This window comes from Martes martes (assembly GCF_963455335.1).
Source record: "Martes martes genome assembly, chromosome: 3".
Lineage (NCBI taxonomy): Eukaryota > Metazoa > Chordata > Mammalia > Carnivora > Mustelidae > Martes > Martes martes.
The window spans coordinates 90,776,001-90,920,179 of NC_137890.1; the positions used below are offsets into that span (position 1 = coordinate 90,776,001).

Genomic DNA, 144,179 nt, shown 5'->3' on the forward strand with positions numbered 1-144,179 from the left:
AAGTGACACCATAAGACAAAAGAACATTAGAATACTTGGGATACCAGAAGAAAAAGAAAGAAAGAGGGGAGCAGAAGGTATATTGGAGACAATTATTGGAGAGAATATCCCTAATACGGCAAAGGGAACAAGCATCAAAATCCAGGAGGTGCAGAGAACCCCCCTCAAAATCAACAAGAATAGGTCCACACCCCATCACCTAATAGAAAAATTTACAAGTCTTACCGACAAAAAGAAAATCCTGAAAGCAGCCCGGGAAAAGAAGTCTGTAACAAACAATGGTAAAAATATTAGATTGTCAGCAGACTTATCCACAGAGACCTGGCAGGTCAGAAAGAACTGGCATGATATATTCAGAACACTAAACGAAAAAAACATGCAGCCAAGAATACTATATCCAGCTAGGCTATCATTGAAAATAGAAGGAGAGATAAAAAGTTTTCAGGACAAACAAAAATTGAAAGAATTTGCAAACACCAAATCAGCTCTACAGGAAATACTGAAAGGGGTCCTCTAAGCAAAGAGAGACTCTAAAAGCAGTAGATCAGAAAGGAACAGAGACAATATACAGTAACAGTCACCTTACAGGCAATACAATGGCACTAAATTCATATCTCTCAATAGTTACCCTGAATGTTAATGGAATAAATGCCCCAATCAAAAGACACAGGGTATCAGAATGGATAAGAAAACAAAACCCATCAATATGCTGCCTACAAGGAACTCATTTTAGACCAGAAGACACCTCCAGATTTAAAATGAGGGGGTGGAAAACAATTTAGCATGCAAATGGACATCAGAAGAAAGCTGGGGTGGCAATCCTTATATCAGATCAATTAGATTTTCAGCCAAGGACTATAAAAAGAGATGAGGAAGGATACTATATCATACTCAAAAGGTCTGTCCAACCATATAAACCATATAAACTATATAAACTATAAACTATATAAACCAATTAATAACAAAATCAAAGAAACACATCAACAATAATTCAATAATAGTAGGGGATTTTAACACTCCCCTCAATGAAATGGACAGATCATCCAAGCAAAAGATCAACAATGAAATAAAGGCATTAAATGACATGCTGGAACAGATGGACATAACAGATATATTCAGAACATTTCATCCCAAAGCAACAGAATACACATTCTTCTCTAGTGCACATGGAACATTCTCCAGAATAGATCACATCCTGGGTCATAAATCAGGTCTCAACTGGTATCAAAAGATTGGGATCATTTCCTGCATATTTTCAGACCACAATGCTCTGAAGCTAGAGGAAATTTGGAAAGAACCCAAATACATGGAGACTAAACAGCATCCTTCTAAAGAATGAATGGGTCAACCAGGAAATTAAAGAAGAATTGAAAAAATTCATGGAAACAAATGATAATGAAAACAAAATGGTTCAAAATCTGTGGGACACAGCAAAGGTAGTCCTGATATATAGCGGTACAAGCCTTTCTCAAGAAACAAGAAAGGTCCCAAACACACAACCTAACCCTACACCTAAGGGAGCTGGAGAAAGAACAACAAAGAAACCCTAATCCCAGCAGGAGAAGAGAAATCATAAAGATCAGAGCAGAAATGAATGAAATAGAAACCAAAAAAAAAAAAAAAAAAAAAAAAAAAAACAATAGAACAAATCAATGAAACTAGGAGCTGGTTCTTTGAAAGAATTAATAAGATTGATAAACCCCTGGCCAGATTTATCAAAAAGAAAAGAGAAAGGACCCAAATAAATAAAATCATGAATGAAAGAGGAGAGACCACAACTAACACCAAACAAATACAAACAATTATAAGAACATACTATGAGCAACTCTACACCAATAAATTTGACAATCTGGAAGAAATGGATGCATTCCTAGAGACATATAAACTACCACAACTGGACCAGGAAGAAATAGAAAGCCTGAACAGACCCATAACCAGTAAGGAGATTGAAACAGTCATCAAAAATCTCCAAACAAACAAAAGTCCAGGGCCAGACGGCCTCCCAGGGGAATTCTACCAAACATTTAAAGAAGAACTAATTCTTATTCTCCTGAAACTGTTCCAAAAAATAGAAATGGAAGGAAAACTTCCAAAATCATTTGATGAGGCCAGCATCACCTCGATCCCAAAACCAGACAAGGATCCCATCAAAAAAGAGAATTACAGACCAAAATCCTTGATGAACACAGATGCAAAAATTCTCACCAAAATACTAGCCAATAGGATTCAACAGTACATTAAAAGGATTATTCACCACGACCAAGTGGGATTTATTCCACGGCTGCAAGGTTGGTTCAACATCCACATTCAATCAATGTGATACAACACATTAAGAAAAGAAAGAACAAGAAACATATGATACTCTCAATAGATGCTGAAAAAGCACTTGACAAAGTACAGCATCCCTTCCTGATCAAAACTCTTTAAAGTCTAGGGATAGAAGGCACATACCTCAATATTATCAAAGCCATCTATGAAAAACCCACCGCAAATATCATTCTCAATGGAGAAAAACTGAAAGCTTTTCCACTAAGGTCAGGAACACGGCAGGGATGTCTGTTATCACCACTGCTATTCAACATAGTACTAGAAGTCCTAGCCTCAGCAATCAGAAAACAAAAAGAAATTAAAGGCATCCAAAGAAGCAAAGAGGAAGTCAAACTATCACTCCTTGCAGATGATATGATACTATATGTGGAAAACCCAAAAGACTCCACTCCAAAACTGCTAGAACTTGTAAAAGAATTCAGTAAAGTGTCAGGATATAAAATCAATGCACACAAATCAGTTGCATTTCTATACACCAACAACAAGACAGAAGAAAGAGAAATTAAGGAGTCAATCCCTTTTACAGTTGTACCTAAAACTATAAGATACCTAGGAATAAAGCTAATGAAAGAGGCTAAGAATCTGTACTCAGAAAACTATAAAGTTACTCATGAAAGAAATTGAGAAGAACAGAGAAATGGAAAAATGTTCCATACTCCCGGATTGGAAGAACAAATATTGTGAAAATGTCTATTCTACCTAAAGCAATCTACACATTTAATGCAATCCCTATCAAAATCCCATCCATTTTTTTCAAAGAAATGGAACAAATAATCCTAAAATTTATATGGAACCAGAAAAGACCTCAAATAGCCAAAGGAATATTGAAAAAGAAAGCCAAAGTTGGTGGCATCACAATTCCGGACTTCAAGTTCTATTACAAAGCTGTCATCATCAAGACAGCATGGTACTCGCACAAAAACAGACACATAGATCTATGGAACAGAATAGAGAGCCCAGAAATAGACCCTGAACTCTATGGTCAACTAATCTTCAACAAAGCAGGAAAGAATGTCCAATGGAAAAAAGACAGCCTCTTCAATAAATGGTGCTGGGAAAATTGGATGGCCACATGCAGAAAAATGAAAGTGGACCATTTCCTTACACCACACATGAAAATAGACTCAAAATGGATGAAGGATCTCAATGTGAGAAAGGAATCCATCAAAACCCTTGAGGAGAACACAGGCAGCAACCTTTTCGACCTCAGCCACACAGCAATGTCTTCCTAGGAACATTGCCAAAGGCAAGGGAAACAAGGGCAAAAATGAACTATTGGGATCTCATCAAGATCAAAAGCTTTTGCACAGCAAAGGAAACAGTTAACAAAACCAAAAGACGACTGACAGAATGGGAGAAGATATTTGCAAACGACATATCAGATAAAGGGCTAGTGTCCAAAATCTATAAAGAACTTAGCAAACTCAACACCCACAGAACAAATAATCCAATCAAGAAATGGGCAGAGGACATGAACAGACATTTCTGCAAAGAAGACATCCAGATGGCCAACAGACACATGAAAAAGTGCTCCACATCACTCGGCATCAGGGAAATACAAATCAAAACCACAATGAGATATCACCTCACACCAGTCAGAATGGCTAAAATTAACAAGTCAAGAAATGACAGATGCTGGAGAGGATGCGGAGAAAGGGGAACTCTCCTACACTGCTGGTGGGAATGCAAGCTGGTGCAACCACTCTGGAAAACAGCATGGAGGTTCCTCAAAAAGTTGAAAATAGAGCTACCCTATGACCCAGTGATTGCACTACTGGGAATATATCCTAAAGATGCAAACATAGTGATCCAAAGGGGCACGTGTACCCGAATGTTTATAGCAGCAATGTCTACAATAGCCAAACTATGGAAAGAACCTAGATGTCCATCAACAGATGAATGGATAAAGAAGAGGTGGTATATATATACAATGGAATACTATGCAGCCATCAAAAGAAATGAAATCTTGCCATTTGTGACGACATGGATGGAACTAGAGGGTATCATGCTTAGTGAAATAAGTCAGTCAGAGAAAGACAACTGTCATATGATCTCCCTGATATGAGGAACTGGAGATGCAACATGGGGGCCTCATGGGGTAAGAAAAGAATAAATAAAATAAGATGGGATCAGGAGGGAGACAAACCATAAGTGACTCTTAATCTCACAAAACAAACTGAGGGTTGCTGGGGGGAGGAGGTTCGGGAGAGGGGGGTGGGTTATGGACATTGGGGAGGGTATGTGCTACAGTGAGTGTTGTGAAGTATGTAAATCTGGCGATTCACAGACCTGTACCCCTGGGGATAAAAATACATTATATGTTTATTAAAAAATTAAAAAAATATATTTAAAAAAATACAAAAAATATGGAAATGTCATAGAAAACACTTAAATGACAAAAAATAAATGAAGATATGTTAACACCAACAAGGAAATGGTGATTTGTACTCATTTTTACAACCAACCTCTCATCTTTAATATAAATCCTTTGACTTCTTTTAATATTTTTGTATCATGTTTAAAGTTTTAGAAGAGTCAACAATGTTCAGTTTAGATCAGATACCACAAATTAGAAAAACTATCTGTTTCCATAGGCTTAATTGTTTTACCCCTTAACCACACAACACACTTATTGAATGACCCAAACATTGTCAAACTTGAGTGGACCTAGCATTATTGTACTTCTCCCATAACTTACCTCTTGTTGAAAGCATTAATCAAGTATTTATTGTGATCTTAGGGGTTGCAACCTGGGAAACACAGAGCTGATGGGAATCAAAGTGTGCTCCGAATTGCAGTGGGGAGCAGTGGCTTATAAAGCAAAATCCATAAGGTTATATAACTTACTTTGATAGGATTTTGACTGGTGCTAGCAGAGTTTAAACTGACTGTCTAATACAAGATTGACTATTTAGCTAACAGGTGTTAACCTCTATCCAGGAAGTAGTCCATTGGCAATTCAGAATAGTCAAAAGCTCATGATGTTCTGAGAATTGGGACAGAAGGGGTGCATAGGCCCTTCTCCCTCAGTGTCCTTTAGACCCACTTTTGAGTAACTTTCTTTGCAATGCTTACTTGATTTTGAATCTTCTTTCACAAAAGTGTGAGTATAGGCAAATTTTTTTTTCTAAATCAGTGTTTTACCATCTGGAAAAATTGTTTTTGAGAAGTAAGGTGGCATAGAAAGTAATTCCATTTTGGAGGACATCTGGGTGGCTCAGTCGGTTAAGCATCCGCCTTCAGCTCAGGTCATGATCCCAGGATCCTAGGATCGAGCCCTGTGTTAGACTCCCTGCTCAATGGGGAGCCTGCTTCTTTCTCTCCCACTCCCACTGATTGTGCTTGCTCTCTCTGTGTGTCAATAAATAAATAAAATCTCTTCATTTGTGTGTGTGTGTGTGTGTGTGTGTGTGTGTGTGTGTGTGTGTGTGTGATTATATGGACTGGGTTTGGTGTATACTCTATGATTTTTTGTTCTACATTTTCAGGTCATAAGATTTTTTAAGTCAAAATGAAAAATGTCATTCTGAAAGAGCACAGTCCCTGTTAAGGAATCAAGAGCACTGAAACCTCTATTTCCAAAATTGCAGAAAACAGAGAAAGAAAAGAAAAATCATTTATATACAAAGAGAACAATGGATATCCAACAAGGTTGGACAGAATACACATAGTGCAGGGCAGAGAAATCACAGTAACACATCTCCAGTTTGTTAAAAACTTGGTTGAGATATGGGGGAGTGGGGAAGCACGTAGGTGGGGAAGATGCATGTGTAATAAAATGTAGTAGAAATGAGATTTAATGGGACACCCAAGTGGCCCAGTCAGTTGAGTGTCTGACTTGGTTGTGGCTCAGGTCGTGATCTCAGGGTCCACAGGATCCAGGCCTATGTTGAGTCAGCTTGGGATTCTTATTTCCCTCTCCCCGTCCCTCTCTCTCTCTGTCTCTCTCTGTCTTTCCCCCTGCTCTTGTGTGCACTCTCTAATAAACAAATGAATAAAGTCTTTAAAAAAAAGAAATGAGATTTAATTCTCCTCCTGTCTTCATGTATAATTAAATATATTTTTCTTTTTTATGCTTTCAAGGAAATAAGGCAGTTTTAAACATTATATATATAACACATATTATTATGTATTAATATATAAAATTTTATATTAAATATATATTAAATGTATACTATTTCATATAAATATAAATTTATTTATATTTATTAATATAAATTAAATTAAATATAAGTAATAATTTATATATAAATATATTTATATAAAAATTAATTAAATATGAATAAATTAGTTATGTATATATACATATATAAATTAGTTATATATATATACATATATACATGTATGTGTGTGTATATATATATATCCTGTACTATTAGTAGCTTAGAGTATAGTTAAGAAATCCATACAAAGGGATCACCTAAGTGGCTCAGTCAGTTAAGTGTCTACTTTCAGCTCAGGTCATGATCTCAGGGTGCTGGGATCCTGTCCTGCTTGGGGCTCCATGCATATCAGGGAGTATGATTCTTCCTCTCCCTCTGCCTCTGCTTGCAGCTCCCCCTGATTGTGCTCTCTGTCTCTGTCTCTATCTCTCTTTCTCTCTGTCTCTGTCAAATATATAAACAAAATCTTTTTTAAAAAGCATATTCACGGATTAGATCAACACAAATATGAAGCAGCATTCTATAGTGTCTAAAAGGTCATGAAATTGCAAGATGAGCATTTTGTGAACTAGTGTGTTTGAAAACGGCAGCTGTAAGGACAGAGGCCTGAGGTACTGATTAATATAAATAATTTCCATAGATATTAAGGCATTTTAGGAAGGGGGTGATGATGAGCTTTTCTTTTCTAGGCTAAAGTGCAACACATGAAATTATTAGGTAGGTCATTTGGTAACCCCAAAGTTTATGCAAGTTCTCTTATGATATCCATCTATATTAATATCAAATCCCTGAGGAAGACTTATTCATTTCTAATAAATGCTGGTTGGGAAATGAACAATCCCCCATTGGAACCTTGGAAGAAGGAACAGCTGGACTCCAATCAAAGCTCTGGGCATGACAAAGAGTCTTGGATTATTTTTTCTATTATGTTTATTGAGACATACCTTACATTGAGAAAAAAGCACCAGTTTTTCCTTGGCTAGTTCAGTGAGCTTAGAATGTATTAGTAATATAAACACCATTGCTGGACTTCTGCCACCAGTCTCCATTGATGTGTAGTTGTGATTGCCCCTTGAATCCACAGGAGTACACACCAACTTCCAGGATCCCCACAGCTGCTAGTACAATCACAGTTGGTCCTGGTTCCTGCTTCTGGCCCAGCCCTCACTGTTACATTATGTCTCATTATGTCTGTAGCTACTAGCCCCTGACACTACATAGACACCTAAAGCCAGCTCCTGGAGTAAAGTGTGGTCTCTGGCTACTACTGCTGTCTGCTCTGGTCCCTAGTCACTGGAGCAAGAGATGACATTGAAGTCACCAGTGGCCTTTGCTGTTCCTGCAGACTCCGCCCACCCCACAGCTCTTGCCAAGAATCATACAACTGATGTCATGGACCCCAGCAGCATGAGCCAATGAGACATCAAAGCCCTGCACCTACAGCTAGCAAATCCTCCCACAGATGGTATCCCACATCCTTGTACTGTACTTGTACTGTAATCCTTGGGATTACAGTACACTCCAGCATACCCCACCCACAGAAGAAGATCATTCCTTACTAAAGTCAGATCATAAAGTAGAAGAGGTGACTGAATCTTCAAATGCACAGATGCTTGCACAAGGCTACAGAGATCACAAAGAACCAGGGAAACATAATACCACCTGTAACTGTCCCTCAGAACAACATACTGCTTAAAATATAACTTAGGAGAAATTTTACTAGTTACCAAGCATGCTTAAGAAAAACATGTACTGGCAACAGGACTCTGGGGGAGAGGACGATATACATCCTTGAAGCTGAGCAGCTGGGGATGCCTGGCTCGCTCAGGGTGGAATGCCTCCTGCTTCATTTTTCTGTTATCTCCCCTTTCCTGGAGAGCATCAGGAATTAGTCAGACAATCCTTTCATTTGAGCTTGCTCACGGTAGGTCACGTACTATGTGACAAGATATATTTTGCTTTCTTCTTACTTATCTACAAGACTCACGGTCAATGTGTAATCTACTCTGGCTTTGTTGGTTGTTACTCGCTTTCTAATAAATATGAGACTAAGGAGTTATTCAGGGCAACAGTCTTTTCTACTGTTGTCCCTTGCTCACATTCTCTTACAGCTGACTTGTTTGTACCTCATTCTTCTCCCATGCACCATCAGGAGGCAGCAACCACCAAAGGAAACAGAAATTTCCAGTAACTAACCACAAAGCCATAGATATACATGAATTGCCTGACAACTAATTCAAAGTAATTGTTACAAAGATAATCACAGAGCAACAGGAAAACACAGATAAAAATATGTATATAATGAAATCTAGAAAACAATATATGAACAAAATGAGAAGTCAATAAAGAGATAGAAAATAATGAAGAAAAAATTTTTGGAGCTTAAGAATACAATAATTAAACTGAATAATTCAGTAGAAAGTTTCAATATGTGACTGGATCAAGCAGAAGACAGAATCAGTGAACTTAAAGACTGATTATTTGAAATTAACCAATTAGAGGAGAAAAAAAATAAAAGAATAAAAAGGAATGAAGAAAACCTATGTGACCTATAGGATGCCATTCAGAGAAAAAAATCTGTACATTTTTTGAGTCCCAGAAAAAGAAAAGGAAAATAATCAGAAAGCTTATTTGATGACTTCCCAAATATAAGTAGAGATATGGTTATCCAACTTCATAAAGTTTGTAAGTCCCCTAACAAATTAAACTCAGAGATTTTCTCCAAGAAACAATATAATAAAAATGTAAATGTTCAAAGGCAAAGAAAGAATCCTGAAAGCAGCAAGAGGAAAGAAGTCTTGTCACTTATAAGAGCTATGGGATAATTTCTCAGCAGAAACTTTACAGGCCAGGAGAGAATGAATGATGCATTCGATGTGATGAAATGAAAACAAAAAACTGCCAACCAAGAATACTTTATCTGGCAAAGTTATTTTTCAGAAATAAAGGAGAAATAAAGACTTTCCCCAGACAAACAAAAGCTGAGGCAGTTCATCACCACTAAACCTGCCTTACAAGAAATGCTGAAAGGAGTTTTTCAAGCCAAAGTGAAAGGATGGTAATCCATAACATGCAAACTAAAAATACGAAATCCATGGATAAAAGTAAATATATAGTAAAATTCAGAATACTCCGATACTACAATATGGTGTTGTATAAATCACTAATTCTATTATAAAAGACAGAAATATTAAAAAGAGCTATAGCTACAATCTGTTAATGAATACACAATATCAAAAGATGTGAATTACAATACCAAGTTCATAAAACATAGAGGGACTAAAATGGTGCAGATTCTGTGTGTGAATTCTGGACTTTGTGTTTAGATGAGTAATAAACACTGCAGGAGGTTGTTTCACACCTGGAAATTGACATCATCAAAGGGGAATTGAAATTCTCTTGTCAGTATTTTAGCCAGTTTCTGGATTTGATGTTGCTATAGTTACATTCAGTATACCACAGACTCCAAACATCTCCAGGAGTGGGCTGCTGGTATATAATTCCTAGGATGGGAAGTGAGATTCCATTATTTATATACAAATGAATTAGAATTTCAGTATCATCCTCAGCTTTCTCCTGACTTTTCATGCCTGCCCCTCGGTATTCCCTTCACATGATTGCTCCTTTACTAGCACCATCCTGCTTTTGGAGGAAGTGTTCTTGCTTGGCTCTAGAGGTCCAGTCTCAGTCTTACAGAGGCTTTGTGAGCCAGAAATTCAGGAGTGAGAATTTTTCAGTGTTTCTTCCATTTGATCTCAGCCAAAGACTGCCTTGTGTTTGGGAATGGAAGAGAAGTTTGAAGGGAGTTTTCTACCCCTCAGCCAGTGGTAGATTGTTGTTGACTTCTTCCTTATGTCATTTAGAATCATGTTCCCAATAGGACTTCTCATCCTGACTCCCTGTGCCAGAGATTTCTTTTTCCTCTTTCTTTTCTTTAGTAGTTTATCTTCACCTATGCCCTGGGGTTACAGAAGTTTCCTGATTTTTCCTCCACCTGCTTGAGTCTTTCACTTATTATAAATGAAGGCCATGAGAATGGATGGGATTTTGGTTCTCCAAATCACCAAAGACGACTCTCAGTAATCTTCTGCCCCATCCCCAATCTTTCTTTTGACTACCCTGTGGAAGCTTCTGGAAAACAGCTCATGTGTGAATATTGATGATCCTTGGACTGGGAATTCTTAGTTATTCTAAAATGTCATGCTAGCCTATACTTAACCTACAAGAGATCATTAGGATTGTAGCTGTTTTATTCTTACTTAATTTTACAGTGGCCAAGGCTTTCTCTTGTGCTCTGCCACTAGGAAAACTATTGGGTACCCCATTCTCCTTAGAAAGAGTCCTTGCTCTTTAGGAGTCAAATCAATTGGTTGCCCTGCAGGCTCAACTTTCTAATAGACTTAAGAAAAATTAAGATTTTTCTCATGGATAGGGTAGAAGCAATATTGTGGATTTCTAAATTGTAGGCAGAACTGGAACTCTATACTAATTTTTTTAATGTAAATTTCAGAAAATAAAATAGGTAAACTTTTAAAATCTAAAATGTCTACATTTATAAAAAACAAATGGAAGTTCAAAAATACATGCTATTCATTCATTTTTAGATTTATGTTTCAGGTTATCTGCTGCCTTTTGCAGTTACTGACATTAGAGGACAAGCATGACTGGCATTTTTCTAAGGTAAAAGAACTGAGTTGGTTAAGCAACTGCCTTTGGCTCAGGTCATGATCCTGGAGTCCCAGGATCAAGTTCCACATCAGGCTTGCTCGCTCTCTCTCACAAATAAATGCATAAGTAAATAAATCTAAAAAGAAAAAAAAAAAAAGAACTGAGAAGAAGAATTCCACTTTTTTCCCTGAAATTGCTCTTAAATACTAATCAGGTCCATTAACTTGCAAAGATAATAAGGAATACTTAAAAGATAACTGTAACTATCCTGATTGTCATAAAATTTCTTGAAGGGAATGTTTTTCTTATGTGAATTTCTATTTTTAACTTTCTTTTCAGTGTGGTAAAAATATGTAGAGACATCTACCCCCTTAACAAAATTTTAAGTGTAAAGTACATTATTATTAACTATAAACATGTTGTTTTATAACAGATTTCTAGACTTTTTTTTTTATCTTGCATGATCAAAACTCTATACTCATTGAAAAGTAACTTCCTATAACCCCAAAATTGCACTACTAGGTATTTACCCCAAAGATGCAGATATAGTGAAAAAAAAGGGGCACATGCACCCCAGTGTTCATAGCAGCAATGTCCAAATAGCCAAACTGTGGAAGGAGCTGAGGTGCCCCTCAAAAGATGAATGGATAAAGAAGACATGGTCCTTATATACAATGGAATGCTACTCAGCCATCGGAAAGGGTGAATACCTACCATTTGTATCAACATGGATGGAACTGGAAGGAATTATGCTAAGTGAAATAAGTCAAGCAGAGAAAGGCAATTATCAAATGGTTTCACTCATATGTGGAACATAAGGAATAGAGCAGAGGACCACAGGGTAAGGAGGCAAAACCTTGAATGGGAAGAAATCAAAAGGGGAGACAAACCATGAGAGACCCTGGACTTCAGGAAACAAACTGAGGATTACAGAAGGAGGTGGGAATGGGGTAACCAGGTCATGGGTATTAAGGAGAGCACATGTGGTGATGAGCACTGGGTGTTGTATGCAACTGAAGATGTTGGCTAACTGAACATAATAATAAACTTAAAAAAAAACAAAAAAAAAAAACCTAACTCCATATATCCCTTCGTGTCCATCTCCAGGAAACTGCCTCTGTTTGTGAGTTTGACTACTTCTGATGCCTCATGTAAGTGGATCATATAGTATTTGTCCTTCTGTAACTGGTTAATTTCACTTAACAATGTCCTCAACATGGATGAAACTTGACAACATTATATTTAACATTTGATCTCAATCCCTAATTCTAGTAATTATAAAATATCCATCTATCTTATGTTAGAGGAAATTTGCTTGGTAATACTAAATATTGCTTATTTTTTAAAAGGTTTTATTTATTTATCTGAAAGAAAGAATGAGCAAGAGACTGAAAGAGAGAGAGAGAGAGAAGGAGCAGGGGGAAGAGTAGAAGCAGGCTCCCCTCTGAGCAGGGAGCTCTACATGGGCTCCATCCTGTGACTCTGGGATCATGACCTGAGCCCAACCCAGACACTTAAGCGATTGAGCCACCCAGGTGCCCCCAAAATGAGAACAATTCTTAAACATCTCAACAAGATTAAAATCAGAGTAGAAGTTCTGGGCAATTGTAACAGTAGTTAAATTGGTGACCAAAAAGAAAATTAAGTCAGTCAATCGAGGAAAGAATATGGGAAGAGAAAAATCCAACCTTCTAAAGTATTGAAGTTGATAGTATCAAAATACACCACAACTGGAACTAGTTATGGTTAAAACTTATTGGTCTGACATCATCACCTGTTTCACATTACCATCTCTACCAAATAAGCAAATATACCAGATACTAGTCTGATGTAATATGACATGAACAACCCTGTAATCATCAACCCTGATTTAAATCCTGTATTCAGTTGTTAAATGACTTTAGATCAATTATTTACTCATCTGCAAAATGGACACTAACATCCTAATTCCCAAGGTATAAAGATTAGAAAATAATAACCATTTATATAGGATATCTACTACATTTTCAATTGCATGAAAGAATCAAATTTCTTTGTCTACCTTAATTTTATTAAAAAAAAGTTTTCAAAGGGCCTTTGAAGTGCTTTATTGTTCTGCCTGCTTTATTTCAAAAAGAGGCACCTGACACAGGTTCACCTCTGGATTACTCAGGGTCATCAGATAACCTCTCCTTTCTTTGAAGTCCTCTATCAATTACTGTCAATGTGATTCAAGTAGCAATTAATCACTTCCCACCTTATGACATCTCTTCTCTCGTTTTCCTATACTGCTAAACAGTAGCTTGATTTTCGAATTAACTGTTGATAACTTTCTTTACCTGTTAATTTGTAAGCACCTTGAAAGCTGGGATTGTCACTAAGATTTTGTCTATCCAGCAAAGTTTTAACAAGTATAATAAACTGAAAGTTTACTGCTGAAAGTTGTTGCTATGTTTTTAAAAATAAACCATGCTTGTTCAAATCTGTATCCAGTAAGCCACTAAAGTGCTCCAAATGTATACAAAAAGTTTGTTCCTGCATTGAATATTAATCACTGAATTATGTTTATGTAATTTTTAATATTTCTGTCATTGTGTATTCTTTAATGCATCTGTCTCAGTTCTTCTAACGTCGTGATTTCTAAATTGTCCTCTATTACCATGGATCAGCTCAGATATCTCTAATTTATTTTATCACAACTTGCATCTAGTAAACTGTCTAGTGAGGCACAGTCTGCCACCAAACAAGTGCATATACATTGTGAAAGTGATTTTTCTCAGTATACTTGGGCTTTGTATTACTGATTCCTTTTCTGGATGAGATTTATATTATTGTTTTTCAAAATGTAGTACTTTGGGGGCGCCTGAGTGGTTCAGTCCTTAAGCGTCTGCCTTCAGCTTAGGTCATGATCCCCGAGTCCTGGGATCAAGCCTGTGTCAATCTCCCTGCTTGGCCAGAAGCCTGCTTCTCCCTCTCCACTTCCCCTCCTTGTGTTCCCTCTCTTGCTGTGTCTCTGTCAAATAAATAAATAAAATCTTTTAAAAAAATGTAGTACTTTGGTAATCTGTATTGAATCATTTGGAAAAACTCTTAAAAATATAGATTCCTGGGGCACCTGGGTGGCTCAGTGGGTTAAAGCCTCTGCTCTGGGATCGAGCCCCACATCGGGCTCTCTGCTCAGCGGGGAGCCTGCTTCCTCCTCTCTGCCTGCCTCTCTGCCTACTTGCGATCTCTCTCTGTCAAATAAATAAATAAAATCTTTTAAAAAAAGAATATTTAGATATGACCGAGGATATTATTTATTTGACAGGGAGAGATCGCAAGTAGGCAGAGCAGCAAGCAGAGAGAGAGAGAGAAAGCAAGCTCCCTGCTGAGAAGAGAGCCCTGTGCGGGGCTCGATTCCAGGACCCTGAGACCATGACCTGAGCCAAAGACAGAGGCTTAAACCACTGAGCCACCCAGGCACCCCATATCTAAATATTCTAGTTAATGGAATAATGTAGTAATAATAAACTGCAACTGCTATCTGAGAAACCACAGGTAACTCAATGTTTGAAAAATTTCTCTGATCTTAACAAAGCTTATGGTGCTAATCTCCACTTCCCTAACCAATTCTCATATGTTTCTTCTTCATTGCAATTTTTAGTGAGACATTCTTTGCATGGATGATAATGTTAATTGTGGAGTTTTGATTAGTGACATTCAAGGAAAAGTAAAAAAAAAAAAAAGAAAGGAAAAGAAAAAGTGGACACATAGATTATACCAGATCAAGTTCCTGCTATTTCTCTTTGTAGGATGCTTCATTTATTTTTTCACATTATTCTATGTATTTTATTTGTAGACATATTAAATTTTTCATTCTTTCTACATATATTTATTGATTTCTTTGTCAGGACCTATCCTGTGTTCCTCTCTATATTTTTCCACATTTCTTTCTGTCCTAAATATATTATGGATAATGATACATGTATGTGTGTGTGCGTGCACACACACACACACACACACACACACAGAGCCCACAGCCTTTGAAGTCTTTACTACATACAGGTTTTAACCCAAAGGTTTCATACACCCTCATAATTCTATTCAAGTGTCACAAAAATTCTCATTTCAGATGGGAATTCAATGTGGAAACTGAGATAAGTAAAATGAAATTACCCAATGTCACATAGCTAGAATTTATCAGAACAAAAATTTAAACTCAGGATAGCATAGCAAAGCCATGTTATTAACTTTTAACTCTTCAGAAAACCATTAGAGACTTCTACATTTCTCTTCCACATATTAAAAACAATTCCTAAACAGTAATTTTTGTTATCTATGGCATCATTCACAAAAAAATAAATTGATATGTGTTAGTAAAGAACTAAAATGTTATCTGGTTTCTGACAGCTACAGGCCTACATGTTGGAAGGAATAGGAACTAAATTCTTAAAAAGCTAAGGCAGTTGCTAAAATACAGGTATAAAAATAAGATGTAACATTAATTAATAAATATAAATTTCTGAATTAATCAACCTTATACTTTCTTGCCACTTCTCACAAAATACTGCATGTGTCCCAATGCTGATGCTTATATTAATCCCATACCTCCACTTCTCAGGGTGGATCTAGTTTTGATTCTTGTCAGGTTGCTACATACTGTTTTCTTAGAGAAATAATTCCCTTTCCATTTGATGTATAGAAGATGCAGGTTAAGTGATAAAGCAAAGAGGAAGCTTTCTTCGAAGGATTCTGAGAATCTTATGCTTTGACAGTCAAATTGAAAAGTGGATATGAACATAAATTGTGTTCCAACATGAGTGGATTAGGACAAATTCAAAGATACAGAAACAAACATATATACACACAGGGGCAGAGAGGCAAAGAGAGAGAGAGAAAGAGAGAGGACTAGCTATGTAAAAGCAAATTCAAAGATGATTTAACATTCCAGTGTTCTATGTATGCCAGGATCTTCATTCAAATTTGCCTATGCATGACAAAACTGTCCCCTCACACGTATCTTATCCAATTTCCCTCATCTGTCCCTCAAGGTACAGTTCTACAGCTCAATACTCAACTTTTTTTCAAGAGGAATGTCAAAATTCCTGTTTCTTCTCCCACGAGTCTGGATCACTAAGACGTATTTGCAGTCATCATTTCACTACTATTTCTGACAGTGACTGAGACAGGAATTCTGTGCATCGTATATTACCTGTTTTGCACTGACCCACACTACAATGACTCATCTCTGTTTTTCATGTTTGACTATAAATTCTCAGAAGCTGGGGACCTTCTGATTCGACTAGGAATAGTATGCAAAATAGGTATTCCTAACTATTAGTTCAAAATAGATGAATATAAGGAGACTCATATGCTTGTAGATATGAGTTTCAAAATATTTCCTGTATATAACTCACGTGCTATTGTGGTTAATTACACATCATAGTACAAAAACATGTCCATCTTCCTATACAAATTTCAACTAGTGACAAGTTTCAATCAAAACAAAAGCTGACTTAACAAGACTGAAGAGAAATTAATGCTTGTATGTATTAAGTGATATTCCTTTTTTTTTTAACTTAACACAATGTTGTTCATCCACATAAAATCACCAAAAAGTAGAGGTAAATTTTTCATATAATTGGTAGGTAGAAACCAAGTCCATAAAGTTAATTAGTATATGCATCTACCAAGAAAGGTAGAAACCAAGTCCATGAAGTTAATTAGTATATGCAAAACAGCAGTTACCTAATGGAAGGGATAGAAATATGATCAAACACACTTTTACAGCATTTCACCACCTGATAATGTACCTATTGATTCTTACGTTGGTAGCCAAATGTGTTATTTGCTCTCTCTGGGTTATAAGAAACACAGCCAAAATAAAACCCAAATACATACTTGTCCTTTTTGCTTTTTTCTGTTTTTTTGTTGGTTGTGGCTGTTGTTATTGTTATTTTGTGGTGTGTGTTGGTAAAATGTCTCTTTTCTGCGTACGGAGGCTAGATGATGTGGTTAGTGGAAAACCAAACCTCCTAGGACAGTAGAGAACTAAAATGTTGGACTACTGTCCTCTAGGAATAGATAACATCTCTATTTTTCTGTATGTGGATGTATTTATGGGTGCATGCTATTATCTTTATTTTTCATTCCTTGGATCTCAACTTTGAGGGCTTTCATTAAATATGGATGCCATGTATGCCCCCCGAATTAGAGTTAAGCTCTCCTGTAGCATGATAATTATTTATTTTCCTCATGGGAAATTCACAAATCTCTCTTCTAGTTAAAAGCACTGCTTACACATTTAATGTCTATTAAAAATAAAGGACAGGAAACTATTCCTACCCACCATCTGGAATCTAACATTCTAGAAGAAAGCAGGGAATGCCATATCTGAGTGTTTTATTTTTTTCCCCATTATTTTATTTGGGCTGAGAAGTTCAGAGAATCCATGGATAATGAAATTTTCTGGCTGGCATAAATGGGGATTTGAGATTATTTAAATCCAACTTTCCCTAATTATTATGTCTCCAAAGCCCTTCTCACTGTGACATCTTATTTATAAATATCTCATGGATTTAACAATGTCATTATTATTGCGGGATACAGAAATGATTGAGTTTTTAAAACTCTCTTCTTTTTACAAACTGTAAAATGGGGCTAAACTGGTATCTCACGATATTGTTAGGTGCACTTAATTTGTTAAATTTTAAAGCATTTTATATAGTATCTGTCACATAGAGTTAAATAAATACATTTAATTTAGGCTAAATACATGACCAACAATGTTTCTAGAAAGTTCACTTAAATAAAATGATTTACAATATTCATAATGCAAAGAAAAAATACATGCTCCATTTTTAAAAAGTAGCACATGCTATTTAATTATAAGTACTACTTTAAGTTTTTCTTTTTCTAAGGGCATACATTGTTAAGAAATAAATTGAACTATAAAATGCTATTTTGCCATGCAGATCCAGAACTTACGTTAAAGTATAGATTAAACTTTAATCCAATAGGGCAAAAAAATGCCTTCAGTTTTTTAGTTGTTTTCTTTTAACTTTTTGAGTTCTTTTTATAAATAATGAATATTAAAAATAAATATTTTCTGATTAATATTTATAAGCAGTTACTTAAAGGTAACATGTTATGGGTTTGAGCATTATATTCTTGCTAAAAAGTTAGCTATAGCTATCTGTATATGTTCACCATTTAGCAAAGGATTTTGTAGCACTAGAGTAGTAAATGACTTTGATTAAATGAATGAATCTAGTGTATATTTAGAATAACTTGAGGCAAGTTTGCGCAATTATCAACTTTATGCTCATCTTTAATTTTTTGCATTTGTATTACTAATACACCCCATCTTTTAACCACTGAATTCTGGTGAATTTCAGAGAAAATTTAAAACTGCAGATAAAAAAATATATAGAATAATAAAAATGACCTTAAGTAATAAACTGTATTACCAGCTATATGTCATACTAAATAGGCATATTTAATCGATAGAAAAATACCAAATTCCAAGTGTTGAAGAATGATTTGAATGAATGAGTGATTGGTGCATTCCAGTTTAATTGCCCCGAGCCATGTGCATCTGAACTACAGTTCTTGTTTCTTCATCACAGATGTGGCAATGGGAGACTCCATTCTCACCAAGCATTATCTTTTCAGCACCTAACATAATGCCTGATGGTGATCCCTGGGTAGTGCCCCAAAGCAAAGAGCACTTCATAGAACTACTGTCTTTCTTTGGTTACGTACATTCTTGGAGCCTAGAGACCCTACCTGTAATAGTAGTTGAAACATTCTGTTTGCAATATAGTGTGAAATTGTGGCATGCAGTGATTTAAAATATAACTGCGTGACTGATCTAACTACAGATTGTAAATAGGTTACCATGCTGTTTTTAACTGGTAAGCTCCCCCAGCCTTCTCCACTTACTTACCAAGCCCCAGCAATAGGAATCAGATGAAGGCTGGGGAAGGAGAAATTAAGGCTAGCTTGGGACTCATTTAATTATTTGCCTAATCAGAGAAAATGGATTTAGATGATTTTCTACCTGATCAAAAACGAGAGAAGTGAGGAAGTGAGCCATTCTCCATGTACAGCCAGGGATCCTGTTAAGGACTGAAATATGTGCCCCCCCAAATCCATGTATTGAAGCTCTAACCCCAGGTGGGACTTTATTTGGACATAGGGCCATTGAAGTGGTAATTAAAGTTAAATGAGGTCACAAATTTGGAGACCTAATCTGATGGGATTGGTGTTATTATAAACAAGAGGAAGATACATCCGAGATTCTCTCTTTCCTCATGAAAGTCCTCATGAGGACAAAGCAAGGGGGCAGCCATCAACAAACCAGGAACAGATCACCAGAAACCAACCTTGACTATACCTTCATGTTGAACATCCACCCTTCAGAATTGTGAGAAATAAATTCTGTTGTTTAAGCCACAGAATTATATTTTGTTATGACAGCCTGAACTGACTAGTGCAGTTCACAAGAAGAGAGGTTAGAAGTGATTGCAAGCACAGATCTTTAGAATGGCTAAATGACTTCCCAGCCAGAGATTAAATTCTAACCCGGTCTCCTTTTGCAAGAGGGGGTGGATTTTGCTTATGGCAGAAGATTTGACCTTCTATATCATGCGGTGAATGGTTCCATCAGGAAATTGTAAAGCCTCTCCAGAATGTTAACAAGTCTAAAAGAAACTAAAGAAACTTCTACTTTGCTAATCCTGTGGGTTCAATTAGAGAATAGACTAAGGTTTATTTGCTGACAAAGTCTCATCGTTGCCAAAAACCTTGTCAAGATTAGGATTAACATTGGGAGGTCAGTTCCTTACTAGGGCATCTACAAATTGATGTGTGTTTTGTTTTCCTCAGTGCACCCATTCCTCTAACTAGAAAATAAATTCACTTTTTAGGAGAAAATTACCTTCAGTCCTATACCATCTTTTGTTTTGTTTAGATTTGCATAGATTTGCTATGAGCTGGGTTTTATATTGGCTCTGCCAAATGATCAAGTGATAATACAGCCTTCTGCAGGAAATAGAGATAATATAAAAATTAAAAGACTGAAGAGATTTTCCAAGGGAGCTTTGAGCAGGATAGTCACACTGCCTCATATCATGAAAAAACAAAAACAAAAAACAAAACAAAACAAAACAACAACAACAACAACAACAAAAGACCATGGTACCACGTAGGAGTCCAGGCGAGAAAAAGGACAATAAAGTAATTATTAAAAAGGGTTACCCAAAAGTCAATTTAATTTAGAGTAATATAGTTTATTTGGCAAAGATAACCAATCTAGTCATTGCCTTGACCTCACTGTTGAAGGTATGACAAAAATTCATCCAAATACAAAATGAATTTTAATATAGCATATCAGAATATGTACTTCAGACCCACTTAATTTTAAAGCCTTTCTCCTGATCAGTTAGGGACTCATGAAGACCTAAAGCCCTATCCAACACCTATATGTTACAGTGTAGAAAGAAACATTATCTCCGATTGTCATGAATCTGAAGAGAATTGTTCTTTGAGAGGTTATAGTTGCCCAACTTCCACCTCACAGTTTCAACAAATTCAAACAAGTTATAGCTAGAACATGATGGAGAGTTCTATTGAGAGTAGGCAAAGAAACTACAAAAAGAATGCATTTATTTATCCAATTTTCAGTGTGTTCAAAGCTAGCTACAAGAGACAAGATTTTTGTTATTGTTGTTAGAACAGTGGCAAGTGAAGGCAGTAAAGTAGTCAATAGGAGTTAGTAGAGAAGCCAAGTTCGTGATGAAGAATCAAGTATTGATCTTAATCCATAGAAGTCGGTATTTTGGAATCAATAACTGTGACTGCCTAAGAGAGCAGGGCTTGAGGAAGCACAGTGGGAGCTCTGAAAATGCCATGACTTAGCCACAAGTAACACAAATCCAATTTACTGAATACTTGTCACTTGAGAGTTTTTCCAGTGCTGTCGCAAAGATGGCAATGTCAATGGTTAGGCCACCAGAAAAATGGAGAAGAAGTCATGATAGTGGAAAAATCAGCTTTTCTTCTGTTAAATCAGTGGTAATAATTAGAGAAGAGAAATATCAGGAAAATAGCCTATCAAACTGCTAAAAAAATATTACTATGATTCCAAAAAAATAAACTCTAAACACAAAACTGTAGTGAAAGCACCTGCATATCTGAAAGAATAGATGTTTACATCCTAAGAACTGCTGACAAAATAAAAGATTATGAGTTTATTTCACACATTTTATTGTGAAGTGTTAATGAACTAATCTGCGTTCATTTTTATCCAAGAGATTGTCTCTTGTTCCCTCTACACAATGCAATATGCTCTCAGGATTGTGGCTAAACATGGTCATCTCTTTTTGCTTAAATGAACCATCCTTAAGCACCAATATGAATGAAATATGTTCTACCTATTCCTTATAGTTTAAATATGATATGTCCTTTGTATTCATACCCTAGAAAAATAATTATAGCTAATTTCTTCCTGAAATTTTTAGGGGTGTTATTAAGTGTTACCTTTGGATGTATTACAGGTGTTTCATATAAATTAAACAAATGGTTTCCAATAAGACAAAGGTTTAGGGGTGCTATTCAGTACCTTAATGACCCTTCACATATATTGATGGCATAGGCATTTTTATATCATAATCTCCCTCATATTTCAAAGTGCTGTTCCAGTCCTGAGCTCTTTATAAAACATTTGGTCATTACATGTATTAAAGGCTGCCAAGATTGGTTTTATTTTTTCTAAAGTCTCCCTGCCCTTACAATAAATTTTACATACTCAAAAATTTGCTTTCTCACTTCAAGAATGACCATGTGAGTCTTAAGCAGGCCTGCTTCCTAGTTAAGCAGCCATTTCATTGGTAACATAGAAAGTATATTTAAAAAATAAATGTATCTGGAATTTTTCCTAAGAGCACATAGAAAATGAAGAATGCTTATTTAAGAAAATCTATTAAATATTAGTAAGAACAGGAAGAAATGTCTGTGTGTGTGTGTGTGTGTGTGTGTGTGTGTGGTATATGATCCATGATGTGCTCTTGCATCCACCTTCATACCCACTCAGTGTGAAGGAAACTCTACACTACATGTCTGTGGCCAAGGCGGTGGGTACTTTCTTCTCCTAGTACCAAACCTAAAGCCATGGTTTTACTCTACTAGGTGTATGCAGCTGAAGTCTCTCATCCTCCTCCCCACCAATATGTTGCAGAAGTTCTACTCCAGGTAGCTGTGACCAAGAGGATTGGAGTTTCCTTGTCTATCAAATCCCAGTCACAAAGTGTTGAGAATACTGAGAACTCATTGGCTTGCTTATAGGTTGCTGGTTTCATGATGAAAGGGCCAAACCAAGACGACCAGGGGCTACCATCCCCATGTATCATCTAACCCATAATGTAGGTGTGTCCCTCTGGAAGAAAGCCATTGTTTCCAGGCCCAGTGTGATGGCATAGAGGTCCTTTCCAGGAATGAGCCACACTGTAAGAACAGAGATTTCTGCAACTTTCCCTAAGGGTACCAACTTTATTTGGTACAGAGCAAGCAAAGTTTATGCCCAAAGAACACCTTGGTAGTAAGCAAATAAGAGGAGGTTATTAGCACAATGATAGTCGTAGCAACAAGCAAACCAACAGACTGACTCAAAGTTTAGTAAAGAGAACTAGGGCAAGAGACAGCTAAGAAGCCCCTCCTAATACTGGAGGAAGCCTTGGAGATTGACAATGCCTTGTCTGTTGCCAAGTTGCTCACTTGAAATGAATCACATTGTGGGGCAATTTGTGCCCCCGAGCTGTTGTTAAAAACAATAAAACAGTTAGCTAGCAGTTAGTGGAGGGAAACAGCTGGGTATGAGGCAGACTAGTTAGAAGTTTAAGTTTGTTTGTTTGTTTACTTATAAATGCAAATTCTTCTTTTTTCTTAGATTATTTATTTATTAATTTGACAGAGAGAGACCCAGTGAGAGAGGGAGCACAAGCAGGGGGAGTGGGAGAGGGAGAAGCAGGCTCCTCACAGAGCAGGAGGCCAGATGGGGGGCTCAATCCCAGTACCCTGGGATCATGACCTGAGCAGAAGGCAGATGCTAAACAACTGAGCCACCCAGGTGCCCCCAGAAGCTTAAGTTTAACAGAGAGTTCAGGAAGAGATAATCCAAGAAACTGACAGACTACAGTAATCCTTCATGTTTAGAGACTGCCTAATCCCAACCAGTGTCTCTGAGTGACATCAGAAGTTACACACTGTAAGGAAAACAGACCTCACTGGATTAGTCCAGCCACGTTACTACAAAAATCAACATCAACAGGCCCTTGGGGGTGGAGTAGAGGGTGGGGCTGGGATGTGATACCCAGAGTAGCTATAATCTATTTTCTAAAAGGTCCAGTTTTTAATTGTTCCACTTGCTTATGTTTTTGAATGAAACAGGTAAGAACTAAATGCACATAGGTGAATATTTTAAAAATATACATTAAAAAAAAGATAGCTGGGACAGTATGAGGACTGTGGTTTGTAATTAATGTACATATATTTGAGAAATATTTAAAAGAAATTTAAATAAAGCATACTTTATTCCTAATAGTAAAAATTAAATACATAAATACATACATACATACATACATAAAATGTCCAGTTTTTAACAAAAAGTAAAATAGCATGAAAAGACGAGGAAAGTGTGATCCAGACACGGGGGGGAAAAATGCATGCAATGGAAACTTCCTTTGAGAGTATCCAAATGCAAGGCTCAGCAAAGTTGTCAAAGACCTTTTATGACTATATTCAAGAAATTAAGACGTTATATTTAAGGACTTAAGTGAAGATGATGATAATGTCTCATAAAAAAGAAAATAATAAGAAAGATAAAAGTTGCAAATGAACCAAATGGAAAGGCTGGAGTTGAAAGTATGATAACAAAAATGGAAAATTCACTAGGGAGGTTCAGTAGATTTCAGCTAGAAAAGTCTACGAATTTGAAAACAGAGATTATGCAATCTAAAGAACAAATGAAGAAAAGTGAACAGAGCCTCAGAAAAATATGGAAAACTACTAAGTGCACCAAATTTTGCATAATGGAGGCACAAAATAAGAATAAAAAGACAAAGAGGTCAAAAATGTATTTGAAGAAATAATGGCTGAACACCTCTGTGCGTCCAAGAATCTCCATGAGCTCCAAAGACATCTATCCTGAGACACATCATAGTTAAAACATTGAAAGAGAAAAAGAAAATTTTGAAAGTGGCAAGAGAAAAACCACTCACTATATATACATTAGAGCCCCAATAAGACTAACAGCTGACATCTCATCATGATTATATCCTTTCCCAAATGTGCATGAGTAATTTTAATAATAAATAACTATTTAAAATTAAAAGACCATGCAACAAAAGTTATACTTCTAGATGATAATACAAAATTGCTTAACAACCTTTCATAGAGTTTTGTACATTTATAAAACAACAAACATGTAATCTGAATATATAAGTCAACAGTCTTGATTTATGAAAGTGTTATTCTTGAATCAATATAGAAAATAGAAGATGATAGCAAAATATTTATAACACATGATAGCATTTTAAGTGTTAAGTACCAGGTATATTGGTACAGGAAATATTCACATATATGAAATTTAATGGAATGGTAAACCTTCATTAGACAAGAAATTTCCACAGAATCTGGAAGCAAAAGCCCCAGTTTGTTCAAATGTTGGACTATACCTGAAGACGATACCAAATATATTTCCCCCAAAATTGAAAGAGCTGCTGTGTTTTGGAATCCCAGATTAACTACATTCTCCTTCTGACAGTTCCAGAGTCTCTGCACACTCATCCACTAATGCAAAGATACTTTATAAACTTTATAATTCTATCATATGCACAACTCCTATGCATAGTGCTCCTACTCCTTCATTCCAAAATATAAGTAGACACTCAAAGTACAACATATATTTGAAGGAAATCACTAAAGACAAAATGTTAAGATCAATGAATGTAAAACTGGTACCAGAGGTTAGAGAGCAATGAAGGAATGCGAGAGTTTAAAAAACATGACTATGGAAAGGATTTTTAGGGAGCTAGAACTCATCTGTATCATCTGGTAATTAGGAAATGTAGGCTTACATATATTTATACACAGTTTGTAATTGTGAGCATCTGACATTATTCATTGGCCAACACCCTGTGAACTAATTAGCACAATGAATGACATCTCTGTCAAAACACTACTTAAACACAAACTAAAGGGACAGAGACATTAGTGAGGACACACAACAAAGAACATTCTTTCCAAAAAATAGTTGGGGGAAAAAAAAAAAGAGAATGGAACAGAATATGAGAGAAAAGGAAAGATTCCAGGACCAGCATGATTCCAGCATGTGAATTTAAAGGAAGAGGTAATAACAGAAAAGACAGAGAGAAAATAATTAATATACAGTAACAATAATTCTTATGTGGTTAAAATAACTTACATGTAGTAATAATTTATATGGGGCTACAAGTAAGTTTTTCTCAACTAAAAGAGATATGGCCCTTCAGACTGAAAAAGCTGAATACCAAAAAGGAGGTATTTTAAGGCTCATTTTAATGAGCCATACTTAGACATAATGTTATGTAATTTAACAATAAAAAAAAATGTCCTACAGACTTCTGGATAAAATAGAATAAGATAAGAATGTGTGGGGAGGCTGTTGCTTAAACATCCCAGGCCCAGGTTAAGCCTTTAGGCTCAGGTCATGATCTCAGGGTCATGAGATCCAGCCCTCAACCCTTAGTGATCCACACTCAGCAGGGAATCTGCTTGAAGATTCTCTCTCCCTCTCTTTCTGCCCCTCTCCCTGCTCACATGCACGTGTTCTCTCTCTCTCTCTAAAATAAATAAATAAATCTTTAAAAAAAAGAGTGTCAATTATTTTCTTATGTCTAATCATTAACATTAAAGCTGGTATTAAGATAATACTAAGAGTTAGCTAAAAGTTTCTTTCTCTACTCCCTGTGACCCACCAGCAGAAAAGGGCACAGGAGATTTTGAGGAAAAATAGTTTTGAACATGTGCTTCAGCTTAAATGTTACTAAAATAGTTATTCAAAGCATTGCCATTGCAAAGAAATCAATGTATTTCTGTTTCACACACACTTTCTGAGGAGGATACTTGAAGATGTACTTCAGCTAATAAGGAGTAGCTACCACAAAAGTGAAATGCATGGGTTATAATAGTTCAGTGTAGAAATCTCAGGATGTCAATAATTTGGACAAGAATTTTATTTGGTTTGAATTAGAATATCAATTCAGGTGCTAGCTTCGGCAGCACATATAGAATACCAATTCAGAGGCCTCCATGAAACGTGTTTTTCAGGATAAAAATGGAATAATGTCAATAATGTATATAACACAAAGAATGTTTTAAGATATCTTAATATGGTGAGTACAGGAAAAATAACAAAAGTGAAAAACTATTTTTAAAAACCTCAGGGGGAACTAGCAAGCAAAAAAGAAAAGCACAAGAAGTTGTTCCACAAATAAAGTAAACCAAGGAGTGCCATATTTTGAGTATTTGACGGAGTGGAAAGACATCTAAAATACCTGCAGTTGTTTCCACTGATTGTCACCGGGTTTTTACAGTAGAATTATAGGAAAGGAAATGTAATCCTAGGAATCCACCTGCTTTATCCTGATCATTATAGATACAAAACTAACAATAAACTGCAACTTAATGATTTCTATTAGTTATAAATAAAATATAGACTAATGTGAAGAAGACTTAATTATGATTACAGAGGAGAAGAATATAAATAATGTCATCCTTCTAAAAATGTAGATAACTGGGGCACCTGGGTTGCTCAGTCTGTTAAGCGTCTGCCTTCAGCTCAGGTCATGATCCTATGGTTCTGGGATCAAGCCCCACATTGAGCTCCCTGCTTAGCAGGGATCCTGCTTCTCCCTCTCCCTCTGCCCCTGCTCATGCTCTCTTTCTCATTCATTCTCTCTGGAATAAATAAATAAAATCTTCAAAAATGCAGATGTCAAGTGTTAACAGGTAGAAATGGAATGAGAAGGTTTTATGTAGGCCAGGATGTTAATATGTCAATTTATAATGAAAACAGTAAAGCGATATTATAAAATTGATGAAATAGGAAATATAGGTTTATGTATATTATGTGTACAGTTGGAGAGTGTGTGCATTTGCGTGTGCAGTGTAATGAAGATATCCAAAAGAAGAAAAGTAAAGAACAAGGTATATCTTCAACTTTCATACGAGAAGTCATAAGAATGACTAAAGTTAATGAATTTTAAGAAGGCATGCAAGATATTATTTACAGTTAATTAAAAGGCTCCAATCCATTGCCCATGAACCACTAAAGAAGAATGCCAGGTTCTGCTAGGGACTTTGGTGAGTTCCATTTGAAACATTCCATTTGAATACACCCTCTCCCTTAATGACCCAGGACAACCCCAAGGAAGTGTATCCCCTAAAGAGAAGGGGCCCTCAATATCCTGGAAGGCTGGTGGAAAAAATATCCTTGGTACTAATAGGTAAGAGAAATTAGAGGAAAATCGGTCCTTGTTGTGTTTGTGTCCTGTTACCAACAAAAATGCCTCTCCAATTCAAGAGAATTATAATTCAGTTCAAGAAAATTATTTTGCTAGTACAAAAATGGCAAGTTGGCATCTTGGAAGAAATGGAGACCAAGTGTTTAGATTCTTGCATAGCAATTTGACAGAGTGATTTCATGTTTGTTGAATGAAACAATTAAATATTTGTTTGTAATGTTTATGTTTTACATTCATCTTTCTAGTGCTACAGTGTATAGACATGTCAGTCTATGATGGATTGGGGGCAAAAGATCTTGTCCATCATCACAGGTAGCTTAAAAAGCACTGCTCTGCAGCATTCAGCCGCCATCTGTCTGGCTTATTTCAATTTCAAATCACTAGTGCCTAGAATGATGGCTGCCATAGACCAGTGACTCAAGCAATATTTTAAGTGAATGAAGGAAGGAATGTTTCAAACATGGCATAGTTAATAAATATTTATTGAATGTTCAAAAATTTAAAACTGGCTTCCTCCAGGGAGAGGGAAGGGGAGAGCAGATGCATGAAAAAGGGTACTGCCTTTCATTATAGCTTTTTATTATTGCTTAATTTTTTACCACCAAACTGTGAGAAAGAAAGGAAACTTTCAAATGGAGAAGAGGATTTCTCTCACTGTAGAAATGAAAAGGAGTCTGAGCTGGCTCTACAGGTTTAGGAAGACCTGGATCAGAGAGGAAGAGTGTTTTTTGTTTTAATTTAATATTTTTTCAGTGTTCCAAGAGTCATTGTTTATGCACCACACCCAGTGCTCCATACAATACGGGCTCTTCATAATACCCACCACCAGGTTCTCCCAAGCCCCCACACTCCTCCCCTCCAAAACCTTCACCTTGTTTCTGAGTCCAAAGAGTATTTTTGACTGTGATGTTCTTTTTAGGGACGGTTATGGTGAATGCATATGAAGGTAAGATATCTGAAATACAAATTAGGTATTACCATAAAAAAGGGATCATTATGATTTGTATTTTAGACAAGTTTTTTTCCCTTTCCACACAAACTAAGTAGCACTCAGTAGAATGCCAAACATATATGTGTGTGTATGTGTGTATGGTACCATAGTATAACCAATGGATTTCCAAGATTTCATAATATCTATGAAATATTATCTCAGGCAGATGCCATGTCTTTTTTCTTTTACTATATTGTATGACAACTAACATTTCTGAAATGGAAACTTTCTTCACAGATCAGCTGTGGACAAATCCAGAAAAGAAAAAAAAAAACAGCAGTCTCCATTCCTCTGTATGCTAGTATGAGGGATTCCAACATGGCAGCAGTCATTTTGTATTTTTAAAAAACAAAAGGATTTCCCCTTCTCTAAAGGATATGAAGATAGGCTATTTAAGAGGTTATTTATTTGGTACTAATCCCTTGCAAAACAGACTGAATGCAATACTACAGAGCATTCCTTTGTTATCTGCTGCTGTTGCTAGTCTTGTGGCTTGGGCTGACATGTATCAAAAGCCCACTGGGTGTAGGACTCCTTGGATCTCATTCAAGTGGAGAGAAAAAAGGAAACCACCTGTTTTTGAGCCTATTTTCAACAAGATGAGAATCATTTAGAAAAACCAGTAACCACCACATGAGTAAAAGAAAAAGCCAATCATCGTGCAGTGAGGGATTACAAACCATTGTAAATAGACCTTAGAAAATGCAAATTTGAACGTGGGGCTCTTCAGGCTTATTCCAATTTACCATTTTACCCTCTTCCTCTTTTTATGACACTCAGGAAAAAATTGCTTCCACTCTAAAAATTATTGTATTATACATTTATGCAACATGAAAAATGTTAATTCTTCAGGGAGATTTTCCCTTAGGCCTTCAATTTGATTTTGAAATGGATGAAGTGAATGACAGTATTTCATTATTGAAACCCCCCTAGGAAGGTATTTTGGCTTGCCTAGTAAATCGTGGATGTCATGTTGATTTTCTTTTTATTACTCCACTAAAGGATGGTATTGACTCCTTGTGAAAATTGGGAATGAAGAAAAATAAACTATAAAATGTCTGTCCTTAATCTTTTCTTTTCTGAGTGTTAAGAAGCAAAGAAGAACTAATGCAGTCACAGGACGGTTGTAGCTACGGTTGCTTACCCTAACTCCTGACATTTCAAAATACCTACATAGCAATATGGGCAAATAATAAGGCAACGTTTCAGTTACTCCTACTGAACTTTAAAGACTATTTTCATGTTCTTTACTATGTTTCACTATTCCTATAATCCCTAAATTGCATCTTACAAAGAGTTTTCATTTATCATTGAAAGACTGGAGAGATTGAGCAACTTGTGCAAGACCACCCCATCGACAGGGTGGAAATACTGACTCAGTAACTCAGCCTCTGTCTCCAAGCCCTAAGTTCTTCACAAAAGACATCAGGACACACCCCAGCAAGTTAAGCCTTCCTGTTGCATCATTCATAAGAAAGTTATGCTTTCATATTGCAAAGTTCATTTGTTATAGTTATTCTCTTTGGCTGTAGTGAGTCGCCAAGTCTGTGTGTTTGCAGTGTTTCTGTAGTTCATATTTTTAAAGGATCATGTGTCACTCATACCCTTCAATGAAGAACTACAGTCCTTCAAGCCCCTGGGCTTGCTTCAAACACCTCTTTCCTCTGCTAGATCCCACAGCTGAATTTCAAATCAATGCCTTCCAGATGACATCCAGTCCCATTTCCTTAAATGGTACTTCATGGAGACAGTGCGTTATCAACTGTCTCAACTCTGCCTTCCAGGTGGGTAAGACTGAACACTTATTTTACATTTTGGATGTCCAGCCCAAATCAAAGCCATGAGCATCTTCACGTCTTAGGATCTTGAGCATGCTCAGGAGCACATCATTGTCAGTCATTCTCACAGGACACCACCCAGACCATCATCAACTATAGTTGGAAACTTGTTAGAGATACAAATTCTTGGATCTGTCCCCAGGCTTCAGCAAGTCTAGAAGTGGGGCTTGGTGATCTGTGTTTTAGGAAGTCCCCAGGAGATTCTGATGTACAGTGAAGATTAAAAACCAATTTTCTCTTTTACTATGTGTTGGCTCATTCAGAGGAAATCAGTTTGAACTTCTGCCCATACTCAAAGTTTTCTCTTAAACTGAGGAAGCAGCTTGGGGCACCTGGGTGGCGGCACAGTTGAGTAAGCATCCTACTCTTGGTTTCAAATCAGGCTGTAATCCCGGTTTCGAGATCCAGCCCTACATCTGGCTCTGCAGGCTCAGCATGGAGTCTGCTTGAGATTCCCTCTCCCTCTCCCTCTGTCCCTCCCACTTGTGCTCTCTCTCTATCTCTGAATTTCAATGAACATAGTTTCACAGCCCCTTGAATGTTGCTCTATTGTCTCTTGTTTCTCAATAGGAGTTCTGAAAGGTCAGTTTCTAAGCATGTAGATGTATATATACACTTCTGCACAGACACACATAAACAATAGGCATTGAATTTAGTCATTTTATTAATGATGTTACTTTATAGTGCTACTCTAATCATAAAAAAGGGGGAAAACTGTGTCATTATGAGAACTGTTTACATAGGAATACGAATGTTTCTAGATGAGCAGGACTGAATGTGTTTGTCTGGTATAATCCCTGACTTTTAATATATTTCTTTTTGTTTTTTGTTTACAAGTGCTGCCAGTAGTAGTTTTATAGGAGATAAAGAGAAAGCTCCCTTAAAGGCATCTCTCCAACCCTGTACCATAGAAAACAATCTGAACATTTGGCACTAAGAATATTCACCAAAGGTGAAGTAAATCATAATTTTCTTATTCATGGGCTTTAATTTCCTTGACAGAACTATGGCTTATAGAAATGGCCTTGATCCTGGAATAGCAAACATATAAATCATTTATAATTTAAGATATCCTTGCTGCATGTTTATTGGAATGAAATGCTACAAACACAAATAGAAATAGGTGAGCTAGAAGGGAATCTCATATCTGGCCATATGATTGGATGAGACAAAGGATGGGATCTATTCATTCTCAAATTAGAAAAATCAGGACTGTAATTGAAAGTCTAGTTAAGTGTTATTCAGGTTACATTTGATGAAGAACTGAAATGCTGGGAAATTAGAGAACACACCAAAGCATTTTAGATATTATCTAGTTATGCTCCTCATTGTACAAGGAGACAACTAAGACTAAAAAGGAAGACATATTACACATTTAATCTTGTTCTTTCTAGACTGTCCTATTTTTTAGGATTATACTCTCTAGTAATATCCTAGGACTGCCAGAAGGAATTATCCTAAACTTTGTAGTTTACAACAACAGAAAATTATCCTGGTATAATTCTGGAGGCTGGAAATCTGAAATCCACTTGTTGGCAGCCCTCAGAAGGCTCTAGGGAAGAATTATTTCTGTCTCTTCTAGCTTCTGAACAGAATGTTTCTAAGCCTTCAGACATTTCTTAGTTCATGATGTGGGTTAGAAACATCATTATTATTAACACATCCACTAAACTGTATGAAATCAGAATAAAAATCCAACTGGGGATATTTGTTAAAAATTACAAACTAACTCTTAAATTTATATGGATGTGCAGAGGACCTTATGTTGCCAAATTAATTTTGGGGGAAAAAAGAACAAATTTGGAAAACTATAAAACCTGATTTTTTAAAAGTATTTTATTTATGTATTTGTCAGAGAGAGAGAGAGAGAGAGAGAGAACAAACAGGGGAGCAGCAGAGGAAGATAGAGGACCAAGTTCTCTGCTGTGCAGGTAGCCCAATGCAGGGCTCAATCCCAGAACCCCAGAATCATGACCTGACCAAAAAGGCAGATGCCCAACCAACTGAGCCCCCCAGGGACCCCACCTGATTTCTATACCTATTATAGAGCTACAGTAATCAACACAATATAGGGTTGCTTTAAAAACAAATAAATTACTCCCTATGTTCTCCTCGAGGATTCTGATGGATTCCTGTCTCACGTTGAGGTCTTTTATCCATTTCGAGTTTATCTTTGTGTACGGTGTAAGAGAATGGTCGAGTTTCATTCTTCTACATATAGCTGTCCAGTTTTCCCAGCACCATTTATTGAAGAGACTGTCTTTTTTCCACTGGATATTTTTTCCTGTTTTGTCAAAGATTATTTGACCATAGAGTTGAGGGTCCATATCTGGGCTCTCTACTCTGTTCCACTGGTCCATGTGTCTGTTTTTATGCCAGTACCATGCTGTCTTGGTGATCACAGCTTTGTAGTAAAGCTTGAAATCAGGTAACGTGATGCCACCAGTTTTATTTTTGTTTTTCAACATTTCCTTAGCAATTCGGGGTCTCTTCTGATTCCATACAAATTTTAGGATTATTTGCTCCAGCTCTTTGAAAAATACTGGTGGAATTTTGATTGGAATGGCATTAAAAATATAGATTGCTCTGGGCAGTATAGACATTTTAACGATGTTTATTCTTCCCATCCAAGAGCATGGAATGGTCTTCCATCTTTTTGTGTCTTCTTCAATTTCTTTTAGGAGTGTTCTGTAGTTCCTCGAGTACAGATCTTTAACCTCTTTGGTTAGGTTTATTCCGAGGTATCTTATGGTTTTTGGTGCTATAGTAAATGGAATCGATTCTCTAATTTGCCTTTCTGTATTTTCATTGTTAGTGTATAAGAAAGCCACTGATTTCTGGACATTGACTTTGTATCCTGCTACATTACTGAATTGCTGTATGAGTTCTAGTAGTTTGGAGGTGGAGTCTTTCGGGTTTTCCATATAAAGAATCATGTCATCTGCGAAGAGAGAGAGTTTGACTTCTTCCTTGCCAATCTGGATACCTTTTATTTCTCTTTGTTGTCTGATTGCTGTTGCTAGGACTTCTAATACTATGTTGAACAAGAGTGGTGAGAGTGGGCATCCTTGTCGTGTTCCTGATCTCAATGGGAAGGCTGCAAGCTTTTTCCCATTGAGGATGATATTTGCTGTGGGTTTTTCATAGATAGATTTGATGAAGTTCAGGAATGTTCCCTCTATCCCTATACTTTGAAGCGTTTTAATCAGGAACGGATGCTGGATTTTGTCAAAAGCTTTTTCTGCATCAATGGAGAGGATCATGTGGTTCTTCTCTCTTCTCTTATTGATTTGTTCTATCACATTGATTGATTTGCGAATGTTGAACCATCCTTGTAACCCAGGGATGAATCCTACCTGGTCATGGTGGATAATCTTTTTAATGTGCTGTTGGATCCTGTTTGCTAGGATCTTGTTGAGAATCTTAGCATCCATATTCATCACTTCTGGGACTTCATCAAGATAAAAAGCTTCTGCACAGCAAAAGAAACAGTCATCAAAACAAAGAGGCAACCCACGGAATGGGAGAAGATATTTGCAAATGACAGTACAGATAAAAGGTTGATATCCAGGATCTATAAAGAACTCCTCAAACTCAACACACACAAAACAGATAATCATATTAAAAAATGGGCAGAAGATATGAACAGACACTTCTCCAAGGAAGACATACAAATGGCTACCAGACACATGAAAAAATGTTCATCATCACTATCCATCAGGGAGATTCAAATCAAAACCACATTGAGATACCACCTTACACCAGTTAGAATGGCCAAAATTAGCAAGACAGGAAACAACGTGTGTTGGAGAGGATGTGGAGAAAGGGGAACCCTCTTACACTGTTGGTGGGAATGCAAACTGGTGCAGCCACTTTGGAGAACAGTGTGGAGATTCCTCAGGAAATTAAAAATAGATCTTCCCTATGACCCTGCAATTGCACTGCTGGGTATTTACCCCAAAGATACAGATGTAGTGAAAAGAAGGGCCATCTGTACCCCAATGTTTATAGCAGCAATGGCCACGGTCGCCAAACTGTGGAAAGAACCAAGATGCCCTTCAACGGATGAATGGATAAGGAAGATGTGGTCCATATACACTATGGAGTATTATGCCTCCATCAGAAAGGACGAATACCCAACTTTTGTAGCAACATGGACAGGACTGGAAGAGATTATGCTGAGTGAAATAAGTCAAACAGAGAATGTCAAGTATCATATGGTTTCACTTATTGGTGGAGCATAACAAATAATATAGAGGACAAGGGGAGATGGAGAGGAGAAGGGAGTTGAGGGAAATTGGAAGGGGAGGTGAACCATGAGAGACTATGGACTCTGAAAAACAACCTGAGGGTTTTGAAGGGGCGGGGTGGGAGGGTGGGGGAACCAGGTGGTGGGTATTAGGGAGGGCACAGATTGCATGGAGCACTGGGTGTGGTGAAAAAACAATGAATACTGTTACGCTGAAAATAAATAAAAAATTAAAAAAAAAAAACAAATAAATTAGTAGATCATTGGAACATACTAGAGGACCTAGAAAGAACTCCACACTTAAATGGTTGGTTGATTTTCATACAGCTGTGTCATGATTACATTTTAAAAGAATGGCTTTAGCTACTTGAGAAAGATACTCCTTACTGGTAGGAGACACATATACACCTCAGAGGGCAGAAGAATAATTATCAATTGCAATTTTAGTAAATATTTTAGGAAAGGGAGGTCAGGAAGCTATTATCAGGTGCTGGCTAGAAGGAACAGAGAAATCTTCTGGAAACAATGAACTTTCTCAGGCAGGTGTTCTAATAGGGCAACTAGGGTCATTTTTGGATGACTGCCTTCTGTTGCTTGAAGCCAGGCCAGAAGTTGGTCATCTCTTAATGCAATGGTTTGGATGGAATCATTATGAGTCAAGAGTTCTGCAGTTCTCAGCCGTAAACTAGAAACAATCAAAGTCTAAAGCAAGGGGGAATGGATACATAAACTCCTCACCAGTGAGAAGAAGCCAACTTTTAATTATAACACTTGACATAAATAAAGCTAAAAATCACAAAGTTCTATAAAATAAGCCAGGCACCAGAGTGTATCCTGTATGGAAGACAAACTGTGTGTTTCTATTTGCATGAAGTTCTACAACAGATAAAAGTAATCTGTGATGATAAAACATCAGAAAAGGAGTTTTTCTGTGGAGGAGAACAGGGTTCTTTTCTGTGCTGTCTCTCCTGGTCTTCCACTTTTAACACTTCTTACACTGATCTGTGATTGTCTATTAACTAGCTTTTCCTATGAACAGTTTGTGTCTTACTTACCTTCCAATCCCCAGGAATTCTCTCCAGCCCTGGTGCAAGGTTGTTGACAAATTAGTGTTTATGAACTCAAATTGAAATCCTGGTCTCACTGAGTTTGACCACAACATTTTCAGGAAACAATTTCCAGTCTACCTTTCCCTTAGCAAACAGAAAAAAGGGCTTGAGAAGTCATTGTACTTGGAATACACTTTTGTTAATGTCCATGATCCATTTGGAATCATCTCAGGGGGCATATCCATGTTACAATATAAACTTTCTATGTAGGTGTGGAAAGAAAAAAACAAAACAAAACAAAACACAAAATACCTCCATTTCATTACCAATAAATGGAAAAAAAGCATAAAATTTAGGGTGGGAAAACTCCAAAAGTACTTAATGATCTCTGAACAATTCTCTTGCTTAACCACATAGTCTTGGAAATAAGATCTAAATGTTAGATAAAATATATGCTTGTATAAAAGATAAGAAAAGATAGGAAAGGATGCAAGTCTAAGTTTTAGAGATGCCCTACTATATATAACAGTCTTTGATAACCATAAACAATTTAATTAAAAATAGAAAAATGTCTCTTCAAAATAACTCTGAAAAGTTTCCACAGGATGATATCTGTTAGGTGCCATCACAATGAGGAAATGAAACGAGGAGGGGAAAAAAAGATACTGCTTTACATTCTCAGCTTCAATTTATTTAGAGAGAAATGCTGATTTGTCATCTTCTTGCAAATGATGCAAAAAGATGAATGCTCATTTGGTAAGAAGATATATAGAAATTCCAGAGCTAGCCACTTAAGGAACCTCTGATGAGAAAAGATTACAGAGCGCTGCACATATGAATAGAAATATAAAACGTACCACTTATTTCATAATTTTAACAGTCTGGCCAAGGTGAAGGTTTCCAGGCCATTGGTTAGGCAAATGTTATCATTTGACTCCTTTCCTTCTTTATACCTGCATGAAGATTCAGATCAGGAACACACAACTGTTAAATATTAGGACACAGCTAAAAATGATATGAAAAATAGTGTGACTAATGAAAAATCATAAAAGTATACCTGTTTATAAAGAGGCCATCAAAACCCATTCATTTCACCATCATACTCGGGGTTTTCTTTCTTCCATTTTTTTTTTTTCAGTTTTCTTTTTCTCTCTCTTTAGATGCTATTTCTAAACCATCTAATGAAGTGAATGAACACCAAAATGCACTGAGTTGATTGATCTCATCTGTGCCTTTCCTTATAATCACTCTGAATGGACACTTTGGGTTCATCCTCTTTCCCAGTTGATATCAGAGGAGAAAATGGAATCATTTACTTTCTGAGCTGTAAATCATGAAGAATATCATGAAGAATACTGGGTCTGGGTTTGTCTCTGACCCACGTCTCCCTGGGATGGAGCTCAGCTTCCAATGCTTGACAGGCAGACACAGAAACAGCCACCAACACCCTTCTCTCTTTCATTTGCTTTTGTGTTAGCTTTGAACTGGATATTCTGATGGATGGGAAAGCTCTTGATCTCATACATCTTTTAATGTTTTGCCTTGCTTGGAATTCAAGAAGTCTGTACAGTTTCTTAGATGAGAATACAATTCCTGCAGTGCTTCAAAACCCTCAATTCAGAAGACCTAAATCAACAACAACAATGACAACTACAAAAATGTGCCACCATCTATTGAAGGGAGAAGCCCAGTGAAAATGCACATTGCACAAGTGGTCTATTGACTCTTTAGATAAGTGGGAGCCCCTTAAGAGCAATAAATTAGAAGGGAACCCCAGTAGATTCTAAGAGATAGCTATGGGATGTCAATTTTAAGGGATGTCAACTGTGAACTGGGTTGTTCCATACCTCTACTTTCTCCCTGACAGATAAATAGACTGGATATTTAGAGAACTGCAATCTAACATAAAAGATGATATTCTTTATAGTTCATGTATTCTAGTATTATAACTATTCTAAAGTGTTACAAAATGTTACTGGTTAAAACTATTAGTAACCACCATTTAGAGAAGAACTAGTTGCAGAGGTCTGTATTTAATATCAAACAAAAAGTTATGAAATAATATAGATTATATCTATCAGACCATTGTATAAAATGGATATCCAGGTGCCTGGATGGCTCGGTGGGTCAGTTAAGTGTCTGGCTGTAGCTCAGGTCATGATCTCAGGGTTCTGGGATCCAACCCCACATCTGGCTCCCTGCTCAGTAGGGAGTCTGCTTCTCTCTCTGCTCGCCCTCATCCCTGGCTCCTGTGTGCTCTCTCTCTATCTCTCTCTCGCTCATAAAATAAATAAATTCTTTAAAAAAAAATAAGGTGGATATCCAAAGGTCCATGACAGGCTGTATACCTACATGTAACAGCAAGAGCTACTGGATATAACTGAAAGGGGTTAGAGCAGTGACTCAATATCTAAGCAGAAGGCTGGTGCTTCTGTGAGTAGGCCCTCCCTTACCTCTTCCATTCTGCACATGACTTATATCCCATTCATTTGACTGTTCTTACAGGCTGCCCACCCTTGGTATATAGCACTGATTGGCATGAATTTTAGTGACCAAGGTTTACTTAAACAACATCAGTCTCCAATAGTTCAAATTCCAGTTACATTGTACTATTACATAGTAACAGTGATTAACCGCATGGAGTACAAACTTTGCTGCTAGCTCTTCAGTCCACAAATGACTGTGTAACTAAATAACAGACCCACATCACCATCAGTGATCAACCACGTACAATCTTTTAATGTCTGCGGTGATTGGTTGTTGCACTTCTGCTCCTCAGTTCATACATGCACAACAAAGCATGTCATTGTGTCACCTCCTTGTCTCTCAGTGATAGCCTCATGTGACATTGTACAAAAATAGATAATTGAAAGAAAAAACTGACCAACAAAGAAGAAAGTGCAGAAAAAAACCCAAAATGTGTTAATAATAGAGTAGAAGTTTGAACCAAACATAAAATCCATTATAGAAGAAATAGCTGACCATAAAATTGTTGAGAGATTCTAGAGATTCAGCTAAAGGAGTTTAGCAAAGGTGTATTTATCAACATAAATGAGGAAAGTGGTTTTAATGAAAAGCATGAAGATATCTCAAAGAAAATGGTGGTGCCAAAAAACTTCACATTGAAGGAACTCTCACAGTAATTTCACAAAACTAAAGAAGGAAGGATAAAATGTTAGAACCTGATGCAAACATAGAAGGTACATAACAGTTTGCACAGGCACAGAAAAGATGCTTATTCTATATCCTAAGTTATGTGATAGAAGAAGGCAAGTACTCTTTATTAAATTTTATTAAGAAATAAACTTTTTATTTCTCAATGTTTCTAATATTTTAAATCAGTGTACTAAATGAATATTAGTTTCACTATTTTGTTAAATCCCCCTTTACATTTATAACCAACAGTAAAGTTTACAGGGTTTTGACAAAACATTTTTAAAGGTCATATAAGATTAGTAAATTGCCCCACTGAGTATTATGATCCCTTGCATGGTGTCAGTTCACAGGGTAATTTGTGTGATTCCCACACTATCGTGGAGTAAGTGCTCCCTATACTCAGAGTTCATGTTAATGCGTATGTGTTTTCTTTCCTTCTCGTCTACCCAACAAATGTTTTCTCTTGCTTCAAGACCCATCCCCAGAATCACCTTAAGGACGTTTTCTTTAACTTCTAGATAATGCTAAATTCTTCCTGAATTTTGATTTTTTTTTGACATGTTTTCCAGGTCCCTATGAGAGTATCTAATTTTATATTTTTACAGGTGTTTCTTCTCAAGGTTGTGAATTTCAGAAATGTACATCTGTGTATCATTAACATATAGCAACTTATCTGAGATAATGGGCTCTTAGGAATTGTTTATAAAATTGAGTAACTTTGCCTTTTTCTTTTTATTATGCAATTCCAAAAATTATATATCTGATGTTAGCAGTTTTGTGTGTTCATAATGAGCCCTGTCAACAATGTGCTCTTGTGTTACACAACCTTAAGGTCCAAAGCTGTGCCAGACTTACACTTCAGAAATCGGTCTAGCACATTAATGTCTTTGAAGGACATTATATTAACCCTTGGTTTTGGCAAGGTGAATGAAGTTCCTTGGTAACTTTGCAAAGTTGTGCAAGTACAAATTTTGACGGAGTTGTAGGGATGAAAGCCTGCATGGAGTACATAAGTAAACAACAAACACAACCACAACAACAAAAAATAGAAGGAAGTCTCTTGTTTAGAGACTGTAGAAAGAAAACATTCATCTATAATCATAGTCTCCCAAAGCATCACTAATGGGAGTAAAGGGATTTTTTTAAAAGACATAACTACACAAAGATAAGAACTGAAAGAGAAGCAACAGGGCTGGAACAACAGTTAATCTGAAAAGTAAAGGAATCTGTGGTAAAAGATTGAACAGATACATAAGAAATGGAACCCTAAACCCTTAGGTAAAACTGAGAAATAACTTTTGTGCTGTACTCTTTTGAAAAAGAAATGATACTCTGCCACATAATGCTAGAAGTATAGAAAAGATATGGGCAAAAAGAAGGGGATTTTGTTGAAACGTTCCTTAATAACAGTCCATTCAGACAGAGGTTCATCCTCTGGGAGTACACCCAGACATATAACTCCATGTATGATTGAAGGTAGTGGTGATGTTTTGAAAGTAAGAGGACTAAATAGACATACATGTAAGACATGCTGAAAGCTGCAGTTCTCTATTTCAGTTAACTTCAGAATTTGGTTGGAGGATCATGCCTTCACTTTCTATCAGGAAGCTGGAAAATCATCCTCTGTTGATTCTGACTAGATCTACATGCTAATGCTAAACATGTACCAATGTCAGTAATCTCATGTTTTTATATGTAAAACTTAATAATGTATATAAAAAATACCCTCTAATATGAAAAGTGAAAGTAATAAAATAAATATCATTCCCATATCTAAGAGGAAGAAGACCTTTAAAAAATTACTATTTTTAAATAGGTAAGAAACAATATGAAGCCATGAAAAATGAACCATTAAATAAGAAAATTAAATGTCCAGGAAATAGGAAAATAGGTTTTAAAATTTAAAAATGTGGTAGGATGGGGAACCTGGGTGGCTCAGTGGGTTAAAGCCTCTGCCTTCGGCTCAGGTCATGATCCCAGGGTTCTGGGATCGAGCCCCGCATCGGGCTCTCTGCTCAGCAGGGAGCCTGCTTCCTCCTCTCTCTCTGCCTGCCTCTCTGCCTACTTGTGATCTCTGTCTGTCAAATAAATAAATAAAATCTTTAAAAAAAATTTTAAAAAATGTGGTAGGATAAAATGAAAACAGCTTGGAGAATTGGAAGATAAAGGTGAAATCCCTTAAAAATAAGGATTGATTCAAAAATGGAAAATAAGAGAGAAAAAGAAATGAGATAAAAATACATATTTATGTAAAAAAATAAATATATATTCAAAGAAATTATCCAACTATCCAGGAAATCAAAATCCTATATAATAAGAGTTCTAGAAAGGAAGATCAGAAACAAAGAGCAGAATGGGTTATCAACAAACTATTTCAAGATTGACAGATATGTTCCTGGACTAAAAAATATACAAAGTATTTAGCATGGTTGTTTAACAGACCCACACTTGTGATTATTATTCTGGAATTTGTAACACTAGGTAGCAACAACAACAACACAAAAATCTGTTAATCTTTTCAGAAGGAAACAAAAGTAATATAAATACTAAATAACAGTTATATGGCGGGGGAGGCACCTGGGTGGCTAGGTTGGTTAAGCATCTACCTTCTGCTCATGTCGTGATCTTGGGATCTTGGGGTCCATTGACCCCTGTGTGGGGCTCCCTGCCTAGCGGGGAGTCTGCTTTTTCCTCTAGCTCTGTCCCATCATACCTTCCCTACTTGTGTTCTCTCTCTCAAATAAATAAGTAAAACCTTTAAAAAAAATATCAGGAATTTTAACAGAAATTAGCTTGATCTCAATCATGCCAAAACTCTAGAATCTAGAGTTTTCCTTCAAAAATGAAGGGAGAAAATCTAGTCAGCAAGAAGGTGAACTAGGAAGATCACTCAGGCATGGTATATAAGCCTTTTCATTTGCTGAATTTGGTTTGTCTTTTGTTTAGGATTTTTCCATCAATATTCATAGGGGTTATTGGGTTGTAGTTTTATTTCTTTGTAACACCTTTATCTTGTTTTGCTATCAGTGCAATGTTGGCCTCATGAATGAAATTGAAAGTGTTCCCTCTCTCTATTTTTTGGAAGAGCTTGTTAAGAATGAGGGCTAATTTTCTTTCAATGTTTGGTACAACACACCGACACAGCAACATGGTCCTAGGCTTTTCTTTCTTGGGAAATAGTTGATTGCTAGTCTGATCTTACTACTAGTTAAAGGATTTAATCAGATTTTCTATTTCTTTATGATTCAGTCTTGACAGACTGTATGTTCCTAGAAATTTGTCCATTCATCTAAATTATTCAGTTTGTTGGCATAGAAATGTTTATTACATTACTCTCTTTTAATCCTTTCCATTCTGTAAAATCAGTAGTATGGTTCTCTCTCTCATTTCTGATTTTAGTTATTTGAATCTTCAGTATTTTTCTTGGTCAGTCTAGATAATGATTTTCCCATTTTGTTGATCTTCTCAAACCCATTCTTTTGTGTTTTTTTTTTTATTGTTTTCTAGACTCTATTTTATTTACCTCTGCTATACTTTTATTGTTACCTTTCCTCTGCTAACTTTAGGTTTAATTTGTTCATTTTCAGGTTCCCTAATGTATAAAGTATACTCTTTGGTTTGAGACCATTATTTTTTTTTAATTTTTATAATGTAAGCTTTTACAGCTATAAACTCTAAGCACTCCTTTTGCTTCATCATGTATGTTTTTGTCTGTTGTGATCTCATTTGCATTTGGCTCAAGATGTTAGTATTTTCCCTTTTGATATCTTCTTTGATTCATTAGCTGTTTAAGAGTATGTTGTTCAATTTCTACATATTTGGAATTTTCTAGTTTCTTTTCTTCTGATTTCTATTATCATTCTGTTCCAGAACCTGGACTGGATCCTGGCAGAAGAACCAAGCGGCACTCAGAGACCTTGGAGGATCAGAGGTTTATTCAAAACCGGCAGTCTCAGAGGAGAGCAATCTCTCAGAGTATGAGTCCCGAGCACAAATAAAGGGGGTAGTTTATGCACGTTTACTTCTGTATCTGTGTCATTCTTGTGCCCCCAGTGGGGCAGGGGGTGAAAACCTGGAATGGCCCTGGGGCCAGGACTGGCATCACCTGCTGGATTGGTGGGCCGCTTTAGAACACAGATTTCCCTTACCAATTCTGTTATGGTTAGAAATATATTTTATGAGTTCAGGCTTTTTAAATGCATTATGACTTATGTGGTGGCCTAACATATGGGCTATCCTGGGAATTTCTATATGCTCTTAAAAAAATGTGCATTACACTGTTATTTGGCAGTGTTCTACATACAGTTGTTAGGTCCAGTCTGTCTATAGAGTTCTTCAAGTCCTCTATTTCCTTACTGATCTCTCTGGTGGTTCCATCCATTATTCAAAATGAGTCACCAAAGTCTCCTGCTATTATTAAGTAGCTATATCTCTTTCTCCCTTTAATTCTGTCAATATTTCATATATTTTGGAATTCTGACGTTTGGTGCATATATTTTTACAATTGTTATATCTTTTTGATGACTTGACTCTTTAATCATTACATAGGTCCCTAGTTGTCTTTGATAAGGATGTTTGATCTAAAGTCTATCTGATCTTAGTAAAGTCCCATATATGTATACTAATTCTCTTTTGGTTACTGTTTTCTATTATTTGCATGAAATGTCTTTTTCCATCCTTTCACTTTCAACCTATGCACATCTTTAGATCTAAAGTGAGTCCCTTTAAACAGCATATACTTGGATCCTGTTTTCACTTTTTTTTTTTTTTTAATTCTGTCAGTGTTTTTTTGTCTCTTTGTTTGGGAAGTTTAACCCATTTATGTTAAGTCCTGACTGATAGGGAAGTACAAACTTTGGACATTTTGTTGTTTGCTGTATGTCTTATACTTTTTTTGCCCATCATTACCATTGTGTTACATTGCATTAGCTTTGTTTAGTTGATTTTTTGTAGTGACACATTTTGATCCCCCTCTCATTTCATTTTGTATACATATATAGATATATATAGATATATGTATATAAATCTATATCTTTCTTGGTGGTTACAGTGGAGATTACATCCAAAAGTTGTAATAATTTATCTTAAATTAATACCAATTTAACTTCATCATATGAAAAGCACAATACCTTTATACTTTCTACTTATGTTATTAATGTCACAAATTGCATCTTTATATATTGTGTACATGTGAACATAAATTTATAATTCTTTTTATTCAATTATCTTTTAAATCTTATGCAATAAAAAGTGGATTTACCAATCAAAACTACAATGCTACATTTTTTTTATATTTGCCCATACATTTGCCTTTACCAGAGAACTTCAATAGACTTATCTTTAAAGACGTATAAATTGACAATTAGCTCATGAAAAGATGTTCAAAGTCACTAATTATTAGGAAAATGCATACCAAACACACAATGAGAGGCCACTTCACACCCACTAGGATGGCTATGATGAAACAAAGAACACATAAACAAACAAAAAACAGAAATACATATTTTTGAGGATAAAGAGAAATTGGAGCCCTTGGGCATTGCTGATGGAAAGTCAAATGATGTAACCAGTATGGAAGCTGGCATGGCACTTTCTGAAAGAATTTAACCTTGGAATTACTATATGATCCAGCAGTTCCACTTCTGGAAATATACCCAAAAGAAATGAAAGAAGGGACTTGGCAGATATTTGTCTGTCCATGTTCATAAAAACATTGTCCACAATAGTCAAAGTGTAGAAACAACCCAAGTTCTTATCCATAGATAAAGAGATAAACATAATGACGACATATGCTACATGGATGAACATTGAACACCTTCTCCTAAGTGAACGAAGACACTCAGAAAAGAACCAATGTTGCATGATTCCACTTATAAAAGGCGGTAATGAAATTCGTAGATACAGAGAGTAAAATGGAAGTTGTCAGGATCTGGGGAAACAGGCATGGGGGAGTTAATACTTAATGAGTGTAGAAGTAATGAAGTGTGAAGTTCCAATAAATATAAAATTAACATGCAAGACAAAAACAAAAGCAGAAACAAAAACAAACGAACAAAAAAACCCTAATGCATTCTTTCCTAGCAAATCATTGGAGAGTGACTATTTAAAAAATGTTTAAAATGAGTAAACTAATAAAATGGGAGAAGTCCTGAGATGTTGGAAGCTGGAGATCCAACATAGGCAGCAGAGAGAGGATATTTGCAGGAGGGCAATGAAGACACATTTCTGCAAGCCTGCTGTGGGCAACGAGCAAAAGACCTGCTGCATAGTTGAAGAAGGTTAGAAGTTATGGGGCATATCTCTTCAGAAAGACAATGTGACTGTAATAGTTGAAGCATCTGAAAGTCCCTTGAGATTCTGATGTGTGGCAAAGTAATCATGTTGAATTTGTGAATATAGAAATCAAAATGATAAAACAAAATAGAAGAAATCCACCACCACACAAATGAAATAAAGTGAATGTAATCATAGTTTAATTCTGAGTTCAGTAGTAAATAGAATATAATAGACATAAAATATTAAAATTGGAGTATTTACTTTTCTACCCAATTAGCAATATGACACTTAGGAGGTATGGGAATAAATATAAACTATATGTATAATGAGACAGAAAAAATATATATATATAGCTTTTCATATTGGGAAGAAAATTGATGAATAAAACTTAAAAATCAACAACAGCAATAGCAGTGTTATTTAGACACATGAAGATAAACACAATAGTTGATGGGAAGACAGAGAATCTTAGCCTAGTGCACGCAGGTGGATGAACATGGTGATGGAAACTAGTGGGATTTCTCCGATCAGGTTTCAGCTTTCAGAGAAGTAGCAACCGACCCTACTGCTGAGAGGAAGGATTGAGGAGAAAAGTGTTGGTGAATTAGGACAGAGAAGAGATTTTGAAGTAATCATCTAAGGAAATGAGAGAGTGGTGGACTGGGTGGAACAATGATAAAACACTCATATGCTTATATTTGTTTTTTTTAAATTCCTCTTTTTATAGTATATCTAGGTGTGTTAGTTAACTGGAATAAAGTAAAATGGTTTACACTTTTAACCATTTAAATTAACCATTTTAATTTCTATTTAAAATAGAAATTTTCCAGGGTGCCTAGGTGGCAGGGTCGGTGAAGCATCTGACTTTGGCTCAGGTCATGATCTCAAGGTCCTGGGATCAAGCCTCACATAGGCTCCCTGCTCAGTGGGGAATCTGCTTCTCCCTCTGCCCCTCTCCTTTGCTCTTGCTCTCTCTCTCTCTTTCTCTCTGTCTCTCAAATGATAAATAAAATCTAAATAAATAAATAAAAATATTCCATGATGTGGAATTACTAAAAATGTCTCTATTCTCTCTTGCTCATACTGTTTGGTTGAAATTCAATTTTACACTTATAAAGTCTGACCAAAAGAAGTTATACACAAAGGTTGTCTAATTGCATTTTACATTTAAGGGTGTGAATTTGAAAGGGATGTTTCTGTTAAGTCCAAATAGCCTAACCGGTTCTCATGGACAGACAGACTGGGCCATCCTCCCCAGCCGCCATGACTGGGAGATCTTTCCTGTAGACTGGGTGCTATTTTCAAATGGGTTGTGGATTTCTTGGCTCTTCCACCTCATGTGCATCTCTTCTGTTTTTAATTTATGGAATTCCAGATTATTTTGCAAAGTTTAGCATATAAACATGCATCATCTATTTTTGTTCCCTTCCTTTGTTTTTAGAGTTAATCTGTGAAGTTTACAAATGCAAAGGTAAAGCCTCATAAGACATTTCTCTTTCAGTCTTCAATTACAAAACACAGATATCTCAAAAAACCAAGCACTGACTAATGAACAGGGTCATATTGACCTCTCCTCTTCTTATAAAAATTTTGTTTATTTTATTTATTTGTTTATAAAATGTTGTTGCTAAGGGCAGGAAAATATCCCAAACTTAGTTAAGGGGGTGGGGAAGAATTCTGCATTTGAAATCACGCACCACAAAACTTCTATTTAGCTATTCACAGCAGGAAACTCAGTAAAAATTATTTAAAGCACATTAATTCAAATCAGCACAGCCTACCTCCATGAGAAAGTTGTTGCATAAAGGGAACAGTTCCTCTAATTAAATCTAAAAACTCTACAGCTGTGAAACTATAAATTTTTATCTATGCTAGCAGTAGCTGTAAAAGTGATTCTAAATTAAAATATTAACTTTTCCCCCCTACACACAATAAAAGCCTTAAAGCTTCCATAAAATGAATCAGATTGTTTTGGCCTTTCTAAGTGGATGTCCTGACTTTAGCAGACTTTTCCTACCTCAGAATACAGCAATTACTATTTGCAAAAATGCCTCATGATTTCTTCATTTTTTGCGACTGTTTTATAGCATGGCTCAATTACAAAGGAGCTCACCATTTTGCCTGCCTGCCTTCCTGCCTGCCTTCCTTCCTTCCTTCCTTCCTTCCTTCCTTCCTTCTTTCTTTCAATCAGTTGTTACTCCTGATCTATCAGTTGAAACAAACAATAACATCTGGTCTGTTGCTGGGTGAATAGTTAAGTCTCCTCTCTCCAGGATTGGAAAATCTGTTTTTAGAACCTGAAGTATGGACTTCACACATGTTCAAATATGCATGTCCAAAACCTTGGCTGCTAAATCTCTACTAAAAAGGGAGGAGAACATCCCCCACAAGGACTGGTTTCCAGAAAGTCATCAGTGAGAATGGTAAATTACAGAGTTTGAACCATGGAAAGCTGACAGATAATTAAAAGTTACCATTTGCTCATCTGATACTAAGTTTCAGTTTGCTTGACACATTTTGTTATTTTGGTAAAGCTTCTTCCTATACCCACACATCAGGGTATATTTGGAAAGTATCTGAAGATCTTTGCAGGCTTTACTGTGCCTTGTTAAAATAATCCCACCTGTGTAACATCTAGCCTTTTGAACTCCATTGACTCCAGACCTTCTATCCTCTGTGCAGCAAATTGGAAATTCTACTGATAGTGTCTGAGGAGCGTATATGTGTTGGGGGGAGGAGGATGGAAGCGTGCATCGGTGTATCTATGCTCTAGTGCCTTTTGGCAACAATCCCCAGTAACACACGTCCTCACCTCGAATCGATCAGTTTATGAGAATCGGGGAGACCTTCCATAGATTAATTTTGAAGTCACTATAGTTAGAAAGGAGAGGCCCAGCAATCTAAAAGTGTTCCCCAGAGCCTCTTCGACTTGCCCTTTCTCTTGGCAGGAGGAGTAGGAGATAACCCCATATGTGAAAATACATGTTTTTTTTTTTTTTTTCCTGATTAATGATAATGGTATTACATCTTTACAACCATTTGTTATCACACTTTTATCAAATTCTGGTCCTAAAGTAACTGAACTCCAGGATTGCCTCATGAATTAAACTCCAAGTGCTCATCGCTCCTTTATTCCCCTTCATTAGAGTCAGAGAACACGTTTTACTCTAATTACCACTTATTTTTTTTTTACTAATGGTCTTAGGTCAATGATGTTCCACAATGTGGAATTTCCCATTCTAAGGTGTATTTTCATGTTTATATATTTTAAAATCTATGGTGCCTCATACTGTCAATGGGTACATTTACCAACTCATTTATCTCCCACTGTAATGTTGCCAAATTATTGATGAGCTTTAAAACCGATAGCACTCCAGAATCAAGACTGTTCATGCTCCTTTCGTTTCTACTTTTTATGTTCTACTCCATCATACTGATAGCAGGAATAATAGTGAATTGGTAAGGGCACAGGTTTTGAAATCAAAGAAAGCTTTGTTTGAATCCAGGTTTTATGTCCTTGGACACTTTCCTTAAATCCATATGTAAGCTGTGAACACGAGTTAACTAATTCAGGGCATTGCTTTGGGCATTGAACAACATCATTTGCAAACATGATGATTCCCCTTCCTTTTCCTCAGAGGACAAATTAATCAGTCCCTTAAAGGCCCGGTGGATGTTTAGTACTTGTCTTATGTTCAGTATTGTAGGTGCCCAACATGATGATTACTAACTACAATGTAAGTCTAATTATTTAATGGTTGTTTAAGCCTCAAACACATCTGAAAATACTGCAGAGAACAATGGAAGATAGGTGAAAGACCTCTGAGAAATTATGTAAGATATAGTCAATTTTTATGCTAGTACCAACCCACTTTTCTAATAGAAGATGTTTGAATGCTTTCCTTTTTTTTTTTTTTTTGAAGATCGTATTTATTTATTTGAGAGAGAGAGAGAATGAGCAGAGTTGTGCCAGAGGGAGAGAGAGAAGCAGGCTCCCTGCTAAGCAGGGAGCCTGATGTGGGGCTCGATCCCAGGACCCTGAGATCATGACTTGAGTGGAAGTCAGATGTTTAACCTACTGAGCCACCCAGATACCCATCAAATACTTACTCTTGTTTAAGGTACAATACTAGCAACTCCATTGCCTTTATGTTATATATTTCTAGTTCACTCTGTGGTGAGTACGTGGGAACTATGGAGGAGAGGATAGAGCTGAGATAGGTAAAGGGGATAACTGCCACTCAAAATTAAAGAAGACAAAAAAAAATGTTCTGTATTTTTATCCTGCTATAGAATATATAAGAAACTTACCTGCAGGTCCTAAATATGGGGATAAAGCAATCTTAAATACCCTAGTTACCCCTGATAGTATCCCAGCATGACAAGTCAGAGCAAGAGTAGAAGTTATAGTCATCCCTGCCTTATCAAGAAAAGGTTATGTGGGTTTCATATACTCATTCAAGAGTCAGAAAGGTGTGAAGTATGTCTGAGAAAGACGTCTATTCCAAGTGGTTAAAATAAATTTTGTACACTTCAACTTTCAGTCATCTGGAAAATTCTTTTATGTGGACTATCTCAGTCTTTGGTAAGGGCATATGAACAAGGTGCTAATTTGCTTACTTGATGAAGAAAAATGAATTAATTGCTTTAGAAAATTATGCTGACCATATGGGCATGAACAATAGATGAGAGAAGCATTTGGATATAATAGAATGGTTCTGGCTTTTGAAATCCTGAGCTTTGTGCTTCAGCTATCTAGTATAAGCTGAATTCCTTAATACTTCAAAGCTTTGCTTATGTAATAGGAGCAAGAATACTTAATTCATAAGCTAAATTTTCTATAAGGAAAATATTTGAAATATATAACACACCTATCACAAGAAGTTCCACATTTTAAACTCTCATTAAATAAATGGTGGTTGTGCTGGTAGACTCAATTACTATTAATTATTATCATTTTTAATCTTATTCCAATCATTGTCAGCATAATGTAATTCCCAGGAAATATACCTTTAGAGTAACCAGTAAATGTTGAAAGAAATCTAATTTATCTGCCCCAGATTTCCCTGTTTCGACCCTATTGTACTATCCTATCACGACAAGAAAATTAAGGAAAGTAGAATGTTTGATGCTGGAGTATGGACACAAGCTATATCAAGCTTCACAAAAAGGCATTGCTACTGGAATGCTAAATTTTCTTATGGCTTTGGTACATGAAAATTCCTAAAGGTGTAAGGACATTAACCTGCCAGGCCCAGTGAGTGAACTGTTTTGTTTGTTTTGTTTTTATATTAATTCGCAAAATGAGAGATGTAATATCTAGCTCACAAGTTTTGCTTTATTTTGTTTGTTTTTTTTTTTAATCAAGATTGAACATCGTGGTTATCAATAGGACCTGCTACATAGCCTTAAGTACTCAATAAATGCAAGTTGTCCTTACTTCTCCTAATTTATGGGATATGTCCTGCTCTTCCTAAAATACCTTCTACTTGTAAGAAGAGATACTACATGTTTGGTTCCTAGTCCAGGGAGTAGGATAAATGCATGTATAATATAAAGGTTTGAGGTGCTATAGCAGAATAGGATTCTAAAATGGCCTGAAATGTCAGGTGATTCCCTAAGGCAATAAAAAACCATTTGTACAAATATCAAGGGCTAGTTGCAATGTAGGAGGAAAGCACTGGCAACCTTTATATCATATCTTTGTAGGTTTGAAGACACAGAGGGAAAATAATAAAACAATATTTCATGAAAAAAAAGAGTGTTCAGGAAATAGAGTGAAAGATGAGTATGTCACTAATGTGTCCTATGCAAAATATAACACAATATTACCCAAAGACACACCCTAAAGTAAGCAATTAAGGTAGAGACAGTGACTGAACTTCAGAGATCTGAATGTTCTGCTCCAAGATTCATTGTGAGAATTGGCCATTCCACTCATTGCTTCTCATTTACAAGATGGTTTCCACCATCCCCAACCCCCTAACTGTTCTGTCTCATGTTAAACCAGAAAGGGGAAGTGGGAAGAGTCGAGGAAGACAAAGAAGATCACTCCAGGATTTACCACCTACACTAACTATACAGCTCAATCACATTGACCAGAAGTGTATTACATTTTACTGTAGATGCATTCACCTTTGAGGAAATGGGCTTCTTGAGGTCAATACAAATGTATGCATATTACAGTTTTGCTATTAAGGAAGAAATGAAAGTAAATATCACATGAGACAGCCAAGGATGTCCACCATACTTGTCAAGGAGAACAAAAGTACATATGGTCAACTCTTATCTGTATTAGCTCTGTTCTACAAAGTTGCCATATACTGAATTAATGAAAATTGAAGCATTGCTCTTAGGGTAAAGACAGGGTTCCTATGAGCCACTGGCCATGACATTTTCACCAACTAATCAATGCAACCTTGCTTTACATCTATTTATTTTTAAAGCACCTTATTTAGTATATACTGTGGTTACTTAACATTGAATTCATTACCAAGAGTACTACAATGAATGCCTGAACAAAACTTAGCTAACACATGTATTTTTTTTCCAATAGACACATCACAGCTTTCTTGTGCTTAGATATATGAGGCAGTATAGGAATATGAGGCAGCATTCAGAACTAGGTAGGCTTGCAGGCTTTTTTAAACAGAAAAATCATTAACACAAAACTGTTGGGGAAAAAATATAGCACTAAATATGCTGAGAAAAGGATGCTTGTTTATAGTGTAAGATCTGAAATAAGAAGGCAGAATATCACCCTGTTTGACCTCCCTTAGGAATATGTTCATAGGATAGCTCAAATTTTTGAGGCTCTGCACATGTCTGGGAATGACCACAAAAGCAGCATGAGTTTTGAATTGGGGGATTACAAATAAACCTCAGTGATTAGGTGAATTCACAAATATGGAATATGTGAATAATGAAGATCAAGTGTATTTATTGGGGGATGAGGAGGAAGATCTGAACTGCACAAAAATAACAATTTGCAAGTACTCAGTAGATCCAAGCAAGCACTAAATACTTAATTACTCATGCTAAATCTGTACAAAGGTGCTCCACAGAAGAGGAGAGCCACAAAAAGTAGATGGATGTATTATTTCTCTGTGAATCTTCTGATTTCATATATGATGAAAAAAAATAATATTGGTGCACATAAAGATTTCAGATAATTTTGAAATAAATATGTTATGTATTGCCTTTTGGCTTTCAGGTGATCCTGTGGCTATCTTACTTTTTTACAATTCCATTCATTGAGGCTAAATATTGGAGGGGATATAGTCTGTCAGAAATCAGATTAATGCATGTGTGGTCTGTCCAAACATCCTCCAAGTTATCTATCAATGTCAAGGGAGCCTAACCTTGTCTGACCATCTCTGAACAAGTGAATGCAGATTTCAGTTCTGATTAAGGGGACAAATATCAGGTCTTGCTTTATTTGGCCAGCTAGAACATGGGCCTGGGAGCAAAGAGATACTCAAATTCCTGGGCTGTGCTTGCATTATGTAGATATTACCATAAGGACCTCTAAATCTCCTTCCAACTTCAAGACTTTGTTTTCTCAAAGATCTATCACACACATTGTCCTTGGTTAAGTGCTGTATACAGTATAGTACATCTATAATATAATAGATATCTCTTACACTCAAAGATGTTAATTATTATAAACAAAAAATAACTAGAAGGAAATCAAATAATCTACAATGACATTTTAAGTTACATTCAAATGAGACTAATGAAAACATCTTTATGAAGGAGGTGAGCCTTGATTTCTGGCCTTAAAAAGAAAAACATTATTGGCTTGAAAATAATGACAATTTCTTTTTTATTCAAAAAAATATACACTGCATCCACATTATGTACCAGTCACTCCTTGGGGTACTGGAGATGGAAGTGTGAACAAAGCAGAACTCATGGATAAAATAAAATAAGATGTGTGGAGTCACTCATGTCTACAGAGTTACTGTAAGATACTTTGTACATAACCATTAATTCTTACCATTAATTCTTACATAACCATTAATTCTTACAATTAATTCTTACAATGTAGATTAAATACTGTATTCTATGAATAGACAGAAAATTACATGCAATGAATTATTTACCCATGGCCAGAAACTATTAAGTTATTAAGTGGTAGTAAAGGCATGACTGTAAGTAGTACCTAGAGATCTTTGTCACTTTTTTTTTTTTTCTAACCAAATGCATACCCGAAACCTAATCCTAATTGAAATGAACTATGGGACACTACTAAGTATATGTTAGTTGATTCCTAAGGTCCTAGAAAATCAGAGGGCTGGTGGGAGAGATCTGTAAGACAAGGTTTCCAAGGGAGAATTGTAAGGTAAAATAAATGTTTTCATCGAAATGAGGAAGACTAGAATTATTTGATGATACATAGTTGGGGTCCTCAGTAATTTTTTAATATTTATTTATTTATTTATTTATTTATTTATTTATTTTATTAACATATAATGTATTATTAGCTCCAGGGATACAGGTCTGTGAATCGCCAGGTTTACACTTAACAGCACTCACCATAGCACATAACTTCCCCAGTGTCCATAACCCAACCACCCTCTCCCTACCCCCACCCCCCTGGCAACCCTCAGTTTGTTTTGTGACATTAAGAGTCTCTTATGGTTTGTCTCCCTCCCAATCCCATCTTGTTTCATTTATTCCTTTCCTACCCCCTAAAACCCTCATTGCCTCTCAACTTCCTCATATCGGGGCATCATATGATAATTGTCTTTCTGATTGACTTATTTCGCTAAGCATAATGCCCTCTAGTTCCATCCACGTCATTGCAAATGGCAAGATTTCATTTCTTTTGATGGCTGCATAGTACTCCATTGCATATATATACCACTTCATTATCCATTCATCTGCTGATGGACATTTAGGTTCTTTCCATGTTTTGGCTCTTGTGGACATTGCTGCTATAAACATTCGGGTGCACGTGCCCCTTTGGATCACTACATTTGTATCTATAGGGTAAATGCCCATCTCTTATTATAGTTTTTGGCTTAAAATCTAATTGATCTGATATAAGGATTACCACCCCAGCTTTCTTTTGATGTCCATTAGCATGGTACATTGTTTTCCACCCCCTCACTTTAAGTCTGGAGGTGACTTTGGGTCTAAAATAAGTTTCTTATAGACAGCATATTGGTGGGTTTTGTTTTTTTTTAATCCATTCTGATACCCTGTGTCTTTTGATTGGGGCATTTAGCCCATTTACATTCAGGGTAACTATTGAGAGATATGAATTTAGTGCCATTGTATTGCCTGTAAGGTGACTGTTACTGTACATTGCCTCTGTTCCTTTCTGGTCTACTACTTTTAGACTCTCTCTTTGCTTAGAGGACCCCTTTCAATATTTCCTGTAGGGCTGCTTTGGTGTTTACAAATTCTTACAGTTTTTGTTTCTCTTGGAAGCTTTTTATCTCTTTCTATTTTCAATGATAGCCTAGCTGGATATAGTATTCTTGGCTGCATGTTTTTCTCGTTTAGTGCTCTGAATATATCATGCCAGTTCTTTCTGGCCTGCCAGGTATCTGTGGATAAGTCTGCTGCCAATCTAATATTTTTACCATTGTATGTGACAGACTTCTTTTCCCGGGCTGTTTTCAGGATTTTCTCTTTGTCACTAAGACTTGTAAGTTTTACTATTAGATGATGGGGTGTGGACCTGTTCTTACTGATTTTGAGAGGGGTTCTCTGTGCCTCCTGGATTTTGATGCTTGGTTCCTTTGCCATATTAGGGAAATTCTCTACAATAATTCTCTCCAATATACTTTCTGCCCCCGTCTCTCTTTCTTCTTCTTCTGGTATCCCAATTATTCTAATGTTCTTTCATCTTATGGTATCACTTATCTTTTGAATTCTCCCCTCATGATCCAGTAGTTGTTTGTCTCTCTTTTGCTCAGCTTCTTTATTCTCTGTCATTTGGTCTTCTATATCACTAATTCTCTCTTCTGCCTCATTTATTATAGCAGTAAGAGCCTTCATTTTTTATTGCACTTCATTAATAGCTTTTTTTTTTTTAATTTCAGCTTGGTTAGATTTTAGTTCTTTTATTTCTCCAGAAAGGGCTTTTATTTCTCCAGACAGGATTTCTTGAATATCTTCCATGCCTTTCTCGAGCCCAGCTATCACCTTGAGAATCATCATTCTGAACTCTATATCTGACATATTACCAATATCCATATTGATTAGGTCCCTAGCCTTCAGTACTGCCTCTTGGTTTTGTTGTTGTTGTTGTTTGTGGTGAGTTTCTGTGCCTTGGCATTTTATCCAGATAAGAATATATGAAAGAGAGAATAAAATACTAAAAGGGTGGCAAAGGCCCCAGAAAAATGTGAATTAACCAAAACAGAGGAGAACCCAAATTGTGGGGGGAAGATAGGGAGTAAAAAGAAGTTCAAAAAAAGAATTAAAAAAAAAAAAGAAAATATAGATATTAGATGGGTGAATAGAACAGAACCACCCACTTAATTTTGGGAGTACTTTGGTCTCTTAGAAGAACCTCCCAAAATTTTAAAGAAAGAAAAACATACTTAAAATTAATATATTATATATATATATATGCACACAAAAATAAGGGTAAACATGATGAATGGATAGAATATGACTGTAAAGATGAAAATTTTTAAAAAATTCTAAAAAAGTAATTGATAAGATAAGTTGGTTAGGAAAAGAAAGAAAAAGAAAGTGGAGAGAATTTGCTGAAGCTGTAGACTAGAAAAACACCCTGTGATGTATTACAAGAAATTGTAACCCAAAAATTTTAGAAGAAAAATCCCTGTGTGTATATAAAAAATAAAGTTAGATACAATGAGGGATAAAATATGACTATAATAATGAAGGTTCAATAAGATCTTTTTTTATAAAAGGTATTGTTAAGATAAGCCAGTTAAAAAACGTTAAAAGAGGAAAGAGTAAAAATTTAAAAAAAAATAGAATAAGAAAAAAATTAAATTAAAAAATTAATTAACTTTGCAAGACTAAAGAATCATGGAGAGAAAGCCATGAATCCCATGATTTGCTTTTCCTCCTCTGGAATTCCACTGTTCTCCTTGATAAGTGAGCTTGGTCTGGGCAGGATTTCTTGCTGATCTTCTTGGGGAAGGACCTATTGTAGTGATTCTCAAGTGTCTTTGCCCGAGGCAGAATTGCATTGCTTTTGCCAGGGGCCAGGTAAGTAATCTGCTTGCGTTCACTTTTGGGAGCTTTTGTTCCCTGAATGCTTTCTGTAGAGTTCTGGAGGATGGGAATGAAAATGGCGGCCTCCCAATCTCAGCCTGGAGGAGTCGAGAGCTCAGGGACCCACCACTCCTCAATGCACCCTCAGAGAAAAGCACCGAATCACTCCCTTCTGCCTGGCCTCCAGCTGCGCACTGAGCTTACCCAGCCTGGGACCGAGGGTCTCTGTGTCTGGCACACAGCCCCATCTGGAGTCTCCAAACCCAGCAGATCACTGCTGCTCTTCCAGCGAGGTCTCCCTGCATCTGCCACTTGTGGGATCCCTGCTCAAAGTGGTCTGACTGTGCCCCAGATCACAGTTTAAGGTAACCCCGAGCTGAAACCTCACTCCTCTGCTCCATCTCTGTAGCCAGCTTCCCTGCTCTAATACCTGTAGGCTCTGTGATATTCAGACACCCCCAATCCTTCTGTGACCTCATGGGACCTGAGACCATGCCCTGTGAGGGCTCCAGCCCCACTTATCCTCTGGAGCCGTGTCCCTCAGTGGAGCAGACTTTTAAAGATTTTTTTTTTAATTTATTTATTTGACAGACAGAGATCACAAGCAGGCAGAGAGGCAGGCAGAGAGAGAGGAGGAAACATGCGCTTGCCAAGCAGAAAGCCTGATGTGGGGCTTGATCCCAGGACCCTAGGATCATGACCCAAGCCGAAGGTAGAGGCTTTAACCCACTGAGCCACCCAGGCGCCCCTGAAGCAGACTTTTACAAGTTCAGATTTTGTGCTCCATTGCTCCACTGCTTGCCGGGACCTGGCGACTCCCCCCGTGGTCTATCTTCCCATCGCTTTGGAATCACTTCTCCACAGGTCCTACCTTTCAGAAATTGGTTGATTTTCTGTTTCTAGAATTACTGTTCTTCTTCTCTTCGATCTCCTGTTGGATTTGTAGGTGTTTGCAATGGCTTGATAAGCTATCTAGCTGATATCTGGCGTCCTCAGCCTTAGGAGCGCACATGTTTTGTTTGTTTTTTCATTGGCAGATTCTCTCCCATCAAGCTTCAGATGGATTAATGAGGGAACAAGAATGGTGATGAGGGAATAAAGCCTGTTTTAATATGTATCTGAGACTTAAACAACTCATAAATCAAAGCATAAATAAAATCAACTGCTTAGGGAAGATGCAAGCCAAGAGGGTCTGACCAAAAGAAAGGATTCAGAATAAACTACAGAGGGTTTCTTCATCTTCAGGGACTTCTCATCTCCATAACTCTAAACTTTTCTTTCAAGTGTTTAGTAAGTTTATAATTTCAAGGAATATCTTGTTGCTCAAATTTGGGTAAGGTGTATGAGTTAAAGTTGTATTAATTGATATCTTTTCTACTTAAATACAACTGGAAACACTGGTTATAAGTCTGAGGGTGAGCTCATTTGGAAAATTCTGATTCTGACTCTCTTATTGAAATTCAAGCAATAAATTGTATCTGGGATTAGAGGACATATGGCTACTGTCATCTGGTGGCAAGACAGTCAATGAAGCAAAAATCAATAAACTCCTTAAGGTAATAATAACAAAGAAATCAGATCTCATGTTTTTTAAAAGATATCATTTGTCCATAACAGACAGTAAATATTTGATTATATATTCATATTAACTTGTCCATTAATAGTTTTTACTGTAAAAGTAAATTATCTTATTGAACTTGAGATAGCTGCCAAGGCATTTACATGCTAAATTTATAAGTAGATATGGGTTAAATAATAATAGGAGTAATACAGGCCTGAGGGAATTGCAATTAAAAAAAAACTTTTTTAAAGATTTTATTTATTTATTTGAGAGATACAGAGAATGAGAGAGAGAGAGCATGTGAGGGGGAAGGGTCAGAGGGAGAAGCAAACTCCGTGCTAAGCATGGAGCCTGATGCGGGACTGGATCCTGGGACTCCAGGATCATGAACTGAGCCAAAGGCAGTTAGCTTAACCAACTGAGCCACCCAGGCTCCCTAAAAAGCATTTTAATGACTGTTATGGACTGAATTGTGTCTCCTCCACAAAATCTATATGTTTAAGTCCTAACTGCCAATTTGAATTTGGAGATAGGGCCTTTAAAGAGGAATTCAGGTTAAATGAGTTTGTGTGGATGGGCCTCTAATCCAATATGAGTGGTGTCCTTGGGAGAAGAGGAACAGTTACCAGCGATGCCTACTCATAGAGGAAAATACATGTGAGGACACACTGAGAAGGTGGCCATTTTTAAGCCAAAGATACAGACCTCAGAAGAAACCAGACCTTCTGATACCTTGAACTTGGACTTCCAGCCTCCAGAACTGTGAAAAAATAAATATGTTATTCAAGCCACCCAGTCTGTGGTATTTTGTTATGGCAGCCTTTGCAGACTCATACCATTACGTATGGCTGCTATTCTGATGGTAGAAAAAAGTATAGATACAACTTCTGTCAGAAAATACTTAAATATATTGGATAATATATAATCAAAAATTTTAAAGTGCAATTTAGATGGGATAAGGCAATGAGTACAGTAGAAGACCAGAAACTATAAGACAAAGCACCAGTTTGCCTGTCTGGGCCATGGTTCTTAATGGAGAGCTAAGAAGTGAAACTCTTCCCTAGGATCATTTTTATTATGATTTATAGATGTGTAGAAGTATAAGGCCATAATTATACTATATATGTTACTTAAAATATCTTTTTGACCTGATTTGGTTAAGCCCTGGCACCTGAGGGGAAAAAAATTAAATCTTGTATGAAAGAATACTCTTTAAACACAGACCTGATCCCAGGGAACAAGAGCAAATAATTAAAAAATCATTTAACTCTGGAAGATTAAAAAAAAAAATCACAGATGTGGATTAATAAGAATAATCTACTGTAAACTCAGATCCACAGAAATTACAGGTTAAAATTATAGTATGTAATATTAAATAAATAAAATAATTACAAAATAGATGGTAGCTTAATTTATGACAAAGACATAAGAAATAGCAAAATTTATACTCTGACTTGAAAAAACAGAACTTCTATAAATTAAATAAAAAGGAAAAATACATAAGAAATGTTTAAAACTGATAAAAATACACTAATCTTCAAGTAGTAAAGTCCAATAATCACAATTTGGCAGAACACATTAAGGATAAGAAATATTTTGAGAGGAACCAGAAAAACAAAACCAAACAAAACAAAACAAATGGGGCTTTTGGTATTAGGGCTTGATAAAAGATACCAGCAATAGCTGTGGAACTCAAAGGAGAGTGGAATAATCTAATTCAACACAAAGCAATACGTTAATTTAGAATTTCATAGGCAGTGAAACTATATTTCAAGATTGAATGTAAAAAACAAACAAACAAACAAACCCTGGGGCTAATAATACATTATATGTTTATAAAAAAATAAAAATAAATTAAAAAACCCCACATTTACAGAGAAATCAAAATCTGAGTTTGACATTACCTTCACTGCAATAAGCATAGTCTGAAAAATTGATCTCATGTTGAAGAAATATGTTTATTTTGGAATAACTTCAGTTTTATACAAGTATTCACCACTTGAACATAGTATAGCTGTAGAAGTTTACCAATAAAAAACAAAGAATTAAGACATCACTAAGAGATAAAGATGAACATCAACTTATAATAAAAATGTTATTGCAATTCTAAACTTTTGTACATTTGGTAATATAGCCTTAAATATGAAACAAAACTAGGAAAAAGTAAATTTATTTATTTATTTATTTTCATATCTGATCTTATTTGTCACTATTAGAAAAACTCACTTTTAACTGGACTTTGACTTAGAAGTAGTTCTCAGAGAAGACAGCCTCTGTCTGCTGGCAACCTGTTCCTGCCATTTTTCTTTGGCCTCCTTCATTTTCTTGGCCAAAAATTTAGCATAATCTGCAGCCTCTTCCTTATTTTTCTTAATTTGTTGTTTCTTCAAAGCAATACACCGACAACTGTGTTGGAAGACACATGGAGTAACAAGATGCTGAATCATGGGCACTTTGGTTCTAGGTTTCTTGTCATCTTTGTTTAGGGGCTTTCTCACAACAAACTGGTGGACATCATCTTCTTTAGATGTGGACCTTCAACTCTATGGTCAAATAATCTTTGACAAAGCAGGAGAAAATATACAGTGAAAAAAAGACAGTCTCTTCCATAAATGGTGCTGGAAAAATTGGACAGCTATGTGTAGAAGAATGAAACTCGACCATTCTCTTACATCATACACAAAGATAAAATGAAAATGGATAAAAGACCGCAATATGAGACAGGAATCCATCAGAATCCTAGAGGAGAACATAGGCAGTAACCTCTTCAACATCAGCCACAGCAACTTCTTTCAAGATATGTCTCCAAAGGCAAAGGAAACAAAAGTGAAAATGAATTTTTGGGACTTCATCAAGATCAAAAGCTTCTGCACAGCAAAGGAAACAGTCAACAAAACAAAGAGGCAACCCAAAGAATGGGAGAAGATATTTGCAAATGACAGTACAGACAAAAGGCTGATATCCAGGATCTATAAAGAACTCCTCAAACTGAGGGAAGAGTCAAGATGGAAGAGAAGTAGCAGGCTGAGACTACATCAGGTAGCAGAAGATCAGCTAGATAGCTTATCTAACCATTGCAAACACCTACAAATCCAACGGGAAATTGAAGAGAGGAAGAGCAACAATTCTAGAAACAGAAAATCGATCACTTTCTGAAAGGTAGGACCTGCGGAGAAGTGAATCCAAAGCGATGGGAAGATAGACCGCGGGGGGAGGGGCCGGCACCTGGCAAGTGGGGAGCAATGGAGCACAAAATCGGGACTTTTAAAAGTCTGCTCCACGGAGGGACATTGCTCTGGAGGCTAAACTGGGGGGAAACCCACATGGGGTCAGTGTAACCCCAGGTCCTACGGGGTCACAGAAGGACTGGGGGTGTCTGAGTGTTGCAGAGTTCGCAGGTATTAGAGTGGGGAAGCTGGCTACAGAGACAGAGTCGAGGAGTGAGCTCTCAGCTCGCAGTTACCTTGAACCGGTCACAGGTTGGGTGGGTTCAGAGCGCGGCCGGAGGCCACAAAGATGGAAGCGACCAGGCGCTATTCTCCAAGTGCGAGCGATTGAGCGCTTTACTCCAAGCGCGACCAGAGGCCAGGGAGATGGGGGAGGTTGGGCGCTGTTCTCTGAGAGCACACTGAGGTGCAGGAACCAGAGCTCTCGGCTCCTCCGGGCCGGAGATTGGGAGGCCGCCATCTACATTTCCATCCTCCAGAACTCTACAGAAAGCGCTCAGGGAACAAAAGCTCCCAAAAGCGAACAGGAGCAGATTACTTAGCCCGGCCCCTGGTAAGGGTGGTGCAATTCCGCCTGGGGCAAAGACACTTGAGAATCAATACAACAGGCCCCTCCCCCAGAAGATCAACAAGAAACCCAGCCAAGACCAACTTCACTCACCAAGAACAGCAGAATTCCAGAGGAGGAGAAACCAAATCTTATCTGGACAATATGACAAGGCGGAAAAACTCACCACAAAAAAAAAGAACAAGAGACAGTACTGAAGGCTGGGGAACTAATCAATACAGACATTGGTAATATGACAGATCTAGAGTACAGAATGACGATTCTCAAGGTTCTAGCTGGGCTCGAAAAAGGCATAGAAGATATTAGAGAAACCCTCTCCAGAGAGATAAAAGCCCTTTCTGGAGAAATAAAAGAACTAAAATCCAACCAAGTTGAAATAAAAAAAGCTACTAATGAGGTACAATCAAAAATGGAAACTCTGACTGCTAGGATAAATGAGGCAGAAGCAAGAATTAGTGACATAGAAGACCAAATGACAGAGAATAAAGAAGCTGAGCAAAAGAGAGACAAACAAATACTGGACCATGAGGAGAGAATTCGAGAGATAAGCAACACCATAAGACGACACAACATTAGAATAATTGGGATTCCAGAAGAAGAAAGAGAGAAGGTATATTGGAGACAATTATTGGAGAGAATTTCCCTAATATGGCAAAGGGAACAAACATCAAAACCCAGGAGATGCTAAGAAGTCTCTCAAAATCAATAAAAATAGGTCCAAACCTCGTCACCTGATAGTAAAATTTACAAGTCTTAGCGACAAAGAGAAAATCCTGAAAGCAGCCCGGGAAAAGAAGTCTGTCACATACAAGGGTAAAAACATTCGATTGGCAGCGGACCTATCCACAGAGACGTGGCAGGCCAGAAAGAACTGGCATGATATATTCAGAGCACTAAACGAGAAAAACATGCAGCCAAGAATACTATATCCGGCTAGGCTATCATTGAAAATAGGAGAGATAAAAAGCTTCCAGGACAAACAAAAGCTGAAAGAATTTGCACACACCAAACCAGCTCTACAGGAAATATTGAAAGGTGTCCTCTAAGCAAAGAGAGACCCTAAAAGTAGTAGATCAGAAAGAAACAGAGACAATATACAGTAACAGTCACCTTACAGGCAATACAATGGCACTAAATTCATATCTCTCAATAGTTATCCTGAATGTCAAAGGGCTAAATGCCCCAATCAAAAGACACAGGGTATCAGAATGGATAAAAAAACAAAACCCATCAATATGCTGCCTACAGGAAACTCATTTTAGACCAAAAGACACCTCCAGATTTAAAGTGAGGGGGTGGAAAACAATGTACCATGCTAATGGACATCAGAAGAAAGCCGGGGTGGCAATCCTTATGTCAGATCAATTAGATTTTAAGCCAAAGGCTACAATAAGAGATGAGGAAGGACATTATATCATACTCAAAGGGTCTGTCCAACAAGAGGACCTAACAATCTTAAATATCTATGCCCCTAACATGGGAGCAGCCAACTATATAAACAAATTAATAACAAAATCAAAGAAATACATCAACAGTAATACAATAATAGTAGAGGACTTTAACACTCCCCTCACTGAAATAGACGTATCATCTAAGCAAAAGATCAATAAGGAAATAAAGGCCTTAAACGACACACTGGACCAGATGGACATCAGAGATACATTCAGAAATTCCATCCCAAAGCAACAGAATATGCATTCTTCTCTAGTTCACATGGAACATTCTCCAGAATAGACCACATCCTGGGTCATAAATCAGGTCTCAACCAGTATCAAAAGATTGGGATCATTCCCTGCATAGTTTCAGACCACTATGCTCTGAAGCTAGAACTCAATCATAAGAGGAAATTTGGAAAGAACCCAAATACATGGAGACTAAACAGCATCCTTCTAAAGAATGAATGGGTCAACCAGGAAATTAAAGAAGAATTGAAAAAATTCATGGAAACAAATGATAATGAAAACACAACGGTTCAAAATCTGTGGGACACAGCAAAGGCAGTCCTGAGAGGAAAATATATAGCGGTACAAGCCTTTCTCAAGAAACAAGAAAGGTCTCAAATACACAACCTAACCCTACACATAAAGGAGCTGGAGAAAGAACAATAAAGGAAGCCTAAACCCAGCAGGACAAGAGAAATCATAAAGATCCGAGTAGAAATGAATGAAATAGAAACCAAAAAAACAATAGAATAAATCAACGAAACTAGGAGCTGGTTCTTTGAAAGAATTAATAAGATTGACAAACCCCTGGCCAGACTTATCAAAAAGAAAAGAGAAAAGACGCAAATAAATAAAATCATGAATGAAAGAGGAGAGATCACAACCAACACCAAAGAAATACAAACAGTTATAAGAACATACTATGAGCAACTCTATGCCAACAAATTCGACAATCTGGAAGAAATGGATACATTCCTAGAGACATATAAACTACCACAACTGAACCAGGAAGAAATTGAAAACCTGAACAGAGCCATAACCAGTAAGGAGATTGAAACAGTCATCAAAAATCTCCAAACAAACAAAAGTCCAGGGCCAGATGGCCTCCCAGGGGAATTCTACCAAACATTTAATGAAGAACTAATTCATATTCTCCTGAAACTGTTCCAAAAAATAGAAATGGAAGGAAAACTTCCAAACTCATTTGATGAGGCAAGCATCACATCGATCCCAAAACCAGACAAGGATCCCATCAAAAAAGAGAATTACAGACCAATCTCCTTGATGAACACAGATGTGAAAATTCTCGCTATAATATCAGCCAATAGGATTCAACAGTACATTAAAAGGATTATTCACCACAACCAAATGGGATTTATTCCAGGGCTGCAAGGTTGGTTCAACATCCACAAATCAATCAATGTGATACAATACATTAACAAAAGATAGAATGAGAACCATATGATACTCTCAATAGATGCTCAAAAAGCATTTGACAAAGTGCAGCATCCCTTCCTGAATAAAACTCTTCAAAGTGTAGGGATAGAGGGCACATACCTCAATATTATCAAAGCCATCTATGAAAAACCCAGTGCAAATATCATTCTCAATGGAGAAAAACTGAAAGCTTTTCTGCTAAGGTCAGGAACACAGCAAGAATGTCCGTTATCACCATTGCTGTTCAACATAGTACTAGAAGTCCTAGCCTCAGCAATCAGACAACAAAAAGAAATTAGAGGCATCCAAATCGGCAGAGAAGAAGTCAAACTATCACTCTTTGCAGATGATATGATACTCTGTGAAAAACCCAAAAGGCTCCACTCCAAAACTGTTAGAACTTGTACAGGAATTCAATAAAGTGTCAGGATATAAAGTCAATGCACAGAAATCAGTTGTATTTCTTTACACTAACAACAAGACAGAAGAAAGAGAAATTGAGGCGTCAATTCCATTTATAATTGCACCCAAAACCATAAGATACCTAGGAATAAACCTAACCAAAGTGGCAAAGAATCTATACTCAGAAAACTACAAAGTACTCGTGAAAGAAATTGAGGAAGACACAAAGAAATGGAAAACTGTTCCATGTTCATGGATTGGAAGAACAAATATCGTAAAAATGTCTATGCTATCTAAAGCAATCTACACATTTAATCTAATCCCTATCAAAATCCCATGCCTTTTTTTCAAAGAAATAGAACAAATAATTCTAAAATTTATATGGAACCAGAAAAGACCTCGAATAGCCAAAGGAATATTGAGAAAGAAAACCAAAGTTGGTGGCATCACAATTCTGGTCTTCAAACTCTGTTACAAAGCTGTCATCATCAAGACAGTATGGTACTGGCACAAAAACAGACACATAGATCAATAGAATAGAATAGAGAGCCCAGAAATAGACCCTCAACTCTATGGTCAACTAACCTTTGACAAAGCGGGAAAGAATGTCCAATGGAAAAAAGACAGCCTCTTCAACAAATGGTGCTGGGAAAATTGGACAGCCACATGCAGAAAAATGAAATTGGATTATTTCCTTACACCACACACGAAAATAGACTCAAAATGGATGAAGGACCTCCATGTGAGAAATGAATCCATCAAAATCCTTGAGGAGAACGCAGGCAGCAACCTCTTTGACCTCAACCACAGCAACTTCTTCCTAGGAACATTGCCAAAGGCAGCAGAGGCAAGGGCAAAAATGAACTATTGGGATTTCATCAAGATCAAAAGCTTTTGCACAGCAAAGGAAACAGTTAACAAAACCAAAAGACAACTGACAGAAAGGGAGAAGATACTTGCAAACAACATCTCAAATAAAGGGCTAGTATCCAAAATCTATAAAGAGCTTAGCAAACTCAATACCCAAAGAACAAATAATCCAGTCAAGAAATGGGCAGAGGACATAAACAGACATTTCTGCAAAGACGACATCCAGATGGCCAACAGACACATGAAAAAGTGCTCCACATCACTCGGCATCAGGGAAATACAAATCAAAACCACAATGAGATACCACCTCACACCAGTCAGAATGGCTAAAATTAATAAGTCATGAAATGACAGATGCTGGCGAGAATGCGGAGAGAGGGGAACCCTCCTACACTGCTGGTGGGAATGCAAGCTGGTGCAACCACTCTGGAAAAAAGTGTGGAGGTTCCTCAAAAAACTGAAAATAGAGCTACCCTATGACCCAGTGATTGCACTACTGGGTATATACCTTAAAGATACATGCGTGGTGCTCCGAAGGGGTTCGTGCACTCGAATGTTTATAGCAGCCATGTCCACAACAGCCAAACTATGGAAAGAACCAAGATGTCCATCAACAGATGAATGGATAAAGAAGAGGTGGTATATATACACAATGGAATACTATGCAGCCATCAAAAGAAATGAAATATTGCCATTTGTGTCATTGTGGATGGATCTAGAGGATATTACACTTAGTGAAATGAGTCAATCAGAGAAAGACAACTATCATATGATCTCCCTGATATGAGAAATTGGAGATGCGATGTGGGGGGGAGTAGGAAAAGAAAAAATGAAAGAAGATGGGATCGGGAGGGAGACAAACCATAAAAGACTCAATCTCAAAAAACAGACTTGAGTGTTGCTGGGGGGAGGGGGGATGGGAGAGGGAGATGGGGATATGGACATTGGGGAGGGTATGTGCTATGATGAGTGCTGTGAAATGTGTAAACCTGGCGATTCACAGACCTGTACCCCTGGGGATAAAAATACATTATATGTTTATTAAAATAAATTAATTAAAAAAAAGAAAAGAACTCCTCAAACTGAACACACAGAAAACAGATAACCATGTCCAAAAAATGGCCAGAAGACATGAACAGACACTTCTTCAATGAAAACATACAAATGGCTAACAGACACATGAAAAAATTTTGATCATTACTAGCCATCAGGGAGATTCACATCAAAACCACATAGAGATACCAACTTACACCAATTAGAATGGCCAAAATCAACAAGACAGGAAACAACGTGTGTTGGAGAGGATGTGGAGAAAGGGGAACCCTCTTACACTGTTGGTGGGAATGCAAGATGGGGCAGCCACTTTGGAGAACAGTGTGGAGATTCCTTAAGAAATTAAAAATAGAGCTTCCCTATGACCCTGCAATTGCACTACTGGGTATTTACCCCAAAGATACAGATGTAGTGAAAAGAAGGGCCATCTGTACCCCAGTGTTCATAGCAGCAATGGCCACAGTCGCCAAACTGTGGAAAGAACCAAGATGCCCTTCAATGGATGAATGGATAAGGAAGATGTGGTCTATATATTCTATGGATTATTATGCCTCCATCAGAAAGGATGAATACCCAACTTTTGTAGCAACATGGACGGGACTGGAAGAGATTATGCTGAGTGAAATAAGTCAAGAGAGAGAGTCAGTTATCATATGGTTTCACTTATTTGTGGAGCATAAGAAATAACATGGAGGACATGGGGAGATGGAGAGGAAAAGGGAGTTGGGGGAAATTGGAGGGGGAAACAAACCATGAGAGACTGTGGATTCTGAAAAACAATCTCAGGATTTTTGAGGGGAGGGACTTGGGGGGTTGGGTGAGCCTGGTGGTGGGTATTAAGGAGGGCATAGTTTGCATGGAGTACTGCGTGTGGTACATAAACAATGAATTCTGAAACACTGAAAATAAATTTAAAAAATAAATATAAATTAAAAAAAAAAAAAAAAGAGAAAGAGACTGAAAAGTTTGCAGGTTCTGCTAGCTATTTTGGGCCCCAAGCGATGAGGCACAGTAGTATCAGTGTATCAGTAGTATCAGACCAGGTATATCCTTCTCCACTTTTTTCACAATCACCATGTTGAGAACACTGAGATTGGCATCCACCATGCAACCTCAAACAGATTTGTACTTTCTCTCTTCAGTCCTCCTTGGTCTATAGCAGGAACGCACCTTAGTCAGCAGCAGGACAACATGGCCATGGGTCAAGACATCCTGCTTCATGGGGAAGCCTTGTTTGTCATCACCACCACTGATTAGGACCACATAACCCTTCCACCCAGAACATCAGCAGCAACTTCTGTGGCCATAGGCTTCTCATAAAAGGTACGGAGTTTGCGTTCATCATCCACTTCAATGAGTTTCTGGCAACCAGTAGCTGGGAAAGAAATGACAGTTTTATCCCAAAGCAGCCTATTCCCTCCGAGGCACCACAAAAAAGAGCTGTAAATATATTTATCATCAGAGCTGAAGATTTTAACTACCCTATGTTCATAAAAAATATACCTAATTTTCCCCCCCAAAAAATATAAACTAGATGGCAATTGACAGCTTTCCAAGATTTATGACAATTCTGTACAAATTTAAAGCCTTTGTAATGGGGCACCTGGGTGGCTCAGTTGGTTAAGCCTGCAACTCTTGGTTTCAGTTCAGGTCTCGATCTCAGGGACATGGGTTGGAACGTTGTGTTGTGTGCAGTGTTTGGCAGGGAGTCTGCTTGAGATTCTTTCTCTCCCTCTCCCTCTACCCTCATCCCCCCTCTGTAAAAGAAGAAAGAAAGGAAAAAAAAGATACTTTTTAGAAATAGATTATATTCTTAGATAAAAAAGTGTAAATTAAATTTTCTGTATGTGTTTGGAAAGCTCAAAACACACTGGACCATAACTTACTATAGATATCTGAAAATTTTTTGAGCTTGAGTGTATACTTCTAACTTTAGGATTTTAACATTTCAGAACTTATATTGAGATAAAAGAAAGACTGGAAATCAATGCAGGGAAAACTGAATTTTTTTCAAAAAAATGGGAAAAATAACAGATCAGGAACAAGAAAGTAGAAACAAAGAGAAAATAAAGAAATTGAAAATAAGTATTAAATACATTCAGGAATTTCAAAGCTGGTTCTTAAAAGAAACTTACAAAACTCTGGCAGAATTGTTCAAAAATAAAGATAAACTGAGATAAACAGTATTAGAAATTGAAAACTAGCAATCTTTAGTGCTTTTTTAGCAGCACATATTCTAAGGATGTCACTGTTTAAAGAAAAAGATAGATTTATTAAAACATTGTGCAAAAGATTAAAAACTTAGGAGAAATGGACAATTTTACAGAATAATATCAAGGACTAGAATTAGTCAAGAATATATTGAAATTATAAGTTATTCTATTGTTAAATAAAATGATTTCTATAAAAATATATCAAGAATAGGTATTTTTATAGGGAAGTCTTATAACATGTTCAAGCAGGAGATACAAATTTTAACCTATTTTTTTTTATTGTGGCAAAATACACACAACATATGATTTACTATCTTATCTACATTTCAGTATACAGTGTCTTAAAATATAAGACATTATAATCAATATGGCTTATTCAAAAAAGGAAATTTCTGAGGATATTAAAATACATGGTCACTTATCATATAATAGAAAAAAGGGGAAAACCTGTGTAATTATATGAATTGGTGCAGAAGGTAATATTAGATAAAATTTTACAACTATTCATGATGAAAATACAACACAACAAACACCTATATTAATATCAAAGACTTTTCTTGATAAAATTTATTATCAAAGTCTATATCAGAAATTATTCTCAATAATGAAACATTTAAACTATTCTCATAATAATGAATAACACACAGTGATGTCTGTAACATGTCCATCCATATTGTACCAGAGGCACTAGCCTGTATAATAAAAAAGAAAAAAATTCTATAAGAATTAGAAGGCAAATGACATAAAGATGTCATTATTTTCTGATGATAAGATGGTTCATGTAGAAAAGCCAAAAGAAAACACAGAGTTGCAGTAACAGCTATTTTTATCTAAATAAATGACTATACTATTCATATATACAAGTTGGCTGCATTCCATGTATGCCAATAACAAATGCAAAGAAGAATAAATTTAAATAAAACATACAATTTATAATAGGAAGAATTTGATGTAAAAAATTTAACAAATGTGTGCAATAATTTCATTAGAAAATTACAAAAATTCTAAAAAACACTGAAGAAGAGACATACAATGGGTAAGGATAGGGAGAATTAATATCCCCACAGATTTTGTTAAGAAATGATGTTAAAAAATTTCAGATTTATTTAAATATTCAAAGAAATTCCATACAATATCCTAAACTTGATAAGCCATTTTAAATATTGTTTCATTTTTTGTAACTTCAGATATAACTAAAGTACAATAAATTGAACATACATAAGCTTTGACAAATGTGTATAACCATAGATCAATCATTACAATAAAAATAGCAAGCATTTCAATGGTTGCTAAAAGTTCTTCATGCCTCTTTGTAACCAGCATTCCTTTTCATACTCAGGAAGCCATAGATGTACTTTGTGTCACTATAAATTACTGTGTTACTTTCAAGCATCATAAACAGTATCACTGAACAGATATTGTTCATCGGTCTGGTTTCTTTCATTACAGTATAATGATTTTTTAAAAATATTTATTTATTTATTTATTTATTTGACGCAGAGAGAGAGAGATCACAAGTAGGCAGAGGTAGGTAGCAAGAGAGAGGCGGAAGCAGGCTCCCCGCTGAGCGGAAAGCCTGATGAGGGGATGGATCCCAGGACCCGGAGATCATGACCTGAGCTGAAGGCAGAGGCTTAACCCACTGAGCCATATAGATGCCCCAGTATAATGATTGTTAAATCCATCTATGTTGTTGCACATATCACTAGCTTTATCCTTCATATTGCTTAGTAATATTTCTATTGTACGGATATAACACAGTCTGTTTATCCATTCACATGTTGATGGAGATTTAAGCTGTTTCCAGTTAGGCTAATATAAAGAAAGCCACTATGAGCATTTACATACAAGTACTTGTGTGTACACATTTTCATTTATTTTGGGTATCTGCCTAGAGATGGAATTGATGGTCATATGGTCTTATGATGGGTACATTATTAGCTTTTTTAAGAAACTGCAAATTGTCTTCTAAAGTGGTTATAAAATTTTACATTCCCACCAGCAATTATGAGAATTCTGGTTGCTCCACATCCTTTCCAATATGAAGTATGGTCATTTTATTCCTTAATTTTAGTCATTCTAATGTGTGTGTAGTGATATGTCATTATGATTTTAATATATGTTTTCTGTTTAGGAATCTTATGAATCTTTTCATGTGTTTTTTGGTCATTTGTGTATTTGTTATCAATTATCTACTCAAATATTTTGAAATTCAAAAAGAGATATGAGGTTTTTCATCTTTTAGTATTTCTAAGAGTTATTTATATCCCCTGGATACAAGTTGTCTTTCTAACATACATGTTGTCAATGTTTTCTCCCACTATGTGGCTCACATTTTTTTTTCATGGTGCCTTTAAAAAAGCAAAATTCCTAATTTTGATTAAATACTATTTATTGGGTCCACAAAAAAAGTAAAAATTTCAACATAAATCAGTTGATTCCAAAATCTTACTAGTTTAACACAACCAAAGTTTATTTCTTACATAATTAGTTCGCATTGGCTGGGGAATTTGCTCACTGCGCTTACTCAGAAATCCAGAAGAAAGCAGTTTACCTTGACACATTCAACCATTATCCCTTCAGCAAGAGTAAGGGAGGATGGCAAATCATTTACTTGCTCTTCAAACTTCAACTGTTAAGTAACACAAATTGTTTCTACATGTCATTCATTGCTCAAAACAAGTTATATGGGGGCGCCTGGGTGGCCCAGTGGGTTAAGCCTCTGCCTTCGGCTCAGGTCATGATCTCAGGGTCCTGGGATCGAGTCCCGAGTCCGGCTCTCTGCTCAGCGGGGCGCCTGCTTCCCTTCCTCTCTCTCTCTGCCTGCCTCTCTGCCTACTTGTCATCTCTGTCAAATAAAAAATCTTAAAAAAACAAACAAACAAAAAAAACCAAGTCATGTGGCCACACTTAATTTCAAAAGGTCTGGGAAATTTTGGTATTAGGTATATTGCCTAGTGTGAGGTCACAATATTATTTCACATATGAAATCACATATGTGAAAATGGTATCACTGATCTCATTTACAAAACTATATGTTGTCCCTGAAAACTTCTAACAATATGAACTTGACCTCTAGGTTATAACTATTTAGAACACGGGCCTTCATTCTGGAATTAGAATGAACACTCGCTCCTTCTTCCTCTCTCTTTTATATACACACATACATATGTAGTATATATCATATAAATCCATAAGGAAAAGACAAAAAGCATGACAGAGAAAATGAACAAAAGAACAAATGGCATTTAATAAAAGAAGAAATTTAAATGGCTTGCAAATAAGTGGAACACACTCATCCTTTTTAGTAATGCATATCAAAGTTACCATTTTGAGTAAGTACAGTACCTACATCACAGCAACTTTTTTCCCAAGAATATATGCTAGAAAAACTCTTGCACCCATGAGCAAAGAAACATGCAAAGGCATGTGTACAGCAACAACATTCATAACAACACCATTTGGAAACTACTCAAATGTATACTCACAGAATAATAGCTAAATAAATTATTGTACTTTCATACAATTGATTATAACTTTGCAACAGAGAAGGACTTTAGTATTGAGTATCAATATGAATACATTTCTAACATATAATTGTGAGTAGAAATTACAATCTGAAATAAAATAGTATAATTTCATTCCTTCAAAATTAAAAAAAATATGTAAAATAAAAGTATATGGCATTTAGGGATATGTAACAAAGAACCCAACAGTTAACTAAACAAGAAAATGTGTAAACTCAGGATAGTGGTTATACATGTAGTACATGTCCAAATAAGGGCACTTGAGGCTGGAGACTTACACTGGTAACATAGTTTTCCTTAATTTTGATAGTGCTTAAATGGATTTGTTTTATTACATTTTTAGTTTTATATTCAGATTATATACCCTTTTTTGTCTATATGAAATGTTTAACAACAATTTTCAGGAAAGAAATGTAAAATAAACATTCTTCTGCCTTAATTAAATCAAGTCTGATCCAGACTTGATTTCTGGATCGTAAATATTGGGCACATTGTCCTTGACTCTGAAAGAAGAGGGCACATGATGCAGTGGGAAAGAACACTACCTTGGACATCAGGGGAGGTGAGCTCTGGAGTGGTTAGAATCTCTGATGCAAATGTTATATTAGTTCCAACAAATGGCTTAATTCCTGTGATTTCCCTTATTTGCAAAATGAAGGAAATCAAAGTAGGGGATTTCTAAGCACATTCCTGCTATAACATCACACAACTGAACATATTTTCATGAGGAAAATGGAGATGGTGTGTTTTAAGAATCAGAGAATAAGCATATGCTTCCCCTTTTCCATTTGCTGAAACTTGCAGAGTTGGGAGGTCACAAAGAACCTATGCTAAGAAAACACAGTTTTCCTCATATTGATCTATAGGTTGACTTAAACATGACTATAAACTTAGTAGGGTCATAGCTGGGTCTCCAATTCAGATTATTCACCTGCTACACTCCTATTTTTTTTTTGACTACACAAAAGTGTTCTTTATTTATGTACCTCAAAGAAGAAATACTAGCGCTTCAGAAGGGAAAAATGGAAGGAATGCTTTATAAATAGAAGAAAAGGAGATTATGACTTAACTAGGTTTCAGTGGGAAAAAGTATGGGAAGAAAAATAGATTAATCAAAAAGCCTATTACATTTTAGACATTATGCTAGGCATTGACTAATGTTATCTCATTTGATCTACATAACAATTTTAAGAGTAGTTATTTGTATCATTTATATTTTACAGATGGAAGAATTGCGGATTTGAGAGGTGATTTTCCTTGAGCTTGAGACTGACAGTTTGTATGACAAAATTTCCTAGCCTGATTCTGACACCACACCCATTTAACTTGAAGAACTAAGTTTATAACCCACCCTTGAAACTAAATTTATGAAAAATTCTAAAAATGATTGAGATGAATGGATGGCAATCCAAAGAATATGATTAAATGTGATCCAACGTTTTGAGTTTTTAATCTTGGAGAATAAATTTATCCTCAATAATTGCTTTTCAGCAAACCTATGAGAAGAGTTTGCAATGCTGTTCTGCTTAACCAGAAGCAGCAGCCTTGGGTCCAGACAGCCAACAAACTCACAGAACATGATAGACTTCATCCAGCCCCCTTGATGACCAGCATAGTAGAATGAGTCCTCCTCATGGGGCAGTCACAAGTCATGAGGGATGGAGCTGAGTGTTTGTGTGCAACTTACCTCACTCTAGGTAAGTCATCAGCTATGGGAGCTCTGCAGTTTTCACTTAATGGTCATGCTATACCTATTCTCTGGTGAAGTCACATCTCATTAATGGTCAGTCCATCTTTGATTACCATTATGAATTACTTAGTAAGCAATCTTGAAAAGAGGAACAGGTGCTGATTGGCCCGGTCTGCTTTGTTGCAGTCATCTGTAATTAGAAGTGTGTGGGCTCACATACCCTATGTGTGGGTCACAGTTCCTGTGGGTAACCAAATAGGGACCTCATTAGTATGATGGTATCATAAGCAGCACTTCTGAAACTGTAGCATTATCACATTCTCCTATGTCTTCCCCACAAGCTGGTGAGTTCTGTGAAGTTAGAAATGATCCTTCATGTTTGAAACTAGGATTTCTTCTCATCCTACATTTTCTTTCAGACCTCCCACCATTAAGCTAGTTACTTAAGTAAAATGGTTTAGGATTAGTTTAAAAACATGTTTTACATTTATTCCCCATGCAAATTCTTACATGACTGAGTCTTGCTGTATTTGCTGTACATTTCTTCTCTCAGATTCTGCATGTCATTTCCTAGTAGGACCCTGATCTCACATTCCCACCCCGAGCTCACATTCCTGTAACTTCAACAATCTTGTAACTGACTTCTCCATCTTCAGTATCTCACTGTTCCAATCCATGCTTTGCTACCAGTGGAAGAAAAACAATTTAGAGATTGTATCTAACAGGTTAATTTGCAACAAAATGACAGTAGATTCAGCTTAAGGCCAAGAGATGTGGAAACTGAGGCTTTAAGATCCCTGGTGTATCACTGAACTCACAGAGCACTAGAATGACTGACATGAATTCAAGCACATTTGATCTGATTGGAGAGGAGCCTGTGGAAGGAGCTTGGGACATGACTTTTAATATCACCATCTCCATTTATTTTTCCACTCAGAGCAAATTACTTAACATCTCTTAATATTTGTAGTTCCTATAAAGTTAATATTATAATACTTACATTCCATGATCTATTTTGAAGATTAATGCTAAAATTAGCATATTCCCTGGTACCAGGAGGTGTTTAAGGAATAATTTTATTACTTATCTCAGTTAAATAGAATGGCCTTCTGGCCCCTATTAAATTAACAATCAATGTTTTAATTTTGCAATGTATCATAAAATGGTCAACACAAATTTGTGGATGAATCAGGCAAGATTTTTTTAAATATTTTATTTATTTCTTTGGGAGAGAGACTGAGTGAGTGAGTGAGTGGTAGAGAGCAAGAAAGCACAAACAGGGGGAGTGGTGGAGGGAGAGGGAGAAGCAGACTCTCTATTGAGCAGGGAGCCTGATGCAGGGTTTGATCCCAGAACCCCAGGATCATGACCTGAGGCAAAGGCAGATGCTTAATGGACTGAGCCACCCAGGCACCAGAAGTAGGCAAGATATTTAAATCTATTTTACTAATAACTAAATCAAGGCTCATCGATGATAAGGTCATCCATGACCTAATAATACATGGATATCAATATTATGTCCCCAACTACACTGAAAGCTTCTCAGTGGCAGAATAATCTTTTTTTTTAATCTTCAAATATATATGCTAATAATAGATTAAGCTATTATGCAGTGCTTAAAAGCATGGATTTTAAGACCTAAAAAACCTCTTTTATGATCATGGGCACACTTAATTAACTTCTTTAGAGTTCAGTTTTCTTATCAGTAAAAAAGGGACAATAACACCAATTTCCTCTTTTTGATGAAAAAATAATGTAAAATATTAAGAATGGTTAGAATATAGGAAATATAAAGCAAATAGGAGCTATTTTATAAATAAGAAGAAATAGTTGAGTAATGTCATATGAATATCAAACCATTCCCTATTTAATTAAACATAAATTCAAATATTTTACCATGGAAATTGAAAGAGCATTTGGTATTCCATTGGAAATTTCAGCATGGGCTAGCAAAGGAAGAAACTGTTTTGAATTAATTTACTATCAGAATGGTAGCATAGGAAAAAAGTTAGCTGATTTAATTATCAAAATATTCTTAGAGATAGATAAACTGATGTCAGACCTTTCCGTGTCCATTGCATCATTGTATGGGGAAACACTATAGATGGAAACATGACAGAACTTGGTACTAAATCAAGTTTTGTATCAATACAGTAAGTTCTTCAGTTATATAGTTGGGTTTTGAGAAGCAAGGAGGGAATTAGAAACATTTTTCTGAAATTCACATGATTATTGTTACCACTATGCCTATCATCCCTGTGTTTAGTAATATTAAAATTACTTGAATGATACAGTTTTTATGGAACTGAACTACAATTTATTTTAATATCAGGTATGCTTAAAATATTTACTTATAAAATGTAGATTTCACAAAAATTATAGAAATTCTTACCCTAATCCAAAAATCAGGCTATCTTCAGATAAACCAAAGGAAGTTTTACAGCATTTATAAATTACTTGTAAATAAACTCCATTTTAATAATTTCCTATGATTTTTTACATGAATAAACAGAAACATGATTTCAATATTCCCTTTAAACAACCCATATTTAATATAAGGTATAAGATTTCATTTGAATGCATATCATCTTCAAGTCTGTTTCTAAATTTCCCTGATTTAACAAGCTACAATTTGATCAATAACAGTCATATCTCACTTTTCTTTTTTTCCCCCAACTAATCTATGATGAGTTATTTTCTAAGATTTCTTTATTTATTTGAGAGAGAGAGAGAGAGAGAGCATGAGTGGGAGGAGCAGAGAGCAAGGGAGAGAGAGTCTTGAGCAGACTCCACGCTGAGCATGGAGCCTGACACAGGGCTCACTCTCATGACCCTGAGATCACAACCTGAGCCAAAACTAAGAGTCAGATGCTTAACCAACTGCACCACCCAGGCGCACCTATGATGAGTTATTATTTTTTTTAATGTAAAATCTGCATATGATAAAAGTCACCATTTTACAGTGTACAATTCAGTGGCATTAAGTACATTCACAATGGTATACAAGCAATACCTGCTTCTAGTTTTAAAACATTTTTATCAGTCAAAAAGAAAACTGCATAAGCATGAAGTGGTTATTCCCCATTTCACCCTCTCCCCAGCCCCTAGTATCCACCAATTTGCTTTCTGTCTCTATGAATTTATTTATTCTGGATGTTCCCTTCCATTCCATTCCATTCCAGGTGGAGTCGTACATTATGTGACATTTTGTGTCTGGCTTCTTTCATTCAGTATAATTTTTTGAAAGTCACCAATGTTGTAGTATGTTATCCATGCATCATTTTCTGACTGATAATATTCCATTATATGTACACACCACAGTTTGTTTACTCCTTCATGCTTTGGTGAGCATTTAGGTAATTTGCACCTTTGGCTCTTCGGAATAAGGCTACTATGAATATTTGTGTATAGATATGGGTTTCAGTACCTAATTTCATTTCTTTTGGATATATATCTGGGAATAGAATAGTGAGTCATATGGTAAATCTATGCTTAACTTTTAAAAATAGGATTTATTTTTTTGTAGCAGTTTTAGGTTCAAAATGGAGCAGAAAACACAGAGAGAGTTCCCACATATGCACTATCCCCACACGTGTTGCTCACCCCACTATGAACATCCTGCCCTAGTGCAGTATCTTTATACAATTGATCAACCTATATTGACATACGCTTATCACCCCAAGTTCATAGTTTACATTGGGGTTCACTCTTGGTATTGCACATTTGTGGATTTTGACAAATGTATGTGATGTGCTTCTACCATCATAATATTACACAGAGTAGTTTCACTGCCCTAAAAATACTGTTGGTTCCAACTATTCATCCTCCTTCCACCCTATTTTCACTTTCCAAGGGCACCAAACTGTTTTCCACAGTGTTTGAACCATTATATATTTCCATCAGTGTGTAAGAGCTCCAATTTTTTCACATCCATAACACTTATTATTTTCTGGTTATTTGTCTATAGCCATCCCAGTGTGTATGAAACTGTATCTCATGATTTTGCTTTACATTTTCCTAATGCCTAAGGATATTAAGATTTTCTCCAGGTACTTGTTGAGCACTGGTACCAAGTGCCCCAAACTTTGTGTTTGCCCCCCCCTACACACCACTTAATTGCCTATCTCTGACAGCTCGAGGGCCTTATATTCCTGGTCCCATGGGATTGTAACAAGTGGAAAAAAAATTCTTAACTGGCAACCCCTGGGCACAGGGGAGAGGCAAATGACTGAAACACACAGTCTTTCTATGAAAAAGTCCTATTAGCTTATCTCATAAGCTGATTAAACACAAATTAAACACAATTAAACACAAATCCTAGGACCAGATATAATCCTACCCAGACATCTCAGGGAATAGGCACTATCTTTCTGGCTTTCTCTCTGCCCCACCCTCGGTGGCCAATGTCCCTAAGAAAGGATGTTGTATACATATCTGAGGCCCCAGCTACTGCAGCACTGTTCACAGAAAAGATCAATTGATACCTGGCTTTGGTGGCCAGTGGGGCTTACATTCATAGGTTCAATGGAACAGTAGCAAACAAAGAAAGAGTTCTTAGCTGACTCAATATACAGGGTACCGACATAAATGCTGATCTTCCAGTCTTCCCCTGGAAGAGGTATATTTGCCTGCTTTAAATACTGCTGCCTGAAGGTCTGGCTTCCAATCAGGCTGAATCTAGCTGTGGACTGAGATCCTCTGCTCCTATGACACTGACAGGTCTTGGCACACCCTTAACTGTGGAGGGCCATTACGCATAAAGAAGGCTGATTGGGCAATCACAAAGGTTCGAAAGACAATCAAGAGTTAGAACAAGGTTGACTGGCAATTTCACCGCCTACATGGTGCCATTCCTTCAGGACTGGGAAACATGGTTATTTTATCTAATGGTTAGAAACCAATATAGAGAACCAAAGAAAATGAACAAATAGAGAAATATGTTTCAAACAAAAGAACATAAAACCTCAAAAGACTTTAATGACACAGATAAGAAATTTACCTGAAAAATGGATAAAAATTATGATCACTAAATTCAGAACAATTCACGAACAAGGCAAGAATTAAAAAAAAAAAAGAAAAAAAAAACAGAAAATACAAGGAAGTACCAAACAGAAGCCACAGAGCTGAAGAATGCAATAACTGAACCAAAAAATATAATAGAGGGGTTCAACAGCAGATGAGATGAGTCAGGAGTCTGTAGTTTTCTTTTTGTGCTACCTTTGTTTGGCTTTGGTGCCGAGGAAAGCTGACCTCATGGAATGAGTTAGAAAGTGGTCCCTCATCTGTGTCCTTCTTGAGATAACAGATGTTTTTAATGGAGGATAGTCTGAAGAAAGGCAGGCAGGGGCAAGAGGCCCTTGTCCTAAGAGGATTATTCTACACCACCTTGGAAGGAGCCCTATACCCTTTCCCACATGAACAATTACCTGATAGGTAGATGAACATGTGGACAAAAACCTGATTGGACAGCAGGCCTATGGTTAATCAGGTTAAATTAGCGTGCCAACAGATCCATAAAAACCCCTAGATACAAACACCCAAACGGAAACCCTCCAGGGTCCCCTCTTTGGAAGCTTTGTACCATCTCTCAATAAACTTTTCTTTGCTGTGCACCGCTCTTTATCTGGTCTATCTTTTCAGTCTTTGAAGCAGCATGACTAAGAACCATGGGCACTAAAGCAAAAAAAATCCCGAAACATTTTCAGTCATTATCTTTTCAATTAAATTCCCTACCCCGTTCTCTCCCTTTTCTTCCTGGGATCCCTATAACTTGTGTGTTAGTCGGCTTGATGTTGTCCCATAAGTCCCTTGAGCTATCTTCACTTTTGTGCATTCTTTCATCTTGTTGCTGTTCTGATTGGGTAAGTTCTACTACTTTGTCTTTGAATTTACTGATCCTTTCTCCCTCTTCATCTAGATTTTCAATGGCATACTATACATGTTTTAGAGATTCTGTATTCTGCTAACTTTCTCTAACAAGTAATTTTGTGGTGGTTGTTCTACAAGGTGACTGAAGTGACTTGATTCAAATTCCAAACTCTGTATTACCTGAAGTCACCTTCAGTTCTGATCTTGTTCTAGTCTTTGCACTCTCCAGATGCCTCTTTGTGTTGGGTTCTGAGGGGTCATTCCAGTACAGTCATATCTTAACAATCAGCAAAGGGTTGAGGAGGATTTTATAAGTAGAATTTAGGGGCTCAAACCTTGTATAGCTCATTCCCTTCTAAGATTTCTCCCTGACTTTCTTACTGTTCTGAAATCCTTAAACTCTGTCCTCAGGTACTGCCAATCCATGAAAAAAAAGCCACAGAGTTGTAAATCTTACCTGTTAAATTTCTTCTTTATGCTTATTGTGGTTACTCTCCAGTTTAATCAAATAGGGCTTTAAAATGCTTTGTCCAGATTTTATAATTATTATATGTGAGAAGATAATCTAATCTATTCAATATTTACAGTTCACATATGTTAACAAAATTTAAATTAAAAAATCTTAATTTTAATTAGGTTTTCATTTTATTTCTAATATTTACATGGGTTATTTCTCCAACCAACTTCCCTATTATTTATAGTTTCTTGTTGCAAATTCTTTCCAGTTCAATTTTTTTAATTACATGTATTTAACAGATCCATATCTGGTCTTTATGGTTCTACTTGTCTTTTCTTTGTGAGGGTTCTTGTTCATGGTGTCCTAGTTTATTGTTGAGTGTAACTACTTTTTACTGTGTGCTATTTTCTAATATCCCCCATTTTTTTTTTACATGGATTGAAGTTATTTTGATCCATAATATGTCTGTATTTACTTCTTATTAGTCTCTGGGGAGACACTACTAATTTAGGTGGCTGTAAATTAAATTATCAGCTTGGAAATTTTTGAACCATCAGAGTTGTAAACATAACCTGATGGTTGAACTTTTTTCAAATGCTCAGTCACATCCCAGCTTCCCTTCTTTATCAAAATATTACATTTTCTATGTTGCTTGCTTTCATCAAGGGACATACTTAGTTCTTTATTTCAATGACCTGTAACTCCTTGGCATCACCATTTTATGTGAGAGGATTTCCTATTAGACAATCCACCTCATAAAGAATCCAGACTTCGTCATCTATTCACTCATTTCCGTATGAGTCTACAAAGATCAAAGCTCAGGTCCACCTGGTAACTAAAACGAAATGCTCTAAAGTGAAAGCCAACTGCTGAATTCAGGTTGCTATAGTGGATTTCTGCCTTCATATGGTCCTTGTTCTGATAGTATCTCACTTAATCACCTAATCACCTGTATTTTTAACATGTTTTAAAATAGCTTCATCCAGAGAACTTTTAAGTTACTTTTAGAAGGAGGACCCTTAACTTTCTGGGGGAGGAGGGGAGAAATAAAACTATTAGATAATAAAAAGACATTTTTTTTCTTAATCCTCAAAAATCCTGTACTGTTGGGCAATGATATTAGTTATTAATATTTCCATTTTTGGAGGCAAGGAAACTTAACCTCATAGAATTTAAATAATACAACCATAACTTGTTTAGTAAGTGATGAAACTAGAACTGGAATTCAACTTTGTGAGATACAAAAGCCCATGTTCTTTCCAGCACCAACCTAGGTAGGGATATTGGCTTCATAAGTGACTTACTGTGGAACTTGTGAGCTTTCTCACTTACAAAATTGGGACCATAACATCTATCATGTAATGTTGTTTAATTTTTAAGTTAAAGAGGTGATGAGATAATATATGTTTGAAGTATATGTACTAATATATATGAATCATTTACCAGATAACATGACACTGAAAAATTAGTATACATAATAGCTTGAAAAGTAGGTGTTATATATTTATAACATTACATGTATATATATTTGTAATTTAGCTCATAATTGTGCCATTGGTTGCTAAATAAAGTGTTTCCGGAATTGACACATGAAAATACGAATGATGAATGAATTAACCTACCAACTTATTTACATGAGTAGCCATCTTGGTTAAATATAGCAGCCATCAATCTGCCTTTACTATTTCCATGTTTGTCAGGCATCTGGAAAGTATATTCTGACCCAGAACATAGTTCAGAATGTTTCTATTCCTAAGAACAGTTAAAACCATTTTCCAAACATTTGTGTTATACTTAGAGTCGTGGTCGAGTAGTCTAAGCAATCAAACACCGATGCTGGAAGTCTGATCTTGACACTGGCTCCCAGTGCTGCTGCAAGCAAGTCACTTAACCTTGGGTTTCAAGTTTTTCATCTGTAAAATTGGGATAAAAACACTTACCTGCCCCTCAGGAAAATGTGAAGATTTCTGAAAGCAAATGTGTTAGAAAGTGCTTTGAATGTGAATATGATGCCCGAAATAGCAAAACAAATTCCTTTCTTTTTCCTTTCTATTCCCACTCGTCCTCCCTCCCTCAGTTAGGGAATTAAGTTTTGTAGGCTCAGAGGTGTTCAAAAAGCCAGAAAACAGTCTTCTCAGGAAAATTTTGCTGTTAACCACCTGGGAAACTTGTTGGTCCCCTCTTCAGTTCACTGCCAATTAAATAGAAAGTTAAAGCAACATTTTGAATGAAGGAGGCCCTATGCTCTTTATAGCGTTTCCTGGGATCAGCCTACGAGGTCTATTCTAATAATAATTTTACCAAAATGTTCAGAATTTTCCCCTCGGAATGTGTTTGACCTGGGAAAATATCACGGCATTTTGGAAGTTTGAAAACTACCATAACAATAAATCTGCTGAAACTGAAGTTTATCCCTTGGAGTCTCCTGTGAGGAAAAACTAAAATTAAAAAAAAAAAAAAAAAAAATGGAGTTTCCGTAGCTCAATCTGCTTAGGGTGATTTGTTGTTCCTTATCACATGCCCTGGAGACACAGCCGCCCTCCCACAGGTTAACACACTTGCATCAAACACTCCGTTGCATCAACGGAGTGCACCAACCACAACGTTGCATCAACCATTTGCATCAACCACTCTGTCTTGTCTGACCCACAACGCTGTGAAAATCCAGGAAGCTTCTGAGTGAACAATTAGAATGCGTTAGACAGAGATGGATGAATAACTAGATCAAAACGTGGAAATCATGGCTGAGGGAATAGTGGGTATGTGGCACCAGTTGCAGTTTGTGGGAGTTTCCAGCACTGAAGAGGTTGCCACATAAATCATGTTAGATAGGCAGAAAGTTGACACAACTCACATAGATTCTAGAACTTTGGTGCCACTTTATATGCAGAAGTTGAACACTATGTCAGTTGTTCTTTACTATCTCCATGCCTTAGAGTCAGTAAATACTCAGAACCTCTCTGGTTTCAATGTGGTTTTGTTTGTTTGTTCTGTTTTGTTTTCAGATAGCATGGTCCATAATCCAGCAAACAGCATCGGGAGAGAACATGGGGAAGAGGTTTAATATCTTCCCAAACATTTCATCTTTATTGTCCCAAGTCCTTGCTGGGAATAGGATTTGAAGAAAAGAGCTCATCAAAACTCTTAGACCAATGCCTCCTTCTGACACAGCCTTTAAATTCAATCAGTGAGCACAATGCAATCAAGAGGGAGTGATTCTTGCATCCCCTCAGCTATGATCTGCATCTCTTGGGACTTTATAGATGGAGTGACAACTGTCTTTGGAGTCTATGACCCTGCCTTAAGCACTGGAGCTATTCTAACCAGCCTTCCTATGGACACATTCACATTGAGTAGAATCCCAATAAACGTGTCTAGTTCATTGTTGACTGATTTCTCCTCCCATTTGATATCTGTCCTTTTACTTCTACTATTTAAAGAAACATAAGCTTTGACATGAAAATATCGACAGATATTGGAAAGACATCCCAAGAGTGAAGGTAGCAATGAATGTGATACATAATGCTTGAAAAAACAAGTATCAGCTAGAGCTGGAATTACTGTAATGTATGCCTTATGCTTGATAATTTTTATTATCTTGAATATATTGCAAATACATATTTATTAGTAGCTATCCTTTATTCAGTATTGCTGCATATACCCATACATGAGTGTATGTGTATTGTTAGATCCTTCATAATATGAAGGAGTATATCAAAATGCATGTAAAAGCAGGATCACAGCCCTGTTGGTACACAAGTCTACAGTTGGTGGTCTATCGCACTCTACTCTTAAAGTCACTAACGAGGCCCTGTTAACACTAAAATTCCTTTAACTTGAGTAAAGAAAATAGCTACAAGCAGTAACAATGTTTATGAGTGGTTATTTTAAAAATGTATGATAACCACAATTCAGAAAGATCAACTACAAAATTTTTAAAAAATAGAGAAAGGAGGGGTCCTGCTTATTAAAACAATTCAGCAAACAATGAACAACAAAACACTCTGGATGGGAGCTCTGCCTTCTCTATCCCTTGTGATTCAGAAGGATGTGGAATAATTGGAGAAGAAATATTAATTATGGAAATGTTTCTTCTTAGTTTGCATGTGATGGTAATTCCTCATAGTGGAAAAAAAGAGGAAGAAACTTACTGATGGTAAGGACTTCAAATACTGGGTCTTCATGATAATATGTCTTAAGGTAAGTGAATAAATTAGCATCCTACTTTTTAATATTTGGATGAAACTTGTTAAAACATTATCTACTCCTTTTTTTTTCTTTTTTTTAAGATTCATTTATTTGTTAGAGAGAGAGAGAGAGAGAGAGAGAGCACACGCTGGGGGAGAGACACAGGGAGAGGAAGACTTCCCACTCAGGAGGGAACCAGAAGTGAAGCTTGATTCCAGGACCCTGGGATCACCACCTGAGGGGATGGCAGACACTTAACTGGTGTCCCAAAATGTATCTACTCTGAGAGCTGGATTCCTTTCTTACAATTTGATACAATATGCACCAACACAGAGTGGAGGAAGGTGGGAGATACAGGGAAAATCACCCAAAGGGTGAATACTTCCCAAAGGATTCTTGGTTTGAAATGCTGCCCCTCTGCTTTCACAACGATGATATTTAGGTCTTTTTTGTGATGGAGACATACTGATTTCATGCTTCTCAGCATTTATTTTATATCTTTGGGGACAAACTCTGTTAGCGTTTATCACTCTGCTGCCTATTAGGAGAGTGTGTTGAGTGGATTAAAGGTACAGGTGGGTATACACTGTTTTGGAGATCAGGTGGAGATGCTGATGAGGTCTTTCTCTCAAGTGTCTACTGTATGACTGCAGAAAAAGCTTATAAACAAGATAACAATCTTATAAGGCAGAAAAAAGTAAATAGTGTCATATTCATCATGAAAAAAGGGCAGGATAGAAAGAACTATCCTTTGCCTAAGGAGAGAGATGAGAAATTGTGTTTCGCCAAGGAGGCTGGTGCTTCGAGGGCATGCCATTTCCCATAGGAGATGGGACTGTAAGGTAGAGAAACTTTTTTTTTTAAAGATTTTATTTATTTATTTGACAGAGAGAGATCACAAGTAGGCAGAGAGGCAGGCAGAGAGAGAGGAGGAAGCAGGCTCCCCGCCAAGCAGAGAGCCCAATGCGGGACTTGATCCCAGGACCCCAAGATCATAACCCGAGCCGAAGGCAGGGGCTTAACCCACTGAGCCACCCAGGTGCCCCAAGGTAGAGAAACTTTACGAATTACAGAAGAAATTCCCTTCTTTGATTTTGTGAACTGAGCAAGAGGCCCAGGTTTGCAGTACTCAGGCTATGAGCACCAGGATGTTTATATGATCATGGCCAGCACTGCATGGTCATCTCTTCACTTCCTACAGGAAACGCCAGTCAGAGCCCCAGTTTTAGGCTTGGCCCTGTGCTGGTTTGTTTTACGTAAGTTTCTCCCATTGTAGCCTTACAATAATCCTGTGAGATCACTGCTATCCCTATTTTAGAGATGAGGACCCTGAAGTCAGAGGGCACAAGGAATTTATCTTTAAAGATTTTGCTTATTAGGGTGCCTGGGTGGCTCAGTTGGTTAAGCATCTGCCTTGGGCTCTGGTCATGATCTCAGGGTCCTGGGATCAAGCCCCATGTTGTGTTCCCTGATCAGCAGGGAGTCTACTTCTCCCTCTCCCTCTGCCTGCCGCTCCCAGTGCTTGTACATTCTCGCTCTCTGTTTCTCTTATTTATTTATTCAGGAGAGACAGAGACAGAGATCACGACAGAGAGCATGAAAGTGGGGGATGGGAGGTACGTAGAGGGGGAGGAAGAAACAGGCTCCCCAGCAGAGCAGGGAACTCATCCCCGGGCCAAATCCCAGGACTGTGAGATCATGACCTGAACCAAAGACAGACGCTTAACTGACTGAGCCAATCAGGCGCCCCAAGAGGGCTCAAGGAATTTGTCCAAGGTTACACTGTTAATAAGAGTTGAAACTGGGATTGGCACCAAGGTCAGCTTTTTCCAAAGCACATACTCTTTAGATCATGCACTCTTGCTTTGAATTGCAAGTCACCATCTGGCTTAGCAGCAAGAAGAGAGGTTGGCACAATTACAACTGGAGTTTAAACATTATTTATTCGTTTGCCATTGAAGGCTGCGTTGATGACTTAGGCCTGATGAGAAAAAGCATGGCAATGACAACAATAAAGGGCAATGACATAAAACACAAAGAAACACCTTCTTCCCATCTGTTTCTACACATTTATTCCTGATTCTGATACTACTTGCAGAATTATTTTATAGATGTTTGTTTATAAGAAAATTTACAACTAGAGTATTCCATGTTCCACTTTGTTACAAAGGAGCTGGCCATGTAATTTCATTCTAATTTCAATGTAAATTCCAAGTGTGCAGTACGACTTGTTATGATTTTAATAATATTTATATATTTGGTTTTCCATTGATGGTTACCTTGTAATACTCAGTGTTTCTACTGCCGTAAAATAATGTAATTGTGTTGTCAAACTACCTTCCTGTGTTAAAACAACTTTTTCACATTTTACTGTACAAAGTGGATCATTTTCAAATACATGTCTTTCATGTCTGTTTAATGCGGGGGGGGGGATGTCTCTGCCTCATTTGGTTGGCTTATAAATATCTGTTTGAAAGCGGATATTTTCATGAAAACTTAGAATTAAAATGTCTTTAGGGGGAATAGAATCATCCAGTCAATCTGAAAGGCTCAGGCATTGGGTTATCTTAGAACCTGATTCCCTCACTGTTGGATTTACTGTCTTATCTCACATCAGCACATCAGCACAGAAGCTCTGACAAATCACTGCCTGGCTAGAGGTAGCTTGAGTCTGGAACAAAGACCAATCTAACCAAAAGATGGCTGGGACCTTGTGCAGTGTCTAATTTTGCCCTCACTCCAGCCTTGAAATAGGACTGGAATTAAGTTGCATCTTTAAAAGCGACAAATATTGGGGCACCTGCATGGCTCAGTGTGTTAAGCCTCTGCCTTCGGCTCAGGTCATGATCTCAGGGCCCTGGGTTGGAGACCTGCATCAGACTCTCTGCTTGGCATGGAGCCTGCTTCCCCCTCCCCCTCTGCCTGCCTCTCTGCCTACTTGTGATCTCTCTCTCTGTGTCAAATAAATAAATAAAATCTTTTTTTAAAAAGTGACAAATATTATTCATCAAAAACTAGCTATAAAGATCAAACAAAAATAAGGAACACTGGAGATATATTAAATTAAGAAATAGGACCTACTTAGTAAGCACTGAGTCAGCAGGCTGGTGATAAGTGCACGGTGATTGCCCTTTGGGGGTTTCACACAGGCTCATAGCTCTGACTCCAGCTCTTCTGTAGGTGAGTAAGACCAGTTTCGAAATTCATCTTCCCTGAACCTTGTGCCATCACCAGTAGTTATTTTCAGGATTGGTAGCAAGACCTGCAAAAGCCTTATCAGCCGCCACAGCTCTGAGCTGGCTTTTCCTGATGACCTTCCCCCAAAGAGTGAATGGATTCAATTTGTGTCAGCAACCACTTTATGATAGGCACGAAAATGTGAGCGTTGAAAACCCGAACCAGATTTCCAATTACTATCAGCTCATTTTCTGTCATTTGAGAAAGGTCACAGGCATACCACTTTTAGTTTTGATCATGGATTTAGGGAGGCGTACTCCTCTTATCTCTTAGAGTTCTATGTGTTTCTGCTTTGGCGGTTCTGAAAAAATCCCCCGTATGTTTACTTTTAGGTTCAACAAAGGAAAGGAAACAGTGGTTACATCCATATAGTCAAACGGATAGAAGGTGGCTAAAAGGTTGAATATGTGAAAAAAAAATCCTTTCATTTGTAGCATTTCATTAAAAAAATTGTTTAAATTACATTCGACAAATATGTAAAGAGAATTAGCATGTTCCTTAACTGTACTGGAGCTGGGACAAGGAGGTGAAGATAGTAGAAAGTATTTAGAAAAGAGATCTTAAACAATAATAAATGGATTCTAAAATGTATCAAGAGCTTTGCATAAGTTATCATACATAACCTTCAGAATCGCTGGCTCAAATTATTATTTTCATTTTACAGTGGAGGAAACCAAGGCTCAGAAGGATGAGTTAATTTGCTTAGCTCTCCCTGAATATTGGTAGATCTAGGATTTTAGTCTGGTTAGTTGATGCCAAAGACTATATTTGTTACATTTTATGGTGTGGCCTTTTCAAGTAGGCACAAAATAATGCAGAGTTACCATTTATCTTTAAAAGTAATGTTTCCTTTTGATTAAACCAGCTCTTGAACATTTATCAGAAAGGTAGTTAAGCAGTGTTTGGACCCTGGCCTGTATGACAAGGGGCTGCCTGCTTTTTGCTTATACTTTGGAAATTGTTAGGAGACAATTGCAGGGTTAGTACTGGAAGGAACAGTGACCCACATTCGGCCTTTGATGGAACTGGACAGCAGATCTGAGAGGGGAGAATATGATATATTTCGTGTTGTAAAATTTCTGGACCATTTAATAAGAGAAAGTAGTGGATATATTATAAGATTTTCACTATTGAAATGATACTAAACAAATTAGTAACAAGAGTCAAAGCAGTCGTATGTTTTAATAAATTTGTACACAGCAATTATACAAATTCCAGTAAGAATCTTGGACCAGTGGAGGATAGTTGTAATTGAAAAGCATAAAATTATAACTATCTCCAGAATTGCAAATACTTTTTTAAATAACTGCAATTTAGTTGAAGCCAGTCTGACACAGTGTAGGGATGAGGCTTGGGAGCAGATAGGGGCAGAATCAAATTCCAGATATATATGCTACTAGCTTTGTGACATAGAGTTACTCAAAAATCTCTTTCATCATTTATGTAATCTTCTGAAAAACTGAGGTTAATTGCACTGGTAAGGCAAAATATTTGAAATCATCGGGAACAGTGTATGGCCAGTAAGATCTCAATAAATGTTCATTTCTCTTCTCTCTGTGTAATTAAGTGAGGTCTATGTCACTGGCAATATTCTGGATATAGGTATTAAGCCAATCTCTTTGTAGTGAATTTGGTACACAATTAATACGAAGCAAAAAAGAGAATTTCTGCTTCCCTTACAAATGCGATTCTTTATTACAAATGTCTATTTAATGGAATTTGCATTGGCTTTTTACAGAGAATTTCTTTATTGTGTTTCTTTTCTATCATAAATTTCTTCAACTCTTGTCATCTCTCCCCATAACGAGTTTTCTTGCTACCCAAAGAAAAGCTGCTGCAATCCTAAGCCATCGGCCAAAAGACCAGACACTTCACCAGAAACCCAGAAATACTAAAAGAACAATGCACATTTAAATTACATCTGCCTTCTTCTCGCTGGTTCAAAACATCTGCAGTGTTTACAGATGGATAATGTGTCATTTAACCAGTATGATATTCATGCAAAAGACCCTTAAAACGTGTAGGTTTTAATGGTAGGTTCTATGGGTTTGATTATAATGAGTTTACTATTATAAAACGGATTCTCTTTTATTTTTCTACTATTGGAGAAATTTTAAAAATCTATCCAAATAGTTCTGAACTTATCTGGAAGAAAAATCTGTATTCATCAGACTTTATTAATCTGAACTGGAAAGCAAAATCCCCATGTCCCCAAGCATACCACAGAAACAGTTGCCTGTAAGAAAAAAGAATTTAAAACTAGAATTAGCTCCATTGTAACCACAGGGAAGGAAACAACCAGACAAATGTTATACTTTGGTCAAAATTTCTTCAAGCAGTAGGAATATCTTGACAATAAAGAAGAGTTCATGGAAAGTAAATATTGATTACCTTGCCAGTTCTTTTTCTCTCCTGGTGAAAAATAATCAGAGTGACATAGAAATTAGTTGCCTATAGCTGATATGCAGGGGATAAATCAAGTGTTTCAGAACACAATATACTATGGAGAGTATTTGCTTCTAGTTATGTATTAAAATGAGTGCTTGTGACAAATTATACCATTTAAACAGACAACATCTATCTTATCAGCTAGGATGATTCTAAGAGACTGACAGAGAGTTTACTTCTGTCTCTTTAGGTTTCCCATCCCACTTTCTCATTCTTTCCCTCCTCTGGTTGCTTCCTGATCTACTCAGTGAAAACAGAGCTACTCTTAAAGGAATGAATATGATACTGTCAGAAACATAATTTGCTGAGGTCTTTGTGAGTTTTATGATCCTTTTTGCATGTATTTATATTTTTCTTTTGTGATCAGAAGGTAAATGAGGTAGTTTGAAAATTTATATAACAATAAATTTATTATATAGCATATATAAATATATTCTAAAAATATATTTACATATGCAAATATATATTGCATTTAATTATGTATTATGTAAGTATATTATACAAACATACATAGAGGATTAAATTGGATTATGATAAAATGAAGAAAGATATAAAGAAAAAAATTACAATATTACCATGGGATCAGGGGAGATTTGTAGCATTGCCTATCTACAGTGGGTTAATAACTGTCTTAACCTTTCCAGCAACCAAAGCAAACAGTAAAATACTTGTCACAATATCTATTAAGAAAAGCAGATGCAGGGCGCCTGGGTGGCTCAGTCATTAAGCATCTGCCTTCAGCTCAGGTCATGATCCCAGAGTCCTTCTCCGTGGGGAGCCTGTTTCTTCCTCTCCCACTCCCCCTGCTTGTGTTCCCTCTCTCACTGTCTCTCTCTGTGTCAAATAAATAAATAAAATATTTTTTTTAAAAATGTAGTTGAAAACTTGATTACTCGAAATCTGACTCTGATAACTTCAGGAAAGTTCTTCAGTAGTCTTGATTTCACTAAAATAAATAAAATCTTCAATTTCTTTTAGCTGTTTCGTCATATCACTCAATGTAGGCTAAGAGAAGAAAGGGAAAAAAAAATTTTAATCTGTAACAGTGAGTCCCAAACTTGTTAGATAGGTGACAAAACGAGTTTACTATACATACTGACCCCTGGGTTCTATGTTCCTGTGGAATCGGGTCTGGAACTCCTTATATTTTGTTTTGCTTTTTTTTTTTTTAAATCACCTTATTGCAATTACCAGTCTTTTGTTTTTTATTTTATTTTCAAATTCTGTGAGACAAAATTATATTTTATTTCAAATCAAACCCAATTCTAATTTTGACTTCCGAATATGACCTGGTTGGCCTTAGACTATTTATTTAACCTTGCTTAGATTTATTTAATAAGTAATAAGAAATATCTATAAAATAATAATAAATATGTGTGTAAATCATGATATGTAGTTCGTAAATTTGTTGAAGGTTGACTGAAATGCAGAAGATACCACTCGGGTACATAGTAAATACATTTTGGCTGCTGCTCTTATCTCTGTTTCAGGAAAGTTTTGTTTCCTGTTAAAGAAATGTTTGGTATTGGGGCACCTGGGTGGCTCAGTGGGTTAAGCCTCTGCCTTCGGCTCAGGTCATGATCCCAGTGTCCTGGGATCGAGCCCCACATCGGGCTCTCTGCTCAGCAGGGAGCCTGCTTCCTCCTCTCTCTCTGCCTGCCTCTCTGCCTACTTGTGTTCTCTGTCAAATGAATAAATAAAATCCTTAAAAAAAAACAAAAGGAAAGAAATGTTTGGTATTGGTAAAGATAACTGTAGGATCAGTCTGTTCTTCTGGTCCTTCAAATTATACCATGTAAACAAATGGATTATTTGCCGATGAAGGTAGCAATAATAGGTTCTGGATTAGGGGGCACTTGCCATTATTTAAAATATGCTGTCATTTTCATTCACAATTTTGAGATGTGCTTTCCAAATAGTTGGGCAAGATGCATCATTACTGTGAATGTCTGCTGAAGTTGAGTCCGAATTTCAATGACAGGATCAAATCCTCTGTGTTTTAATCCACTTGCTTTCTTTCTTTCCAATAGTGGATGAGTCATGGGTCCTCCTTTTGTGTTAACACACACAAAAAATCATTTAGTTATTAATACAGCCCCATGATGCAGATATATTTTTTCTGTATTATTTTTCATATAAAGAATTAAGGTGCAGCTTGAGAGATCCACCCCAAGTCACAGAGCTGGTGGTGACGGAGCTATAACTGAGGAATCTATTTGTTTGACTCTGATTCGGTGTCCTTTTCAAAGGGCATGCCCTCAGGAACCATGTGTTTGGTGGGAATGGGAATTTCCCTGTGCACAGAATTTAGGCTCTGTGATATTACACGGGTTTGACAACCAGTCCTCTAATGTACCAGCATCTGTAAGGTGTTTTCTAGTTTTTTTTTCCAGGTTTTTGAGGTTTAATTGATGAATTGAAAGTTATTTAAGGTATACAAAGTGAAAATTTCCTGTACCTGTACCCTGCGAAATGATCACCACAGTCAAGCTAATTAACACATCCATTATCTCACAGTTATCTTTCTCTGTGGGTGAGAACACAAGATCTACTCTCCTAGCAGGTTTCAACCATGTAGTATAGTATTATTAACTTACAACCATGATGCTATATATCAGATCTCCAGACCTTATTCATCTTATAACTGAAAGTTTTGTACCCCTCGACCAACCTCTCCCCATTTCTCCCACGCCCAGCCCCTAGCAACCAGTACTTCACTCTCTGATTTCATGAGCTTGGCATTTTGTTAGATCCCACATATAGGTGACATCATACAGTATTTATTTGTTTTTCTCTTTCTGACTTATATTACTCAGCATAATCCTCTCCAGATCCATCCACACTGTCGCAAATGACAGGATTTCCTTTTTTTTTATGGCTGGATAATACTCCATTGTGTATATATACCACATTTTTTAATCAATTCATTAGTCACCGGGCACTTATGCTGTATCCATGTCTTGGCTGTTGTGAATAACACTGCAATAAACATGGGGGTGTTGCTATGTCTTCGAGATAGTGATTTCATTTCCTTTGGACATATACCCAGAAGTGGGATTGCAGGAGCATATGGCAGTTCTATTTTTAATTTTTTTTAAGAAACTCTGTAGTGTTTCCCATAATAGTTGTTCCAATTTACATTCCCACCGACAGCACAGGAGGGTTTAGTTTTCTTCACACCATCACCGATACTTCTTATCTCTTGTCTTTTTTATAATAGCTATCCCAACAGGTATAAGATGATACCTCATTGTGGTTTCAATTTGTGTTTCCCTGATGTTTAAAAATGTTGAGCACATTTTCTTATACCTGTTGGCTAATAGTATATCTTCTTTGGAAATATATCTATTCATATCCTTAGCCCATTTTTAATCAGATTATTTGGATTTTATGTTGTTGAGTTGTATGAGTTCTTTATATGTTTGTCAATCAACCCCTTATTGGATATAGGGTTTGCAAATATTTTCTCTCACTCTGTAGCTTGCCTTTCCATTTTGTTGATTATTTCCTCTGCTATGCAGAAGTTTTTAGTTTGATGTAGTCCCACTTGTTTACTTTTGCTTTTGTTTCCTGGGCTTTTGGTGTCATATCCAAAAAAATGACCAAAATTACTGTCAAGGAACTTTGCCCCTATGTTTTCTTTAGAATTTTATGGGTTTAGGTTAAAAAGAGAGAGAGAGAGAGATTTCTTTGTTCAAATATATTTGGAAAACACTTGGTAAGACAAGTTAACCTAATGAAACTTTAATTAATATTTTAAAATTTTTGAATAGTTCTGTTTATCACAGAACTCTGAGCCATTGATTCACCAGAGTATAAGATGTAGTCAGCCTTTGCTCTCTGCCTCAAATCTCAATCCCCCTCAAACCCTATCTCTACACATCTGCCAGAGATATTTCATTCAAGTACAAGTCCTCAAATCTTAGTATTGTGGCCCTCATTGGCTCTACCTCAGCCCTGGAATTAAACCCATGTCCCTCAGGTTGGTGTGTGAAAAGCCCTCAAGACCTCTGTGTGGTGGACCTCCCTGGCCTCTGACACACTTGTTACTTTATGGAGAGCTTCTTGAATGCATTTTTCTTTTTCTTTTAGCTTTGAGCCTTGCTTGGGCTACTCCATCTGTCTAGCATGGCTGTTTATCTCTTCTTCGTCTGATTGACTTAATTCAGGTGCTCTCTCCTCCAGGAAGACTGTGGGCCAGCTTACTATTTTTGGTAATCTACCTTCTTGCACACCCTATACCATCACTTCTCATAGTAGTTAATTTACTGTAGTGTAAAAATGTGTGTCCTCCTATTTTTCCAATAACTTGAAAGGGCCTTTTTATCCCAGGGTATGGGATAAGGCCAAGAGGATAGAGTGCACACTATAAAGATTTATTAAACTGAGCCCCACACTATCTTTCAATCTTTGTGTGTATTCTCTCTCTCTCTATCTCTCTCTCTCTCACACACACACACACACCCCCATGTCTTTTTCTTATACTGTCACTATGAGCATAGACACAGTCATGTAAATAAGATAATTGTTTTACAACTGGACCAGGGTGCGCTGACGTGGAATAGCATTTTTTGCCACATCCTGTATTTTTTTATTGGCGATCTTTATATTTTATGCTCCAATAGCAGGATATAGTCACAACCAGCTCTCTGCACCCCTCAGACATCAATCTTTTCAAATCTAATTGAATCAAAGCACAAGTAGTTATAAATGGAGTGCAGCCTGACAAATAGAAAAAAGAGAGAGAGAGAGAAACAGAGAGAAGAGACACACATCCAAACAATATTTCCCCTTGAAGAGATCCCCTTGTGAGAATACTTAATAATTTCCTAAAAATTTCTCTCTGTTGTTTCTAGCCTCTTTATTATCATAATTTGCATTTTGCTCAGAAACATGTATCCATCCCCAACATTGCTTCTGATTCGGCACAAACTAAATACTTCCCAGAGTAGGAACTGTGCACGCTACTCGGTGATATAAAATTGTCTGTTTCTGTGGGAGGCTAGCCTTGGGTGGGAGTTTAGGATTTATGACAGTGCTGAGGGAGGTCAGGGAACACACCACAGCATGCACATCAACTTGTGGCCCCATAACGAGGCTCTTTTAGACTTGGGCTATGTGCAGCTTGCAAAATTCCCAAATAATATCCCTCAAAACTATCTGTGTCTCTGTGCTCTGTGGGGTGTGCAATGGATCTTGTGTCATCTACTTAGCCAAGGACTGTCCCCTGAGATGATTACTGCTGGATCCTACCTGCATTATGCAATCTGTGGAAAGTGTTTCTGTCCAAAGTCTCTCTCAACACTCGGTTGCTTTGCTCTCCAAAACTGATTTCACTATAACCATCCTCCTTCTCAGGGTAAAGTGGTTACCCTTGGATTGGGGGACTAGAAGGAAGTATGATAGGGACTTCCAGGGTACTAGTCACAGCCTTTTCTTGATCTGGATGTTGGTTATGGTGGTGGTGGTATTCATTTTGCAGAAGTTCATTGAGACTGGAAATTATTTCTCACTATGTAGTATGATTTAATAAAAAAGGATACTTTCTTAAAGAACCACGTACACTTTAACCAGGTGAAAGCATTTTGTCTGGGCTTGGTAATTTCACCCTACAGTCTATTATAAAAAGAGTGGGCTTTGGGTCTGACAAATCCCCATGAGCGAACCACGTCTGCTCCTTCTCTCTGTGTGTTCTTCCCTCCTTTTGTTTCCCCACCTGCTAAATGGAAATTGTACTGCTTATTTAATAGGGTAATTGAGAGAATTGAATTGAATAAATAATAGAAAAGCACTCAGTACAAAAAGAAGCCAGTATATAGTGACTGCTATTATTAATAGTAGCAATACGGCTGCTGATTTCGGAGTGGATAAAGAAAGATGAAAGGCTTTTCTGGGATGGCTGAGCTGTGGTGCAGCAGCCCTATCAAGCTTTGTTAGGAGGAAGGCAGGCAGGAAACCTAGGTGAAGTCTGTGCCGCTGTATACAGGAAAAAGCTGTGAAATGCATACAATTTCCAAAAAACGCAAATTCACCACCAGGACTGGTCTGGTATAGAGGAGGTCTTAATTGCCCCTTGCAGTATGAATATCCACCAGAAAACTTGTCAAACAGCCCCCCTACCCCTGAGGCATGTTTTCACTTTCCCTTTGGTAGGCTCATTTTCTGCTGGAACATAAGCTCCAAAGTGGGGGAGTATTTTCATTTAACCTAGGTCCCCTGAGTCTCTAGGGCCATGCCCAGGACACAGCAATGGGGATTAAAGACGCCTACAGTTCCTGATGGATTAATCAGATTGTATTCTGCTATATCAAAACGGCCTGACATTTGGACAGCCGTGCACTCTTGAGCAACAACCATGGATGCTTGGATATAATGAATTCTAATTTATAAATAATTTGAAATAGGAGAGCCCATGCCTATAGATTTAGGATGGCTGTTGGTGTGGTAAACTTTGCCTTTAGGAGAGCTCAAGTTGAGTCCTCACATCTCCACTTATCCATTTGGGTTAAAAAGTAAGTAGCAGTGGTTCTGTTTTCATCTATAGACTGGAGAGAAGAAAACCCACATCAGAGAACTGGTGAAGATTCGTACCTGAGAAGAGTAGCATAAAGGGTATTTAAAGAGCTCTTTAGAGGGAGGCCAACCATAAGAGACTCTTAACTCTAGGAGACAAACTGAGGGTTGCTGGAGGGGAAGTGGGTGGAGGGATGGGGTAACTGAGTGATGGGCATTAAGGAGGTCACTTGATGTAATGAGCACTGGGTGTTGTATGCAACTGATGAATCACTAAATTCTACCCTTGAAACTAATAATGCAATATATGTTATCTAAATTGAATTTTAATAAAAAATTAAAAAACAAACAAACAAAAATAAAGAGCTCTTTAGCTTAACAGTTGACTGGTTGGAATTTTCCATAAATAGGCAAGGAGAAGACCCTTCCTCAGAAGATATTATAATGTTTATTTATAAAGGAAACTTTAAGAATTAAGGTCAAGCAGAACAAGTAAGTGGACTTCTCCTTTCCCTAGGAGATGAAAAGTATTTGTGGATGTGAAGAAGATGAAACATTTGTCCCTGATGTGGGAGAAAGGTGGAAAACAGATATATTCCAGTTATATCAGAACACATTTTGATTAAGTGTCTCAAGGACTGAAAATTTTAAAATACTCTTTATGGCTATCCAAAATAAAAGCAAAAATATATTATAATACAAGTGTGAGAAAATGCAATAATTCTCACATTTTTCCCATAATCACTTCTTCAGTGCTTAAAAATGAGTCAGTTAGCCAAATACCATATTCTTATAAAATGTGTGTGTGGCTATGAGAAAAAAATGTAGAACAATCAAAACAGATTTTGTTTAATAATAAATTATGGACTAAATAGTTTATCTCATGACATTATATTAAAAGCTTAGAAAACAAAGTACAGATGGACTCAAATCTTAGAATAAAGAAAGTCTTCAAGAACAGTGGTTAAATCAAGAAAGAAAACAATGATGGAAAAATTCTTCAGATGATGAAAGAATGAATAAATATAACAAGGATAAAATTGGAAGTATTCACAAATATAATAAACATTTTATTGTAAATATTTTCTATATAAAAAAATCATATAGGGGCACCTGGGTGGCTCAGTCAGCTGAGTGTTGGACTCTTGGTTTCTACTTAACGTCCTGAAGTCAGATTCCTGAGATCAAGCTCCATGGGCAGCAGTTTGAGTTTGGTTTTCAAAATCATTTTTAAAAGATCTTATTATACGATACCATTAGTATGTATTTTTAGGTTCATCAAGTAATTTCAAACATTCAGAACATTTACTTTTCTCCATCATCTTTTTTATTCCAAAACTATTAATATTACTTCTCAATGAGGTTTGTCCTTAATGAAGTTCCAAATCTAATGACTTCCTTTTAAACATACTTACCCAACTTTTTACTGTATTTTTAAAAATGTACTGTTTTATTCTGTGATTTGATAAAGCCCTGGCAGATGCTATATAGATAAAACAATTCTGTGATTTTTTACCCACCTTGGCAATTAAAAAATATATATATTTTATTTATGAGAGAGAGCGATCACAAGCTGGCAGAGAGGTAGGCAAAGAGAGAGGGGGAAGCAGGCTCTCTGCTGAGCAGAGAGCCCCATGCGGGGCTTGATCCCAGGACCCTGGGACCATGACCTGAGCCAAAGACAGAGGCTCAACCCAGTGAGCCACCTAGGTGGCCCCCCATGGCAATTTTTAATGCAAAGTATGGTCTATTAAATATATTGAGAAACCTGTTCAATGTAGCTGTAGCTAGTATTTCTCAAAATCACTTAAGAGATACATTATTATTTTTAATCTTAGTATTTCCCTAATTGTCAAAGGAAATTTTGTTTCAATTTAGTTCTGTTCTGAAAAGCTCAAAGTGCTAAAACATGAAATTACCAAATTAATAGATCTTAAATGAAATATATGCAAAGCTATTTAAAACTTTCAAAAATTTCAAAGTATAATATCTTATCAGGTTGATCATTTAGATTTTGTACAACAACAACAACAACAAAATAGCATTGAATTTCTTAGCCTACTACTTGTAAATTTGAAGGCTTGAAAAATTTCCCAACTTGCTTAGAAGATATGAGGAAATGCTTTCCAAGTAACTTGGAAAAATTACAAATTGTAATTACTATATAAATGGACAGAACTTGATCATAGCTAAACTTATTTTCAAAAATGACTTCAAGGCATGGTACATCATTGGTCATGTGAAGCATCCTCATCATTTTTATGCCAGACATTTATTTATGACTTTTATGGAAGTGTCACAACAGAATCTGTATGGTAGTAAATAAACTAGAATTCACATGAAATGTTAGTAGGATGTGGATGATACAATGGGAAATTGCCACCATGATACACTGCTATATCAGTTTGAGATTCTAATGGAATTATTACCCATCCAAGTCGTGGCTCTCTATATTTAATTGCATCTTTGCATTTTATAGATATATATATTTAAACGTTTCTGTGGCTTAAGAAAGTCAAAAACTGTTTAAATGTTGAAATATACAACATTCTATCCAGAATATACTAGTGTTCCTCAAATAAATAAGGCTAAAATGTATTTTACGAGCAGAACACAATACAGACTGCTGCAAAACTACATGGATGTTTTAGTTAAGAGCATATTAATAGATTCTCAGTTAAATGGCATTGCATTTGAAGGAGAATGTGGCATGATGTGTATAGGCCCCTTCATCATATGCCCTTCACACTTCTCTAACATTTTATACACCTGACCACCACAGGTATGCTCTGTGGAGCTAAGCATAAGTACTTAACCAATTGTATTATGTTCTCTCACCCTTCCCTCCTGACACGAGATATCCCTTAATTTAGACCATATTCCTTTCTGCTTTGTTAATGTCAATGTGTTATTCAAGAGTCATATAATTTAATCAGAGTGTTTACCAACCAATTTTTGATAGTCTATTTTCAGCACCATGTTGAGATGTCACCTTTCCATGGCCTCCTAGTTCCCTGAACTCTGACTTAGCATATACCATCATGTACTGCAATTCTTGTACAGCTTTTCTTCCTTTTTAGGAGTCTATAATCTGAATTTAGGTAATATGCCATCTCTGTGTTTCAAGTAAATAGTACAACATCCAACACTCTCTAGAATCCATTATATTCACAAAAGAAAAATAGGAAGAAAGAGAAGAAAGGAGAATATGCACTAAGCATGAATAAAAAGGCAGACAAGAGAAAGAAAGATGAAAGAAGAAGTAATCTTAACCCAAATCATCCAATGACTCCCATCTCACTGAGAGTAACTGAGAGTAACACATTAACTGATTTCTTGGTCTACAAAGCCCTATATAACATGGCCCATTTAGTTTAGGTTCTCCTCCTTCAATTTTTTTTTTTTTTTTTTTTTTTTTGAGAGATATAGTGTGCCCATGCGCTCATGTGCAGGAGTGTGGGGGGAAGGGAAGAAGAAGAGGAAAGGGAAGAGGTAGTGGAAGAGAAGAAAGAGAATCTTAAGCAGACTCCATGCTCAGCACAGACCACCCTGGGGCTCTATCTCACAACCTTGAGATCACAACCTGAGCCAAAATTAAGAGTAGGACACTAAACTGACTGAGCCACCCAGGTGCCCCTCTCTTCCTTCACTTCTTAAGACTTTTTCCTCCCTTTAAAACTGTTTCAGCTGCATTATTTTGCATTTCATTAAACCTTACAGCTCTTCTCCATGGCAGGCCTCATAAGTTCTTTCCCCAGTTACTCACACAGTCTGCTATCTCCTCTCTTTCAAGATTTTGCTCAAATTTCACCTTGAAGCCCACACCTCAACAGATCCCATCTCCCTTATCTGCTTTTAGCGTTTATCACTATAGAATAAGCTATATATTTTATTTAGCTTCTACATTTTCTGCCTTCTATCACTGGAGTGTAAATGCCATAGAAGTAGGTATACTTCTCTAATTTTACTCCCAATGTATCCCAGTCCTGGAAGAATAATTCATTGATTCTGAGATCCTCACATGTATCACTTGGAGAAATGTTAACTCTATTTCTAAGAGAGAAGTATGACTTAGACCAGAGGTTGACAACTTCTGTCTTCTTCTGTTTTTGTAAAGAACTGGAACACACCCATACCCATTCCTGTATTATTTATGTCTGTTTTGTCCTACAGTAGAAGATTTGGGTAGTTGTGGCAGAAATCAGATGGCCCGAAAAGCCAAAAATATTCACCATTTGGCCCTTTATAAAAATTATTTGCCAAAGTTTGGTTTACAAAGTTTTGGTTTACATTGCCCATTAAAATTTGCCTGATATAAAAACTTCTGTGGCTGCATATCTATGGTTTTAAATGATATCCTATTCCCAGTGGCAGCTCAATGCAAATTTTGATCTATACAGGGTCATCAAAATCTATTGGGATGATTAGCGGTGTTATCACAGTTGGAATTTGGTATCTACAAACCTGTTTGATGCACTTGGAGTTTCTCACTGAGATCCAAAATGTGGAAATGGACATGGAAGTCACTGACAGAGTGTTTAAGGTCTAAATACTGGAAGAAAACAATATAAGCATTCTGTGATCAGCAAAATTAGGTAGTTAGATAGACAGAAAGACAGAAAGACAAATAGGTAAATGATATATCAAGAGAGAGATATAGATGTGGATACAGATAAAGATATAGGGAGATAGAAATTAATGATTCTGCTATGAGATTGCTAAAACAAAGGTAGGACCAGCAAGCAGGCTCTAAACACCAACTAGAGAAAGATGGGATCATGGCCCAGGGGCACTGCGACAAGAGCACCCAGAGGGGCAGGAAGGCAGAAACATCAGGATTGGTGCAGAGACATGGGAAATTCCTTCCCTTGGGACCTCTAGAGAGGTACTAGAAAGGGGAAGGGCTGAGCTCCTCACTGCGCTGGGGGGGTGGCGGGGGGAGGGGTATTGTCCTAGCTGACTTGAGGCTAAACCTTGGCCCAAGCTACTTTATTTTTCTTCATACCTATAATGTGCTTCTGCTTTCATAGATAAATTTGTAGTGTATCAGACACAAAACCTCTAGGATATGTCAGACAGTTAAGTTGCTGTAAGCAAAACTATTGTGATTATATATATATATATGTGTGTGTGTGTGTATATATATATGGACAGAATTCATTTGATGTGTTAAGTATGACATGTAGTGAGGGAGTAGAGCATGTGTGTCAAACAAGGGAAGGGATGGGAGGACTCAGAGATATTTATGAACTAAGTAGTCATGATATAGAAATATACAAGGATCACTAAATGTTCAGGGTACACTCAATAGACATGAGTTCTTAATTTTCATGAAATTTTAATTCAGCCGCATGTCAGTAAGACCCATTCTGGCCCCATAGGTTCTCTGATCACTAAAACACAAACCCCATGACTTTTCACTGAGCTGATTGTCAAGCTACTGTGGTGCCAAGCTACTTGACCCTGTGTGTCTCCAATAGAGCAAGTACATTATTAAACTGGGGCACTTTCTATCTGTGGGTCCCACTGTTTGAACCTAAGGTCTGTCCTTGTATCTACACCATCAATAAGAAGGCTGATGTAGCAGACCAGGTGTCTGGACATGTGAACATTGTAGTGCCCAGAATTCTGGTAGTGAGGACCTCCCATCTCATTTGCACCCTATCCTGAGTGTCTTGACATCTGCCAGAGTGCTTGTCACTCTGCAATGTGACTTGATCAGCTGTGTGATTTTAAAAGTTGTGTGATTTGGGCATTTTAATCTGGGTGACTTGCTGCATGGCATTTTAATCTGGGTGACTTGCTGGGAAAGCTTGCCTGGTATTGAGCTTCAAGGGCACTAATGCATTCAGACAATTTCCTACACAGGAGTGTCACCCATCACCTTGCACATAATATATTCATTTGTTTAGTTTTAAGACCTATACAAGTTCATGGAGAATGAAAGTTACTCTGAAAGTATTTGTAGAATGAAAGAATAATACTTTTAAAGTGTTCTGACTTGGACCCACCCCGGTTGTGATGCTGGGAATATTTGCACAACATACAGATGAACCTTGAACAGGAATTTCAAGCACCTACAAAACAAAGGTTCTTACATTAATCCTTGCATTCTCCTAAATGCAAGAAACAATTCTCTGATCATATAGTTCAACTTAATAGTTATAATAGTGAAAGAAAAAGGTTATATACCACCTACTGCATAAGGTGCATCTCTAAATAACATATAATGGATGAGTCCCAGGGAGGGTATGTAACTTTTGCAAGGTCAGGAGAGATTTAAATCTTAAAGTTCCACCTGTTGATTTTAAATAACTGACTTAAGGCCATGTGGTTTGGAAGTGATGGAATTAATACCAGAAGGTAAATACCCTGATGTTCATTCAAATTTCGATCCAGTAAAACTCTGCTGACACCAAATGCTTTTTTATAAGCTCTTGAATATGCAATAATTAAAAATTAATACAATATTAATAATCCATTGTAATAAAGTATTATAATTTTATATAACATATAAAATAAATATAAAACAACGTAGTGTTAAATAAATAATTATTATAAAACAATTATTAATGAACTTTTAGAAATATTTCCTTTATCAAGGATGTTTTCGTTTTATATTTTATAGGGAATCTTCTTGTAAATGGCCTTATATTTTTAATTTTGGTGCCCATGTTGTTCATCACTAGTATATAGAAGTACAGTTGATTTTTGTATTTATATCTTGTGACCTTTCTGAACTGACTTCCTCTTAGACTCATAGTATTTAGTTTTTTTAGTTTTTTCTTTTAGTTTTTAAGTATTTGGAGATTTTTCAGTTATATTTATATCTTGATTTTTAGTATGATTCCACTGTGGTTGGAGAACACACTCTGCGTGATTTCAATTCTTTTGAATTTGTTGAGATTGGTCTTATGACCCAAGTTATGATTTATCCTCCTGTATGTTCCAGGGAACTTGAAAAAATTTATTGTGCTGTTATTGAGGTGAAATATCCTATAAATATCAATTAGATACTGTTGGTAAACAGTATTGTCCTAGTCTTCTACAGCCTTGCTGATTTTCTGTCTTGGTATGATATTCATTGTCGACACAAGCATGTTGATATAAATGTGTAATCATGTATTTGTCTATTTCCCACTTCAATTCTATCAGTTTTGGTTTCATAGATTTTTTAGCTCATTGTTTAGTATATGCACATGTAGGATGGCTATATCTTCTTGATAGGTTCACCCTTTAACCATTATACATTTCTGTCTCTGTCGCCTCATTCTGAAGTTTACTTTATCTGATATTAATATAGTCATTCCTACTTTCTTTTCTTTTTTTTTTTAAGATTTTTAAAATTTTTTGAGAGATGACATCAGGGAACTAGAAATCAAAACCACAATGAGATACCACCTCACACCAGTCAGAATGGCTAAAATTAACAAGTAAGGAAATGACAGATGCTGGTGAGGATGTGGAGAAAGGGGAACCCTCCTACACTGGTTGGTGGGAATGCAAGCTGGTGCAACCACTCTGTAAAACAGCGTGAAGGTTCCTCAAAAAGCTGAAAATAGAGCTACCCTATGACCCAGCAATTGCACTACTGGGTATATACCCTAAAGATACAAATGTGGTGCTCCAAAGGGGCACGTACACCTGAATGTTTATAGCAGCAATGTCCACAATAGCCAAACTACGGAAAGAACCTAGATGTTCATCAACAGATTAATGGATAAAGAAGAGGTTATATATATATATATATATATATATATACACACACACACACACACATACACACACACACACACACACACACAATGGAATACTATGCAGCCATCAAAAGAAATGAAATCTTGCCATTTGCAATGATGTGGATGGAATTAGAGGTTATTATGCTTAGCAAAATAAGTCAATTGGAGAAAAACAACTATCATATGATCTCCCTGATATGAGGAAGTGGAGATGCAACATGGGGGGTTTGGGGGGTAGGAAAATAATAAATGAAACAAGATGGGATCAGGAGGGAGACAAATCATTACAGACTCTTAATCTCACAAAACAGACTGAGGGTTGCTGGGGGGAGGGGGGTCAGGAGAGGGGGGTGGGGTTATGGACATTGGGAGGGTATGTGCTATGGTGGGTGCTATGAAGTGTGTAAACCTGGCGATTCACAGACCTGTACCCCTGGGGCTAATAATACAGTATAGGTTTATAAAAAAATAAAAAAAAAATTCTATTTGAGAGAGAGAGATTGAGGGACAGAGATCACAAGCAGGAAGGAGCAATAGAAGTAGAGAGAGAAGCAGACACCCTGGTGAGCAGGGAGCCAGACATGGGACTCAATGACAAGATCTTGAGATCAGGACCCAAGTTGAAGGCAGAGGCTTAACAAATTGAGCCACCCAGGCGCCCCTCAAACAATCTATATTGCCATATTTGAAGTGAGCTTCTTTTAAGCAATATATATTTTGGTTCATGTTTTATAATCTGTCCCTCCAAACTCTGTATTTTTTTTTACCATATTACTCATATTTTTATTTTTATTTATTTATTTTTTAATTTTTTATTTCTTTTCAGCATAACAGTATTCATTGTTTTTGTACCACACCCAGTGCTCCATGCAATCCGTGCCCTCCCTAATACCCACCACCTGGTTCCCCCAACCTCCCAGCCCTCACCCCTTCAAAACCCTCAGGTTGTTTTTCAGAGTCCATAGTCTCTCATGGTTCACCTCCCCTTCCAATTTCCCTCAACTCCCTTCTCCTCTCCATCTCCCCATGTCCTACTGTTATTTGTTCTGCTCCACAAATAAGTGAAACCATATGATAATTGACTCTTTCTGCTTGACTTATTTCACTCAGCATAATCTCTTCCAGTCCCGTCCATGTTGTTACAAAAGTTGGGTATTCATCCTTTCTGATGGAGGCATAATACTCCATACTGTATATGGACCACATCTTCCTTATCCATTCATCCGTTGAAGGGCATCTTGGTTCTTTCCACAGTTTGGCGACCGTGGCCATTGCTGCTATAAACATTGGGGTACAGATGGCCCTTCTTTTCACTACATCTGTATCTTTGGGGTAAATACCCAGCAGTGCAATTGCAGGGTCATAAGGAAGCTCTATTTTTAATTTCCTGAGGAATCTCCACACTGTTCTCCAAAGTGGCTGTACCAACTTTCATTCCCACCAACAGTGTAAGAGGGTTCCCCTTTCTCCACATCCTCTCCAACACATGTTGTTTCCTGTCTTGCTAATCTTGGCCATTCTAACTGGTGTAAGGTGGTATCTCAATGGGGTTTTAATTTGAATCTCCCTGATGGCTAGTGATGATGAACATTTTTTCATGTGTCTGATAGCCATTTGTATGTCTTCATTAGAGAAGTGTCTGTTCATATCTTCTGCCCATTTTTTAATATGATTGTCTGTTTTGTATGCGTTGAGTTTGAGGAGATCTTTATAGATCCTGGATATCAACCTTTTGTCTGTACTGTCATTTTCAAATATCTTCTCCCATTCTGTGGGTTGCCTCTTTGTTGTGTTGACTGTTTCTTTTGCTGTGCAGAAGCTTTTGATCTTGATGAAGTCCCAAAAGTTCATTTTCACTTTTGTTTCCATCGCCTTTGGAAACATATCTTGAAAGAAGTTGCTGTGGCTGATATCAAAGAGGTTACTGCCTATGTTCTCCTCTAGGATTCTGATGGATTCCTGTCTCATGTTGAGGTCTTTTATCCATTTCGAGTTTATCTTTGTGTACGGTGTAAGAGAATGGTCGAGTTTCATTCTTCTACATATAGCTGTCCAGTTTTCCCAGCACTATTTATTGAAGAGACTGTCTTTTTTCCACTGTATATTTTTTCCTGCTTTGCTGAAGATTATTTGACCATAGAGTTGAGGGTCCATATCTGGGCTCTCTACTCTGTTCCACTGGTCTGTGTGTCTGTTTTTATGCCAGTACCATGCTGTCTTGTTGATCACAGCTTTGTAGTAAAGCTTGAAATCAGGTAATGTGATATCCAAATTGGCAATGAAGAAGTCAAACTCTCTCTCTTCGCAGATGACATGATTCTTTATATGGAAAACCCAAACTCTGTATTTTAATGATGTACTTAGATCATTTAAATGTAATGGGAATTATCAAAAAGCCAGGGCATAAGTCTGCCATTTTATTTATTGTTTTCTGTTTTGCTGTTGTTATCATTTCCTTTTGTTTTCTTTTTCCAGTTTGCCTGTGGCTTACTGGAATACTTTTTAGAATCCCATTTTAATTCATAAAGAGAGTTCTTGAGTACAGAATTGTATTTTTTTTCCCCTAGGCTACATTCAGTGTATATTTACACAATTTACCACGGTCTACTTCTGTCATTATTTAAAAGTTCAAATGAAAAAAAAATAATAATAATAAAAAATAAAAGTTCAAATGAGATATAGAATTCCTGCCCCCTTTATATCACATTAGTTGCTCCTCTTCTCCACCTATAGTGTAATTGTCTTAAATATTTTCTCTACATTAATTTAGAACCACATCAGATAGTGTTATAATTTTTGCTTCCACAGTCGAACATAACTTAGAAAACTCAAGAATCATAAGAAAATCAATTATTTTACCCATTTTTTTCTTCACTGTGTCCTTTTTTTCTTCCTGATATTCCAGAATTTCATTTCCTTTCTTGTTAGAAAAGTTTCTTTAGCCATTTTTTTAGAGTACTTCTGCTAGAAATAAGTTTTTCCTCATCTGCTATTTCCTAGTTTTTCATTTTTGTTTTTCACTGGAAGATATTTTGACTGGATCTAGGATTCTGGTTTGATCTTATTACTGTCATGTAGGGGAAGAAGTCCAGATTCTCCATTCAGCCTCCATTGGCACCTGAGTTCGGGAACTCCCTGTTACTGTTGGGCATGAATGTGAGTCCCACCTCCCTAACAGGCCTTCACTGATACCTTTCTGGATGGATGGAACAAAGATGCTTTTTACTGCTCCCCACATGGTATCCACTGACACCAAAAAGTGGGAGGAAGCTAGTTGTTACTCCTCCGTAGAGTTAAAATCCTGGCTTTCTACTTAGCCATCTGGGGAGTTTGGGCACCTCATTAACCTGGCACAAGTGGAAATCTAGGCTCTCTACTCAGCACTGCTGACATGGGCAGGGGTAGAACTTACACTTTTTCTGTAGTGTTTGGTGGAAGTGCAGTGGCTGCTGTCTAAACATTTTCATGTCTTGTTCAAGTGCAAATCTCCTGGTCTTCTATCTTAAAATAGCAGAATTTGGAGGGAGAGCTTTTATTGTCTGCACCTATTGAAGCTATTGGGTTGTCAGATTCTTTAGCTCCAAGTCCAGGATATATAAGGGAAAAAGAAAACCCAGGGATTGCACCACTGTGTCATTTCCCAGTTTGCTGGGTAGTCAGCCACCTCCTCTTCACCTTTTTTTTTTTTTAAGATTTTATTTACTTATTTGAGAAAGAGAACAAAAGTGGGAGAACAGAGGGGGAGGGAGAAGCAGACTCCTTGCTGAGCAGGAACCCGAGATCGGGCTTGACCCCAAGACCCTAAGATCATGACCTGAGCTGAAGGCAGACACTTAACCCTCTGTGACACCCAGGTGCCCCTGCTCTCCATCTTCTAGAACTTCTTATTTTTTTTAATTTAATTTAATTTTATTTTATTTTCAGTGTTCCAAAATATATTGTTTATGCACCACAGCCAGTGCTCCATGCAATACATGCCATCTTTAATACTCACCACTAGGATCATCCAACACCCCCCTCCCCAAAACCCTCAGTTAGTTTCTCAGAATCCACAGTCTCTCATGGTTTGTCTCCCCCTCCGATTTCCCCTTTTGTTGCTTGTTTTGTTTTGTTGGTTTGTTTTAATATAATTTCCTGGGGTTTTAGTTGTTCTTCGTTACAAGGATAGGGAAATAATGTCTATTTTCCCAGGAGAGGGAATTCCTGACTACTTATTCTCTAAACATCTCTTCATTATGAGAGTAAGTTTACAATATCCTCTATAGAAACAATGAAGCTAATTCAGTCTTTCCTTTAACATGGTTGATTCAATTTTTAAAAAAGTTATCATTATTGATAGTATTATTAACGTTTCCTACAGCTTCACCACTCAGTTTTGGTAATGTCACATTTGAGCTACCTCCATAATTTCTTGCTCAGAGAGGCTTCTTTCTAAGAGACAAGTCCTCAGGGGACTGCAGGGCTTTGATCTTAGTTGATTGGCACTGGAGGGTCTTTGCCACAGAAGAGGGTCAGCAGAGTGAGCTAGGTCCTGTTCTCCCCAGCCACACCTGACCCCCACCACAGGATGGTCAAAGTGTCCCATGTCAATATTAAGTTTCAATGTCTTCTCCTTGGGGACAAAGAGAGGTGACAGATACTCAGCACTGTTCTTGGGTGGTCCTTGCACAGGGGGATTATCCAGCTGGGGCAGCAGTCTAGGCCTCTGATACACAAGGGCCATTGCAAACGAGAAACTCCAACCTTAATCTTTCTAAGCTATAAAATTAAATCCAAAGGAACAGTGAATGAAGTTGAAATTTGTTTATCCAGATCTCATTAATTCAATTTTTGATAATCCAACTTCTGTTGAGGTAAAATGTCTTTTTTTATTCTTTTGAAGAAATAATATTTTTAAACAAACTTTACAGTAAATGCTATTGCAAGGTACTTGATTTATAAAAAGAAATTTAAAAAAAAACTGTATCCAAAGGCTTTAAGCATTTTTGCAGATGAATGTGACTAGTTATATAATAACATATTTTATTTGTAATGGGTTTGATCATGTTTATTGTGCTTTTACATCAGTCAGGTTATTTGAACCTTTGAGAAGGAATATATGAGAAACATAATAAATATCATCAGATGCACTTTCATCCTGACTTTCTCAGTCCCATCCCCAGCGCCCTCCATTAGCTGACCTCCCCACATTCAGAGCCACCCTGTCCTTGGAAGGAGCTGTAAACAGTATCATTATCAACATCCCTAACACATCCTGCTAAGCTGTTTTACATGTTTATCTCATTTTATATTCGCAACACCTCTCTGAGGCTGTCACTCACATTGCAGAAGAGGAATCATGCTTCGAGAAGTTGAACTATGTGTTCAAACTCCCAGAGCTGATGAGTGACAGAGCTGAGAGCCAAACTCAGACTGCTTGATTTCAGAATGTGTGCCCTAGAGAGGGGTCCAAATCCCTTCCCCCACACAGTGTGCTCTCATCCCAGAATAGTGATCCCAAATTCCTGGGTCTGCAACTTCTTTCCAGTTTCAGCCAGCATTCATATTGGCACTTCGTACCTCCTCAGGGAATCCTACCTCCTGACAGCCCCCACCCCTTCCACATTCCTCACATAGGCACAGAGGAGGAACTCGATGGAGGAAACCAGAATTTATGCAGGTTGATGACTTGGTTCAAGGGGACAAGTGAATCCCACTCAGACTGCTTTTCTGTGCACTCTGCTTTCCCACTATTCATGCTGACTTCTGAAGTTGTCTTCTTTGAACTCGGTCAAGTGGGCTGCATAATTGCAGAAGAATTTAGAATTAGAATGACCCTAGTGTTTGAAAATCATGAAACACTATTATTTTAAAGCACTCTAGAACTCAAAGTTTCTCACACATTCACACTCAGCTCTCCTCTCTGTGAATTACTTGGCAAAACAGCGAAGCTCTCTGGTGCTGCAAACATAAATGGGGAATGGGAAGGTGTAGAGCCATTTCCAAACTCAAAGCATCTTCCTCTGTCTCAGAAGTTAAAGAATTTTCTTCAAGGCCGTGAGAGGGAGTTACCTCTGAAGTCTCTGAACTCCCCGTTCACAAAGATTTCTTGTACTGCTTTGAAAACAGATAGTTATTAATATATTTCTATATTCCATACAGAGCATTCAGAAGATTCTTATTTAACTCTCCAAAATGACAGTGAGAGCAAGGAGTGAAGGCTTGTCCATCTGAGTGGTAACACACGAGGATGGCTGATATGCAGGGGGAATGCCTATTTACAACATCTTAGTGGCTTAGTTTGGCTCTTAGTGTAGTCATTGGGGAGGCCGTTCAGTCACCAGAATCATTTCATGGATAGTATTTTATTGGAGAAGCTCTTGAGGAAGCTGAACTTATGACTTTCTGCTTGCCTCAGGCATCCAAGATTATCAGGCTCGTCTAAGAGCTGGATTATATCTAGAGATGATTCTTCAAGACATGGATTCCAAGATCTTTTTAGTAGATCTATACTAAATCACATTTAATATTTATTTCCATTTTACAGTATTCGTATACTATTGAGACTTTTTATATCAATGAATTAATTACAATGTATCAATGACTTTTTAATATTTAGCGAGATGAGCATATGGTTATTTTTCCCTTTTGTCCAATGTCCATGGTAGAATGTGGTAACAGAGTGCCAAAAAAGGGAAACAGTCCCCTCTTGAAAAGCACATTATTCTCTAAATATGCCACTAAATTATGTCTACTAATATTTTCTTTAGGATTTTTTCACCAAATCAAAATACAGGGAGCATCATAAGATATATTAAAGAGAATTCTTTCTTTTTCACACTTCTGAAACTTTAACAGGCTCTGAAGTCATCTATTTCCAAACATTTGAAAGAACACCCCTTGAGGCATCTGGGTGGCTCAGCGAGTTAAGTGTCTGACTTCTGCTCAGGTCATGATCCTGTAGTCCTGGGTTAGATTCCCAAGTCAGGCTCCCTGCTTCTCCCTCTCCCTCTGCGTGTTACCCCCCCCCACAACTTGCACTCTCTCTCCCTTTCTCTAATAAATAAATAAAATAAAATAAAAAACACCTCTGTGAATCTTCTGAGCATGGTGTTTTTGGAGGTATTTGACTTTGAAAACTTTCTTTTTCATACATGGTAATTATTCCACTTATATCTTTTTTTATTAATTTTGTTAATTTATTTTCTATAAAATTATATTATTTCATTTAATCCAGTATTTTTTATTTTAATTCATTTGATTAGAATACATTTACAATTGATTTAATTTCTTCAGCTTTCTGATTATTTCTTATGTTTTTAATTTATACACTTGATTTTACTTCTTTCTTTGCTCCTTGGTGTCTTCCTTGAGCTCTTATATACCTGTGTTGGGACCTTCTTTTTAAAAGTTAGCTGTCTCATTATGCTTTCTTATCTCAATGTAAATTTACTTAATATCATTTTTATTTGTTTAATAGCAGTCATTTTATGGTGGACATTAAATATTTTCCACAGATATCACTTGGATGCATTAAATATAAATTTCTATTTCTGTTCCTTGTTTTCCTTTTTGGGTTAGTTGATCACTTAGAGAAAGGAAGCATTAGTACTTTCATTCCATCATCTTGAACCGTAACTCTATGATTAGAAACAGGTTAAAGACATAGTAGAGACTTTTACTAAACACTGTTATTTGTGTAACTAGTGATACATGCTAAGTTGTAGTACTTTCTTGCCTCCACAACTTTAAATAGCACAAGAACTAAAACCACCTACCTCCAAACTCAGCCTGGACAAAGAAAATGTTAGCACACTTTATTGTTCAGAGTAATATGACATTATGCTCCTTCCCTGTTCTCATTACCATGATTTCAGTTCTCCTGCCCAGGTAAATCATTTATTTGTTCATTACAGAAACCTCCCAAAAACTCAACCAATTCTTCAATGGAAAATATCAACACAAAGTTTGGCCCTAAGATTCTCTGTTTCCCTCGTCTCAAAATCCTTCCCATGAGGTTTTCACCAGATTTAGGTTCCTGCACCCTGGTGTTTTTACCCAATCCTAATCAAAGCCACTGCCCCTCACTCCCAATATATACTGCTAAAGTTTTGCAAGGTAGTGTTCTCCATTACCAAGGTAGAAATATACTCAGTTTGGTGTCATCAGTTGTTTGAGTTGATAACATCTGGGGAATCAGTTTTTGAATACTCCATTGCCCTAACAAATGTTTCTTGCTTGCCTAGGCCCAGGCTTATAACTACAATACTAACTATGCTCATAATGTGTAGCACATTTCTTCTAAACAAGCTTTAATACACTATAATATCTTTACTAGACAGTTGTTTAACAGGGTAGAAATTGTGATACATTAGAAAAATCTAATAGGGCATGCCACAGAATTTATCCCCAGTACTCTGCAAAACCATCAAGGGAGAACATAGGCAGTAACCTCTTTGATATCAGCCACAGCAACTTCTTTCAAGACATGTCTCCAAAGGCGAAGGAAACAAAAGCGAAAATGAACTTTTGGGACTTCATCAAGATCAAAAGCTTCTGCACAGCAAAAGAAACAGTCAACAAAACAAAGAGGCAACCCACGGAATGGGAGAGGATATTTGAAAATGACAGTACAGACAAAAGGTTGATATCCAGGATCTATAAAGAACTCCTCAAACTCAACGCACACAAAACAGACAATCATATTAAAAAATGGGCAGAAGATATGAACAGACACTTCTCCAATGAAGACATACAAATGGCTACCAGACACATGAAAAAATGTTCATCATCACTAGCCATCAGGGAGATTCAAATTAAAACCACATTGAGATACCACCTTACACCAGTTAGAATGGCCAAAATTAGCAAGACAGGAAACAACATGTGTTGGAGAGGATGTGGAGATAGGGGAACCCTCTTACACTGTTGGTGGGAATGAAAGTTGGGGCAGCCACTTTGGAGAACAGTGTGGAGATTCCTCAGGAAATTAAAAATAGAGCTTCCCTATGACCCTGCAATTGCACTGCTGGGTATTTACCCCAAAGATACAGATGTAGTGAAAAGAAGGGCCATCTGTACCCCAATGTTTATAGCAGCAATGGCCACGGTAGCCAAACTGTGGAAAGAACCAAGATGCCCTTCAACGGATGAATGGATAAGGAAGATGTGGTCCATATACACTATGGAGTATTATGTCTCCATCAGAAAGGACAAATACCCAACTTTTGTAGCAATATGGACAGGACTGGAAGAGATTATGCTGAGTGAAATAAGTCAAACAGAGAGAGTCAAGTATCATATGGTTTCACTTATTTGTGGAGCATAACAAATAATATAGAGGACAAGGGGAGATGGAGTGGAGAAGGGAGTTGAGGGAAATTGGAAGGGGAGGTGAACCATGAGAGACTACAGACTCTGAAAAACAACCTGAGGATTTTGAAGGGGCGGGGGGTGGAAGGTTGGGGGAACCAGGTGGTGGGTATTAAGGAGGGCACAGATTGCATGGAGCACTGGGTGTGGTGAAAAAACAATGAATACTGTTAAGCTGAAAATAAATTAAAAAAAAAAAAACCATCAAGGTCATTAAAAATAAGGAAAGTCTGAGAAACTGCCATAGCCAAGAGGAACCTAAAGAGAAGTGCCAACTTAATGTCAAGTGGTTTTCTGGATGGTATTTTAGAACAGTGAAAAGACTTAAGTAAAAACTAAGAAAACTGAGTAATCTACATAGACTATGAAATTTAGCTAATAATGTATCAATATTGGCTCATTAATAGTAACAAATGTATTGTGCCAGTGTATGATATTACTAATCAGGAAAACTGGGTGTGGTATACATGGGAAATCTCTGTACTATCTTTTCAAACATTCTATAATTGCTTAAGTGTCCTGAAAAAGAAAATTGACTAAAAGTTAAAGAGAAGAAAGAGTTTCTTTCTGCACCACCTTTTTATCTGTCCAGATGGTTTTCCTTCAAGTAAACATTATTGTTTCATCTTAAATAAGAACTTCCTTCTTTTATCCTCTGTTGATGGCAAATTTAATGCCTCAAACACCAATTTCTTATGTCCACACCAGTGGCACAAGTCCATCTGGAATTTCTCCAACAAACTTCCCCACCTCCATAAATCCTCTCCTATATTGACGTCTACCTCAAGTTCTGTCTTCCTTCATGAAACCTTCTTTGTTAATCCCTGGGGTCAGGATTAACTCTTTTCTCATTTTGTTCAAGTACGTAGAATTTTCATTCCCATAAGAGGAGAAAAATCTTAGGCACAGAAAAATTGTGTTGTTATTTGAAAGACAGGCAGGCAGAAACAGAGGTGAAGTGATACAATTCAAAGACCATGGGTTTTGAGGTAGAATCATTGTTATAGCAATGCTTTCTTGTGCAACATAATTAACATCACTGAGCCTCAGTTTCCTTTTTCTATAAAACAATAATAACAAAAATTGCAGAATTATTGTAACAATTAATCAAATGACATAATAGCTGTCATGAATGATCAACCCCAGCATTGATGGGTGGCAAATTGTCCAACTGAAAAAAAAAAAGTAAATAGTGATCATATACTAAATAGGAAAGTATGTGGAGAACCATTAAAAATAAAATGGTGAGAAAGACACAATTCCTGTCCTCCATTAACAATTGGTTGAGGCAGGCAGTTAAATATTTTTAAATAATAATTTAAGAGTAGATTAGCATAAAGGAGAAATGCTCTGTGAGTATAGGGAAAAAAAAGTATCTCTATCTGAATTTTGAGGGTTAAAGTTCTCTGAAGAAGAAGACACTCAAACTGAACAAAAGTTATTAAGTTTAAGTTCATTAAACAGGAGACAGGGCTCATTAAAGACAAATAGAGCAAGACAAGCCAGTGAATAGAATCATGAAACAGCATAGAACACTGGGAACATTTATGTAGTTCACCATTGTTAGAGTATGAATTGCAAATAGGTAAGTGTCAGGAGGTGACATTTGGGAAGAAAGCAGGTGACAGAAAACCTTGTAGGTCATGCTGAAATGCTTGAACTTATCTTGTACAGACCATGAAGAGCTAATAAAAAAATCAAGGAAGAGAAGATAAGAGGGAATGTTTTTATGGAAGAAATTCAAAGAAATAAGAATTATGGAGAGATGAAATATTTTGGATGTCATGTTGAAAGAAATGTAGTACTTTTTTTTTTAAATAATCAATTAGTGTGGGGATTAGCAGATGATACAGTAAGGGGAAACTATTTAATCTGGGTCATACTAGACACTCTTTGAGGATTGATTGGCATTTCTTTGCAGTTAAAAGTTGAAAGTGAATTAAATAAAGTCTCAAGCTAAGTATGCCACACTCCTTAACAAATATTTATTGAACAGTCTTCCTTGTATCAACATATTAGGAAGTATAATCCCTCTGATTTCTTCTAGTTCATCTCCATGTGATAACTTGTCCTGTAAATATGAATCCAGGGTAATATTTTAGTTAAAAGAAGTTAAGAGACACAAAAATTCCCACAATCATCATAATTCAAAAAAGGTCTAGGTTGTGGCAAATAGTTTTCTTTAGAGTGGTAACTCTGGACAGATTAATTAAGAACCAGCAAATATTTTGAGGGTAAACTGGACTTCATCTGGCAAAGCAATAAATGGATTTCTGGGTTGTTTTGTGGGGTCTTTTTTTCTTTTTTTTTTTGTATTGTTTAGAAAGACAGGGAAGAGGGTTATGGAAAACAGAAATAAAAAGGAAAGAAACCAATATTTGTTTCAAAATTATCAGTTGCCTGGTGGATTAAGTAGTTACCATAGCTTCATGTTAAGGAAAAAATATATATATATATATATTTTAATCAGTTTTTTCAAAGTTGGACAAATTGCCAATGTCATTCGGATATTGAGTTTGACTTTAAATCCAGGTATATCTGACTCCTAGCATCTAATGTCCTCTGTAATCTGAACGGACATAAACCAGAACTGGGGTACATAAATGCTCTAAGAGGTAATTATAGGGTTCTCTGTGGTCTGAATGTGGACTTAGTGAAGAGAAAGGTAAACTTTATTTCATATTACAGTCAGTTTTCTCTTAAAAATTCACAGAGTAAATATTAGCACATTGGACAAATTAGACAAATCATATTCCTCACATATTCCCCCAAATCCCTTTGGCCAGAATTCATTTGGCTCAGAAACCCTTTTTTAACCTGCATTATTCAGATACAATACACATTTGCTGTGGCAAACTTTGCCCGTGTTTAATTATTTTGTGTTACAAAATTTCATGAGGATAAATTTATCAAGTATAAATTACCTGTCAGTATGATTTTCTGATTCCTATTATCCAGTCATCTAAGAAGCTCACTGAATTTTGTATGAGGCAGAATCCAAATTTAACCAAGAATGTGCACCAAGTATTCCTACATTTTATTTTCCCAAAAAGCATTGTAAACTGTGCCAATGCAGGATCAGTCTTGACTAAAAGGAAGTTTTGGTATTAACACTTCAAAAAGTGTTCAATTTAAAAAATAACTTATTAAAGGATCTTTAGACAAAATTGATTGTAAATAAAGAATTTATAAAAATGTTCTTTCTGATCTAATGTCCAAGAAGGGACAGGCCTGGTAAGAAACGAAAATGGGGATGTGCCATGGACCAATTTTTCTTACTGTGAATTACTATGCATCTGATTTTTTAAATAAGCATTTTATTTTATAATAATTTTAGATTTCTAAATCAGTTGTGAGGGGTCATACAGAGTGTTCCTGTATATATGACAGGCAGTTTCCTTATTATTAGCATCTAAGATTACTGTAAATTATGTGACTCAGCTATGACATTTGATATTGATACATTATGATGGATCAACTTCCCCATCTCATTTGGATTTCCTTAATTTCTACATAATGTCCTTTTTCTGCTCCAAGAGCCCATCCAGAATACAATACTACGCTCCTCTAAACAGTGGTTGTTTCTCAGATCTTCCTAAGGGTTGTTTTGTTTTGTTTTGATTTGATTTGATTTGATTTTTTATTTTTTCAGAGTTCCAAGATTCATTGTTTATGTACCACACCCAGTGCTCCATGCAATATGTGCCCTCCTTAATACCTTCACTAGGCTCACCTAACCCCCCACCTCCTCCCCTCTAAAACTCTCAGTGTGTTTCTGAGTCCACAGTCTCTCATGGCTTGTCTCCCCCTCCCATTTCCCCCAATTCATGTTTCCTTTCCTTCTGCTAATGTCCTCCATGTTATTCCTTATGCTCCACAAGTAAGTGAAACCATATGATAATTGACTCTCTCTGCTTGAGTTATTCTATCTGTACCCCAAAGTTCATAGTAGCAATGGCCACAATTGCCTAAGGGTTTTTTGATAACTTTCACAATTTTGAGAAGTATTTTGTAGAATGTTCCTCAATTTGGTTCATTCTGCTGTTTCTTCCGTGGTTAAACTGCAATTGTGGTTTGAGGGAGCAAGATAACAGGTAAAGTGTCATTTTCAACATGTCATGTCAAGATACATGCCATCAAGATGACTTTTCACTGGCTCAAGGTCGTGTTTGTCTGGTTTCTTCACCGTCAATATTCTCCCCTCCTCCTTTTCCACACTGGTGTCTTGGGAAGGAAGTCACTAAGCACAGTCCTCACTTAAGAGAACTTATGGGGGCGCCAGGTTAGCTCAGTTGATTAGGCATCTGATTCTTGATTTCAGCTCAGGTCATGATCTCAGGATTATGCGATCTAATCCCACATTGGGTTCTATGCTGAGTGTGCAGGAGTCTGTTTGAGAGTCTCTTTGACTCCCTCTGCCCCTTCCCCTGCTTCCTCTCTCTCTCTCTCGATAAATAAATGAAACCTTAAGAAAAACGAAAAACTAAAATAAAAAATAAAATATATTAAAAAAATAAAATAAGATAAAATACATTGCATACAAAAAAAAAAGGAAAGGAAAATGAATCCTTTTAAAAAAAATAGAGGATTTGTGTATACATTCCTTGAAAGGGAGAATTTACCTAAATTATTTGCAAAAAGATAAGCCTTGAGGCCAGGATTGACCTGGAGATACTGCTGTGTAATCAAGGTTAAGTCACACTTACATTTAATGAAATATGAAGTGTAACATATATAAAGTTGGAAGTATTATATGCATCCTATTCTCTTGCAATTTATAGGTAAGGAGAGTGAGATTATACAAGTCAATTAAGAGTAAGGTAACAAAGCTTTTAAGAAATAAAGTGATAGGGCGCCTGGGTGGTTCAGTGGGTTAAGCCTCTGCCTTCGGCTCAGGTCATAATCTCAGGGTCCTGGGATAGAGTCCCACATTGGGCTCTCTGCACACCAGGGAGCCTGCTTCCCCCTCTCTCTCTCTGCCTGACTCTCTGCCTACTTGTGATCTCTGTCTGTCAAATAAATAAGGAAAAATCTTAAAAAAAAAAAAGAAATAAAGTGATAATTTTAACTTAGCTGCGTTTGACTCCAAATCTGTAATTTTCTACCACCTTCTAAAAAAAAGGGCACTGAGAAAGTTGAGTCTTTCTTTTAAGCCAGTTGCTTGATTTGGTTTTTGTCCAAATTTGCTAATGCCCTGGCACTCCTTTGTTTCTCCAGATGGCTCTGGGGTGTCGTGGGACCCCCTGAGCTAACACAGTTATCCCATGCTGCACACAGGTGCACTGCTCTCCTTGGCAGTGCGCAGGAACCCAGCTGCTGCGGTAGGGAAGAGAAGGAGATAGAACCCTCTCCTGCAGCCAGACCGTGTCCCTGTTGCCTCCGGGCCATCATTTTTTCTGGGTGAGTCTCAGAGCACACCCGCTGGTTGTGGAAATACACCTCAAGGAATAAAATGATCAACAGCTTTGGAAACATTAGGTGTATTTCCTACCATACCTGTAAACCCGTCACGAGCACTAGAACAGACGCTATGTGAGTTTTGATGTGTCTCAAGAAGGTAACAAATAGGCCAGAAAAGGATGGATTGTTGAGATGGTAAGAATAGGTAAGAAGTGTTCCTGGAAACAAAGTGTGGTTATTTCAGGGAAGTTTGTGACCGGAGTACATGGAGAACATAAATGAGAGGAGATTACAAGAAGTCCAGTGATGCTGATGCTCTGTAATTTTAAAAACAAAAACAAAACAAAACAAAGCAAAGCAAAATAAAATAAAATAAAATAATAAAATAGAGCGACTTTACTGGATTCTATGTAGTGTTTTAAAATCAGTGCAGACAGTGTTCAGTGTCAAGTAACTTTTTATTAAGAATTAGAAAGGTTCTTTATAAACTAATAGGGGCATGGAATCTTTATTTTTTCATTTGCACTACTGTAAAAAAGTAATTAAAAATGTAGCCAATAATTAATTACAGACAATAAATCAAAAACTCCCTGGTGTTCTTCTCTTTACATCACAGCCTTTGTTCTTTTTTTTTTTTTTTAAAGATTCTATTTATTTATTTGACAGAGAGAGATCACAAGTAGGCAGAGAGGCAGGCAGAGAGAGAGGGTGAAGCAGACTCCCCGCCTAGCAGAGAGCCTGACACGGGGCTTGACCCCAGGACCCTGAGACCATGACCCGAGCCGAAGGCAGAGGCCCAGCCCACTGAGCCACCCAGGGGCTTTATAGCTCTGTTCTTTTGAAACTTGGTTTGTTTACCTCTTTTATGGCCTCATAAATGGCTAAAATTTTGTATTTCCTTGCACCTTGAATAGAACCTGCATTGTGAGTACCTTATACATAGCAAACAAGCAAAAAATGTTTTGCCTCAGGCAAAACTGATGAGGATTTTGCTCCAACCACATACTATTAGGTAAGGCAGAGGATGGAGAAGGTGGTTTGGTCTCCTTGTCCTTCACCAGTTATCTTACTTTAGAAAATTCGTTTAACTGTTATCTAATTTCCCTTATCTGTAAATTGAACTAAATGTATCTATTTGCATGAACTGATATAAGATTAGACCTGTACAAGTGAATCTATCACAATGCCTGACACATAATAAATGGGGAATAAAAGGATACTTAGTAAATCCTTCCTTAGCATGTAGCTTTGCCCAACCATACAATTTTCTTTCACATTATCCGCTGCATTTTAATTTACCTAAGACGTTGAGGTCAACTTTTAAGCTGTTCTTACATACTTTTACATCACTAGCATGAAAAGAAAAGCAGTATCACTTGATTTGCTAGTTGTAATTTTATTTACCCATTAACTATTAAAAATGAGTAATTGAATATAATCACGGTTATTGAAATCTAAATAAAGGAACAAAACTTTATCCTTGCAACTTCTTGGGGAAAGCCCATTCTAGGAACATGACATCCACCATTTTGTCATATGCCACCATTCCATGGCTTCAGGTTACAGCAGAATTCAACTAAAAACTTTTGTTTACCTACAGCACTGATGATTCCAGAAAGTTCCACATGTTATAGAGGAGGACAACCATAATCTTTGCAATAAAAATGTGGGTCAGAATTTTCTGTGGATTTCCTTACATCTGTGTGAAGTTGGATAAATTACTTACCTTTATTTAGACTCAAATCTCACAGGAAAAACAAAAAGAAAACATGAGTCTTCATTAATTCTATGGAAAATAAAAACTGAATGAAGAAGTATAGCAGTATATTAGTTATCGATGAAGAATATCTATATTATTCATGAATAAAATCAACAATAGCTATTTAATTGTACAAAACTGTGATTTAAAAAGTGTCTTAGATAATGTAGGTGGGAATGTAGGAAAGTTTATATCAATGAAATTGGTAGGTAGACTGAGGATGAGCACAGGACAATGAATTTCATTCTAAGCTTTTTATTACTAGTGCATTTCAAACCATGTACTTGTGAAGCACCTAGGTGGCTCAGTCAGTTAAGCATCTGCCTTCAGCTTAGGTCATGATCCCATGTGTCCTGGGATTGAGTTCTGTATTGGGCTCCCTGTTCAGTGGGGAGTCTTCCTGTCCCTCTCCCTCTGCTTTCAGCTCCCCCTGCTTGTGCACTCTCTCTCTCTCTCAAATACATAAATAAAAACTTAAAAAAAAAAAAAAAGCTATGTACTTGTATAATGCTGCTAAAAATAAAAATGTATTCCCAAATAGGATTTAGAAGCAATGATTTAATAGGTGTGTTTATTATACATGTTTATACGTCTAACTCAATATTGCCCTCTAATTTTGAGTCTTTTAGGGCAAGTGCCACTGCTCTCTGAACAACTGTCTGTATGTCTGTACTTAATGCCTGATCCTGATGGAAAGATGGACAGATCAATGAAAATGACATATATAGCCACTGAAGTCCTTTCCAGATGTAAAATGATCTGACTGTGTCACAGTATTATGAACTTGCTAACTGAGCTTTGGTCAGCAAAACAGTGAGAGTCACCCTTGAGCAATATAGTCCTCCAGGAAAAGAGAACTTGGGAAAGGCTCATATTGAGCTGTAATAGGGGAGCCAGCTAAACTACCCACCAGAATTTGTCCTCCATGTCCATGCATACCTATGAGGTGGAAATGCGGCCCCTGGATTATGTAGACTTCCCATTCCTTGAGGTGCAGCTGTGTAACTCAGTTCTGGCAAGGACTTGAGAGTAAAGTGTCCACTTCCAGGGATAATTAAACTTTCCCTGTGATTGCTCCATGCTTGAACCTGTAACCACCACTCTCGGGTCCATACATGATTAGAAAGCAAGAAGATATTCTAAACTAGTAGCATGGACACAGAAAAATTATGTCAATAATTAAGGTCAAAGCAAAACATTATTGGATAAATGAAAACCTATTTCTGAGATTTCCTGGTTTCTGAAGCATGTAGTATAAGAAGTTCCTTTGGAAAGGAGCTTTTGCTAGTAATTTTTTTTTAAAGATTTTATTTATTTATTTGACAGACAGATCACAAGTAGGCAGAGAGGTGGGCAGAGAGAGAGGAAGGGAAGCAGGCTTCCCGCTGAGCAGATAGCCCGATGTGGGGCTCAATCCCAGGATCCTGGGATCACCACCTGAGCCGAAGGCAGAGGCTTTAACCCACTGAGCCACCCAGGTGCCCCTGCTAGTAATTTTTTAAATGTGTTTTTATGTGTGTGTGTGTAGAAAAAAAATATGTTTAATGTACTTAATTCTTCGATGTTTATTTAGTTGGTTAGTTAATTTGGGTTTGATCATTATTTTTCTCACCACATTGAGAATTTATTATTTTTGTCTTGTGGTTCCATTTTTGCTGGCGGGTTGGGCGCTACTGTTCTGAGTTCTATATGTTAGAAGATAATCTGTGTTTTCTGTTGGGCTGATTTAAAACCCTACTGTCTCTGATTTTTCTTTTCTCCATAGTGTACTCAGGCTGTGCGTTTCTTTTTAGCTTTCCTGTATGAATGTTTTATTATTTCTAAATCTGAAAATTAGTTTTTTCTTCTTTAAATCTGGACTATTTCTAAGCATTATTTTCTTTCAATTTTCTCACCCTCTTTTCCTGATATTTCTCTCTCTGGAATAGTCTTGTTATAAACTTTCTATTTTTACTTACGGTAACTTCTACTCTTTTACTTTTTTTCCTTCTCTTTGTCTCTTTGTTTCCATTTCAGGTAATTTCTGTAAATATGCTTTCTTTTTCTTTTTTTTTCTTTTTTTAAAGTTTTTATTTATTTATTTGATGGAGAGAGAGAGTACACAAGCTGAGGGACCAGCAGGCAGAACGAGAGGGAGAAGTGACCCCCCATGGAGCAGGGAGCCTGATTTGGGGTTTGAACCCAGAACGCTGAGATCATGACCTTAGCAGAAGGCAGATGCTTAACCAACTGAGTCACTCAGGCGCCCTTAGATCTACTTTCATTCTCACACACTTATTTTGTCTAAATTTATTTCACACTTCCAATTGTAATTGTAAGAATTATGATCATGCAATTTAAATTTTTTTAAGATTTGCCTGTTTTGTGTTATTATCTTATTTCTGGCCCCTTCTTTATAAATCTCTCTTTTACCTTTCTAAATACTTTGAACACATGCATTATCCAATGTCTGTATTCCTCTGAGCTTTTTTGATATGAGCCCCTTTGTATTTCATAATTTTGGGTTTTATATTCAATTTCAAAAGGCAGAAGTTATAGTAATACTGTAAGAAGGCACACCAGTGGAGATCATTTGCACTTATTCTTCCAGGAGCTCTAGGATGGTCTCAGCCTTTAACAATCTAGAATTAACTTGTTGAGGTTAAATTAAATTCAACTCAACTGGTTTTCTTCTATGTTCTACTTTTCATGAAGGGTATAGAGTTTTGAGGATTCTGGCTTTCTTCTCTTTCCTTGTATGTTTGTTATGCCTCTCCTTTTCTAAAACCTTTGATATATTTTTAATTTTAAAAGACAATGTATGTGGGGCGCCTGGGTAGCTCAGTGGGTTAAGCTGCTGCCTTCAGCTCAGGTCATGATCTCAGGGTCCTGGGATTGAGTCCTGCATCGGGCTCTCTGCTCAGCAGGGAGCCTGCTTCCCTCTCTCTCTCTCTGCCTGCCTCTCTGTCCACTGTGATCTCTCTCTGTCAAATAAATAAATAAAAATCTTAAAAAAAAAAAAGACAATGTATGTGTTTCAAAGAGATAATAAAATTTTGAAGTGGGAGGCGTTTTGTTTTTTCCCACACAAGTACATTCAGACTCAATACGTCCAAATAACTGAGAGGAGCAAATGCCTTGAATGCAGCCATAGCTGTGAAGTCTACAAGTCAGTAAAATTTCCTTATCTCTCTTCATTTTGGTGCCTAGGGATTTAGTTTAATATTTTATGAAAGTCAATTATCCTTATAAAATTATCCCTGCTATATCAACCCATAATTTCTATCAGAAATTTATTTTTAATCAAGATATATATTTAAAGATAAATTCTACAGCCCCAGAAATGAAAGTTCTTCAGTGCTTTTTCCCCTTACTGATTGGAAGGACAGAAACATTGGTAATGCAGGAAATGTGAGACTATTTATAGGAGGATATTTTTGAATCATCAAGAGCCAGTGGAGTACAGTACACAAATGGAAGCTTTGACCTGAGGTGAGCACAGAGATAGTATGTGTATTGCAGCAGAGAGAACATGTGTGTCTGTGTGTGTGTAGGTAGTTTGCTGTAATTGGTAGTGGGAAGATGGCACCTATTTATCTGATGGCTTCTATTTTTCCAGTGAAATATATATAAAGCATCAGTGAGACTGTGCAAGGCAGAAGGTGTATTTAATTTCAGAGATGAAACAGAAGTTTGTAAAATAGTCACTTTAGGTTATTACAAATGGAAAAAAAATAGAAAAAAAACATTGAGACATCACCAGGCAATGTTGAAGGCATACTTGAAATTTCTTATTATAATAGTTCAGTCAGAAAATAAAATGATACAGGGGTGCCTGGATGGCTCAGTTGGTTGAGCATTGGACTCTTGCTTTTGGGGTTGTGATCTCAGGGTGATGAGATCAAGCCCAGTGTTTGGCTCCATGCTCAGCACAAAGTCTGATGAAGATTCTTTCCTTTCCCCTTCTGCTCATTCTCTCTTTCTGAAACAGAACTGCGTTATACACTTTTATAATTTACTATGTATACAATTGTATACCAAATCTCTCTCTCTCTCTCTCTCTCTCTCTCTATATATATATATATATATATATATAACAATTTTATTTATTTATTTGAGAGAGAGAGAGAGAGAGAGAGAGAAGCACAAGCCAGCGAGAGAGGCAGAGGGAGAAGCAGACTCCCCAGTGAGTAGGGAGCCTGATGGGATCATGACCTCAGCTAAAAACAGACTCACAACCAACTGAGCCACCCAGGTGCTCCTCCCAAAAAATATATTTGTATAAAATATAGTGTGTGTATGCAGGGGCGCCTGGGTGGCTCAGTGGGTTAAAGCCTCTGCCTTCAGCTTGGGTCAAGATCCCAGGTCCTGGGATCGAGCCCTGCATCGGGCTCTCTGCTCAGCAGGGAGCCTGCTTCCTCCTCTCTCTCTCTCTGCCTGCTTCTCTGCCTACTTGTGATCTCTGTCTGTCAAATAAATAAATAAAATCTTTAAAAAAATATATACTGTGTGTATGCATGTACATATATAGAGTGTATTGTATATATATGTAAAACCCTATTCAATCATCCGGCTAAATTTGTGTAAATGTGGATTAGTAAATGTGTTGCTTTTAATGGGCTTGATATTGGTCAGGGGTTTGTGACACATGGTGAAAATTCAAGGGAGTTGAGAATCTGTAAAAAAAAAATAATTTCCGTGTCAGACTACTAAATCTAATTTGAGACAGCAAGGCAATGATAACACAAAGTGATGACAGCAGTGAAAAACCAGTTGGTTCATACAAAAGATGTCCCAGTGTGACTGAATATTTGTTGGAGATGAGATAAAATCATAATTGAGATTTAAATACAGAGTATGATATTCAGAATGGAAGCTAATGGAAATTAGAGTTTCAGAGGTGGTAAAGTGGACCAGACAAGTAAGAGTACCGGATGGGACGTCATAGATGTCGTAGTCATTAAAAAAGAAAAAGAAGAAGAAAAAAAGAAAAAGAAAAAAAAAAGATGTTGAAATTAGTTACAAGTAAGAGAGTGAAAAAAATAGAGTAAGATTCTGAAATCTCTTGTGAATAAAGGAAAATCACTGAAATATCTGTAACATACTGCAATATGGAATGATATACATCTGATGGCAGCAGTCTGATGGCAGATCAGAGGAATTAGCCCTTTAAGTGAGTGAAAAGAAATTTCTAGAAAGAGAGATGAAGTTTTACAATTAGTCATTGTGGTAACAAAGACAATATATTTAAAGTGAATTTTATATGGTAAAATTAAACATTCATGGGGTTTCCATTTAGATGTTACTTTTACGAATTACAAAGTCAGCCCATACACATATTAGTTAAGTATACCATCACTATTATTTGGGTAGGTTTGAACACCCAGTGTCTATTTTTCACAAGCAAAATCAGGGCTCAAACAGAATTAAATATTTTGAGCCCCTAAATAAGGATAGATACCACAGTTCTGTTAAATAACCCTCACAGATTCTGTGGGCTTCCAGCATCTGTTCCACACCTCAGCAGAGCATGTTAAGTACCTTTCAAATACTCAGAACCTCTGGGATCTTAGCCGACGCAGGATTCTTCTCTGGGGACCCACCAGATTTCCATTACCAGCTGTGTCTCAATACTGAAACTTCTACTCTTGGATGGGTATGAAGTTTTTGAGCCCTTGTACCAACCTACACACATTAAGAAGGCTGAAATTTATTTCCGTTTTTTTTTTTTTTTCAAATGTGAAAAGAAATCAACACTTGGGAGTGAAAAACTGAGAACACAGAAATAAAATGCCTCTAGTATCACAGGAAACAAATTACACTATGTGCATCAGAAATTCAGGATTGAGCCTTAAGTGTTAAGATTTGAGCAGTTGGAATCACTGGAGAGTTAAAAAATGATATTAATAATGATGCAATTGGGATTGAAAGGAATCTGGTGGTACACAAAATATGTAATGTTTTCAAAATATTTCTACTTAGAAATTCAGATCATGAAAACAATAATACTTAAACAAAATATTTAAGCAAAAACAATATTTGACTATAGCAACAGCTTCCAGCTTTCCTCAGTAGCCGAGATTATGTCCCAATGCAATCTTGCAAACCTTGCAATGCAAATCAATGCAAACCTTGCTGCTGAGAAATCCCAGTCTCTCACACCTGTTGTCCCCTCCCAGACCTATTCAAGTAGCCTGAGAAGCAAATCTACACAAGGCATGAATTTCATCTTCATCTTGGTATGTAGTAATTTTCCACAAGTGATAAACTCTCCTTTTATTTAAGAAGTCATTGCCAAAAGAGGAGGTGCTTCTTGGTTCTCATTTCATTTACCCATATTGGTATGATTCTCATATAGGTGTGGTTTTGTTTTGTATTTTAAGGTCACCTGTTGAATGGTGTGTCTGTGTGTGTATATTTGTGTGTGTGTTTACGGTGTTTTTTTACTCATTCTGATCTTGGCCAGACAACCATTCTTTCTGAGAAGTGATTTCAAGGTCGGTGTTCAGAAGGCCCTAATAATTTCACATGCCTAACTTGTTCTAAGTAAGCATCTTATGAGGCACTATGTTTATGAGGCATGATGGTATTCTGCAACTTCACCACTGATGCTTCACTCCATTCTCATCTTAACTGAGCTGTTGGGTATTAGATTTTGTTTGTTTTGTTTGTAGCAAACTGATGTATCAAAGTTTTTCCATTAAATGTGTTCAATTCATTCAAGGCTGAAACTGCTTTTCCTATGGGTATTCCACTGTAAAGGATTATGTAGCTTCAAGAGATTGGTATGTGAACCAATACTTTCGAGCTCAATCAGAAACTCCAGATACATGGGGAGGCTAAGGCAGAAAAAGACTGAAGAAAAAAGAGAGACACATGTCAGGACATCTTGAAAGGTAGCCACAGATCCCACTGAGGTACTCTGGGAGACTTTTGAGGAAACACCTGCATTGTGGCTAAAATTCCCAGTGTTGTCATGATCAGACAAATGTAAGCTTGAGTGGGACGCCTGGGTGGCTCAGTGGGTTAAGCATCCAACTCTTGGTTTCAGGTCAGGACACGATCTCAATGTGGTGGGATGAGCCCCACATTGATCTCTGTGCTGAGCATGGAGTCTACTTGAAGATTCTCTCCCTCTGCCCCTCTCCCCACCCCTCTCTCTCTCATTCTCAAATAAATAAATAAATCTTTTTAAAAAGAAGCTTGAGTTATTTCTTGTAGTAAATCTAGCTCTTCCCGTTTCTCATTTCATTCTGGTAAGATAAATGTAGATTTTATTTTTCCCATTTTACAGGTGAAGAAACAGTCTTAAGTAGGGGAAAGTAACCTGGGTTTCACAGTCACTGAGTGGCAGTCTAGATTTACATATAAATCCATCTAATTCTAAGCCCTTGTCACTGCACCAATTAATTCTTGAAAGGAAAAATGTAAAATAAACTTGCAATGACCACAACCACAGTAACAAAAATTTGTCTACTTACTGAATATTGAAATACAAATACATTGAATGGGAATAGAGAGCACAGGAGCTTGGAGGGACATTTATTTCTCACCTCAATATATAACTTGAAGGTATAAACAACTTGCAACCTAAAATATTTGAAAGATGACCTATCTGAATAAGTAAGATGTACTTATGAGGATAAAACTTGATCAGGTCCACAATAATCAAATTGCCTGACAATAAAATTAAAGAGTGAGAAAGGGAGGTCCTGAGGGCAACCAAAGAGTCCCCAAAAGCAATCTCAAGGGGTTCTCTTTTGGGGAAGGAGTTTAAAAGCTTTAGGTACTGTCTTGGAAGGTAAGCACCTTTGATGTTTCTAGATGCGCTCCTTGAAGAGGCACCTTCTCTGTATAATCAGAAGCTGTGAAGTGGAGTGCGCTGATGCTAGTTCATTAAAGAAACCAGATGTGCCCCAAGAAAGGAAAGGGTAATGCTGTATCTCACTTGATAAAACAGGATATATTACAGGAGTAATTTCTTCTCTTTCCCAAGTTGGTCTTCAATTTATTATCTATTTGTCCATAATCAAATTATTTATCATCTCCCAAAGGAATCTCCTTTTCTATAAAATAGAGATAATGGTTATCACACATAGTCATACTTCTATTGTGAGGATTTGGTGAATGTGTGTGATGCTCCCAATACAATGTCTAGAATTCAAGAATATCCAGAACTTGGTAACGAAAATTTGTAAAGAGAATGACATTGGTGATCATAATGTTAATAGTGATGGGGAATAGTATAATCCAGGGTGTTGGTAGCAATGATGAGAGGAACCATGCTCATGGTACTGACAAAATGATAAACTTAATATATTTGGCTTCTCGAAGATCATAGATACTGAGAGTAAGGGGTGTTGATGAAGTGAGTTGTTGTTTTAAATTATTCAGTCAGAGCCACTTGGATAGCTCAGTCAATTAAGCATCTGCCTTCAGGTCAGGTCATGATCCCAGGGCCCTGGGATCGAGCCCCGTGGAGCCTGCTTCTCCTACTCCCTCTGTCCACTCCTGGGCTTGCTCTATGTTCATTTAGTGCTCTCCCTCTCTCTCTCAAATAAATAAAAAAAAATCTTTAAAAATGAATAAATAAATTCTTCAATCAAATCTACCAGAGGTAGAAAGCACTTTTGGGTTTTTTTGTTTTTGTTTTTGTTTTTGTTTTTTTGAAGATTATATTTATTTATTTGACAGAGAGAGAGATAGCAAGAGAGGGAATACAAGCAGGGGAAGGAGGAGAGGGAGAAGCACGTTTTCCCCTCAAGTAGGGAGCCTGATGCGGGGCTCAATCCCAGGACCCCATGATCATGACCTGAGCCAAAGGCAGATGCTTAAAGACTGAGCCACACAGGCACCCCAGAAAGCACTTTCTATGTATTCTTTCCTTCAAGACAACTTCCCTGGGTATTTTTTACAGGAGAATGCTTTATAAATCTTGATCTTTCAGAAGCTTCTCTACTATATAGCCTTATCACAAGAATGAGCATAAGGAGTGGCAATGACCAGTATAAGCCTAGTGTAAGCCCAAGAAACTCTTGCAAGTGAGCAATAAACATTGTACATCTGACAAGACTAGGTAGCTGTCTTGGGTAAATGTCCCTGAAAAACATTGCCTAGACTTAGAGTCAATCCATTAAACATAATAGTTATTCAAGCAGTTTTGAATAAAGCATTAATTCTCATAATTAAGATTCAATTTCTTGATCCTGTCTAAAAAAAAGAAAAAATCCTAAAAGAAGGGTGTCCACTCTCAGCATTCTGGTACAACATAGCACTTTAAGCTCTTGACAGTGTGGAGCTGAAGACTACAAATGAATTAAAAACTCACTAGAGGGGTTCAATAACAGACTTGATCAAGCAGAAGACTGAATCAGTGAAAAAAAGACAGCTTATTTTAAACTATAGAGTTGGAGGAGCAAAAGAAAAAAAAAAAAAGAGGAATAAAGAAGAGGGAAGAAAGTGTAGGAAACTCATAGGATACCATCAAGGGACCAAAATCTATATTGTGTGAGTCCCAGAAGGAGAAAAGAGAAAATGAAGGGTGGAGAGTTTATTTGAAGAAGTAATGGCCCAGACCTTCCAAAATATGAGGAGGAAAATGGAAATCCAACTGCAGGAAGCAAAATTCTAACTAGTATGGTCTCAAAGAAGCCTACACTAAGACACATTATAATCCACTGATGAATGCCAAAGATAGAGAATCTGGAAAGTGGCAAGAATAAAACAATTTGTCCTGCACAAGGGAACATCCATAGATTATTAGTGGATTTACCACCAGAAATGTCATAGACTGTAAGAGAAATAGGATGACATATCCCAAAAGCTGAAAAGAAAACCTGCCAATCAAGAATAAAATTTTAGCAAAAATCTCTTTCCAAAAGGAAGAAGGAATAAAGATAATGGATAAACAAAAGCAGAGGAATTCACAATGACTAATTCTGTTCTATAACAAATGCTACAAGGAAGGGCACGTGGGTGGCTCAGTTGGTAAAGCCTCTGACTCTTGATCTCAGTTCAGGTCATGATCTCAGGGTCATGGGTCTGAGCCCCACATTGTACTCTGTGCTCAGTGGAGAGTCTGTTTGTCCTTTTTTCCTCTCCAAAATGAATAAATAAAATCCTTAATGAGAGAGAGAGAGATATGCTACCGGGAGTCTTTCAAGTTGAATTGAAAGGACACTAGACAGCAACACAAAAGCATATAAAAATATAAAACTTTCTTGTAAAGGTAAATATATCAACAAATAGTAAAGTCTATACGACTGTAATGGTGGTGTATAAATCACTTTTTGGTCCTGGTTTAGAATTTAAAAGATAAAGACATTAAAATCATTGTAAGTATAGAACTATGTTAATGGATACAACATATAAAAAGTGTAATTTGTTACAATTATAACATAAAATAGAGGGGGCAGATACAAAGGAGTAGTTTTTATATGCCATTAAAGTTAATTGTCATCAATATAAAATAGATTGTTACAACTACAAGATGCTAAATGAATCTTTGTTGTAACCATAAAGAAAAATACCTACTGAAAAAATATAAAAGAAAATGAGAAAGGAAACAAAACCTGTTACCACAATAAAATCAAAGGAAAGCTACAAGAGGAAAAGAGGGAAACAAACAAACAAACAAACCCACATACAGAAAGCAATGAACAAAATGCAATATTAATTCCTTCATTAATAGTAATTACTTTAAATATAAATTGACTAAAGCTTCCAATCTGAAGACACAGAGTGGCTGAATAAATTTAAAAAACAAAAACGAAGACAAGATCAATAATGCACTGACTATAAGAGATACAATTTATTTTTTTTAAGATTTTATTCATTTATTTGACAGACAGAAATCACAAGCAAACAGAGAGGCAGGCAGAGAGAGAGAGAGAGGAGGAAGCAGGCTCCCCCTGAGCAAAAAGCCCAATGCGGGACTCGATCCCAGGACCCTGAGATCATGACCTGAGCTGAAGGCAGAGGCTTTAACCCACTGAGCCACCCAGGTGCCCCAAGAGATACAATTTAGATGTAAGGACACACATAGGCTGAAAGTGAAGGGGTAAAAAAAAACAACCCAGGCAAATAATAGCCAAAAGAGAGTAAGAATGGCCATACTTACTTAGATGAGAAAAAAACAAATGTTAAGAAAAAAAAAATTAAAAAGTACCTTGAGGAAAATGAAAATGAAAACACAGCAAAACATAACACACCAAAACATATGGAGTGTAGCAAAAGTTGTACTAAGAGGGAAGTATGTAACGGTAAATGCCTACATTAAAAAAGAACTAAAGTCTCAAATCAACAACTTAATGCTAAACATCAAGTAGCTAAAAGAACAGACTACACAAAGTTAGCAGATGGAGGGGCACCTGGATGGCTCAGTTGGTTAAGCATCAGAGTCTTGATTTCAGTTCAGTTCATGATCCCAAGGTCTTGGGATCAAGCCCTGCATTGGGCTCCCTGCTTGGTGGGGAGTCTGCTTCTCCCTCTCCCTCACCACCCCCCGCCATTCATTCTCTCTCTCTCTCTCTCAAATAAATAAATACAATCATTAACAAAAAAGTTAGCAGATGGAAGGAAATAATAATTATTAGAGCAGAAAGAAATAGAGAATACAAACAGTAAGGAATAGGATTTCTTTTTAAAGATCACTAAAATAAATATATTCTTAGCTAGACAAAAAACTGCAAAAAGACTCAAATAATCATAAACAAAAGAGGAGAAATCCATGAACAAATATATGCTAACAAATGGATAATCTAGAAGAATTGGACAAATTCCTACAATTTACCAACACTGATTCATGAAAAAATTAAAAATCTGAATAGGCCTAAAACTAGTAACAAGATTGAATCACTAATCAAACAGTTCTAAACAAAGAAAATTCCAGGACCTTTTGATATCACTGATGACTTCTACCACACATTGAACAAGAATTAACACCAATCCTTCTCAAATATGTCCAAATTGAAGGGGACAGAACACTTGCAAAGTCGCTTAATGAAGCTAGTATAGCCTTGATTCCAAAACCAGAAAGCTATTAAAATAAATAAATAATAAATAAATAAATAAACAAATAAACAATTAAATAAAACATGAAAAACTACAAACCTATATTACTGATGAGTATTGTTGTAAAAATCCTCAACAAAGTACTAACAAACCAAATTTAAAGGCACACCATGATCAAGTGAGACTTATTTCTGGAATGCAAGAATGGTTCAACATACAAAAAAAATTAATGTAATGTATCACACTAACCAGATGAAGGAGAAAAACTACATGATTGTATTGACTCAAAAGAAGCATTTGACATAATTCAACATAATTTCATGATAAAAACATTCAGCAAAGTAGTAATATTAGGAAAATTCCTCAACATAAAATATTAACCACAGAATTAGATAAGAAAAAGAAACAAAGGGCATCAAAATAGGAAAGGAAGAAGGAAAATTATCTCTGTAGATAACATGACCTCATGTGTAGAAAACCCTAAAGGTTCCACAATAAAACTGCTATAACTAATAAACAAGTCCAGTAAAGTTGTATGATACCAAATAAACATGCAAAACTCAGAGGTATTTCCATGCCTCTATTTTGTGGTTACTATATAGAAATACAACTGATTTAATGATGGAAATTCCAAAAACAAAACTAAGAAAACAATTCCATATACAATACCCTGAGAAAGATTAAAATATTCAGGATTAAAATAAGTTGGCCAAAGATTCATACTCTGGAAATTACAAAATATTGCTCAAACAAATAAGTGGAATGATGTCCTGAGTTCATGGATTAGAAAACTTAATATTGTGGAAATGCTCATACTACCGAAAGTGATATACACTCAATGCAATCCCTATCAAAATCATAATGTCATTAAAAAAAAAAAAATCCTAGGGCACCTGGGTGGCTCAGTCATTAAGAGTCTGCCTTTGGCTCAGGTCATGATCCCAGCATCCTGGGATTGAGCCCTGCATCAGGCTCCCTGCTCAGCGGGAAGCTTGCTTCTCCCTCTCACTTCCCCTTCTTGTCTTCCCCTCTCTCACTGTGTCTATTTCTGTCAAATAAATAAAATCTTTAAAAGAAAATGCTAAGTTTTATATAGAATCTCAAAGGACGCTAAACAATGAAGAAAGATCTTAGAAAAAAAAAAGGGGGGGAAGGAAAGCTGGGAGTGGGGGTTCATCTTTCTGATTTCAAAATTTCCTACAAAGATAGAGTAATCAAAACAGTATGGTAATGGCATGAAGACAGACATATTGACCAATGGAACAGAATAGAAAGCTCTTAAATCAACCATTTTGTTTATAACAAAATGATCTTTGACAAGAATACACAATGGGGATAGGATAGTGTCTTCAACAAATGGTGTTGGGAAAAGTAGATAGTCATGTTCAAAAGAATGAAGTTGGATGCTTACCCTAAATCATATAAGAAAATTAACTCAAAAGAAGTTAAAGACCTAAAGGTGAGACTTGAAACTATGAAACTCTTAGAAGGAAATAGGGGGAAGCTTCACAACATTGGACTGAACAATGATTTCTTGGATATGACACCAGGAGCAGAGGCAATAATAGCAAAAAAACATGAATAGCACTAAATCACTCTTAAAAAACCTAACTTGCAGAGTGAAAAGGCAACATCCAGAATGGGAGATAATATTTGCAAACCCTATTTTCCCAAAGAAAATATACAAACGTCCAACAAATACATGAAAAGATTTTCAGGGTCACTGATTATCAGGGAAATGCAAATCAAAACCACAATGAGATAACACCTCACATTCTTTAGGATGGCCACTACCAGAAAAAATAGAAAATACCAATTATTAAAAAAGAGAAAGAAAAAGAGAAAATACCAAATATTGGCAAGGAATGAGAAGAAAGTGGAATCTTTATGCACTGTTGGAAATACTGTAAAATGGTGTAACCATTGGAGAAAGTAATATGGAGTTCCTTCTAAAGAATTAAAAATAGAATTACCATATGATCCAGCAATCCCACTTCTGCATATGTATCTAAAAAAACTGAAGCAGGATCCTAAAGAGATACTTGTATATTCTTGTTAACTGCAACATTATTCACAAAGCCCAAGAGACAGAAACATCTTATATATCCATTGATGGATGAATGGGTAAACAAAATGTGCTACATACATGCAATATGTTGTTATTCTATCTTTAAAAAGAAGGAAATACTGTCACATGTTACAGTATAGATGAACTCTGAGGACATTAAAATAAGCCAGTCATGAAAAGACAAATACTGTATGACTTCACCTACATGAGTTATCTAAGGAGTCAAACTCCTATAAACAGAGAGTAGAAAGTAGTAGTTGTCAGAGGCTGGGAGTAAAAGAAAAGGGCAGTGGTTGTTTGTTTGATAGATAGTTTCAGTTGGCTAAGATGAGTAAGTTCTAGATATCTGTTGTTCGATGGTGTGCAATGCTCTTAACACTATGGTACTGGTCACTTAAAAATGGTGAAGATGGCAAACTTTATATTGTGTGGTTTTTTTGCTTAACCACAATTAAAAAAACAAACAAACAAACAAACAAACCCATAGATAGTATGGTTAAGCATAGGATGTTGTGAAAGCCACCAAAGGTGATAGAAATAAAGCCTAAGAAGTATGATATAATAGAAACCAAAAGCAAAGAGTGTGTTGGAAATGATATGATTCCTGACTGCACTGAATGCTTCAGAAAGGTCAAGGAAGAGGAGGAAAAGAAAGTACCTGTGGGATTTATCAGCACAGAGGTCACTGAAGCCTTAGCAAGAATGGTTTCACTGAAACTAAGTAATGGGTTCAAATGATGACAAGGGTGAGGGTTTGACCATACAATTTATCGTCTTATCATGAATACTCCTAAGAATGAAGAGGCTGGTAAAATTATTAATAATTATATATTTTTAAAATATTAACTTAACATATCACACATTGATTTTATTGTAGTCGTGCATCACTGAAACTCATCATTTGCTGTTTCTGACCTGGGAATAAGGACATGGATGCAGGTTCTCTGGGAACCAAAATTTTCAGTCTTCGGGAATGGAAACAGTTGTTAAGAGACTTAGATCCTGCTCATTTTTTGTCACTTCAGGTGCAAAGACCTTCATAAAATGTAAGATGAATGAGTGTTTTCCCCTCTAATCTTTCTAGGCTGCAATGTCCTTATTTGGAGGTGGACTGGGACCAGATAAGGGGTGATTAGAAATTCAGGGCAGATTGGAATGTGAGAGTAGGGTGATGAGACTTGAGAGAAGCAGCTACTGAAGCCACTGGGTAAAGTTGTATCTGTAATTTCCAGGAGCCACTGAAGGGACAAACCCAAAGTCCTTGAATAACCACAAGACAGTTCCTCTAGATGATCAAGGCCTGGAACAGTCTTTTCTTCAGGTTACAGGACAAAGAAGAGGTAAAAGTTGCAGCAAGCTGAAGAGTAAGAGTTGGTAGTTGGGGTGGAATTCCTCAGTTGTTCCTTTCCACGTCCAGCAGAGGAGTAATGGCTAGTGAACTTGGCCTTCAGGCTTCCTTAGGAAAGCCTTAGACTCATTCTGCCCTTCCAGATTGAACATCCCATTAACGTGTGGTCTGTCCATTGTACATGTTTTCACCACTGTGAGGCACTTCCATTAGAAGCTGGAATGTGAAGGTGTCGAAGTAGGGCTCGAAGACGGATATTTTATGATGTGAACAAAGGGACAATTAGGATAGAAAAGAGCAAATGAAGAAATATAGAATATCCCTCAAAAAAGGATATGAAGTCTTCTCACAGTAATTGACTTATTTGATATAATTCCAGTTTCAATCATAATGGCATTTCTCTGAAGCATGGTAAAATAGCTCTGAACTAAAGCAGAAATATAAATAGATAAAATAACACAGAAAATGTTAAACAATGCAAACCATAGGACACTAGCACTCTTTTATATATAAAAACTTATTATATAGTCACAGCTTGATATTCTTACAGATTTCTTTGTCCTTGGTCACATGTTCCTTCTACCAACTTACAGGCTCTTTATTTTTCATTTCTTTTAAGATTTTATTTTTAAGTCATCTCTATACCCAACATGGGTCTTGAACCCACAATCTTGAGATCAAGAGCCACATGCTTCACTTCAGCTTTTTATTTTTTAATGTAACAAAAGAAAATGTTGCTAATGGCTAAATAACTGCCTTAGCTAACACTGGCTTCAAAAACTCAGAGAAATGAGAGATGTCACTTCAAGATAAATCGGTCAGAAATGATTCACTGAAAAAGTAGAAATTGAGCCTGGTCTTCCATGGTCCAAGGTTCAAAATGAGAAGAAAATAATGATCTCTCCCACACAAGAAATAAAGATGAAAATATTTCATCATAAGACCTGAATTAACCCAAAATTCAATTTAAAAAAACTGAATAGCATAGACTAAGGTCCAGTGAGTAATCTTTCATGCACTTAAATTATCTTCACAGAGGATATACTATGTGTAAAATATGATACAAGCTATGGAATTTTACAGGAAAAAGAGAAAAACTGAAAAATAACCATGGAAATAGTCCAAAGAAAAATTGAAAGGGCCTAGACTTATTATGGTAAAACCATCTCCCTTCATATGAAAAAGTAGAGAAAAAAATTGGATTTGTCCAGTTGTGGTAAAACCAGTCGTCATCTGCAAGTTTCCAAATGATAAGAAACTTAAGTCACTGGGCAAAAACAAACAACTTTGAGATTGTGGTATATTTACGGAATACAAATAAGAAACACCAATATGTCAGATGACTGCACAAATGTGTGAATAATTCTTTTTCTCATTGTCACAAAATCTGCTTCTCCATACGCTATACTTCCTTTGCTGGACGTACATCATACATCTTCTTAATTGGGAACATTCTTCCCATGTTTGGAAAGTTTCCCATAGCATGATGTGTCCTTTCCATTTCCCAGTAGTAGAAGCCACACTTTTCCTTTCCCCAAACTCTTTTTCTGTAGGTCTGAGACATGTGAATTAGCTACAGCACTTGTCTACACCCGTGTTAGATTGTATTTGGAAGCAAGCAATTTGAGGAAGTACGTATCACCTGGAACTCATCTTTTGACGGGAGTGGTGATGGGTGAAGGTGAATGGTTTTGGGGGACTACCACTGGAGAGCTTTGGGGGCAAGTGTCAGCACCTTGCAAGGGAGTTTACCATGCTTATTTATTTGACACAGAGAGCTAGAGAGCACAAGCAGGGGGAGCTGCCGAGGGAGAGGGGGAAGTACTCTCCACTGAGCATGGGGCCCAACTTGAGACTCCATCCCAGGACCTTGGGAACATGACCTGAGACCAAGGCAGCCGCTTAACCAGCTGAGCCATCCAGGCAGCCCCCCTTAGTAAATTTTTTTTTTTTTCGCTTAAACTTGTTAGAGGAGATTCTGTGTCTTATAACTACAATATCTAACAGATGTACCAAAAGAGAACTATTAAATGGCCCATGATCAATTCCTGTTACAAAAACTAGGGCATAGCCAGGGCTTCCATAATAATAATAATTTTATCTATTATAAGACTAAAATCTTCAGCATCCTAATGTCACAACTCAGAGATAGGAATACTAGCCCCTTACTGAATACTGCAAACTCTGCACTTAAAACTCTGCATTTAAAAAACAGAGGGCGGGAATAGCTTGGAGTCATGTAACCCTGGATTTTAATTCCACTTTTGACATTTAAGAGAGGCAAATTTGGGGGTCTTTGGGCAAGTTACTTATTTCCTGGGCCTGAATTTCCCTCTCCAAAAAATGGGATAACACCACCTTAGAGTTGTTGCAAGCGTTAGAGGATATTTGTATGTCTAACACAGTGCCTAGCTCAAAATAAATCCTTAGTAAATGTACACATTATAAATTCACAGGTAAAGCACCGCAGTCCGAGGGAAATTTCAGACAGAGATCCTAAGCATAGACTGGGTTTCTTGAATAGTAGAGAACTTCTTTCATTGGCAGTATTTAAACACAGCCAAGACATTCATCTGAAAAAAACATTTTATAGATGGGATTGGAACATCAGATTTAGACTGATTCAGATAAAATCGAGGGTCCTCATAAAACTTGGATTTTATTTATAATTCTAAGACTTAAGATAGTTGGTCTACTCTAATCAGGTGTTTTCCTATGAAAACAAAGTGCAGATTTTACCTATATGGATAATAGAGCAGAAAAAATGATGCGTTCATTTTTTTTCTCTGGATTCCTTCAACAGCAAATATTACCACTACTATGCTCCTTAAAATCTTGGCAGCTAGAAAAGTCAGAGCTTAGAGTGTCCTCAGATTCATGTCTTATGGGAGATAGTCTGACATGACCTCGTCATCAAGGTTACAGGCTTCTTGCTAATGCTACAACCTGATGAAGCCTGATCTTCATGAAACAAAGCTACGTAGTTCTCTTAAACCCCACATATGTCATTCATAAGACTGACCTGTTGTAGAGAAGATAAATCTATCCTGGGAGATTGTTATATCCTTGACAAAAGAGAGTTCAGAATGTAAACATTTTTTTTTGATGTGTTAAGAGAATTGATATCAGAAGCAAAGTATCACAGAGATATGTGAGCTGATCACAGTACAGGGGAAAGAAGCATAGAATTTATGGTTTAAAAACCTGAGTTTCTTTTCTATAAAAGATAGTTTTCCCCAAAAAAAGAAAGATAAAATTCACAATTCTTGCGCAGGTACAAGAATGAACATGTGTTAAGTATTCTATTTTACTCACTAGGGAGAAAACTGGAAAGATGTGAAGACAATTTGAAGGAGACCCCAAAGAACAAATATGTTTATAGATAAAGAATATTAAAATGAATATGCAAATGAAAAGCAAACCTGGCATTTTTCAAACAGACAAAAGAGAAATAAATTGAATTTCCACTGGACAGAATTTGCATGTCTATACACAAGAATTACTTGCATTGTTATCCATTATCTACAACCAGATAACCTAGAAATTATGCTCTAGACACTGTATAGTTTTCCACCGAAGCGCAAAATTTTCCCTCCACTTCCTGTGTCCTGATTACCTGTGAGATCCTTAACGTGTCTTTTAGCATTCGATGAGCTTCAGTTTTTGTTTCCTTAATAAAACTCCACCTTGAAGGGTTATTATAAGAATCTAATGAAATGCTGTGTAGAACACACCCAGCGCACTACCACTTCCCCCTCAAAACTTTTCATGATTTCACAGTAAGCCCTTTGGCATTGTCAATTGTCTACAATACTTGACAAATTGATGAAGTAGAGGAGAATGAACGTTGCTGTTTGGAATATATTAAGAACTCCTGATACGTGCTGTAACGTATTCATGACATGAGTCATCAGAGCATTATGCTGAGTGGAAGGAGTCAGACACAAAGTCAATCCACTTGTACGAGATTCTAGAACAGGCATATCTGCAGGGAGAGAAACACATGAGTGGTCCTCAGAGGCCAGGGTATAGGGAGAAGGAAATTCATGAAAATGGAGTGGAGTATTTGGGGGATTACAAAAATTCTCTACATCATCTTTGTGGTGATATGTATTTGTTAAAACTCATTGAACTGTGCATTTACCATTGGTGAATTTTATTGTATGAAAATCAGACCTGAACAGAAGTGAGTTTTTAAAAAGTACATGTGATTTGTCCCTGTCTCCTTGAGCCATGTGAAAACACATCTCCCTGAGAACTGCCTTTCTCATTTTGTCCACATAAAGCGAAGTGTTTTGAGTTCTTGTTTCGTGGGGTGATCAGTTTACCACCAAATGCCCTATCAACTTTATTAAATCGTATGTGATCGTGGACAGTTAACTCGAGGCCTCAACTCTACCAAATGGTAAAAGTGAAAAAGAGAAATTCTATTATCATTTGGGCCTCTGATCTTCCACTGTCAATAAGCATATCAACGAAGTCCAATAAGCATATACAATATTCTCCTTCAAAGAGGTGTCTATGGCTACTTTGTCAATAAAGTGGAGGTAGATCCACGTGGGTGAGTTCCTGCTGAGTAAGTGTTGTGCAAGCATGTGTGCGTGTTTGATTGTTATTTCGATATTTCTTTGTCTTATGTTGTTTTTCAGAAAATTTATATTCTCATGGATGTTACCAAAATGAGTAGAGTTTTTGTCATGAGTATATAAACCAGGGAGCAACCTAGCTGATGTGACGGTGCTGCATTTAAACTGGAAGGCTCTTCCCACAGAACTTCCTTTGCCTTTTGAGAGCCCAGCATTCCCCTCTTGGTAATTAGAAGCAACTGTCTTTGGCTTGATTCCAGGTGCAGAAAACAGATGACTTGGTCTGACAACATTTCCATTTCCTCGGTAAGGATCACTTATGAAGTGCCTTTAATCATTTATGAGTACGTTTCATTTGCTGTTTGCAGCAAACAGTTTGACTCTGCTGGGTTTGACAGCTTTCCGACGTTCCGCAAACAGCTGCAATAATAGTCTTGACAATGTCATTTACAAATGAGGTGCAGGCGGTACGAACAAAGCGACCGATACACTCTAAGTAATATGATAATGGAATAGCAAGCTGTATGGAAAACAAGATCGAAATGAGATTGTATCACCCTGTAGGGGAGGTAAATTCCTAGACAGAAAAGGATTGCTAAAATGCATCACTTTTTAATCGTGTAAACACCATGCTCACCACATTTTCTGACACGGTGGCTCTGGAACATGTGGGGGTGCTTCACCTCTTCCCCTGACGGCTACAGCCCATTCCACCACCCACTATAAATCTACCGCATTATATTGTTTCTCCAACCAGATTTTGAGATTCCTGGAAGCGAGGATTTCTCTGTTATCTGTTTCTATTTCCACTGTCTAGGATGGTGTTTTATACTTACCATACGATCAGTTCATCTCTGATTATACGGTTACTACCTATTCTTTCTTTAGATCAATAAGCTTTTAAAAATTATATACACATGGACAAATGTCTTCAAAGGGATACATATATGTATATACAGATATACATATATGAACGTGTGTGTGTTATGTTTGTGTTATGTTATGTTATGTTAAGCTTTGGAACATAAATACATTATGGGATAGTTTTGAAGTGTGGGATTTGATGTGCATAGCTTCTTTTGCTTAACATAGTGAGTTTGAAAGAAATACATTCATTATTTGGAAACATCTGGTCTGAAGGATTTATCATCACCATTGAAATAGGTCATATGAGTGAAAAACTACAGCTTTAGCTTCCTTCAATATGATTTTTTTAAGAAATAGGCTTCATTTACTTATTTATTTATTTATTTATTTTTAATATTTTTATTTATTTATTTATTTGACAGACAGAGATTACAAGTAGGCGGAGAGGCAGGCAGAGAGAGAGAGGAGGAAGCAGGCTCCCTGCTGAGCAGAGAGCCTGATGCAGGGCTCGGATTCCAGGACCCTGGGATCATGACCCGAGCCGAAGGCAGAGGCTCTAACCCACTGAGCCACCTAGGTGTCCCTAGGCTTTATTATTTTAGAGCAGTTTTAGGTTCCCAGCAAAATTGGGAGGAAGGTATAGAGGTTACTCCTACACTTGCTGCCTCCCTAGAAACACAGCTTACCCCACTGTCAACATCCCCTGCCAGAGAGGTATATTTTCTATGATCAATGAACTTACACTGACACATCACAATGACCCAAAGTCCAAGGCTTCCCTTAGGGCTTACTCTTCACAGCACATTCTATGGGTTTTGAGAAATGTATAATGGCATATAGTATCATCCACCGTTGTAGTTGTACAGAAAAAAATTCACTGCCCTAAAAATCCTTTGTCCTCTGCCTCTTCATCCCTCCCTCACCACCAACAGTGGTAGCCACTAATCTTCTGTCTCCATGATTTTGTCATTTTCAGAATCATACTTAGAATCACAGAATAAGTAGCCTTATCAGATTGGCCTCTTTTATTGAGTAGTATGTATATAAGTTTCCTCTAAGTCATTTCATGGCTCAATAACTTATTTCTTTGGGTACAGAGTAATATTGCATTGTCTGGGTGTACCACAGTTTATCCATTTGCCTACTAAAGATATCTTGGTTGCTTCCAAGTTTTGACAATTGTCAATAAGGCTTCAATAAGCACCCATGTGTAGGTTTTTGTGTGAGCATACATTTTTAATTCCTTTGGGCAAATACTGAAAAGTGGAATTGCTGGGTCATATGGTAAATATCAGGCATTTTTTTTTTGTATGATAGCCGTGTTATATTTTTCTTATAATTTTGTGTTTTCTATTTCATATGATGAAATTTAATGCTAAAGTATGTAAATCTAGTGTTTGATAAAACTGGAATAAAAAAATCAGTTATGGGCACCTGGGTGGCTCAGTCAGTTAAGCATCTGCCTTCTGCTCAGGCCATGATCCCAGGGTCCTGGGATTGAGCCCCAAGTCAGGCTCTCTGCTCAGCAGGGAGTCTGCTTCTCCCTCTGCCCCTCCCTCTGCTCGTTCTCATGCTGTCTCTCTCAAAAATAAATAAATAAAATCTTTAAAAAAATAAAAATAAAAATAAATCACTTATACTTTATTCTGAAAATACATTTCTAGTATCTGTTCCAAATTGTATTAATAACTTTTGACTTTCTTATCCCAAATAACTACATCTTAAAAAAACTGTCTTTAAAGTGATTTATTACAAGAACATATAGAATAACTGAAGGTAGAAAATAATATCAAAAATCATACCAATTTAATAAATGATATGTCTATATATAACACATTTAGACACATTGAAGATTACCACACTGTGCTATTTTAGTAACTGTATAAAACATTCTGGGGACGCCTGGGTGGCTCAGTGGATTAA

General features: G+C 36.8%; 1 pseudogene across 1 annotated transcript; it reads right to left on the minus strand.

Moving 5' to 3' along the window:
- Positions 1-60,251: 60,251 nt before the first annotated feature.
- Positions 60,252-109,609, minus strand: LOC308340251 (small ribosomal subunit protein eS6-like; annotated as a pseudogene). Its single transcript has 3 exons — positions 109,437-109,609; positions 67,965-68,446; positions 60,252-60,540 (listed from the first exon to the last, which is right to left on the minus strand). The product of its transcript is annotated as a small ribosomal subunit protein eS6-like (transcript).
- Positions 109,610-144,179: the final 34,570 nt, after the last annotated feature.